Consider the following 144,179-nt stretch of genomic DNA (forward strand, 5'->3'; position numbering starts at 1 on the left):
GTAAACACCTTTTATTTCGTAGTTTTAATTCCCATTGTGTTAGACTCATTGCGTATGATTGTTTTAGCAAATATGTTCTTAACCCATGCTTCCCAATTGTACTATCTAGGTTCAAATACTAAAAATATCTTGTAATCTTTTTGATTAGGTTTGATTTATTAATTTAAGTGTCCTCAAAGTATTTTTTTATATTATGTTCGTGTTTTGTATTAAAAAAATTAAATAAATTAAATAAATTGGCAAGCTGTAATGTTACTCTTTTTCTTATTTATTGAAAAAGAATATTAAATATCCTTTTTCAATTTAAAAGTATACAAAAATCTATCTTTTGTATAATTTGATGAAGGCGATAATTGGCCCCATTCATTCAGATTGAGAGAATAACTGCAAAAAATATTCTAATAAATTGTTCTAATAATTGTTGGTTTAAGTAACTACTTAAATAATTTTAAATATACAATATTATTAATAAAAAATAACAATTTTTAAATGTTGGTATAAAAACTGATGCACGATACATGTACATACATAAATACATAATATATTATATCGTGTTAGTGTATCGATGTAACCATAGCATAGGAGTACTGAATAATTACTTTTTTTTATTACAATATTAAATTTATATTATGGGAATCTTAAAAATAGATATTAATTTAATGAATATGAAACAGAGAGTCGAACAAAATTGTTTGACATTTTTCTTTTCCGAAATTTTTTATATTTTTTCTTTTCCATAAAAAAGATTAACGAATAAAAGTCCTTTATGTCTATGAACTTAAATATTTTGAAATCTGATCATTTGTCATATTATTCATTTTTGTAAGGAAAAAAAAAACAAAACTTCAAATTTATGCAATTTGCATATTGCCTTTAGAAATATCAAAGGGAATTTAAATGAAATTTAATATTCGTTAAATGTGAAAACATAATTAATCATTAAATGCGAGATATAAATTACCTTATACAGGTAAGGACCCTATACATCCATATACGTATAGTAAATAAAATAATTTGTACTTTATGAAGAAAAAAAATTTAAATTTAGGTACATAGAAAAAAGTATAATCGTCAATTTAATTTCGAAATAAATTTAAAAATTTTCAAGTAAATCAAATTTTGTGAAAACCAGTGAAAAAGAACTTTAAAATTAGGAAATTATTTTTTTTAGTTTAGGTTATGATTTTTTTTGGATACGTAGTCGATTTTTTACACAAATATTAACGGAATATTGTAGTAATGTATTTACCATAGATGTATATGAACATAGATTGCCAACTCAAAAAAATTGACTGGAGCGCCATGATTTAGAGTTATTTGTAAGACGAACTGAATTACCATCAAAAATACTAAAAATTTTTAAATATAATTTAATTGCACGCAAATGTAAAGAAAATGTATTCACATTCTTGTATTATTACAATTGAAACATGTTTAATGTTTTTAATAAAATTAAAATTGTGTATTTATAAATATGCTTATTCAAGAGAGTTTAGTTATGAAAAAAAAACTAAAGAAAATTGCACAATTTATGGATTGTAATAACGGTTTCTGAAATATTTTGTTACTATATTCCTCATCCAAGCACCTAATCTCGTATATTTGGGTTTATCTTTAATTTGACGTAAATATGTTTGACTTTTTTTTTAATTTAGATTATGTTTCACGATTGCATAATTATATAGTTTATAGTCGTATGTAAAAGACAATGTCATTGTTATTACAAAATAGAATTACTTTTTTTTTGAGAGCCAATGTTTCAAATTAAAATCTTAATACTCACTAGCCCCCGCCTCATAAGAGTAGTTTGTTGTTAAATACAATGGTTTTACTATTTTCTTTTTTTTTTTACTTTTTATTTGAATATTTTTAAAATAATTATTTTTGTTTTTAATGTTTTTTGAATTTTTAAATATTATCTCTTTTAGTATAAATTATATATTTTATAAAACGTACTTAAAGAAAATGTACTATGTGCTATTATGACATTACATTACAGCTCATTTGCCATAATTTCTTACTTTACCACCACTGACTGCGTACTCTTGTGTAATTTTTATTAATATAAACTATATATTTTTCTCTTTTTTAATCACATAATAAATATAAATGCAACTCCTTCCACTAATGTAAAAAAATATTATGACGCACACGCTACTTTTAAATTTCAAATAAAATTCATTTAAATTCAATTTCGTTAGTAAGAAAAAACAGCTCTATTCCTTGTTTATGCATGCCTTTAAAAAATGAATGTTAAAGTGAGACAACGTAAGTAATTCAGTCATGCGCATTTTGTTCCCTTTTTGTTGTTTTTTTTTTTGTGAAACTTTTGTAGAGTTTTTTGAGTTTTATTTTTATTTTTGAATTCAGTTCTTTAACGATTATTGGATAGACTAGTTTAAATAATGGTGTTGTGTTTTTAATAAGAGAAAGTGCGCATGAAATTTTATTTGAAAAATTATTTGAATTTTAAGATAAAAAATATTCCAATAAGAATAATTCTTTAAGAACAAAATAAGGATTTCAATTTTTTGAAAGATATTATAAGAAATTAAAAACAATTACGATAAGGTGTAGAAGAAAGTGTTTGTGTTTTTGATTACAACGAAACAGGTTTAATTGCTCATTTTTTTTGCGTATAATTGCAATTTGACAAAAAATTTTAGCGCGAAAAAATCAAAATATTTTTGTGAATTTAATCTACCGAAAAAGGTTTTTACAATAAACATAAACGAATTAAATAGTATATTAACAATATTTTCGAAAAGAAAAAAAAGTCATAATTTCATTTTATTTTAATTTAAATAAGTGAAAAATTAAAAAAAAATTGAATTTATTAATATAACATAACCCCAGATTTTTATTTGACGCTTGATTTTTTTTGTTGGAAGCTTGGATACAAAGCTCCACAAAAAAAAAGAACAAAAAAAGAAAGCAAAATTTTCAAACAAGCACATTGAGTGAAAAATAAAAATAGTCAAGGTAAAAATGTGTATGTGTGGGTTTATTTTGACAACTGGCTATGCATTAAAAACTTAACTTCAATAATGAAAAGTCAAAATAAATTTAATATAATTTACTTCACTATTTACCTACTTACGTAATCATTTATTATTGTTATTAATTAATAAAAATACAAGAAAAATAAACTTGGGGACGACTTTGAATTTTTTTTTTATAAAGTACACAAAGTTTTCTCTGTGATATCTTATTAATCAAAATTTTTAAGTAGAATTTACAAAAAATAATTGTAAAAATGAGTGCTAGAGTGTTAAATCCTGTAGTATTTAATGATTTTCATAGAGTACGATCGCCACCAACTTATCGTACAGATTTTTCAGATAAGAAATTGGATCGGATTAAAAGAGATTTGTTTGGTGCCCCTAATCCAGTAGAAATAAAAAAGTAAGTATTAAGCACCTATCTATTTAATTTGAAACATAAGTACATAGATTCAAATAGAAAAATTCAAATCATATTCTTGGTAGGACTACCTACTCAAGCTACAAAATATAAACAAAAATATTTTTAATTTTCAGTAACTTGTGTTTTATTGTACATGCATATGGGTGTATGTATTTATAAATGAAAACTTTTTAATTTAAATTTGATTTTGTTTCAAATATCCATACTTTTATTTTAGATTGTACGAAACTGAAATTCAAAAACAACAAGAAATTGCATGTAAAAAATGGGGTTTTGATTTTTTAAAAGGCCAACCTTTATGTGAAAAAACCCAACAATATATTTGGGAACGTGTTACTCTACCAGATTTTATGCCAGCAATGTATACATTAACAAGAGCTGCGCATGTACGTGAATTGCCAACACAAGAGCCAACATCAGAAGAGGAATCTCTATTAGATGAAAAAGCCGATCGTGAAAATGCAAATTCAAGTTTGGAATCAACATTATCTGAAGAAGATGATGATGTTATATTTAAAGTTCCTTGTCTAAGATCAAGTTTAAGAATAAAATCAAAAACAGATATGAAATTGAGCAATCAGTCAACGATATCTTGTTTAGCTTCTTTAGGAAAAAGACAACCAAAAATAACAGGTAAATTTAAATACTATATTATTTTGTTGCTTTAAACAACACACAATTATGTACATAATTAACATATGTACATATTATATCTATGCACATATTTTAAACATTTTATTTAAAAATAAGAATTGAATTGAATATTGCAATTGATACATTAACGATCGTTCGCAATGTGTTGTATCTTTATAAAAAAGTAATTATTAAAATTTATATGAAATTTTCAAAGCCCCTTTTACATTTTTAATGTTACAGGTTTTCTGAAAATTTATTTCCCATAAAATATTGTTCGATTAATCAAAAGTCATTTCCATGAAATTTTAATTTCATAATTATTCACATGAAATTAAATGATTTAAGTATTTTATTTCGTTTAGATTTACGATTTATCCTTATATTTTAGTATTCTTATATGCAGTTTGTTTTATTGGATTCATTCAAGCATAAAATTAAATTTCCTTTCCAATATTTTACTTGAAAAAAAACACTAGATTTCTCTAATTCTTCGTTTTCTTTCGATAGGGGGAGATATTACTTTTTACGAACTTTATTAAAAATATTTTTCTTTCAAAATTCTACTTGCTTAAAATTTATATTGTTACCCTTTTAAACGGTTATTATTGTAATTAAAACAAGAAACCAATAAAAAAATGAAATATCTAAACAGTAACTAAGAAAGTAAAAAAAAAAACTAAAGGAAATGACGGTACGTTATGGTTCTTACAAAATTTATAAATGATTGAAACGCAACTAACTGCGTTGGTCACGGTATTTGAGTTTTCCAACGGTTTTATTTAAATTTAAAATATTACTTTGGAATGTAACTAAATGTTTTTGATTCTTCTTTTCATAAGTTTCTTTATTTTCTTATCTTTTGTTGAGTAAAGTTATAAAATATAAGTCCCTAAATTTTAATTTAACTTTACGGACTGCATTTTCAGTTTAACACGCACAGAAAACTATGTATATAAAATACAACTAGTTCAAATGCTGTTCCCATTACAAACATATTTCTAAAAATTTTAGTTATTCAAAATAAATCAATCCTTTATTTCAACAATTCCAACCTCCTACAACTTCAAAAGTAAATGAGACTACATATTTTGAAATAATAAATCATTGTATAGGATTAAAAAGAAAAATAACTCAAAGAATTGAACATGGGATGTTAGTTAAAAAAATATGTTTCATTATCCTTTTTACTTCAGTTTTTTCAGTATTTGACGGTTAATAATTTAATGTAGTTCTTAAAACTCTCCTTTATATTATGATTATAAAGACATGGGCTTGGCTCCAAAATAACTGGCTTTTGTTTATTTGATTTCTGTTCAATATTTGTGTATTGTTTAATAAAATTTTGTAATGCAAATGTAATAAAGAGATTTAAATTTACTTTAATGTATGGTTTAAAAATTTAATACACAATTTTATAGTTGACCTACTAAGAAAAATTTAATTTTAAAGGCAAGTCCGGAAATTACCGTACAGGGCTTTTATGTTGTTTTGTTTTCCTTTTCCGATTCTTTTGACTGTAATTATAGGTATTAGCAATAATACAATAATTTAAATTTCAAAATGAAAAGTTAATGCGTTATTATAGTAGGGAATATTGTTAAATCTTTTAAAACAAATGCACTTTTTCGCTAAAAGATTATATGAAAATACATATATAAGATTCATATGAATCAGCCCTTAAATTTTGTATTTAAATTACTTTAAATACATAATTGAATTACTGAGCACAACTTTAACATTGGTATTTAAATTGGATTTTAAAACTGTATTGTTGAAAAATGAAATTCGCGGCATATTTTCTTTGCTTAGAATTTTTAATAATCTATGATTCAATTAAACATTTTTGAGGAAAAAAACATAGATTGCATTAACTTTTCTAAAAAAACAACTTGAATCAACATAGATAACTCAGGTTTTATAATATGATACTAAAATTAATTGTTAAAATATTATGTTAATTATGTTTGAAGATATTGTACGCGTTAATTATTAAATTTTAGTTACGTGAAGCAAAATATTATTGAAAATTTTATTTTTCTTGGCACAACATACCATTGCTATAGAAAATATTTTAGATAAATATTTTTCTTAATTTTCAAGACAAAAGTGTAAACCAGAATTTTCCCTTTGTAAAATATTTACTTTAATAGATGAGCTGGTTTTATTCTATATTAACATATATCCATGTTTCAAAACATAATATGTGTATTTCATTTAATAAGGATGTTATATTTCATTTTAAAATTTTTTTACATGTATAACGTTTCAAATTTGTAGCAAGGAATAAGGATTTTTATAGATTTTTGAATTTAATATGTTTACATAATTATTTTAGAAGTTATTTTTAGCATCATCAATTGGATTCTGTATTATTGTTGTAAGAGAGAAAATTGTGAGGGTTGATGATGGTTCAAGCAGCTGGTCGATCCTATCAGTCTATTTTGTATTCTATGAGTTTTTTTCAAATTGCACCCTGTTTAAAGAAAGTGCATTGCACTCTTGTTGTCAGCGCATATTGAAAACGAAAATGGTTTAGTTTAATTTTTCGGTTACTGAATGAGTAAAAATAACTTTTAAGAGATTTATTTATTTATGTATTCAATTATTATTTCGCTTTTTTTTAAATATTGTAGGATGTGCAGTAATAAATAAATATAATATATTTTTATTATCCTGGTTTAAATGTTGGCTTGATGCCACACGTATATGTAAGTGTAGCTAAAAATATATATATGCATGTATTCATATAAATTTTTTTTGTATGTCACCCCTTTTTCGATTCTTTTTTTTATAATACGAACCCATAGAATAGTGTATTTGATGACGCTTACAAACTAACCGTTTTCGTGATATATTGTAATAGTTGTAAGGTACCTTTGAATACTTTAATTATGTATTTCAAATTTTTTTAATTCTGTTTTAGAATGATGTAAACTTTTCTATTAATAATTTTGAGATACGGGACACTATAGTTTTTGTATTTTTCATTCTACTTTCATTAATAATGAAAAATGTTTTATTACTAAAAGCACGTTACATGCATTTACTTATTTGATTTCATGGGGTGAAAATTTAAGTGAAGTTTTTCGACATCCCTATATTATGTACAAATAATTCATCGAATAAATAGGACTAATGAATATTATGAATTCAGGACAATGTCCCTCAGTGTCACCAAAGAAATATTTAGTTTCTATTAATAAAAATTTTATATATATAAAAAGAAGAAATAGAAAATTTAAAATAGAATTAATATATTATCAAATTGCTGGCAGACTGATGAAGTGATGTCTACCTAGAATTATTGTATATTTGATTTTTCATTGATAAAATTTTAAATAGGTTGGGTTTACTGAAATACTGTATGGAATCAGATGATAAAATTAAGTAAAAACATGAAAAATAAAATGTACATCTGTCGTTTTGGAACTAATTAATAAATTTTCATTTTAGATTTGGCATACTTCTCGTATATTGTATATTATAAATGAATAATATTTGGAGTGTAATGAATTTTAAGTGCAATACATGTTCTTAAGTATATGTCTATTAAAAAAATAATTTAAATAAACGGAAAACTAATTTTATATTAAGAGTCTAACGTGCTTTTGCATATTTTAAATAAGATGAAAATATTATAAAATCACGAAAATTCCAGATACTGAATGGTTTATCAAAACGTTGAGAAGAAGATAATTAAAATTTAATAATACTGTATATAGTTTTTTAGAAATTAAAAATAATAATTACTGGAGTTTATTAAAGTTGAACAAGATTAAATTTAAAATTAAAATATAAAACGATATGGGGTAATACTATGCACAAAATTTTGAATAATTTATCTAGGAAAAAAAATGTTTGTGTAAATTTATACAAATTTTAAATAATTTTTTAATTATTCAATTAAAAAAAGTTGGACATTATTCAATTTTTAAAATAATTGAATAATGTCCAACTTCTTTTTTAGGGAACATAATGCTCCAAAGTATTCTCGAAGTAGTTTTAATTGAATGTTATTTTCTTAATGTACAATTAATTAATTTCATTAATTTAAAAGCTAAGAATTGGAAATTTGTTTTTCATATAAAAATATGAAAGCATCTTCCAGAACGACTATGACTAATGACTAATTTAATGCACTTTTATATAGGCTGGCATACATGAAAGGAATTGAAACATCGTTTATTAAAAATCATTTTAAGTTTTAATTAAATTTTCGTAATGTTGTTCACTTATTTTCAAATTATTATTCTGGTATAAAATTCTGTACGCATCTTCGAAATTTTCAATATTTAATTATTGGTTAGCATAATAAATAGGTTTTAGCATTATTCAATATTCTTTTTTATTTATTCGAATTTTATACATTGTTGATTGAAAGTGTTTTTTACTTTATAATAATTTTAATAAAACGTAGAAACCTTCATAATTTTTCCCCCTAATAGAAGATTTTTTTGTTACAGTGTTAATGTTATTTCATTACTTTACTTTTGCTCGATTTTGAATCTGATCTGTTACAAAAAAAAACACTTACAAGAAATAAAAAAAAAATTTATTCAACTGAATTTTTGATATAAAATTCATTTTTATCTAATTTGAATTAAAATTAAAATCTATAAGAGAGTTGCATAATATTCATTATGAATACCCGCATAATTTTTTTTTTTATAGTTAAAAACCAGAATGTTATGAAACTGAAAATTTTACTTTTACTATAAAGTAAAATTTTTTTTTCAATTTAAATAATAAATACAATAATAAAAACAAAAGTACATATAAAATGTACTTGAATTAAATGCAAATATTAAAAAGAGAGAGAGAGAGAAAAAAAAATACATATGAAGTAATAATAAAATATGACAACCCCGAAGGAGAAATTACATATTATTTTTTTTTCTATAAAAAATGCTTTAGTACAGAGTGTTTTATCAAGTTTGTTTTGGGTATTGAATGAAATGTACTCGTGTTCAGTAAATTATAAAATTACATAGGGTGCATATGACTGTATGTATTACAAAATTTACATATTGCATTTTCAAAATTATGTTAATGACTTTATGTTGGTAGTTGGGTAGCAAATTGAATTTACCAAGAGATCAAAACTTTAATAATAAACTTGTATTACTAGAAAATTTAAATGGAAATTCGGTATTTTATAAAATTTGAAAAAATTGCTTAAATTTAAAAAATTACTAACAAAACAAGTTATTTTAGTAGGGATGTATGTCATTTATATGGTTTCACTAAATTTACTTTAATTTTTTGATAACCTTTTACTAAATAAATTACATTATACACTCTTATACATAGAAAGATGGAGAGAGTATATTTATGTATGTTTATGCATGGAATAATTTTCTCTTTTCCACCAGCTGCATTTTAAGTAATAAGGTTTTTTTTTTAATTATTTTTATGCAAAAACCACGGGCTGTACAAGATTGCGTGCAGATGACATTTTCACACTTTTTTTGAGAATTATTTTTTTTAATGTGCTTACTACAAATATTGTTTGTTATGATTTTTAATTTCGTAATAAACTTTACCACATAAAAATTTTAATTTTAAAAATAAAAGAGATATTTCTACCTACTTAAGTATAAAAATAATTTTTAAATATTTTGTGAAAAATGCAGCTGGAATTTTTGGTTTTTATGGTTTTTAATTTACTTATTTATTAACTTTTTTTTTATTTTTTTAATTTAAAATTTCTCTTTAATTTTGAAAATTATTATTATTAATGAGTTTTGAATTGAAATGATCAATCATTTTAATTTCTTGATTTGTTCTTTTTTTGTTCTTGAATAAAATGAAGGTATTCAAAAAATTGTTATGAATGCAAAAAAAAAAATAAAGTTTGTTGATAAAGTAGAATAGAGGTTAATTGTGTACCATATTGGAAACCGCAATGTCAATTTTTGAAAAGTGAAAATTTTATTTAATTTTCATTCAATTGTGGTCATCATATGGTACACATTAAATTCTTGTTTATATTTAATATAAGTATCCTGTTGTATTAAAATGAAAGTGTGTGTTTTTTTTAAAGATCGATTACTTTTATATTTGGTAAACATTATTTAGCCCGTATTTCTTTAGAAAAAATCCGGATTATGTATTTTATTCCATGTTATAATGTAATAAACTATGAATTTCTTTTCATTGTTTTGCATTCTACTTTTTCTTTAAAAAAAAAAGAAAAATCTTTAATCCTTGAAAATTCAATACTTATTTAATGGACACTTGATATTAAATTTCAGTAAGGGATAAAAATAAAAATTTTCGATCCCTCATCAAAAACAGTATTTTCCAAACAGATGTCCTTTTTTCTCTTACGACTTTTTTTATTTTGTTTTGCTATTGTTTTTTATTCTTGTAGAAGGAAAAACCTTCTTGTAAATGAGGATCGAACGAATTCAATAATAATTTTAAATGAAAAAAAAGGAATTAATGAAAATCATTTAAATTACATTCGCGTAAATCCTCTTGTTGTTTTTTTTTTGTTGTTGTAATTTTTATTGGAATTCTGATTAAGAATTAAAAGGGCTAAACACGTACTTTTTTTTTTCCTTTTGATATTTGGTGTATTTTTAACTCAATCTAAAAGAGATTCTTATTTTTTAGAATTGTTTCTTCCTTTTATTTTTAATTTATTCCAAATTTTGTTGTGTTAGAAAAAAGTAAAAAAAAAAAATAAATAATTTTTAAAATTTCTATCTTGTTTTTAAAAAATTTCCTAAAAATTACAATTTTTTATTTTCTTCCTGTTTTTACTTCCTTTTTGAAAATCCTCCCTCTTTTAGGAAAACTAATCACGTTTCTAATGTTTTTCCGGTATATAAAAAGAAGAATATAACTATACAAATACTGTGGAATGAATTCAATCATAAAAGTGAAATGCTTATCAACAATAAATTTTTTTTAACATAAAACAGGATATTTGAAAACAAAAGGACGCAATAAACGTCCTTGTTTTATAGAATAATAGAATTAATTGAAATCGAAGACCAGAAATCGAAAAAATTTAATTTTTTTAAAAAAACACAAAAATTCATGTTGAAAATTTGAATCCTTTTAAGTGGGATCCTCTGCTTTCTACATTTTAGGTTTTGAGCTCTCGTTTTCTCCAACGCATCCTATTTTTATATAGTTATAGGTATACATGAATTGTTGCCGGCTAAGGTAATGCATTTTCATTGCAATATCAAGAATTAGTTTATAAAATAATTATTTTACACACTTAAGAAATAGTTCCTTAAAGATCCTTGTTGAATAGAGAAAAACGAGAATAATAGCAAAAAAAAAAAATTAAAAGAGGCAAAACATGCTTTTTCCTAAGAATCATAAACCATAAAACATAACTTCTTAATTTGGCACGTGCCATTCTTCTATTGACACCAGAAATGAAATTTTTAAAGTGATTTTTTCTTTTATTTTTTCCTTCTTATTTTTCAAAGGGAACTAATTTTGAAGTATTTTTCATTTTGTTTTGTTTTCTTTTTGCGTATTGCCTGTTGTAACCAAAAACAGGATAATGTTTCTTATGATTTTTCTATTTCTTGTTTTTTTTTCTGCTTTTGATCCTTTAAAATGATTTAGATTTGATTTTTTTTTGTGTTATTAATACAGAAGGACGTTTTTATGTTTCTTTTTTTTTTCATATACTTTTCTTACGGTTTTTTTTTCTTGTTTGTTTTCTAATGTTGACTCCGATTTGTCTATTAAGTTATTCTTGCTCTTTAGTCCTTTTTTTTCTACTTTGTTGTTATTTTGTTTTAGTGTATTTTTGCACTAAACCGTATATTGACAAAAAATCTCTGCAAGAGGTAATATTATTGTATTAGAATGAAAATATCAAAACTGTAATAGCAAAATAGAAAAGAAAAAGAAAATAAATAAAAGAAAAATTTTTGTTTAAAGTCCTGTTGAAGAAGAAGGATATTAAATAATAATAATATTATAGAGTAAATAAATCTTAAAGAAAGACTATGAGGTACTTATGTATATGTATATAAAGTTGTAAAAAGGTCCTAGCTGGTGGTAAAATGTAAAAGGAATAATAATAATAAAAATATTGTTTGTTATTTTTGTTGAGAAATTGTCGAAAAAAAGATACTAGAATGTGTTTATATATGCATGTGTAAATGTTTGACAATAGAAGTCAAAATAAAAAATTTAATTTTATTGAAAAAGAATGTCAAAGACCTTGAAGGTTGACTTTACCTTTATGATCTTCTAAATAAATTGTTTTTAGTTGCAAAATTAATGAAATTAGAAATATTATTTTGTGTAAGTTCAAGGACATGCTGTTTTTATAGAATCATTAACTCATTATGTAAGCTGTGATTTCGGAGGTGAATTTTATAAATCGAAAAATTTGATGATTTTGGTGTGTAAACGCCTCTAACTTGTAAATAAAGTTGCAAAATTAAAAATTTGCAAGTGTAAAAGAATAATAAATTAATATCAGAATCAAGAAATATTTTAAAAAATTTAAAGGTTTCACATTAAGCGAAAGGGAATTTTCAAAAAGAAATTCCTTTATTTTTCAAAAACTTTTAATAAATCCAATTGTTTTTCTCTCTTAAATTTTTTTTTGTATCCTGCTGTCTCTTGCTGAATTTGTTTTTATATTAGTTAATAAACAAAACTTATTTTTTGCTTGTGAATTAAATAATTTGTTCAGTTTAATTGAAGGTCAACACCAGCAGGTTCTCTTTTAAATATTTTCAATTTATTAAAGGGTTTTAATTCATTTAAAGGTATTTTGAGGTTTTTATTTCTTGTAATTAGAAAATTAACGGGTGCGAATTTAAAATGTCTCATGTTAGGTAGAAATTTATTTCTTTTGAAAAGAAAACATAATTCAATGCTAAAGTTGAACAGAGAAAAGAGAATATCATAATGAAATGAAATAAAATTTAATCCTTTTTATTTCTTCAACATCTTATGCAATTCTTATTTCTAAAAATATAGCTAATTTTATGCAAAGGGAAATCTGTTGAAATGTAATTAGCAAAAATATAATATTAAATTGTAATGAAGATTTATTAGTTGAATTTGGTAGAAAATGGAAGCAGAACCTTATAAGATAGAGTCTAATAGTAAGTGACAGGAAAATGAAGGCAATTTTTAACATATAACAATAAATCAAAATCTCGAATATATTATAAAATATTTAACAGTTGATTTTACCAGATGAGCACACGATAGTTACTTTCTCTTATCCCTTTGTATAATACGATCATTCTATTTATTTTTTTTTTGTAATAGAGGTGGAAATTTTAGTTGGATGGATTTCTGTTATTGAAATATCGGCTAATAACGGACGGTCGACTCGTAAATATCAATTATTAAACCAAATTTTAGAAATAACTTTCTAACTTTTAAACCTGATTTTTCTATTTGAATTTCATTTACCTTTAAATTAAATTTATTTTTATTGATGGTTCCATTTTATTGCGATCCTTATAGTGAATATATGTACTTGAATAATTTTATGATAATTATTACAAACTTTTACAAGTCTTAAATAAAGAGAAAAATCAAAATAAACATGTTGAATGCTTGTTATATAAGAAAATTACAATTTTACCACTATATTTGAAAGCACTATAATAAAAATTTCATTTTATTTGCAGAGTCTAAGATAAAGTTATGCAATATTTCTTTTTGGTTAAACACAAGTTCACAGTAGGTTCGGTTTATTATTATTTTTTTTTTTGCGTTATATTTATTCTATTTTGAAATAAGTCATTGCTTTCAGGACCACATCCTGTGATAATAAGTTTTAATAATTTACCAAAAAAAAAAAAAAAATACTTATTTTTCATTTCTTAAATTTGTTGCTGATTTTGTTAGTCTCAGTGGAATTTTCTTTGAAAATGAAAGAATAAAATCCTTACAAATTTGTCCTATATTTTTTTCGACTCTATTACTTTTTTTTTGGGAAAGATTAGAAATAACAAATTATTTTCTTATAAAAATTTACCGTTAATAACCTTTGACATACTTGAAAAATTTGAGATAACTAATGATGGTAAAGAAAAAATATTTTTGCATTCTGTAGTAGCGGTGGTAGTATGTGTTTATACTAGATGCTGAGAAGATGAAATTGTAATTTAATTTATTTTGAAAAAATTGTCATTTAAATCCCAAAGGATTTAATTGCAGTTTTGTAATATTGGCTTTTTTTTTTGAATTTTAAAAATCATTCTTATATAATGAAATTTTGAAAATATTTTTAAAGGCAAAAACTTTTTAAATAATGAGAATTTAATTTTAAATTTTAAAGGAAAAAAAAAATAAAGCAGCATGAATTTTTTTCTTTATTATCTTTAGAAATTTTCTGGTTTCTTTTTTTTTTTTGGAAACCCTAAAATATATTTGTATCACTTTTCTATCGATAACTAACTGGTTATTGCAATGTATGACGAAGGTAATTTAATTTCTCTATTTTTAGTATAATTCCAAAACCTAGTCATTAGGTCATTATCCTTACTGTATATTTGTACGCGTAGTGACTTGTGTTTATTTAGGTTTTGAAATATGATATTAAATGAAATTTTAATAAAAATTTTGGTTTTGGTACCTACTACTTACATAAATTTAAAATATTATATTGTGGTGATGAGTCACCGTTTATGTGATGTATTCCAAATTTATGATCTACGCCATATTTATGATACAATAAGGACGAAAAAAATGTTATTGCCAAAAGAATTTTGTCAAAAAAAAACCAAAAAAAAAATTTGTTTTTGAATTTTAATTGTTTAAAATTTTTTGACTGCCTTAGTTCTTTTTGTGGTAAGATCAACATAGACATGTGCCAAGGGATTAGCTAAATTTTAATTTTGTAATTTTTCATCCGGAAATTCATCTGCTGTTCATATATTACCGTGATATATTACGTGTATTTTATGCATTTTATCCATACATTTCCGTTTTTATAGTTAAAAAATAGGGATCGGCAAACATTTGGTGGTTTTGTATATCATAAAGCTAATTTAATAATGCACGCGTTAAAAAAAAATAAATTTATTTAATGCCTACTCATAATATATCAAAATGGTGTATAGGTTAAAGAGAGACAGGATAAAAATTAGTTGGTATAGATGTAGGGATATTTTTTTTTATCTTTTATAAAAAAATCTAAAAACGTGGTTTTGTTTGCTTTTAGTTTATCAGTCGACGACGATGACCACTACTATTTACTTATTTATTTTATAATCCCTCATTCAGTTGGAGTACCTTCTTTATCATGATGTTATATGTTGCCTTATTCTTTTTAGAAATATTTATGTTTTATGTTCAAGTATGTTTGTTTGTCGTTATTTTTTATTATTATTGAAATTGAAATATTGTACGTACAGTCAAGTTGTTTTTTTTAAAATTCAAAACCATAGCTGGAAATCGAAAATAAAAAAGAGAAATAAATAAGAAAAAAAAGAGGGTCAGTAGGGACTTTTTGTATTCTTTTTTGATTATTTGATTTGTTTTTTGTTTTGTGTCTTGGGTTTTGTACTTTTTCTTGTTTTTTAAATGGTTTTTACTTTTTACTTTTTCAAATTATGTAGGTTTGGATTAGTAAAAAAGAATACAAAACATAAAAACCGGTTTTGACTGCACTGTAAATCTTAAAGAAAAAAAAAAGAAATCATGCCAACACAAGCCTTACGCTTATTTATTTTAATTTTTTTAAATGAGTGAATAAATTGTACCTCTTTTTTTCAAAAATTGATCTTAAAACTAAGAAAAAAACTTGAAAGATAATTTTTTTTTTCGTGTTTGATATGTAGTAGATAGTTTGAGAAGGTGTGAGTATTTATATGAAGCATTACGAGCTGTTCAAGTGTAAGTTCAACTCTAAACCACATTATAGTGTTGAACAAAAATCACCACTACTAAATTTTTTAAACATATACAAGTTCAGTTCGTACCTATTCCATTTTGCAATATTGTACACACATGTGTACTTAATGCTGTTTGCCAATCCGATTAAGCTTAGATACATATTAAGTATAAACTTTTAAATTGAATTTATGAGACATTATTTTACTATTAGATTATCGATATTAAAATGATTTTTTATACTTGCATCATATTTGAATCGCTATATGAAATAAGAAAATCTAATTATTTTTACAGTATGCTCATTATAGAAAATTTTGCATGCGCACATATGTACATACATATGTATTTCAATATGTATTATTTAGTTACATCGTTGTAAATAATCTAAAATTACATTCTAATTTTTAATTCAGTTCAGTGAGTTCAAATTTATTTTACACCATATATGTAACATGAAAATATTTTTTAATACATTTTGAAATAAAAGTGGCATGTTATAAATTTTCAGCTCAGTATTTATGATAAGTAATATATTTAAATATTATTAATTTTTCCTATTTAACTTATAATATTACTCTAATTGCTATTATATTTGGTTAAAATGAAACTTAATCTAATTCAGTTTTCATGATCATTTATTTTTATCTTTATTGGATACAGTGAAATTTCTATATAACGAACGTTCAATATTTAAAGCAAAAATTTCTATATTTAAAAAATAATTTGTTTGCCTTTAACTATTTGATAAAATTCTGACCATTTTATTCCAGAGAGCTGAACCATAAGTCTTATTTCACGTTTCGTTCAGTTCTTAATATTATTAAATCATTTAGCTACGTTCTAGAGCTTTTAAATAAACAATTGCAGAATTTATTAAAGCAGAAACCAAATGACTTACCTTCTTTGTCGATTTCAAGCAGAAGCTTGTTTTACATGATTTATATGGTTTTCAAAGAATCATTCAATCGATTCTACAATAGAACGGAGGTCTAGACTCTAGAAAGTGAAAACGTGGAGATAGTAAAAATGTGAAACGGAGTTTTAAATTCAGTTCTTTGCCTTTTTCAAAGTCCATAATTTTTTATATGAAATATCGGAACCAAATTACTTAAATTACAATTTAAACATTGTCTATGACCTATCAATCAGTGTCTCCACTTCAAAAATTTTAATAAAATTATCTAATGAATGACTAAAAACAAATAAATATAAAATTCATATTCCTGTGCACCAAATAAGTGTTTTTCTAATTAAATGAGTAATTAATCAATTTTTCTCATTTATGTACACTTATTTGTGTAAAAGCAAAATAAAACTCTACTGAATTGTTTACAGGAACATTATTCTTTTACAATGTTTCAATTCAAAGGCACGTTCTCTTCTATATGGTCATTTAATGATAACGAAATTGTTTGTAAAAAACTATGAAAAATGCATTAAAAAAAAGTATTTTTATTTTTCGTATTTTATTTGTCTTTTATTTTTTATTATTGAATATGAATAAATTTTTTGGTCTGTAGATCATGCAGAATATAAAAAAAAATGAAAACATGCATTAATTTCTTCAACATTTTTAATATATTCCAACTTTTATGTAAAATAACATAATTTAAAATGGATAAGAGTTTTGTAACAATATGGTCCGTTGTAAGTAGCTAGTCATTTCATTTGTTTCTTTGGTTGTTATGTCACTGACAATATTGACAGTACCAAACCTTATGAATTTATGGGTACTAGAACAAGGAAAAAGGAAAAAATTAAAAATAAATTTTGATCTAAATGGAAATGTGGTTTGTTATTACATGAGCCCTTTTCGTTTTTTATTGAGTTCACTTCATTCGTTGAAAGAAAATAAAGATCTGATAGATAAAAATTGAAAATAAATTTTTTTTTTTTGTTGATTGTGGTTAAGATAAAGCTGGTTAGCACGGGACATTTTTTTTGTTTTTGCTTGTTATTTTAATTTTATGGTTATTTTTATAAAAAATTTCTTTTATTCTTTGTTAAGTTCTCCCTAAAATGGATTAAAAAAAAGTTTTTTAAATTTGAATTTTTCTCCTATTAATTATTTTTGTTTTTTATTTTTATTTTAAATTCATACTAGCTAGTTTAATCTTGTTTTCTTTTTCTAAATTAATGAATTATTAATTCATGAATTTCTAATATTTCGTTGTCCCTTCTAATGCAATATGATATTAAAACCTTTTAATTTTTGGAATACTCTTATGTACTTTATTAGAATTTTAAAGTTGGTCTAGATACTAAAATAATATTGTAGAATTCGTTTATGTAAAATATGATATTTTGTCCAGCTGTTGAATTTAATTAGCATATCATAATGATGGGGGTTATTATTTTATAAATATAAATTTTATTGGCACATTATAAAATGCAGAAAAACAATATGTTGGATTTTGTAGCAAATGTTATTTTTTTTAGTATAATTTTTTTTTAACACGTTTAATTTAAAAAACACATAAATTAATTTGTTTTTTTTTTTTTTTAATTTTTTCTTTTAGAATATATGAAAGAACGCAAACGACTGGTATCAGCAACACCAAAAAAATTATCACCACCTTCAAAAAGATTACGTACAATTAGCCCATGCCGTACATCAACGGTAACATTATCTTCAATGTCTTCTTCTACTTCAGCGCAGGATAGCGGAACTAGTGGAAGATTTCATTTTCGAAATCATTAAGATCAGAATTTGGCGTACAATGAAATTTAAATTTTAGGGAATCTTCTAAAATTAGAAAGAAATAGATTCTATTTCAAAAAACATTAAATTTTTTTTTTCTATAACTAAGAAATTAATATTAAGAATTTGTATTTTAGAATTTCGATTATATATGTATATAATTATTACATATTTGAAAAATTTAGGGTTCCGAAAAAATAATTGCTTTCATTGATTTTTACATAAAAAAAAATACATTAAAAAATGTAATTTTAAAGAGAAAACAGAAGGTAATTTCTTTTTTGCGATCCTTACTCCCTGTACGTATAGCGATAAAATGCTTTTTTTTTTTGGATTTAGTTTTGGAAAATTTTAATTATTAATGAAAAATTATAATAATTATTAACGATAATAAAATTATTCTTACCCCATTTGTACAAATTAAATCGTAGATATAAAAAAAAAAAACTTTTTTTTTCAAAATTTTTTAATTTTAATTTCCTATTTTAAGAATGCGATATTAGTTTTTAAGATTTTTTTTTTTATTTCTAGAGTTAATCACATTATGCTTCATTTAGTTTTTAAGTTTTATTTTAAATATAAAAAAATAGAAAAAAAACGAAAAAGAAAGAAATTTTTATACAATTTTCATACAAAATAATTTATTTGTTTTTTCCATATATGAACATGTACCCTTTTTTTAAAAATTCATAATTGGATGAAATTTAATATTAATTTTCCAAAGAAATTATTTACATATGCATGTATGTAAATAATTTTGAAAATTAATATGATTATGAATTGATAAAAAAAAATTCGTGATACGCAACGCTTTATGTGAAATTTTTTAATATATTAAAATAAAATATATAAAAAATAAAAATTTCTCATAAACCTTTTCGTATCTTTGGTTACATGGTGGAAATAAATAAATTTTTAATAAATAAATGAGAAAAAATGAAAATTTCTTTAAAAACACAAAAAAACTATGCAGCAATATCAATTAGAACTTTTTTTTTTCCTGGTAAGCAGTAATGATTTTTCATATTATTTTTTTTTTATATTGGATAATATTGTGACAATTATATTTTAATTTTTATTAAGAAAAACAAAAAATTTAATTTTCGATTTGTAATTTTTTTTATTCATTTAAATATGCCATTTGGGGATAATTTTGCAATTTTTAATTTGAAAACTTGGAATTTAAGTCATTCAGTTTAATTTGGCTTTTATTTTGTTTATATTCTTAACTTGCATACTCGTAAATACAAAGAAATCCATTGAATTATTTTTAATTTTTAAAATAATTTTTTTTTTAAATTAAATAAAAATTTGGACATTTATCATAAATATCAATAGATTTCGAACTATTGTTAATTTCAAATAAAACATGATTATTATAAAATGTAGACCAGGACAATTTTTCAAAGACATGATCAAAATATTCGTATGTAATTATGAACTTTTAAATTTTTATGTTAAATTTTTTCTTTTCATATTATAATTTTAACAGTTTAACATTTGAATTCAACAATTTATGACTTATTTTTGAAATTTGTTTTAGTAAAATTAAAAATATAAAAAGATTGTCAAAATTTATGGACAATATTGCTTAGCTCTTCTTTTACAGACTTAAATTATAGACAATATCGGGAAATTTGACAATATTAGTCATGATATTTTACAGGTTTTTTAATAATTTTTAAATTTAAAATACGAAGTTTAAATTACAAAATTTAAATTTTATGAAAATCAATTTTTAAGAAAACGGTTCAAAGGATTTCTTAATTTTTTTTTTATTTTCTTATAGGATTGTAAATTTAAACAAAAAAGATATGTATATACATATTTTCTTGCATTCATTAAAATTTTTAAAATTTAAAAATTAATTTTGAACGGCCTCTAATCGAAAATTTAAAGGCAATTCTAAATTTAAACATTTTTAAATGTTAAACTTTAATGTTTTCGATAAAATATAATTTATAATTTTTTTAATTTTTTTTTTATTTTAAATTGTACTATATTTTACCATATCTTTTAAATAACATTTTTTTTAAATAAAAATGCTATTCAAAAGATTTGGATTAAAAACATTTTTTTAAGTTGCAGGAATTTTGCAATATTTGTATTTTAATTTTGTAAAATTAATATGTAAATTACATATGGAAAAATAATTAATTTACACAAAAATTTATTTAAATTGAAATTTTAATAATATCGAAGTGTAAATATAAAATTAGTGATTACACATCAACTGCATCCTAAAATTTCTTGAAATTAACAAATTTTATTGTATATATACATACATAATATATAAATATTTATGTAATTTTAATAGTATTTAAAACAAATGAAAATTCATTGTAAACATAAAATATAAAAAATATTTTATTTTAATAATTAAAATTAAGATATTTTCATAAAAAATTTTGTAATATGTTATACAACTTTTAGATTTCTTTCGATTTAAAATCAAATGATTTTAAATAGGAAAGATTACAAGGCTGAGCCTTTTCTTTTAATTGAAAAATTTTCAAATTATGCATTAAAATTTTTGAATTATTAGATCTTTAATAGAAATGAATCAAATTTTAAAAGAAGAACTGCAAAGTTAAGGTAAACTTAACTTAAATGATGTATTAAATGATTTTTTTTTTACTTTTTGCTCTTGGTCACAAAATGTACAATTTTTAACTAGAAGATAGTTTTTTTTTTGGTAAAAAAAAAATAGAAAAAAAAAAACATTTTAGTTAAAAATTAATAATTTTTGGAAATTAAAATTGATCAATCGAAAACATTACTTTTATTTTAAATTTTTAAAAATTCAAAAGTTTATTTTAAATGATTTTAAAAAATTTAAATTTATATTTTTTTTTGTAATCGAGAATTTAAATAAAATTGAAGTTCTAAAGTGGAAATAAGGTTTTTTACATTATCATCTGTAATAATTATTTTTATTTTGTATAAACGTAAAATTTATTTTTTTTTCTCATATTCAATTCAATTTTAAATATTAAATTTACCAATATGTATCAAAGTTAGAAAACAAACTGTACAATAGAATAGGAAATAAAGTTTAATTTTAAAGGATATAAGTTAAATTGATTTTTCATTTCTTTTAAAGTTTTTATATTTTCTCTTCCTTTTATAGGTACAGACGAAATTTATTCACTTCTCTTTATGGATCTTTGCAATCAGTCAATGAAATATTTTGAACATCAATGAATACTTTTTATTAAGACCAAGAGATTTTTGTTTCATAATTTATTTTTATTCAAAAGTACTTACCATCTGAACAGAGACTCTGAAAATTATTAAAAGAATAATACTCTGAACCGATTATAAAATACCGGACGCCCTATGAGGAAATACAAGTTAGAAAATTAAATGCAATTACATTAAGTTTTAAAATGAAAAAAATAATTAGACTATCAAATTTAATGAAAAGAAATCTAATGACGGCACCATGTATGTGACTTTTAATTTTAATTCTGATTTCGAAATATTTTACATTGGTTTATGATGGTTATTGTTTTTTGTTTTTTTTAAAGTTTATAGCTCTTTTATGATATTACAATAAAATACTTCAAGATACTTGTAATAATACTTATTGTTACAGAGCTCAATAAAGAACTTTTTCATTTGTAAAAATTTCAAAAACTAAATTTGAAATAATGGCTTTATTATATTTTCGAAATATCTCATTTAATTTTTCGAAACGGTTAATATAAAAATAATCTTATTTAAAATGAATTGGTTAATAATGGGTGCGTCTCGTTTAAATAAAATATAAAATGCAATAAGAATTCGTTTTGAATATGAATTTGTCTTATAAGAATTGAAAGACTGCGCTTAGCAATACTTATCAAATTTTTTAGAATCGAGTCTCTTTAATAAAGATATGAAATTTATATTATGATATTGGTCTAAGTGGATTGGTTATAATGCATTATATTGCAAAACGGTTGTAAATGCAGTGCGACCAAAACAAGAATGGTGTCAACTTACAGCTACTTGGTGTGGAGTCTCAGTTTTATTCTAAGAAAATTAATAATAAAAATTTTGAAAGTTAGTATTAAAATAAATTCAATTTATTTTTTTTTATAGGAAATAATTACATACATCAATCTGAAAGTTAAGTTAAAAATTAAATTAATTTGAAAATTAAAATTTACAATTTTTTCTATAAGGTAAAATAAGAATAAACTTATAAAATAGGTGACTAAATAAATTTAAATAAATATATATAAACATTTTATACAATTTTTATAAAATAATTTTATACTATTGAAATTAAAAAAATTCTAATTAATAAAAATTTTTTATCCTTTTTTTTCTCAACATAGCCAATTTCAATATTAAAATATTAAAGCACAATCAAGTTTCTTAACGAAATTATGTAATCAGTGACTCTCAAAATAATATTTGGTTCATCATCCGAAGTGTATGCAATACTTTTTTAAAGCATTGCTTTAAGAGTACATTTACAATTTTACATATTAGGTAACGCTTCTGAAGTATTTATTTATGTACATACTTACATAATAATATCAACATTCATTTGAAATGTTTTTTTTTCTAATTTTTTTTAATTTAATTACAATTAAATTTACAAGAAAAAGCAAAAATATTATAATTAATTTAATTTACATAACAAAGGAATAAAAAAAAATAACAATGAAATTAAACATTTATTACAAAAAAAAAGAGGATAATTTTAAATTTCGTTTTATTCCCCACCTTCATGACTATTTTTAGATTCTAATTGTGCTTGAATATTTCTAACAGTACCGCCAGCGATAGCATGTCTCTGAAAGAAAGTATTAATTGAACTCATTGTTTGATTTTCTAAATTTTGCGAAAAACTCCAATCAACGCTTATACTTTGATGTCGGCCACTATGTCCACCACCAGTACTCATACTACTTTTACCTTTAGTATCATTATATTTTTCTAATAGATGTAATAAACAGTCTTTAGTTTGTGTTGCTGCTTCTTCTAAATTATATGTTTGATGTTTATTTGGTGATCCAATTGGTACATCACGACTAGTTTCATTAATACGAAACTTTGTACGTTTCTTTGTATGCATTGCCCATGGTACACCTATTCGGAATTGATTTGTTGAATTTAATTCATCTGTATCAATATTGTTCATATTATTACTATTATCTGAGAATTTTTCAAAAATACTAGCAATTGATGATGACATTCGTCTTTGTGTTCTACCACTATTAATAATATGTGAAGCTGATTGAATATTTTCACTTAGATCTTTATTATTTTCAATTGATTCTTTAATTGATGTTACTTGTTTTGTTGATGTAGAACTACTATAACCACTATAACCATTGGTCATAGTTTTCGTTAAATCATTATTAATATGAGAGAATTTTGATGAAGTAATATTTTTTTTATTATCATTTATTAAAGATGTTTCATATGATGAACTACTTTGTGCTCCTCCATTCATTAAAATTGATTGATCATTTTGATATTGATTTTGATAATATGGTCTCGATTGTTTTCCATATTGGTCATCATATTCTTTAGTACCGTTTGTAAGCCTTGGTACATTATCAATTGATTGGTGTAATAGAACTGATAGAGTACTAATTCTTCGATTATTTATTAAATTATTTTGTTGTTGTTGTTTTTGTTGTTGATATTGTTGTTCTTGATGTCGTTGTTGTTCTTTATAATGTTGTGCAATTGATGATTGTGTTGTTTTCTCTTTACCCTGCGATATTTGAACGAATTTTGATATTGTTAAAGCAGCATTTTGTGTATCAGATAAACGTCTTTCATTATTCCAAGATAATTGAGATTTATCATTTATAATAGTGTGATTAATAAGATTTGGATCATCTTTTGCTGTAACTGAACCTACACTTAATGTTGAAGATGTTGAATAATCATCATCTTCAGATTGTAATGTTGATTGTCTACTTGTTATTGTATTTAATTTATTATTTATTGTTGATGATGTTGATGATTTATTTTTATTTACGATATTAGTATTTGCCATTTGACTAGTAATTGTTGGAGACTTTACAAGTGTATAATTATTTGTTTTTACTGACCATCTGTCATTTGTTGCAGTTGATGAAATTGTATTTTGACGATCAAATTGTGGTTTTAATTTTGGAAGATCTGAATTTAAAGATTTTTGTTTTTCAATTAATGGTTTTTTATTATAATTCATTGTAGTATTTTGAGTATTTCTCTTTGGTAAAACTATATTAAATTCTGTTATATCATCATTAGATTCTTTTATTATTTTATTATTTTCATTAGATTTTAAATTAACAGATTTATTATCATCACTAGTGTCATCTTCTTGACCTAATTTATTATTAATTTCAGCTAACATTAATAAATGTTCTGATAATTTTTTAATTTCATCAGCTAAATTAACTCTTTCACCACTAGATTTACGTCCTAATAAATAATTTGTATCAGAATTACGACGTTCAAATGATTGTAAATATTCTTTAAAATCTTGATTAAATCTTTGTGATGAATCATTATCGATTTCTTGAGTTTTATGAATTGATGGTGTTAAATTATCGTTATCACTATTAAAACTATCCATTAAACTAGATTGTCGTTGTAAATTGAATGATGTTGTTGTTGATGATGGTGTTAATGTTTTATTTGATAAATCTTCTTTACTTGCATTAATTTCTTGTTCTGTTAAACTAACTATTGATTCACATGGTGACGGAGAACATGCTAAAATTCAAAGAAATTAATAATTATTGTATATGTTCTATTTTTATTAAATATTTAATATTTTATTTAGAAGAGCAAGAAGAAAAAATCAATAAATTTTAATGAATATTTTTATTTTATTATGAAGTATAAACAATGATTTTAAAATCATCATCCTAAATTTCAATTTAAACACTTTAATTTCAACCTTATAAAACTATAATGAACAATGGACCTTTTATGAACCTATTATTGACCCTATAGGATTTAAATAAATTTTATTTTCTATATAAAAATCTAATTTTAGAGTTAAAAATTAAGATGGAGAATTATTTAAAAAGGATTTTTTTTTTACTGTTTTTTAACCTTTTTAACTACCCCATTTCTTTTTTTTTTTTAATTTAATCCTTGCAATTTGGGGAATTGTTTATAAAAACATAAAACTTTTTCCATACATGATAATGAAAATCCTTTTTTTTCTCTTGTTTTGTTTCCTTTGGTAAGGCTTCACCTCCTGTAGCTCCGGTTAAGTGATATTTGTATGAGTTTTTTATTTTTTCATACAAAAGTCAATAAAGGGGCAAAAAAATGCAAAAAAAAAAAATAAAAGTTTCAGAATACCACGAAAAAGGGAAGTTTGTGTTGTGTAGAAAAAGTTAAAGGAAAAATTATCCTTTTTCAGGATAATTTTTCTTTTATTTTTTTTTTTATAATTTTTAGTCTAGATTATTCATTATGATTCTTTTTCTATATGGGTTTTGCTATATATGATCTCGGATACACTATGGTTCTATATCCAAGAATAAATTGTAAAAATCGAAATTCTGTAATCCAATTTGAATGAAGAAAAAAAAAAGCAAATAAAATTATATAATAATTTTATATACCTACGTGAAAAGGTAAGTATAGGTAAAAAAAGGACATGTTAAACCTATGATTTCATTGTTTTTAATTTATAATATACAGGAAGTATGTAGGTAGCTAAAAAATATTCTAATACCAACACAGGTGAATGTCAAAAAACTTAACAAGTCGTAATGAACTTAAAATTTCAATTTTAAACTTATTTTTACACAAGAATATCTTCATATATACATACGCACATACTCAAAATACTTGAATAATAAAAAATAGCATCCATATATGAGCGTATAATTTATTAATGGAGAGAAAAAAGGGTACATTTTCATAAAATTGTAAGCTTAGTAACTTCATGTATATAATTTTTTTTCTAATTTAATATTTCATATGCATGAATGTTTATATGTGTACGATTGTATGAGTTTATGTACTATAGACGAGCTCAAAATACTGTGCTTTTACACGTCATTTTTCCATAAAATCATCAAATTTAATACCATCGGTTTCATAGGAAAAATATTTGTAAATCACCTGAACATTTTTATTTCATTTTATTTTATGATTTATTTTTTTTTTTTTGCTTAGAATGAAGGAAAACATATGGGAATGCTTTGAATGAGAGCAGCGAAAAGCTAGGTGAATTATAGACGTTTGATTAAATGTGTAAAAAAGAAATAATGAAAATAATGAAATGGAATGGAATGGGGCAAGATTTTTTTTTATTCAATTTGAAAATAAAATAGAGAAAAATTAAGAACAAAATTGGGACCATGCCAGTTGAATTATATAAAGTGAAAAATTTTGGTTGGAACCTATATTATGTGTAGGTCTGTGTGTATTTTTATCCCAATTTTTATGAAAGTTTGAAAATTTTGTTATTTTTTTTTTATTCCATTAGGAGATTATTTTTTCGGTTATATTTTTGTAGTTTTTAGCTTTGCTTTAATCCTTATTTCACTCATAACTTTATTATGGATTTCATAGATTTTTTAAAGGATTTTCTAAATACAAAATACCAGAATTTACGTATTTTAAATATGCTCTTGTGTATATAATAATTTTATATTCAATTTCGGTTACATTTTAGAGGGTGCGTAATTTCGTATTTTTTCTTAAATGAAACAAACGTTTTAAATGTCAGTTTTAGTAGCAAGAAAAATTTTAAAACAAATGCAAATATTAATTAATAAAAATTGCTTACTTGCAATTACTTGCAATCTGACATGTTCTCAATTATAAAAATGAAATTTGAGCAAAAGTAACATCTTCGAAGACGCTTTTTTTTTGTAACCGAAATTTGTCAAATGTGCTATAGTTTTGCAGATTTTGCAGTTTTAATTTATGGAACGTATATTTTTTTTTTTAAATTTAAATGTAAACTGATTCATCGGAACTCTTCTGCCTTCTGCTAAAATTTGTAGTTTTAGAGTATTTTTCCGAATAGGTCCACCACATATGTTAATTTTTAAAATCCATTTTCATGAACGTATTTTATAAGACTGGACGCTCAAGACAAAATTTATTTGCAAAAATGCTCTTAAAAAATAAATTGAAAATGAATCTCTCAGAAAAAATTAGAAAAGAGTGCTTATTAGCTTCAGTTTGTCTGCCCGTCCGTTTGTTTATATCCTTTAAATAGAAAATTTTAAACTGATTATCTTCCCGTCTAAATGTTATACCATTTCGAAGTTCCAAAACAGCCTTTTTTAGTGTATTAAAACTACACAAATTTTTTTAATTCTACAAATTCAGAAATGTGAAAGAAGCTAGTTTTCTTCCACAGCCAGCCGAGACAGTCAAAGCGTGAGTGAAATTCTGAAAAAGCAAAAACTTAACGATAAATGGCAGGGAATCAAGTTGTAACAAATTTTCAAGTGCGTTTTCCTACATAAAACATTTATAACCATTTATTTTTTTACAGTTATGCCAAAAATAACCGTAAGATAATTTTCGAGATCTCCATTTTGTATTCAATACTGTCTAATGCAATAAACTTACAATAACCTAACCACATAGTACCCTCTCTTCCAAGACAATCTCTTAATCATTTCTTTTCTCTTTATAATAAAATACCATCACAAATACCTTCACAAATCATTTCACCTTTACTTACTATACCATAATGAAGGAATGTTAAATTGGTACATTGCGTTTATTGCTTTCAATCATTGTTGTATGTATGCATGTACTCGTATTTATACAGAGTTCTTTTTGTTTCAAATAAAAGGTTCAAATTCAATGTAACGATTTAAATTGAATCAAAAGAAATACCAGCTAAGCCTTAATGTACAAAAAAAAAATTTAGCATATAATTTTCCCTCCTAAAAGTACATTGAGGATAAAGTAAAAAAAAAAACAATTCCTTTATTCATACAAAAAAACAATTGGGAAAGTGTCAGTTTCTAGGATTGTGAATGTTATGAGAAGACGACGTAGCATAAAAATGTGGTCGCGCAAGAAACAAAAAAAAAAAAGAATTTATATTGAAAATTTATGAAGCAATTTAATTTGTTATTCGCGTGAAAAATTTATGATTTTTTAATATTTTGTAGAAAATTCCGTTTTTATACGCTGGAACAAAAAAAAACAAAACAAAAATCAAAATGGAAAAAGGAGCAGCAACCATTTCATTAGGGAAAGAAAAATTGTAAGAAAATAATGACAAAACTCAATGGAAACGGAATATATGGTGGGGAGGAGAAATCATTTAAAATTTAGATGCTCTTTAAATATTTTTCTTTTCAATTCAGAATGTGCCAAAATGTATTTTCAGTCAGCTTCTTTTGAGTACCTTTAAATTATACAGAAAACTGATTTTTAATGAAGAAGAAGAAGCAGAAAAAAAAATGCTTTTTTATTATAATTTTATATTGAAGGTCACGAAATTTTCTCGAATTTTCAATAATCGCATTAAAAAAGGATTAGCATTAAGTAAAAATTATTTAGCGTTCATTGCTGTGTTTTGATGTAAAATATTATTTGGACTTCATTAAGTAGACTTGAAGAAAAAAATTAAAATGAATATTATGCAAATTAATAAAATAATTTTTGTGATAAAATTTTGAAAAATTTCGAACAACAAAAATTTATAGTTAAAAAAAAATTTCGTAAATATTGAAGCTATTTTGGTTATTACTGTAACTTCGACAGAAACAATAACCTTTTGGGTTTAAGAAGCATTCTGTAAAAAATTTTGAATCTATAGTATTCTTTTATTTTAAATATATAGGACCGTGACGATTAAAAGTGCTTTTGAAAGACTTTATACTACACATTTGAGCATTAGATACTTTTAAGTATAAGTTCTATAAAACAGTTAATCGTAGGTTTATCCCATAACTGTACAAGAAAATATTACAATTTTTAGGATTATTATATTCGGCTATGTCAATAATCAAAAATTAATTGTAAAATGAAAATTCAAGAGTTTTCTTGAGAAATGTAATAATAAAAACGCATCAATTCACACTTAATTTAAGTCTAAGTAAAAAAGCCGAACAAAAATTGGTGCACGTGCTTTCAAACAATTTTCTTCATCTATCAAATTAATGTTAAGTATTTACTGGCTTCTACTACTGGCAAGTCAATACATTTACTATTTAACAAAATATGTTTGTGTTGCGATACAGCAAATAATAATGTACACAATTCCATAATGCATTACTCTCTCTTGTGTGGGTCATATAGGAAAATGTCATAGAAAATATAAAAAATAAGTAAAAATTTTTATTAAATTTTAAAATTTAACTAAGTATTTAAATATTTTTAAAAGAATTTCTAATTGCATACATATATTTATTTAATTTTCAATTAAAATCAAAAACAAAAAAAAAATTGATTCCAATATTTCTAATTAAATTGGCTTTTGAATTTTTGTAATAGATCCCTCTCGAAAAATTTTATGTATTTTTATAGAAAATCATTCTTTGACTTTTAATCTTTACTTGTTTTTTTTTATAATTTTATTGCAAAAGTAAAATTTTTTTATATTCTTATATTTGCAAGTATATAAGGGCTGTACAGAATGAGTGCGGCAATAGATATTCAGAAATATACATACAAATATGCAATAATGTAATTTTTTGAGAAAATACTACCAGGATGAGGAAAAATAGTAACGAATACATTGTATAACATTGTATAAGAAATTCTTTTATAATATTATTAAAATTTAATTTCCATTAGCATATAATATATCGAATAGGATTCGTATGCAACAGTATAAATCTATGCCAGTACTTAAATCATATTTTACAGTCGTGTCCTAAAACTGCTTACAAAAATGTCCAGTTTTAAGAAAGACTATCTAATTTGGTACCGAAATTTTTGCAACTGAGTAATATTTCATATTACAATTTGTACTAGTTCGATTTCTCAAATATATTTTCGAATTTGAAGTCCCGACTTGTGTGTAATTCAACATAACGGCTAGCTAACATTAAAGTCATACTCTTATTGTAATCAGAATATTCAGAAAATTTGAAAGAAAAATTAAAATATGTTATTGTAGGCTGGTAGCGTTCTTAAAATCTTAAACGAAATGAAAGCAAAACAAACGAATCAAAACGAATTTCAAAAACAAAATAAATGCTCAGTAGCACCCCTTATAAATTATTTTATACATAAATTTTGTATATTCATAAATTTGAAATACACATATTATATATGAATATGTAATTATAAATATAATATTATGGATATTTAACAAATATCCTTATATGATAATAAAAATATGAAAATATTAAAATCGATGGAAATTATTGAGGTTTGTAAAAGAGCCCATTTCCCATATAACAATTTTATATTCTTGGAGTAAAGTGGAAAATAGAACAGAGTATGGAACATAGTGTTAAATAAACATTTATTAAAGAATTTCGAAGAAAATCATTAAAAAAATTATTTCTTTATAAAAGTAAATTTTTTGAAAAGAAGTTTTGTTAACGAGAATATGATTTAACTGACAAACTGATGTACAGGCGTACAAATGACAACCATATTAAGAAATAATATAAAAATTTTTCAATATCAAAGATATCAAAAAATAAAAGCGAATATAAAAAAATATAAGATTATTTTGTGAAAAAAAATAGAACAATATGGTTTTACCTCTTGAAGAATTAATACTGTCTGAGTTGTTATCTCTTAATGGAACAATTAAATTAGATTCAGAATCAAAGACATATGGACTATTTGGATGCTCTTCCCATCTTTCAATGAAACTTTTCAAGTTATCCTTTGTTTGTTCTAATTCCTTCTGAAATAATACAAAAAAAAAAATATGTAAATTTATAAAATATATGTATATATATATATATATATATATAAAAATTTCTATAATAAAATATTATTGTCTAATAAAAAATAAATTTCAATGAAATTTTAAAAGAGAAATTATTAAATTCAAAAAAAAAAGCAGGATTTAAAAAAGAAACAAAACAAAAAAGAGTCCTTAATGGTTATTCTAGCACGTAATAATTTTTCATATTATTGTGTGTGTACATTTTTTTTCTTTTTTGTGTGAATTTTACAAAAGCTGAGAACTCTTTCTTTTTTTTTTCCAAATAAAAAAAAATATATTTGAAAATTGTTATATTTTAATTAAATTTTTACTTCTATAATATTTATATTATGTGACAATGTGAGCATACTTATGTGTTATATGTAATATTATCATGTGTGAATTGTTGTGTATGTTCAAACAGAGAATGGTAAGTTCTTTATTTAAAGAATATTGTAAAAGAATAATTTTTTCATTCGAAATTTTTATTATATATGAGATTAGGTAAATTTTAAGGATAAATTTCACTTCTTTTTGCATTATGAATGTAAATTTCCAGAATATGATGATTAAAGTCAAAATTTATGTAATAAAGAAAAAGTTTTGAAGTTTTTATAATACAAAAATAACCTTAAACAATGTTGAATAATTTTATTTTGTAACTTTTTGAATTTTTTATATACATACTACATATATGTATGTACAGAGAAATACTCATGTGTAAATGTGCATTTAATGTTGCCAATATTAAATTTTCAAAAAGACATTTCGTTTTATGTCATGTATACTTATGCACGAATACTCATATTATGTGTGTATATATTATTTTTAAATTTCAAGATTAATTTAAATTGCAAAAGGATATTCGAAAACCATAATACATATACAATTTATAAAATTATACATATCAAAAGTATAACAATTATATGGTATAGGATTAAAGAAAATTTTTATTATGGGGGAAATTTTAACAACTAAATTAATTTATTTTATTAAATTAAATATGTTATAATGTTTGAATGCACCGAAAATGGTGTATTATGTAAATTGAATGTGTAACAATATTGGTTTAATAGTCTAATGTAATGTGTATAACTATTTATTTATTAACTCTATATTTAATTTTGTTATAATTTATAAAATTTCGAAATCGGACAATTTGTTCGCATTGCTCAAGAATTAATATTATATAATCATATATATCTTAATATTATTTGCATATTTTTTAAGAACAATAAATTGAATTTAATAATTGTTTAATTAAATTTCAATTACGTACATATGTGTGTATTGAAATACTCGTAATGTAAATGATATTAATTAAATTCGAAATTTTATTAAGTGCAATATTCGATAAGATATTTTAGTTTAATTCAAAATTTTATGCGTATAACAGATTTTGTATAATACCATTTTTGGTAACAATAGTACTATTTTCAATTTTTTGAGTTTTAGATTGATTTCTGCTCAATAAAAACTTGTCACAAATAAAATTTTCTAAAATAAAAGATCATATGAAGAACATAAAAGAGAGAATGGCGGTAGAAACAAATTTTATTGAAACTTCTATGGAAAATTTTCAAAACATGACGGGGAAATTTTTTGGTGAATTGGCTTAAACATGCGTTTTTGTTGCTTGGAATCCACATTTATATTCTGATAAAAACCCAGAATACTACATTGATTATATGTAAAGCAATTAAATATATAAAATACGAAACCTTATAAAGTATTTATTAAATTATATTAAATTTGAGAACTTGGCTATTGTGGTAATCACAGGCGTGTTAAATGTGAAGTACTCGTAACATGTAAAGTTTAATTTTTGTTTAAATTTATTTAAACAGATGATGAGCTTAACTAATTTTAACATGGAAAGTAATAACAAAAACTGCTAAGATTTTTTAATAGCACAGAAGCTAAAGTCTTGTGTTTTTTTCGTGATACCATGGTGAGAATTATGCAGAATCCTTATTTAAGTGTAAAGATGTGCTGAATTGTAAACTTCAATTATTAAAATAATCGTATGAGCATCACATATGATTATAGACGCATTATTAAAAAATTTCTATTGTTATACTTTTATGCTTAACGTACATATATAACAGATATAATATTTTGAATAACTTTTTCCAATTTAGGTCATGGTTAAAATGATCTTATTGTATATATGAATTATGCAACTGAACTCACGCTCATACTGCGCTAATCACTTTTTATATCATTATTTCAATAATAATAGTGTTCTTGGTGAAATTCTTTTAGAATTAGTTGGTGAAACAGGAATTTTACAAATTTTTGAAATAAATAATTAAAAAAAGGCTTAAAAATGATTTGTGTTTTAGGACCCTGCTGATTTTATTTTGGGTTTTTCTAAAATTAATTTTGTTTTTTTTCAAAATTATAAAAAATGCTATTAGGTAATACAAAATGAAGTAATAATGTTTGATTTGGTGATTATAAAATTTTTTAATAAATAGCCAAAAAAATTAATTTATACTACTGTATTTTAAGGGTTACTAAAAATTATATTTTAATATGGAGATCAAAAATCAAATCAAAAATTACATTAAATGTGAAAATCTATCTCTGCTATAGATAATTAATATGAATATTATAAGAGTATATAATGAAAATATTTATGAAATTCAACAATATTTAATTAGTTTTCTTAAAAAAACAATATTTTCGATTATTAAACGAATTATACAAAGTTTAAAATTAAAATTTTACAAACAGTTTGCTTTAGAGAAATTTTTATTTTGTTTCCTGTTTTTCAATTTATTCACTATATAAAAAATTCATTGTTCGAACATAATTTTGAATTTAAAACGTATGTACTGCAATTAAGTTGCATTTCTTGCCTACCTTTCTGCCTTTTAACATTCTTCTCTAATTGAGAGCTTAAAGCAAACTGCATGTAAAACTTTCTACAATCAATTTTTATTATTAGTAATTCTAATTGCATGAACTAAAAAGGAATTTGTGAGGGGAAAATTTCGAATTTTGCGTTTTTTTTTATACCAGTGGGTTGTAAGAAAACTATTTTAAATATTGCATACCTTACGGTGTAATTTCTTACTGTAGTATAAAGTAAACAATAGAATGCTAAGAAATGCTGAATATTAAAAACTAATGTTGTATATTTGTTTTTTTTTTTCTTTTATAAATAAATTGTATATAAATTTGTAAAATCTTCATGTTTCTCTTAAAAAATTCCTTACAAAAAATTTGTAACTTTATACAAGTGTTGTATCAGAAACAAAAAAAAAAATAGTAAATTTTAAAGTTGAATTCTAAAGTTGTCTTAAGTTGCCTTAGAATTAAATTTAAATAATTAATTGTGTTTTAATATTTAAAAAAAAACAAAACAATAATTTATAAATTAAAAGAGAAAAACTAAAAATAATTAATTAATTTTATATACTTACTTCATTTAGACTTTCCTTAATATCATCTGTAATAGTCATTGGTGATGGTGGTGATGTTTTAAACTTTATTGGCGGCACTATATTTGGTTTTGGACTAACCGCTGGTTTAGGAGGTCTCTTTAACCATTTATGTTCTAATGCTTCTGTTGCTGACATTCGTTCACTATAAATATTCAAAATATAAGAAAATAACAAATTTATGTTACAACAGTTTTCACGCAATTTTTGGCCTTAATTCAGTAGATATACCTTTAAAAAAACGAAATATCAAAGATTTGGAGAGTTAATCTTTGAGTTTAAAAGAGGCTTTATATAAAAGTAGGCATATGATTTTGGAAACTATCACGATCTTTAAAATTAGGTTATACATTTTTTGAATCAATTTTCAAATAAAAATACGAAAAAAAAGAAGGCACTATTGGAATGAATTTTTATTTAAATTTAATTAATTTACAAATATAATTAACTTATTAATACGCGTATAACAATTTCGACAAAAAGCAAAGTAAAATCTCTCTTGTAGGTAAGTTTAACTCTGAAATAAAATGATCACAACACAATACTGTTATATTACATTTCAACGTCATTAAACTATAACCTTTTTTCTAAATTCTAAATTTTCTCTTTTTTCCAATTATTATTAAAGAGAATATTCACCATAAATGAATAGAGTAAAAACTGACAGAGTGTATAATATTACATTTTATCAAATTAAAATCGTATATAATTTCGCTATTTCGAATTTTCCCAGAATTTTTACTCAACGCATGCAATAACTTTATAATAGCATTAACTTTCATGCTAGTAAATTACATTGTATAAAGTTGAAGTTTTAAAATTTTTTTCCTGCTCAATACTTGAATGTATTGTTTGCTATAGCAATACCAATATTGTGAATGTTTGCAAGGAAAAAAAAATATAAAATTTTTAATCCTTTTCCGCTTAAATTACTTTATTTGGAATTGGAAATAATTGGATATTCAATACACGTAAAAACGTACGTTACTTATGTTTTTTTTTTCTGTTTTCATCCGGGAATTAATTTTGTTTAGAAAAATAATAATTGAAAAACTAATTATAATTGATATCAAAAAGGAATTAAATCAAATATTCAAAAACAATATATACATATAATTTTACATATATAATTAAAAAAAAAAAATTAATTTAAACTTACTCGAGTTCTTTAACTAATAATTTTGATATAAAATCCATTGCTTCTGGTGACACATTATTGAATGCTTCATCATCAAAATCATATTTAGCAACTGTAACATTTGCCATTGTAGCAAGATCTGTTTCACCCATAAATGGTGATAAACCTGATAACCTTATTATTATTATATTTTTGTATGTATATAAAAAAATAGAAAGAGAGAGAAAACAAAAAGGATATTAGAAAAAAAAAATTAATTTTAAATTAAAAATTTTTTTTTTATATAAATTGTACAGAATGTTATACAAAGCAAATAATTATTATTATGCCAACACTAAATATATAAAAACGATTTTTTTTTATTCTTTTTAATTAACAGAAAATAAATAATACACATTTTATTTTTTAATAAATAATCATGGTAAGGTTGGTTTATTTCAGTTTATTATAATGCCAGTTTATAAAATAAATCAGGAAGATTGATTGTTGCTGTCGCTTTCGATGTCCGTTTGTAATGCAAAATTTTGACAATGGCCCCGCTTTTCGCGTAAATTTGCAATTTTAACAATTATTATTATTAAAATTATTTAATTTATTGCCGTACATACAAGATTTAGGGAATACAGTATAATTGCAGTGCCATTGTGTTTATTTTATATGAATTTATAAGGCGATATGTAAATTATATAATCGAATTTCAAAATTTTACGGAGAAAATATTTTCGGCAATGATACTTCAGTGTCCGACAGTGAATATTATGCATACACTTGTTAACTATTTACTTAGCTTTAAGTGTAATCACTGGTAATGTCAAGTATATATCTTTAAATTTATTACTCGGTCCTTAAAAGTCCGGAAAATTTTTCCTTGATAAAATTTGAGATTTTATTGCATTTATATTGTCATAAAATATCAAAATTCTATAAACTAAGTTGACGTAATAAAATAAACATAATATTTTTGTATAAATATTTCTGATACCTTCAAGTATAATGTTGGGTCAAATTTGAATAATTTTGATTTTTTGTTTTTTACTTTAAAATAAATAAAATATTGAAAGAGAACCTTGAATAAATTTAGTAACCATTTTTTTCAAATTTATTTTTAGATGAATATATAGGGTATTTATTATTTATGCGGTTAAAATGTGGTTATAACTCAAAATATAAAATGTTTCAGCAATGATTTTGCCATATTGTCTGTTTGGAATAGTGAACGAATTTTACAAATCTAAATTAAAAAATATTTCAAAAAGCGTTTTAGAATACGATTTTAAACTTTTTTGCGGAGAATTAAAAACCTTCCTCGAAATTCGAATTCAAAATTCGAATTAAATATGTAGAAGTAGAGAGTGTGCAGCCAATGAATAGGGAATTCTGTGGAGATAATTCTTGTAAATAATTCCAATTAAATGATTATTATATAAAGGACCTTTTTATGTTTATATTTGTATGTATGTTTGTATATACCAATTAGGAAGAAAGGCATATTTGCTGCTTTAGAAAATTTAGAAGCCAACATTAAAATATTTCGTACTTACTATTTAAACTGCAGTAAAATTAATAACAAACAAACATATTAGAATTAGAAAGTTGGTCATTTTGAACTAAATACTGACAAATATGTAAATATACATGAAAACTAATACATATACATATACAATATATATATATACATATGTATGTTCTTTAAATTTCTCAAATATCTTATTTATGAGTGAAACTCGAGATTTGTGGACAATTAATATGTACATGAAACTGACACACTTTGTACTATTTTTGTAATATTCTTTTTATTTCTTTTATTTTAAATAATAGAATGAAAATGGATTTTCTATTAACAGAAAATTATATTAAAACCAAAAAGTTTGTTTGTTTGAATAACTCGGACAATGTTAACTTTGGTTATAAATTTTTGTATACGAAAACAAAATATTATGATGATGAAATGTCTATTTAAGTATTGTGGTTTCAGTTTTTTTTTGTGCTTTCTTTTTTTTTTTGGAAATATTTTTGGTTATGGTTAAATTTTAATACAATACATGGTTTCATGGTAAAATTATATACATACATATGTACCTACATTGTGTTCAAAATATGCTCAACTTTTTCTCTTTTTGAAAATTCGAATTTTAGTGTTATCGTTGTTAAAAAACAAGTTGGAAATAAAAATTTTATTAAAAAGCGAAGTTCAAAAAAAAAAATAAGATCCAATTTTAAATTTGTTTGTATGAAAAATAATAAAAAATTAATTAAAAATGTTGGTAATAAAAAACAAAAGCTAAACTTCATAAATATTTCTGGTTAACACGTAAGACGTCATGTATTTGTGGTCAGACCGTAAGACGTGTATTTCTGGTTAACACGCAGCGTAACGTAAGACAAAGTATTATAGATAACCATAGAGGCTCCTACTAAATTCCACCCTGTACAATTCAATAATTTCAAGCTTTTGAAATTTTTTAATAATGACATGTCAAACAATTTTTGCAAAGTGTACATTTTATTCTTCTTATTTGCATATTATTAATTAGAACTAAACTGTTGAACAAAAAGTACCTTTAATCCTACGATCGGAACGAAACGAAAGCACTAATTTGAATTTTTTATTTAAAGACTTTAATTGTTAATTATAGAAAAGTCAGCATATAGAGAAGAGTCAACGTTCTGCTTCTTTTTTATTACTGTTATTATTATTAAATAATGATAAAGAGGGAGAGAAAAAGAAACACAAATACAGTATATGAAGAGAACCCAATAAGCCCTTTTTAGGGGTCCATTAAAATAACCACAATAAAAAAAGCTTTTCCAGTTTTACGGTTTCTAAGATCATTTAAAATTTAAAGAGGAAAGAAAAAAGAAGAGAATGGAAAAGATGAAAAGAATTTCTACATTTTATTTATTAAAATTTATTTCACTGTTTTAGATTTTCTTTAATTATTGAAGAACTCGCCTCTACTACAGTTTTTTGATTTACTTTTCATATCTTGTGAGAAAACGTGCAATTTAATTGTTGCCTTAGGTATTCCAAAGCATGCTTATTACTTAAATAGAAAATTATTTAACTGCGTAATAAAATTAAAGGAAATGAAGAAAATTTCATGTTAAAGAGGGCATGAGAATTTTCCAACGGAATTTTTAGGTTTTTTGCTTTTTTTTTGTTTTTGTAAAAATTCAATAACCGGAAAATTTATATAAGAAAGATTCCAGTGGGGCCGGGGGGAAGAAATTTAATAAAACATAAATATGGAAAATGAATTTTTAACAGAACTCATATTTATTAGACACACACTCATAAGGCGAAGAATGAAGTACATAAAGATTGTAAAGTTTTGATTTATTGAAATTTAAAGGCTTTTTTTATATTTATAGTTCATTCATATATTTTTGTTGAAGTTTAAAAATGACAAAATGTCCTTGAAATTAGAAAATTTGTCAGATGTTATTTTTCTCCCAAATTTTAATTCTTTTACAAAAAATTTTTTATTTTTTTATTGTTTGCTTTTGTTTTGTACATAAATTTTTTACGATCATCATTTTGCAAAAAAAAAAACTTATAAAATAACGTTTTTTTCTTGTTTTTTAAAATTAATTTTGTAACTAAATTAAAATTTTGTAAACGCGCGTACATCATAAATATATTTTGAAACCTTTTATATAAAAGCAAGTATGGGTTATGTCGATAAATAATCATAAAAATGGAAAAGTCAAGGGAGTGAGAAGAATTTGTGTTGTTTGAAACTATAAAGTATAAAACATATTCTGTACAATCTTGAGTACATTGCATTCGTTTTTAAGGTTTTAACAAGGTGATTCACTTACATAACTTTCACAAAATTGTAAATGATTAAAAGTAATTTTGGGTATGGTGTTCTCTCAGAAATTGAATAAATTATTTCTCTCAAATTATGTGTGACTCAAATGAATTATTTATGTAGTTGATTCAACGTGCAGTTAACCGTATTCATTCATTTTATTTTTGCAAAGTAGTGCATTTCTCTTAAGAATTTGAATTAAAAATAATATTGTTATTGAAATACATATTCCCTAACGAACATATTACTCGTATATTGCATATGTTTAGGAAGAAATTTTAATTTCGATTGCATACTAATTGAATTTGAGTATAGAAACGGGAGTAAATTTATGAGCGAAAAAATTATTACTGCTTTATTCTTACTGAAATTTATATTTTCAAAAAAATGATTAATTTCAAAAATGGTCAATTGAATTCGACTCAAATTATTGAGCTACTGAGGATCACTATTAAAGCTTTAGTTTGTGTTACAACAGTTTGTATATTGTATTTTGGATGATCGTAATTCTGGAAATTAAGATAACTGAAAATGAATAAGTGAAATTAGTGTTATATCCTATAGGGGTTCATTATTTAACTGAGAAATTTTAATAAGATTTAAATCTATTATGATATAAAAATTTTCATATTATGCTAATACAGATCTAATATATCTTATAACGCATTGTAGGTGTTGTATATTGAAGTATGTCTGTGTAATAGCAGATTCTCTTTAATTGATTGAAAAAAGTACTTTAATTTTTACTTTAATTAAATTTCAAACATATTGTAGTTTATATATACATATATAAATCAGATATGTAAATATATACAAAATGTTGAAACGAAGTTGAAAAATTCTTTGATTTTTTTTTGTTTTTAATTAGATTTTTAAAAATATTTTACATAAGTTTATTGTTTTCATTTTATTGAAAGGCCCCGTGTTTTAAATGAACTTTTATTTTTTTTAATGAAATTATTAGAACTTTTATTTCACCTGAGCACTTTTATAATTTTCGTAAATATTCTGGATATTTAAATAGAAAAAAGTTTCATTGAAGAATATTAACAATTTAAGTTCTTCAACATTTTAGTAATATTCAATTATTTTCCGCTCCTGTATGTGCCAGTCATGCGAAACAGAAAAATGATCATTTATTTTTGATCAAGATACTTTAAATGCACGGAATTTTTTCAATCTCGTAAATTTTTAAAAAATGACGAGGAATTTGTAATTTAATAATAAAGACAGATAACATAATACAGTATGCTTTTTTTCGTAATTTCCTAAAGTTATATTTAACTTATTTGTTAATAGCTTTAAATTTGTTAAGATTGCTTATAACAAAATTACTAATAATCTTAATAAGCAAATTGCTAAACGCAACACAGTTTTAGAAATTCAGTTACAGCTCAATAACGCAAAACGGTATCAAATTACTTAAACTCTTTTTTTTTTAATTTTAAAAAATTATGTTGCAAAATATATGAATTTGAAATATCACATATACCCTTTCGAAAATGAGAGGAACCCCAAACAAATTTGAAAATATTTCAAACCATTTTGATGACTTATATACTCTCTGACCAAATTACAGATTACATATAGAAAAATCATTGACATTCTCATTCACATTTTACTAACATTATTTATTATTGTTCATTAGAGTAATAACATTAATAAATTTTGAATTCAAAATTTAATTTTGAAAACGCTAAATTTATTAGTTTTTAAAATATTTAAATACGGACATGTACGAAAAAAATCAATTTAAATACTAAATTTTAAATTTGTTAAATGAATTTTCCGAAAATATTGAAATAGGAAAAATTTGAGAATTATTCTATGAATAGCTTGTATGAAATTAATTAAACAATAAATAAAATAATTAAATTTTCTGATCGTGACCAAAATATTTAATTTGAAATTTTTAGTTTTTTAACATCGTTTTTTTTTATTTCTTTTTTTTCTTTTACTTTATTTGGGCATTTTATTTTTAATATTGAAAATTTTTGCAATGTTTTTCTTGAAAAAAAAAACACACAACAAAATACAAAAAGAGAAAAATTATTTCTAATTAATAAAATTCTCTTTGTTGGCATATTCCAGGTAAATTAACAAATAAAAATAATAAAATTAAAAGCTTGAAGAAGAGAAAAACAAAAAAAAACAACAAAAATAATAAAATTATTTAATTTAAACACAAAAAAAAAAAACAGGGAATATACTTACAGTACATAACAAATAACACCAACACTCCACATATCGGTCCCATAAGATATACAGTCAAAATTTACAACTTCTGGGGCAACAAATTCTGGAGTACCAAAAAGGATCTGCAGAAGAAGAAAAAAAAATGAAAAATTTTTTAATTTTTCTTTCATTTGCGTTCTCTTTAAATTTCAAAATATAATATAAAATTATTTTTATACTCTCACTCGCTCATTGTTGAGCGGCAAATATAAGAAAAGAAAATTATAAAAACAAAAAACAAACGCAGGGAAATAAGAATTTTGAAAATATAAAAAAAACAAAGTTTGGTAAGTAAAAAAACATTAAAAAAAATTTCCACAAAAAATTTCAAACGGTAAGTGGTTTTTGTTTTGTGCTTCTTTTTACCCTTCTTTACCCTTACTTCCTTTCAAGGTAATGTTAAACAAGGTAAAGTAATCAAATCAGGAAGAACAAAATACTTCCTTCCACAAGAGTTTGTTTTTTTCTTTTCTTCTTCGTATTTTTTTTTTTATTATTGGTGTATATGGTGTATGAGTAATCAACAGTACCGTGGGAAGTTAATAAAATGCTATTGTGAGTAATTATACCGCGTTATATAAAATTGACATAAAATTTGAGAATTAAACAAATATTCACATCCGGCACGATTTTAAGGTAAAGGTAAAAATAAAATCTACAAAAAAAACTTAAGTTAGTTTTCTGAAAAAGAATGATTGCTGAAGGATTTTTTATTTAATATTTAGCAAAATTTAGTTAACCGATTTGTTAAAAAAAAAGCAAATGTTTGTGGTACGTATAATAAGAATATTGAAATTTTAATATGTTAAATTGGGTAAATAAATATGAAGTTTAAATAAAACTTTCTAAATTTTGGTGTTGCTTACTATAGTCAGCATAAAGATGCTATATCGATTTGTATATCGTTTATTTTACACAAGTGTTTTTTAGAAAAAGGTTGCCCTTTAATCAAATACTGTTTGTTTTGATCACATGACATTTAGTTCAGCTTTATATCGGAATTTCGTTTATTGAGTGTGTGATAAAAGATAAATTTTCCAAGAATGTTGTTGTATTTTCCAGTTTTCTACTTAAAAGAGTTTCTTCTAAAACTAATTTGAAATAATTTTTGTATAACGATTGAAAGCATATAGACAAATTATATGGGATTGCATATACTCTTCGAGATTGAATACCGATACGGATTGATCGTAAATCTGTAATTTTGAATTATAGCAGAAATAAGCCATTAGTTTTCATATTATTAATTCTTATATATAATTTATTTGTTCTCTATTTTACATATATACTCAATTTAGAATTAAAAGCAATCCAAGCAAGTGTATATTTCTGTTTGTGTAAAATAAATTGGAGTACCAAATTTTTAATTCTAACTTCATAATTTTTTAAAGATCTTTAAAAGTTTCAATTGATTTATTTGTTTAATGGAAGGGTTTCACAATATTGTGAAAATATATTTATTTAACACTTATTTCAAATTTTCAAAAAATTTGTAAACTTTTTTGTTAATGCATTTCTTAAGGGAAATATGAGAAATGTTCGCTTAATGAAGTCCAATTTTAAATTCTAAGAAAAGGAAATAAATTCAGACTGACTTTTACACCGTTTTAGGTTATAATCTTTTATTGTATGACATAAATGTCGTGTGCCAATATTAGAGTTTTTTTTCTTATAAAAGAAAAAAACAAAAGTTTTTATAAAATAACAAAATTGTTTCAATGTTCCGGTATTTACAGCGGCTTTCATTCTCTTTAAACTTTAACATATTTTTTTTTATGTTTTTTTTTCTTCCATTCTAACGCTCAATTTCACTTTGTTAAAAAACTGTTAACGAAATAAAAAAAAAATATATAGGAAAGAAAAATCGAAATAAAACGCAAATAACTGATTTTCTTTCTTCTCTTCTATCCGTGATTTCCGCATTTTGTATGTATAAAAACACCACTTATTAAACAATCTTGATGTTCATATCCTGTCTGATGTTACGAACCGCATTAAATACACAAAAATCCTTTCAAAAACTTTCAAATACCGAAAACAAAATATAGAAAGGTGAAATAAATAAACACAAGGATATTTAAACAAATATACATAAACATGCATACATATTTATACGTATACTAACCGTTAACCAAATGAGTAACAAAAATTTTTTCTTACACCTTCTTAAAATTAAAATACCGTTATATTACTAATATAATGTACGTATAGGTATACAAAATTGTATAGGTATATGTGAATATAAAAAAAAAAAATATATTAGCTCGGGTTTGTTTATGTAAAACTTTTGGTAAAATGAAGATACGTTAAGGAAAGGTGAATAAACGTAAATAACAGGATACAAAACTAAATGGCACACAAGGTAAGTCAATTTACCGTTATTATTATAATTTTTTTTTAAGGTTTTTTTTTCTTTTTATTCACCCTTCATTAATTTACAGATGTTGTCTTGGATATTAAATGATCGTGGTATATTGAATGTTACCCCCCTATACAATATTTGACGAAAACTTCAATGTTATACATACGAAATTCAAAGAGAGAAAAAAAAGAGAAGACGAACAAAATAAAAACAAAAAAATTGACTTACTTGTCAATTTGTTGCCGTTATTTGTTTCTATTTGTTATTATTGTTGTGTTTTTTTAGTTTTAAATACAAATAAATACCTTTAAATTTGTGCCGTTATATTTCAACAAGGGAATTAAATAGGTGTGAGTAATTTTATTCTTTATAAGTTAAGAAAATAAAAATAAGAGAATGACTATTATCCATTCAAATGGAATAAGGATGTTATCTAAGGATATAGGGTATTTTTACCAGAGTAATATGTAAATATGCACAAAAAATTTAAATTCGAATGAAATTTTGAAGTGAAAATGGTTTACTTTTTTTGTTTTTAAATATTTTTGCCCATATAATTTTCGAGGGTGTTATGTAAATGTTATCTTATTTATTTGTATTATATTATAGGCCGGCTTAAAGAAATTGTTAAAAAATTTTTCAACAATTATGTATGTATATACATTTGAAATGTATACATATATATAATTGGGTTCAGTATAATAGGAATGAATAAATATTCACAATTTTTATTAATTTTAAGAATATTTTATTATGTATGTGTATGTACATACATACATACGTATAATAGTTTATTTAATTGAGTGATTCTGTTTAAAAAACAAAATAAAGAAAGTAAAGGTGTTTGTTAAAAATTATCTTTTAAAACGTGAGATTAATTTAAAAAGGATATTTTAAGTTTTTCGAGGAAAAATTAATTTTCATAAAACTAATTAAGAATTTTAAATTGGTTTTTATTCAATTAATTCAAAAAATTTTGGAATGAGATTCAAAATCGAAAAATCATAAAAGTTAAAATGTTGAAATTTTTTGGTATGGTTGCTTATAATCTTGCAATATTTGATTTTTGAAAACAACAATTAATTTAAAAGAAGAACTTTTATAATATAAAATTGTTAACAGAAATTGAGAGTATAGGAATCAATAAAAAATCAGGTGAATTACGGGCAACATGTATGGGCAAAAGAATTTTTGTAATTAGAGGAAAGTATAAAACTAAATCTGAATTCAAAACTTAATGCAATCGAAACATTCCTAAAATTTTCTTATATGTGGCTTGAAGAAATTCGAGTATTAAATTGAGTAAAATTGTGATAGATCATAGAAAGTAATTGAAATTTTTGATTTTATTTGAGTGATTAGTAAGAGAATTGAATTAAACTTTATTGTTTCAAAACTTCTATTATCAAAGCATTGCATTCGGATCATAAGTTTGTGTAGAAGCTAAAATATAATTCGAATGAGTTTATGTTCAAATAAATTTTATTTTGATTTTAGAGTTTCCTTTCATGTTAATTTTAATATTTAGCATATGAAAAAACTATAAGAACTTGTGTGCAACCTGGGTTTTTTTATAGTTTACAAACTGTTTTATTTTATAGTTTATATAAATTTGAGTTAGCCAATTTACCATTTTGTGCACCTTCATTTTTGATACTCATTATTTCTCTTAGTAACTACGGCTGCACAAACTAAATATAGTTGTGTTAAAAATAAATTGATTTACTAAACCAATTATACAATAGTTTCTGTTATCTTCCATATGTCATTATTGATACGCTGTGCCAAGATATTAGCATAAAATGACATTCACACAGTAATTTGAGTCTATACCTATGAAATTTTTGTAGGTGAAATACTACAAGAGAAGTAGCAATTGACATAATAGTAAACAATAAAAAGCGGCTTTCAAAATATTTATTATATTATAAGAACAATAACGGTTCTTCTTGTATATAAATTTATTGCAGCAAGCACAATAGAATAAAAAAATCGTATTTCATGTGGTGCTGTTTTTTTTTGGCTTTTTGTTTTTTGCTCACATAACCTCAATCAAAGTAAATCAATATTAAATTTATTTAAGCGGTAAGCATAGAAAATTCTTAAACACATTATTACTTTTTTTTTCAGTGAAATGATTTTGCAAAATATTATCCTTCGATTGAGTTTTTCGTCGATTACCTTCCTCTTATTTTATACATTAAAACGAGTAAGTAGAGGTGTATGAATGCATATATGTATAGGCATTCATATACATGTACAAATCGCGAATTTATATTTTCTGTATAATATAAATGTACACAATATGATAATGTACATAGCATTGTACAGGAAAGACCTTAAAAAGTAATCATAAATTTCCGGTTAAGATTAAGATGAGTTGCCCCATTGGGAAATTTATTATGGAATATACTTTAACGTACATATATATGTATATATAATTATATTCGTATATATATTTGAGCAGTATTATTATATTAATATAAAAAGTATACACCGGTGCGATGGTTAAGAACGATTTTCCAAAAGTGGTTCTCACAATATTAAGTGTACGTACAGTTCACAAATACATAATAAATACGATATATATATAATTATATATATATAACTCGTATATAAGTTTGTATATACTCGTACACATGTTTATTTGAAGGAAAATATTCCACTTATTTGTGCTTTTATGTACTAGAATTTGAAGTTTTATTAGACTTATTATTTTATTATAAGGAGTTTTTTCTTTTATATTTTTTTTTAAGAAATTTATGGAGCAATCATTTAAAATGAATTCTATTAACTTGTTAATATAGAGGGCATTAGATAAAAAAGAAACTGTGCATTGAAATGAGAAATTTAAAATGAAAATTTTATCTTGAACATAAAATTGAAGAATAAAAAGTTAGACTAGAAAAATTAAAGGGGAAACTATTAGTTTTCTGGGTAATTTTAAAATTTTAAAACAAATAAAACGTTTCAGTTGATTTTACCCAACTATACTAAGACAATTTCATTTAAATGCTATGCGAGAACTATCCGAACCTTTTTCTGAATTAAAATTAGACAAATGAATGTCAAATTGCAGCAGGCTTTATTTTTTAAAATTGCATGGTACCAAAATAAAAATAGTTGCTTCAATAAAACTCTCCGAATGTGCTTAAAATGTAATTGAACACAACCTTGCAAAATTTCATATACTTAATATCTTTATTAGATTTTTTAATATTTATAAATTAACCTTTTTGAATTGTGTCCAGTTATCCGAATAATTTGTTCCAATTATTAATAGATCCCGTTTTGCAGAAAAGAAACAATTTCTAAAAATTTACTGATGTTTGCTTTTTTCATTTTTGAATTGTCGTGGGCATCGGACAGACGGAGTGACGGGTGAACAGAAGGACATTATACAAACTCCAACCAAAGTTGATTTACCTTTAATTAAGATTTTAGGAATTGGTAATGACACGGCAAATAAATTTGTAAATTATATAATTTGAAAATTGCATAATTTGAAATACAGCAGCTTCCCTTTTAATAATAACATTTTATTAGCGATAGTTTTGTTATCAAAAGCTCACAATCGGTCTTAAAAAATTTGCCGAATTAATATTGAAAATTTGATTATTCATTCTTTTTAAATACAATTCAAATTTTCAGAATATAGACTTGTATACTCATTCGAAAAAAAAAACTAAACCTAAAATTTTACCTAATTTTTGGTATAAAATTAATACCAATTTTTTCATTTTTATACTCGTAAAGTAAAAGTATGCCACTTCTCTTTTGCCTCGGTTTTCTTCTTAATCATCATAAGTTTTTTTTTTTTTTTTTTTTTGTTTTCTACTTTTTATATGTTAACGGTACCTACACGTTTATTCAACTATTGTAATTTCTTCTTTATTAACAAAACATTTATACGCGATATTTAAAGTCATTTCTTTATTCTGTTCTTGTTTCCTTTATCCTTCGAGAGTTTTTCTTGAACATTATACTCGTATACAGAAAAAAAGAAAATATTTTTTTTTTTTTTTTATAAAAAAACGGAAAATTTCATTCAGTAAAATCATATATTAAACCGTTATGTGCACCTATATTTATGCATATACATATACAAATAAACAAACATATACAAATTAATACGGTTAAATAAAATGTTATGTTTTTTATGTAAAGTAATAAAAATGTTTTAATTTTTTTTTGTTTAGTTAAAGAGCAGTACAATGAGCAGTGAGAGAGAAGAAAAGAAAAGCAGAAAAATAGAATAAAAAATGAGAATAAAAACATAAATGAAAAATTTTGTTTTATGCTTCTTTGTAATATTTAGGCGGGCGTTATTGTGTTCTTTCCGCTTTTAATAAGTGTAATAAAGTCACGAAAAACATCTCATGATACGCGTTTTCTTTTCATTTTTTGATTTGTTTATTTTTCATTTTTTTTTTTTGTAATTCTCATTACATGATTTTATTTGTTTGTACGAGTATAGTTGTTGCTTGCCTTATTCTCAGTTCTTCATTTTGTTTTTTTTTTTATTGTTTTTGTCTCCCTTTGATGAAATAAATTACCATCATCGAGAATCGACATGGAAAATGTGTTGAATTTTGATCAAGTGGATTCATTAAAATCAAAAGGAGGAAAAATATTAAAATCAGATTTGCCGTTAACATAAAAAAATATTTTAAATTTTAAAAAAATATAACATTTCAAGAAAATATGAATGTGAGTTAATCGGACATGTTGGATGGCTATTACTTTGGTTAAAATATAATGTATATAATTCTTTTTCGAGGCCTTTGAAAACAGATAGGTATGGTACGATCAACCAGACTCAAATTTATATCAAATATTATTTCATAAATTAAATTTCAAAAAATTTTTGAAATTGGTAGCTGTGCAAGAAGATTTTGACAAGCAGAAGCATTTGGCGTCTTAAACATTCCATATAATATTCAGTTTTAATAAATAAAAATCCATGCTAAAATAATTAAATTCTTAAATCACTGTAATAGCAGTCGCAAACATTACTTTTTGCTGCAAGTATTTGAGTTTCTGATTCGTTATACTACTTTAATATGCAATTGAAAATTTAAATTTGAAGAGTGATTTAAAAAATGATTTTACGTATGTATGTGTTCAATAGCATAATAGTCTATTTTGAAATTCAGACATAAATTTCCGAATTAAGCAAAAGTATTTACTAAATATAATTTAAAAATTTTTCTTATTCTAAACGGATTTCCCATTAAACAACTTTTTTTTGTATATACTATATGTCTGAAATACTACAATAATTAATTGAGTCAATAATAAAATTCTGATAAAAATATGTAAGAAGCAAGCGTTTTAAAATGTATTAACAAAATTAGAAGAAAAAATACTGAAACGGTAACTCTATTTTTATGTGATAGCTATTACATGTACATATGTATGTATGTTAAGAAATAAATAGCTCAGTAGATTTCATTTGGTTTTGAATTGAAGTGAATCTTAAGATTTTCTTAAAGAAAATATATGTATATATCTATGTATACATGCACATGAAATTATTGGAAGGGTTAAATAAGATGAAGATGGTTTCTTTGAAAAAATAAAGAAATTGTAGGGATTAATAAATTTTAAGTTTTTTTTTTGTGTTTAATTTTGGTGCTTGCAATAAATGTACATACATACAAATTTATGTATATATGTGTTATGTATGTGCTGTTTTTGTACTCGATTGGATATTTGTGATGTTTTGCCATAATTTTGTCTTATTCTGAGGATTTTAAAATTTAATTCAATTTTAAATCCTGATTTTTATTCCTCTTGTACTATATTTTTCTTTTTAATTTTTTAGAATTAAAAGCTTTTTCAATTCATTTACAACTCTTGTGTTCCATTTAATATGACTAATACATAATGCTTGTAATTCAAAGATTATTATAAATTTGGTAAACCGTTTGCAATGTTGCCAACAAAAAATTATTGAAGGTGTAAAATATATTAATATTTTAAGTTAGTTGCCGTATTTTTAGGTGACGTACTGAACTTTTATAATAGTTTAAAATTGAAATTGGCATTAATATTCTGAAATTGAGTAATTGATGTGCTGTTCCGATTAAAAATTATAATACTATATGTTTGTATAGGATTGGGTTATAAAATTTTTTGGATTTTTTTTTTTTTTTGTGAAAGCCTTACCTAATATTGGCTTGTTCAATTCTCAATAATCTCATTTTTTAATTGAAATTTTGAATAATATTTCAGATTTTTTTTTTAACATTTTTGTTATATTTTTAGATTTCCAAAGAAGCAACTTTTCTACACAGATTATGTCTACATTGTAAATGAAAATCTAATTACCGTTATGTAACTTTGATCTTTTTCTTAAAATGAATAGGAAATTTTGGAAATTTAATTTTTAAAATCTGATTCAAATTAATATTGGATTTTGAATTTAATTTCTTCTTTTTTTTTGAAATTTCTTTTTAAATTGATTTGATTTTTTTTGTATATTGTAAAAGAAAAATAAAATTTTCTTGAATTTTTCTAAGGAGTAGTGTTAAAGTAGTTTAATTAAAATCAAAATTTAAATGATCTTTTGAAAAATGGAAAAGTTAATTACTTCAATTTTTTTTTTTGAATTTTTATTTGGTTTTTCTATTATTTAGAAAATTAATGAAGAAAAACGTTTTTGCCCTATAAGAGCTCTTGTAGGAAGAGGAAAAAATAATTAGAGAATTATTGTGGTTGGTTAATTAAGAAATAAAATTATATACATATATACACATAATGGAATTGCCTTACACAATATTTTACTTTACTTAATCAGGCTTTAAAATTTAATTGCGATAATAAAGAATAAAATTTTATTGCAATTAGAAAACAATACAATAACAGTAATAATGTTACAATATAATTGTTCAATTTTGTAATGGTAAAAGTATTCAATTGTGCAATTAAATTTACAAGCTAGCTTTGAGCTTTAAATTTGAGATCACGATATTGAGTACCGTCTTTTAAATGGTATTTCAGAACTAATTCTTTGTAGTAAATCTTCTACAATATTTGGCGTAACTTTAATAGGTTTATTAATTTGAACTTTTTTGTAGTAATTTGTGGCAGATGAGGAAAACCCAAATTCTAAATCGATTTGATTTATTCAAGAATTTAAACTGTTTTGCTGAATAAGACAAGTTTTTTTCATGTAGAAATGTAAAAGAGGTTAAAGAAACAACAATGAGTAGTTAACATGAAACGACTATAGTACCATTTTTCAATTTTAGATTCCAAATTCCTCTACATAAAATTAATATGTAAAAGTCAGATGGAAATTATTTAAAAGCTAGAAAAAACTAAAAAAGACCTAAATTTATTTCATTTCAAATTCGTATTGAAAAGTGAGCATATGTTTAAAATTTAAAAATAAAATTTTTCTAAGTTCTGTGCTTTTGCTGTCAGTTTATAATTAATTAAAAGACTTCAATTAAAAATAAAAAATTCGGGAAAATGTTTTTGTGCTATAAATTTCCACATGTCCGTGATGCGGTTATAACTGGTTTTCGTAGAATTTGCGTTACCAGTAACAAATTTATTTCATTGCGGACAAAAAATTTTTGTAAGCTTATTAAACAATAAAAACATACATATGTACATAATTTTTTGAAAAACAAACAATCTCTCTTTTAGCTGAATTCAAGAATGAACCAAATCTACAATACTTAGAATCTTCTAAAGAAAGAAACGCTTTAAAAAAAGCTTTAGTTGATACAGCTAATGCTCGTTGTAAAATTCCCATTGTAATCGGTACTAAAGAAATATATCCAACTGATAATGAACCATACTATCAAGTAATGCCACATGCACATAAAAATCAAGTTGCTGAATTTTATCATGCAAACGCCTCTCATATAAAGGAAGCAATTAAGGTGGCTTTAGAAAATAAAGAAAAATGGTATCGAACACCTATTCAAGAAAAATATAAAATATGGATGAATGCTGCTGATGTAATGGCAGGACCTCAAAGACAAAATTTAAATGCTGCAATTATGTTGGGTCAAGGGAAGACTGCAATTCAAGCAGAATTCGATGTATGCGAATTAATTGATTTTATTCGTTATTATGCAATAAATTTAAGAACTTTACCATGTTTATTTAAACCCATAAGTTTAAATAATTTGTCTGAAAATGTTTATAAGTATCGTCCATTAGATGGGTTTATTGCTTCGATTTCTCCATTTAATTTTGCTGCAATTGGAGGAAATTTAGCTTTTACACCAACTTTAATGGGTAATGTTGTATTATGGAAGCCATCGGATACTTCAATTTTATCAAATTGGTTAATTTTTAAAATTATGAGAGAATCCGGTGTACCACCTGGTGTTGTAAATTTTTTACCAAGTTGTCCACAAATTTTTGGAACTGAAATTACATCATCTCCTGATTTGGCCGCTATAAATTTTACAGGTAGTAATTTAAATTATTTTGATATAAAAAGATACACTTTGAACTTTGGCTTAGAGTTCAGGTGGAATTTCATTCATTTAGGAATTGTAAATCATAGGAATTTAAAATTCTCCTCAGATAATTCTTCTCAGATTTTAATTATAATTTGATAATAATAAAATAATATTGTAATTTAAATTTTTATAGGATCTGTTTCATCTTTTCGAAATTTATATGAAGCAGTTGGAAAAAACATTAACAAATATAAAACTTATCCAAGATTAATTGGTGAATGTGGTGGTAAAAATTTTCATTTTGTTCATTCATCCTGCCCGATGCAGTCAGGAAATTTAATTTCATGTACAATTCGTTCAGCATTCGAATATAGTGGGCAAAAATGTTCAGCATGCTCTTGCCTTTATATACCAAAGTGTCATTGGAATACAATGAAAACAAAATTGATAAAAGAATTAATGAAATTAAAAATGGGACCAGTAAGTGATTTTGAAACTTTTACATCAGCAGTAATTGATAAAAAATCTTTTATAAAATTACAAAATATAATAAAATCAATATGTTGTAATAATAATGCTGAATTAATATATGGAGGAAAATGCAATGATAATGAAGGATATTTTATAGAAACAACAATAATTGAATGTAAAAATATAAATGATCAACTTTTCACCAATGAATTTTTTGGTCCAATATTAACAGTTTATCCTTATGAAGAGAAAGATACGGAAAATGTTTTAAATATGATGAATAATTCAAAATACGCATTAACAGGTTCATTATTTGCTGAAGATAAGACTTTCATTCAGTATTTTATGGATAAAATGATAACATCATGTGGTAATTTGTATATAAATGAGAAATCTACAGGTGCTATAGTAGGTCAACAACCTTTTGGCGGTGCAAAACTATCTGGTACAAATGATAAGGCTGGTTCACCATTTTATTTATTAAGATGGGCATCACCAATGACTATAACAACATCATTATCAAAATCATGTGATATTGATTATCCATATATGAGAAATACAAAAAAATGTGGTCGTTGTTAAAATTTTAATTATTTTTTACTTTTCGAATCTTAATTGCAATATTCGAATTTTAATCAGTACATAAATGTACACATATTCACACATTACAGTATAATTATGGGAAATTTTTGAAATTCTATAAGTATTTCAAGGTTTCTTTTACCATAACGTTTTATATTACTTGTGTGTCGAGAACATTAACAATAAATATGAAAAATATTACAAAAAAAAAATATTTTTTTCTGTTCACTTACTTGTAATTTCTTATCTGGATCATATTTTCTGGCCAAGCCAAAATCAATAATTTTAATACGATTTCCTTCTTTTGTTAAACATAAAATATTTTCCGGTTTTAAATCCAAATGTAAAATATATTTCGAATGTATGAATTGCATTGCTTCACATATTTGTCTCATAAAAACTGTACATGTCCTTTCGGTTAAAACAAATTCATCATCAATTACACGGTCAAATAGTTCACCACCTTCAACTCTGGAAATTTAATATTAATGAAGAATAAAAGGATAAAATATATTATTTTCTTTTTAATAAATGAAAAAAAAATAGAAAATATCAAGGTATATTGATGCTCTTCCAGTACATTTCCAGCAAAATTGGACAAAACTGTTTTCCTTTTATTTGTTAGTGTAGCTCTCTCGTACGGTCTGTTTATATAAAGTCCAGATACGATAATTTGGCAACTTTTTGTGCCGTAACAAAAAAAAATTTCAGTTTCTGAACACGTAGAAAAATAGGAAATTTTTCCATATAAGATTTAATTCACGGTTTGTCTATTCAAAATTTATACTTAAGTTTTTGAACCTAAGCTTAAACTTGATATGTTATGCTAAGAAATTTTAGTATAATTCAAATTTTATGTAATTCTAAAAAGTGTTTTAAAGTTTCATGAATTATTTCCTAATTTTCATAATTTAATTTTAATTGAAATTGCGGTTTCAAGTCATGTGGTTATCAATTCATAGTCAAATTTCAATCGAACTGTAATATAACAATGACTACTGCTACTCCGCTTAGTATATATTGCGCTAATTCGTAAAGTAAACAAATATTTAAAGGTAAACTTTCAAATTTAGATGTTGGACCCCATTTAAGATCTTGTTTTATCTGTTTATTTACTGAAATAAAATTTCAGTGATATTATTTTAATGATTAACATTATCTACTATTACTCTACTAACAGTGCACCGGTAATATTATAGGACACGTTTCCTATATTATACAATATTATATAAAAATTCCAATTATTTAAAAGAGTTCACTTACAATTCTTGTATAACGTACATCATCTTCTGATATTCAAAAGCTGCATATAACTGTATAATTAAATGATGTTGCAATGAGTTCATTATTTCAACTTCACGTTCAACATTACGTCTATCTTCACGTTTTGGTATTGGTATAAATTTTGCTGCCAATTTTAAACCTGTCGATTTTTCTCTGCATTTATAAACTGTGCCAAATTTTCCTCTATTATGAAAAAAGAATAAATAAAAAAAAACATGATAAAAGAATATAAAAATAAAAATTATGTGAATAATATGAGAAAAGATATGAGAAAAAAAATGTTGAATGCATTGATGTTGATAATTTATTGGATTAAGACTAGCGGTGAAAAGTAGAATAGGAGAAAATTTATTTTTAATAAGAAAAAAATTTTCAGTTCAATTAATTTTATTTAATTAGGTTTAGTGCTTTCTGCAACAAACGATGTTGAAGTTATTATGTGAAGATTAAATTGTTTAATATTTTTTTAAATAAAAATGGAAGCTATCAGTCAGTCTGAAATTTATGAGAGTTTAAGTGCAGTCTCATTGTTCCTCTTTGACCAAATTATACACAATTTAAATTATTAAGGACAAAACAATGTTCTAAAAATAAACATTGTAATACGGCCCAATTTTAAAAGAATAAAAATTTTATAAATTAAAAATTGCTAATTAGCTCTTGCCAATATAAAATTTTACAAAATTATTTAATCTGTTTGAGTTTAAAGATTTTTTAATGAAAATTTAAAAAACTTTCAGCTTACCTTCCAATTTCTTCAATCGTGTCATAAAAATCTATTGGATTTGTGTTGTATTTGATTGCAACATCTCGTGGTGGAAAATATGGTTCCAAAACTGTAAAAGTGAAAAAGAGAAAAACTGTCAAATTATACAGTTTGAGAATTCTTATAAATATTATTCAAAAACATACAAAACAAAAATAAAATTTGTAAGCATTTCCGTAACTTTTCCATAATACCAACGATATTAAGTATGTGGAATTTTAGTTGAAAATAAAATTTAAGTTATAGTTGATAAAATTCTAGCTATAATATCAAAATTCGTTAAGTATATATATATGTACGAATATTATGTCCTTGCATGATTTTAAGATATTTATTTAGACCGAATTTATGAAGGCTTTTCAAGATATTAAAAAAAAATTTATTTAGTTTCTCTTGACAGAATATTAATGTTTCTTATTTAGCTAGATCGTAGTTCTATAGTACTCACCGTAAACATTGTGCTACAGCAAGTTTATGAAATCTGAATGGAAATATTTTTCAATTCTTATGTACGAGAAAGGTGTAGTGTAGAAGTTGTAAGTTTGAAATTATCGATTCAACTTATCGCTTTCAAAAACAGTGTGAGCGAATGAAAACTGAATTTTGTATACATTTTAGAAAAAACGGAAAATGCAATATGAAAAACTTCTCACTTGAAAATTAAATTATACGAATAAACGATATTCATCCACTTTTTGTTCATTTAGTGAGAATACAGAATTAAGTCTTTATCTCTACCCTTTCTAATACAGGGTATATAGAAAATATTCCGGTTTATAATATGAATAGTTGTCGGTTTTAAATGATCATGGTGATATTATAAATTGATGATATTATAAAAACTGAAGGCATTTGATCGTACTAAACTGTATACAATTTTACTATTTTGGATATTTTCCTTAATTATAGTTTATAATTCAACAAATTTGCAATTAAATGTCAAAGAACATTTGTGTAATATCTGAAAATCAAACTGACAAAAGACCATAATGGGGTAAATTTATTATTAATATATGAGATTCATTTCATTAAATGTGTTACATATTAATTAATAATTACATTGAAAATTAATATTTAATACTGCAGAGTAGACTAGAAGGAATAAAAAAAACAAAAGTGTGAAGTCAGTGTGAGAATCTTTCTCTATGATAACAGTGTGCAGACACAATTAATTATAAGAAAAACAGATTCGATATACCAGATATGGTAAAAGAATACGTGGTAAATTTTTAAGAATAAAAAGAATTTAGTTCACCGACATTTTACTCACAGCTTTTGACGTGTACAACTATATCTATTTATTCAACAATATATTTTTTCTTCGATTATTCATGCAATCACCTAGAATACAGATTTTCAATCATACATAACGATAGCTATATTATACAAGAATAAATCAAAGTCTATTGACTTTCTTTAAAAAACAAGCAAATAGAAAAATTAGAATTATCAACACGGATTAATCTCTTTTGAAACTGCAGACAAAGGTGAAATTAATACGAAAATATTGGATAGTATAAAAATCATTATAAAAATAATAGAAAATTATTTTCAATGATTTAAAATAGATAATAACATAAAAATAATGTCTGTGGAAATAATTGTATAAACCCGGGAATTTTAGAGTATCCGTTTCTTTATAAATTAAGTATTTGAAGAAATGTAGAGCTTCACCGTTTAAAGTCCTTAAATTTTAAATTCAAAGATTGCATACAAACAGAGAGAGTTCGACTAGTTAGTTATTTAATTAGATATCGTCGAAAGTTTAATAAGGGCTATAAAGTAAAAGCCTGTTTCCTAGAATCTAATGTACTATACCGAAAAACAACCTATTGATCCAAATCGCTCAGATACAGATATGTTCCGATTTTCTCCTAAATAAGTTTAAGCTAATTTCGTAGGAAAAATAGTCGTTTACGCGCCTCCTTAAAACGGAAAAACACCATTCCGTTACAAATTTATGATGAAAGAGTTTGCGTTAAACTTATCTTACAAAATATGTTAAATCTTCCTTATTAGGGAAAAGATGTGTACTTGTGTGTCCTTCTTTGACAAATTTACTGGTCACTACCACATTAGTTTGCATAACAAATGGGTTTTATCTATTTTGATTGTAATGTCAATAATAGTAATATCCATAATCATTTACCAGTACAACAACTTGATTTAATGGTGCCCTATTTTTAAGTAAGCAGACTTTGTTTCTTCTTTTATTCATTGTTCATTTCAATTACAATCTAATACAATTTGTAAGTAAATTAAAATTGCATTAATTTTATATTCTTTACTCAACAAAAAGACCTATTCAACCCACTATTGACTTGTTCATACATATATATATAGGTGTATATAGCAATGTATTTATACAGGATCCAATTAAAAGTATAAAGAAAAAACTAGGTGCATGTATACTTTAAGGCAAGGAAAAGAATGTACTCGCATATACAGAGATAGTTTAAGACTGAATAAGTTGAAGGCAAAAAAAGGTCATTCTATATTTTCTCTCCCAGTTAATTTTCATATGAGTATATGTCATATTATTGTCTGACTAATATAATTCAAAATTGAATGTTCATAAATTAAACACATACATACATATGTTTATATTTTGTAAAGAGCTTCGTTTTATTTGTTATCTATTTTATCTATAAGATATGTGAATATGCATGAACTTTTACAAAATTTTGTTACAGAACAAGGATATTCAGACCTATTATATGTAAAACAATAAAATGAATGCTCTATGATGCGTGTAAATCTTGATTGAAGGAGGCTTGTAATCACGAAGGATTTTACACGCTCGTTTGTTTTTTTTCTTTTTTTTTTTACAAATAGTTGACATTTTTTATTACAATTTAAATAAAATGATTCTTATATGAGTATGAATGTTAAAATATTAATGAGTGCAGTTGTGTATGTAAATGTAGTCTTACTTTATTGCATTTAGAAAAAAATTTGAGTCATGATGAAAGTCAGACATGACGGTTATTACTTTCGAAGTGAAATACAATTTTTGTAGTTATACATACAAGTACATAGCGTATATGTAAAACCATTTAAATTTTTATTTATTAACAAACAAGAAAAAAAGGAGATTAAAATTGAAATAAAAGCAAGGGTTATATTGAAAAGATTATGGCACTATTGTAAAAGATTTATGAAATTTTTATTTGAGAGATTGTTTTTTGTTACCGTACTGATAAAAGGTACTGATGAGTATTGTATGTTGAATAAGAAAATCTAGGACATTTTTTAAAACGTTATACCCTCTTAAAATTATTCATTTTGTCCTTGCCCTAATATTTTACTATATCTGATTTTGGGAATCTTGATTATGGCTTTTATTTGGTAATACTTTTGTTTTTCACAACTTTTGACCTTAACATAATCATATACATAGCTATTTTTAGATAGCAAAGTTCTGTTATAATGGCAAATGTTTTTGAATTTCATAAAAATTTTTATGTTTGAGCAATTCACAATTATTTTTGTACCTTCAAATGTGCGCGATATTTTCTTTGATGATACTTGAATTGAGATTTTGAAAGAATAATGAGAAATAAAGAATGATGAACTTATTTTCGGATTCGATAAAATTCAGTTATAAATTTTTAGATAAAATTTTCTTTTAAAGATCAAATGTGTAGGTCCCCATTTTGTGATCTAAAGTATAGGTCCCCATTTTGAGATCTAATCTTTTCGGATAGTTTATAAATGTGCTTCGAGGGCGAAGATGTTAAAATAAAGATTTTCATTTCATACTTGCATAAGAAAATTTCATTTTAATATTTTCTTATACATGGTGGGAAATGGAAAATGAAAACCCAGTCAAAGTTTGAGGTGCATTTCGCTAATAAGATGTTTAAATTTTTCTAGTTTTCAGTTTTGGGATTCGATTTTCCAGATTTCTACAACGGTTGTGTTATTTTCGTGTATGAGAAATTACATTGCAAATCGGAGGTTTTAAAGTTAATAGGGTTTAATATCATAAAATACCTCAGAAATTTCAGAAAAGTGAAAGCTATAGATTTTTGCTTGGTACTAGAGCAAAATTTAAACAGATATAAATGTAGGTATAAAGTAGATGAATAAATCGTAAAGTAGTTGAAATTTTCTCGAGAATTTTTCTTCAAATATTCTCTTATATTTATTTAATAATTAAATGAGAATTGACTAAACTTCCCATCCGTTCAATTAAAATTATTAAGAAAGTCTGTGATGAAATAGGAATCAAGTTTATGCTGAAGCATTTTTTTTTGCATTTAATTGTAAAATCAATCATGAAAATTAAAATGCTGTTATGCATCTTTAAATTTTTACATATTTTCATAAAATTTTATGCTTCCTTAAGCTAATATACGCCAACATATTAAAAAAATTTTCAATGTGTTTTCTACAGTCGAAAAATTTTTCCTGTTGAAAGTACAATATTTAAAGGAAGTGTCTTAAGAAATAACTTTGTTGCAACATATTATTTTTCTTGAAGAATAGGCGAAGTACTTTGTTTATATTAAAGTAAGTATAAAGGATATGAAGATAAGGATTTCCAAGTTAAATTCAAAACAAAGAATCATAGCAAAAAAAAAATGGCCTATTGCGGTATATTAATTCAACCTACTGTTCTTAATTTGTATATATAAGCAAGTAGGTAGCGTAAAAATATAATAGCTACATATTACAGGGGAAAAAAGGTAGATACGAATATAATATGAACCAATCTTCATTAAAATTGTCAAGAATCTAAAGATCCTAGATAAAATTTTATTTTTCATGATTTTTTTTCTTCATCCTGCTTTTTAACAAACTTTTAATTATTAAGATTATTAACAATGGTTTTTTTTTTCAAATACATGTACACACTGTAATTATGAGGCTGAAGAAGTTTGTAATGATAAAGAATTAGAAAAAAAAAGAAAGAAAATGTTTAAGTAAGCAAGCATTCTACCAGAATAAAAGTGCAGTCTAAAAAATAAGAGATTAAATATTTAAATTATTCGAGTTTTAAGGAAAGCATAAATTCATAATTTAATTAAAGAAATAACTTTCTAGGTTATAAAATAATTAAATGGTAAGTTTATGATATTTTAAGGATTCTTCAATTATTAACTCAAACATTTTTGTTATTTTAAAGTTGAAATTTTGAAATGTGAAATTTAAAATTGCAAGAAAATTTTAAGTTAATATATAAAAGATTTATATATAAATTTTCTAATAAACTTTTTGTGGAAGATTTGAAACTTTAAATATTCGAGTATCACAAATCTTTGATTCCAGAACGTGAAGTTTAGTTCTTCAATTTATGTGCAGATAACTTCCTTTCTTGTAGAATAGAACATGGAATAGAAGGTGGATTAAATGCGTATTTTGTATGAAATTGAAATTCAATTGTATAGTTGAATTGAAAACTGAATTGTCGCCATATGGATTTTTTTGATGTAATTGTATGGAATTATTGGTTATGATCCATTCGACAAATTCAGTTTTAAAACGATTGCATATTTCGTTGTGAATATCATTAAGAATATTGTATTATTATATATAAATCACTTTTCGAAATTGGAATATGTAGACGGCAAGTGGTCGAAATAAACTACAAATTTGGGTCAAAGAAACACAACATATAGAGAGGCATAAATCATCTTAATTGCTTACAGAATGTATGCTCAATTTATAAATATTTGTAAAATATTAATAGTTTGAAAACCTTCCTTTGGGCCACTAGTTTTTCTTTGATTATAAATTGCTTTCCAAAATGAAATCGATTTGACATTGAAAATTTCTTAAAATTTCATTGTACTTTTAAGTGTTATAAAATGCATGAGGCATGGAAAGTTTGTTGTTTCTATATATTCAATTGATTTACTTAATACAAATTTGTAATCTTCTTATATAAATACATATATATACTTACACAAATACATATTATATGCACATACATACATTTTCTTTTGAATTGATAATTTTTTAACATAATTTTTTTTTATTTGAATTTTAATCCAATTCGACATTCATTTAATTATACTTATTCCTTTATTTTTTTTTTCGTCCTTTTCGATTTAATAATAATTTAATAATAATTTTATTTTTTTGTATTTGTTTATTTATTTTAACTCAAATGCTTCGCATATATCACATTCATTTACATTCAAAATATTCACTTAATAAAATTCTAATTTTGCGTATCATGTTTGTTATAACGGTATGAATTCGAGGCCATGATATTCAATAGATGGAATTAAAAGAAAAAAATATTTTTCGCAGTTACATACACACAAACTGTTACTTCTAATTGTGCTATATACTAACCTTAAAATGAAGTAAAAATGAACAAAACAAATTTAGAAAAAACGTAAAGCTCTTAACAATACTGTTACGATACGACGACCTAAAAATTAAAAAGAAAGAGAGGAAAATTGTGTTCTGTTCTGATGTGCTATTGTAGGCAAAAAAAAAGCAATAATATGAACGCATTTCAATTATTTTTTGGCTCAAAATCTTCCATTTATTTAAATTGGTTCTTTTTTTTTTTATTTTATATTTAGAAATGGTGGAAAAAATAATTTTGTTTTCATTTCTGTTTTTCGTACTTACATATTTAATTCACAGCTATGTATAAACTGTGTAGTCACTTATATCCTGTGGCGAAAAGGTTTTTTTTTTATTTTTTATGAATATGTGAATAAGGGTACAAAATATATTTAAATTTACATAGACGAAAATAGGCATTAACTAGGTTAATAAATTAACTGGAGTCAAGCCGAAAATTGCAAAAATTAAAATAGCAAACACCATTATTTTTATTATTATTATTTTTAGTATTTTTTTTATTCATACTCTCAAAATGAATGGTATTTCATGAGGGGTAGCTAGCAGACTATATATTTTCAATTATGAATTTTGATATCGAAAATAATAATAATAATAACAAAATATTTTTATATAAGTAAGACTTTCGATAGTCTTCAGCCATTTTACAAAATTTGAAATATTCGCGAGCCACAATTAAAGCCGTATTAAAGAGTTAATTTATTAAAAACTCCAAATGTAAAATTATAAAAGTTATATGGGTCGCACGAGTTACAGAAATTGTTTTCTCCAAAGCTCAATATCAACTGTTCACTGTAATGAAAGTTTATAAATTCAAATCGGTCTAACTAGAGTATGGAAGCTTAATGCCAATTTTTATTTTTGTTGAGCAGTTTTCGGTGAGTCATGTCATTCTTAACTTGGAGATAAATGAAATTCCTTCCTCTTAGTCTGATATATATCATTAAAATGACATTTTGGAACATATACTGAAAGATAATTGTTTTTTTAAATATAAAAACAGAAAAAAATGAAAATGGAATTCTGATACATTAATCGACAATCACAAATATTTTTTCAAAGAGCCGAATTTTGTTCGTAAACCACAGTTTCGCTACCCGTGAATGGAGAAATATTCCTATATAATAAAATTTTAGAACAGTGATGAATTCATACGCCTTGATAATAAAGAGTAAGTATCAAGTACATATATAATAAGAGAAAAGTCTGTAATTTTTATTTATCAATTATTCTACTTATGGTGAATAGTTGAAGGTGAAATAGTAGACTGCTTAATAATATTGAATTAATTTACAATGTAATGTGTTGCAATAATTTTCAATTCGTATATATTTATGTAAAAGATTCTGTGGCGTTCATTAAATTATTTGGCAGATAAAGGGAAATGAAATAAGAAAAAATAATTTTTTTAATGGCTTTAAATTATGCTATCAGATGAAACCGTATAAACAAAATTTTTTACACATTAAAAATTTTTTATATATTTGTTTATATTTACACGATTCTAACCTTAGCAATGCTATTTACTGAAATTACTCTTATTTTGGAGCGAAGTTCAGATACATTCAAAAAAATTTAATAGAAAAAACTCAAGGTATTAAAAGGGAAATGGAAAAATTTAATTTTCTATTTTGTATGAGATGAAATTTATGTCTATAAATTAGAATATCTAAACACATAATATGCATATTTATGTGGTGCTTGACTTATGCATATATGATTGCAAAAAAAAAAGAATAGCTAGTTTGAATTAAATTGAAATTTAAAATTTAGATTGAAATAAAATGTTTTTTTTTTTCTGAGCATTTTCAGCCAGAAAATGTCAAAGTCAGTTAAATTATAATAATTTTGTGTATAGTGTATAATTTACGGGATTACAAAAATTTTTACGAAATTTAAATATTACCAAAAAAATGGCATATGAAAATTTTGTATGTAGAATTTTTTTAAATAAAATTTATGAGAGGGAAATCAAATAAATTTAAATTTGATTTAAAATTAAATGAAATTTTTTTATGTGTAGGCGTAAACTACATGTTTTGGATACTTGTTTAGCAATATGATAATTTTCTTTAAAATTAATAATTTTTCTTTAAAATTTAATTGAAATAATAAATTACAGTCTAATACTCCTAATAGAAGTCATGAAATTAAACTATTTTTATAGACATACACGTATATATACTTAATTAAAAATGATTAAATTAAAATCTGTACATATATTTCGTAACATTATGCAAACGTTTAGGTTTAGACTTGTAATTTATGTGTAATTTCTTCAATTATTTTTATAAATCTAGTTTTTTTAACTTTCAAATTCAAGAGCAAATCCGAATGATATTCCTAAATTTGAGTCCTTAAATTTTTGGAATTTTCTTAAATAAGAAACGATCTATTAAAATTTGTCTTGTTCGTTTTTAGCACTTTTCCAAAAAAATTATTCAAAAAAAGTGCTTATTAGTTTCACTTTTTCCGTGTGTTTGTTTACAAAACTTGTATACCCTTGTTCTATATGAAGATAGAAAGCTGAAATTTTATATGTACATAAATCTTTACTAGAATGTATTTCCATATAACGAAATTTTCACCTATCTCTCCCCCTTTATAAAAGTTATACTCCCCTAAAACTCTAAAAACGGCATTTTTTAACTATTTATTACTATAAGCATTTTTCAAATTTTGCAAACGCAAAAATCTAACACTAAATTCCTTGCCAAAAAAATATATTTATTTTTCTTAACTCACACAATTAACTCTTAAAATCGAGCATTATGTTAACCCCTCTTTAAATTTATTTTGGTTTATTTCAAAGACTGCAGAAATCGTTCATCCTAGATATATGCAATTCTAGAAATAGTTTCGTATATGAATAAAAATATCTTTAATGGTTTGGTAGGTAAACATAGACTGTATTTAAAAGCAGTATTTACACTTACTGAAGGGAAAAGTGCTACATAACTAACCATTGGCTTGACCCAACTTTATTTTTTATAGAATTTTTCCCAGTTCCTTAAGCTTTAATTTAAGTCCTCAAACATTAAAAAATTTTTTATGGTTCAGAAGATAAAGTACAAAAACCAAATATTATTAGCCACAAATTCAATTAAAATTAAACCAAATGTTGATTAAACTAAAATATAATTCAGGTTAAAATTTCTTTATCAAAAAATTTACAAATTTCTCAAAACAAATACATACAATCGCTTATTCAATCGCATATTTTAAATTAATTGTTTTAGTGGAACCTCTTTATTTACCTCAACCTTATGCCAATTTATTAATCCTGTTAACTTATTTATTTATTAGCTTCATAATCTTAATACCATATCATTTACAAACCCCATTTTGTTAAAAAAATTAAATTTTCCTATTAAAAAAAAATTTTTTCTATTGAAATAAATGTCAAAATTTATATGGCATGTCTTTAAAAATTCGCTCTAGCTGAATAATTTTAATAGCTTCAGATGCCAAATGGTGTCTTCTTCTTCTTCTTCTTCCACTGCATTACAGTCCTCTGTGGACCAAAGCTTCCTTCACTATCCTCTTCCAATTGTCTCGATCTTGTGCAGATGTTGTGTAGTTATTTATGTTCAATATTTTTAAATCTTCGACTACTGAATCTAACCACCTCAATCTAGGCCTGCCTCTAGCTCTAGTTCCGTGATCTTTTCTCTGCAATATTGTTTTGACCTTACTGCTTTCATTCATACGGATTACATGGCCCAGCCATCTTATCCTTTGCGATTTTACATATCTTGTAATTGTTTCAAATTTCATCATTTCTTCCAGCTCATGGTTGTATCTTATTCTGAAAGTTCCGTCCTCATTTCTCGTTGGTCCAAAAATCTTTCTCAATATTTTTCTTTCGAAAGTAGCTAACAGGTTCCAATCAGACATTTTAACGGTCCAACATTCGCATCCATAAGCAAGTACAGGTCTAATTAAAGTCTTGTATATTTGTAATTTACTATTTCTCGAGAGTAACCTAGATTTCATCAGCTTCAGGTTCATGTAATAACATTTGTTAGCTGCATTTATTCTCTCTTTGATAGCATTTGTAAAATCGTTTGTACTTGAAAAAACAACACCTAAGTACTTGAAATCTTGTACATTTTCAAACTCATAGCTTCCGATTTCTAAATTTCGAGAATTTCTTGAAGATCTGGTTTTGATGAAGTACTTTGTTTTTTCTTCATTTATGTTGAGGCCGATTTCTTTGGTATTTTTAACTAGTCTTGTGAAGATCTCCTTTATTTGCCTTTCATTTCTGGCGACAATAGCTATATCATCTGCGTAAGCACAAATTTGAAACGATTTTGTAAAAATACTTCCTCCATGATCGATTTCCCGGATGGCATAATGAAGCATCAGATTGAATATTAGGGAAGAGAGCGCATCCCCCTGTTTCACACCACATTCTATATTGAAAGGGGCCGTTAACTTTCCTTGGATTAAAACTTTTGCACTATTATTTTTCAAAGTCATGCATGTCAGTCTTATTAATTTTTCGGGGATACCCAATCTCTGCATCACTCCAAAAATCCTTTCTCTATGAATGCTATCGAACGCCCGTTGGAAATCAACAAAAAGACAGTGAACCTCTTTCGAATATTCGTTGAACTTTTCAAATATTTGGCTTAAAATGAAGCATTGATTTGTGGTTGATTTATTCTTTCGAAAACCACATTGGTATTCTGTTAAAATTTCTTCGGCTACATCGTTAATACGAACATACAGAATATTCGTAAAAATTTTATATGCTGTATTCAGTAGAGTAATTCCTCGATAATTTTTACAGTCTTTCTTGTCGCCCTTTTTATGTACAGGAAATATTATGCTATTATTCCATGTGTTTGGAAGATTTTCGTGTCTCCAAATCAATAGAATAAGCTCGTTTATTTTCTCATGCAGCCCCTGTCCGCCATATTTCAATAGCTCCGCTGTTATGGAATCTTCTCCACCTGCCTTGTTGTTTCTAAGCCTACTAATCGCGATTTTTGTCTCTTCTATTGTTGGTTCTTCAATTGTATTTTCAACGCTGTCTAGATTCCGAAAATAATTTTTTCAAATTTTTAAATTGCACCCAAACTGAGAAAAATGCATTTAAAAATTTCAAACCATATAGGTACCATTTCTTACAAAAATTGGCAAAAATAAAAAACCTATCAATTTTCTTTACCAAGAAAAGTTTCGAAAAAAAATTTTTGATTACTAGATTTTTTTTTTGTTTTTCCTAATAGAAAATTGTAGTTTTTCTTTTCAAAAATTTCAAATTTTTTAAAATTAATTTTTGTTTTTCAAATTAAAAGTTTGTATAAAATTTTCGTTTCAATTCCATTTTTATTTGTAACATTTCAATAAAAACATAAAAAATTCAGATTTTTTATCAAAATAACGGCTCTTAAAAATGTCAACTGTTTTTTCGAGTGACTCTCGTCATCTAAAAGTAGTGATAGTTGATAATTACAGCGCTTAAAATAGTGTAAAATAGGGGCTTTAAAATCTTGACATAGTTTTTGTGCAACATCTTCTGTTCCATAAAAAATTTTTTAATGTTTGGGGACTTAAAGTAAAGCTTAAGCAGCTTGTAAAAATTCTATAAAAAAAATTCAAGGTTTTAAAAAGTTTCTTACGAATCTATTTAGTTAAAAAAAACAGAAAAAATAAAGCAAGGGAAAAATTTGATTTTCCCTAAAGTTCGTTTGCTTGGTATTCTGAAGGTACATAAAATTCAGAATCAAGCAGAATTCTAAGTCCTTTACTAGATGTTTCTGAAACTGTTTGTTTGGAGTTCCTACCTTTTTCAGAATGGAAGTTATAATCCAAAAAACTTGGGTAAGTAAAAATTTCATGGAAATTTGTGTTAAAATCCCTGGAACTCGGAAACCCTTGAGATTTGGCATCTAGTCCGAAACAAAAGTTTTACTCATTTTCGATTCAACCAATGGTAAATGTTGTTGCATACTTTTCAAATTCACCCGTATACATTGAAAATATGTTATTTAAAAAGGATATTATCAAAAGGTAATAAGAATTTTCGTCTATAAACCTATTTTAAATAATTAAATTCCAAAATATAAAATATTTATAAATAATTATAGTAGCTATTTTTTATGATGAAAATAAATTTACCATTTAAAATTATTTGAATTTATCGTAATTATAATAATATATAAAATAAAGCTGTCTAAAATTAAATTTTCTACTCATTATTAATACATTACATGGAAAAATTGGTGGCCAAATGTAGGAAAATAAATGAAAAATATTAAAAGAGAAATTTAGTTAAAATTTATTTTTTATTTATTTGTTATTGTTATTGTAATTTAAACTGTGTGAATTTTTGTGTTAAATTTACACACACATATAAACCGTGTACAAATATTTAAATTGCATATATTTAGTTTTACAAGCATAAAATTTATTTTTTATATAATCAATGTTCCATACTGTGATATTTATGTTATACAGGATTGAAATATAAATTTTAAATAAATGAGGTTGAATTATTATCCTATTAAAATATTTTATGCCTTACCGATTAACAACGAATGTTATTGGCCATCGACGCTTATTATTAAACCGGATATAATAGTGATTAAATAAACTTGTATGATAAAAGGATTTTTTGTTTTATTTGAAAAATTTCATTTATTTTATTTTAATTTCGGGCATAAACTGTGCAGCAGAGACAAAATGTTTAAATAACAAATTGAAAATAGAAAAAAAAAGTGATAAAAACATTAAAGAGCTTATTAAATTTCAATTATATTCCAACAATTTTTTGTGGGGGGGAACGGATAGCATATGTAACTAAACTAATATATGGAAATGTTAAATTTTATAACAAAAGTAAAATGACCTTTAATGTCCTTTTAAAGGTTATACATAAGTTAGGTCTTGGTTTAATAATGTGGTAAATTGTAAGGTTTTATTTTATTTTATTTTTTTTTTTGCTTTTTAAAAATATTCTGTATAAACTTTAAAACCTCAGAAATTAAAATTGCAAATTTTATTTGATTTTTTTTTTCATTTACAAATTTTGTTGTTGTTTTCTGTGCGTTGCATGGTTTTAATGTCATTTGTAGTGCTTTATTTATTTTTGTGCATTAAATAAAATTAAATTAGCTTTTAAATGTTTGTTAATTTGTTGTTTACTTTTCAAATTATAATATTTATTAAATTTTTTTAAATTTACTTATCTAAGCACGTTTTTAAAAAGAATGTGCTTATTTGTTTCACTTTATCTAATCGAAAATCCGTTTTTAAGTTGGTCTACAATAATTTTAAAAAGTTTAGTAGAGAAAGCTTAAATAGTGGAGGCCAATAGATCTTGGGAAAATATCCAAATTTCCCTCTTCTAGTTGTGTATAAAACTTTGGCTCAATGACTATATTGAAATAGTTGCAGGTTAATATATAAATTTTTCGTGTTAGCTGTTTTGACGCATCGTTTTTTTAAATAACTTTTTTGTAAACAGCAACTCAGGGAGGCTGAATTTTTAAAATTTAGGAAATATGAAAATTATTTTAATAGAATATTATTTTTATAATCTCGTATCAAAGTACACTGTTATATACCATTGTATAGGACCTCATGAGTAAACAAGACTTATTAAAACATTATTAAAATCAAAAGTGACTTACATGGCTGTATTAATATAAGACACCGTATGATATTCTCCGAGCCAACTAATTTTTGCAAATTTAAGGTTATTAAGTTGAACATTATTCAACTTAATAAGTCATGAAATTCAGAAATTGGAACAGATTATAAATGGTGTAGATATTTATGAGAAGGTCCTTATTCTGAGGTTTCCAAACCATATTTATTAATGCGCCTGGCTTACACTTTTAAGACGTAGACCTAAAATTTCAAAAATTAAAAAAACAGTCGATTTTGACTTTAAGCCTCTGTAACTCCGAATCTATTGAGCTATGAACATCGTCTTCATACAAAAGTCTTTTCTACTGACGAGGCCCTATACATATAAATACTATAAGCTAGTTGTAAACGTAAATACTGACTGAGAAATGTGTTATTTTAGAAATCTTATGCTTGTTTGATTGCGTTTTTTTATTTATTGGTTTTAGTGTAAAATATCTCCAATTGTATTCATGTATGCCCAATTACAAATACAAGTGTTTAACTATTGTACGTTATGTGAGTTTTATAAAATTTCAAATTTGCATCCTAGAAAAATTTTTCACAATTAGATTTTCTTATTCCGTAATTTCGGTATTAAGAATTTCAAATACTTATGTTTTGAATAAGTTGAAGAATCCAGTATTAATAACTAAGGTAGCAACTAAGGTAATTTTTAATTGCACAAAAATTGGTAAAATGCAATAATTTATAACATTTGATATGGATAGGTCGTCGAACACCATGCCATTAATATTAAATTGCATTTTATTTTATTTAATAATAATTAAAATCTCTCAATTAATTTAAAAATTGAATTTATTTTACTTTAAAATTTTGTTGTTATATTCAACTGTAATTATATATTGTTATGAGATTGACCTTATGTAATAATCACATATACAAGATTAAACTTCATTTTTTAAATTTTATACAAAAAAAATATAGGGCGGAAATAAAGTATTTATTTTAATTATATTAATAATACGTTAATTATATAAGCATGAATATAATATTTTTAGCATATTATATAACGAGCAAAATAATATGGAATTAAAATTACATAAACATATTATTTTAATAGCCATGATAAAGTTTTAATTTGATTTTGAATTTTAATTGGGTTTATTCATATATACATAATAACCAACTATTTTTATTTAAATATTAATTGATAATAGTAATTAAAATTTTTATTTAATTGAAATCAAAAAATAATTTAATTTTCAATTTGAAATTATTGCTCGGATATAAGTACATATACATATATAATAAATTGAAACAAAGCGAGTATTACTTTGCAAAGTATATTGTAAAACTATAATAAGCGGATACAAATGAAATTATTATAAAAATACAATATTGCATAACGTTAGGAGTTATTGAATTTTAATTGCTGATGAAAATATGTATATGTGTCAAAAGGGGAAATGTTATAATATAATAATTAAAATTAATTTGTTTTTCTTGTTATATTTGATATTCTTTGAAAATAAACCAAAATATAATATTGAAAAATGATATTTCAATTTTGATTATTGAAATTGATAAGTCAATTAAATTAAAATTTATATTATTTAAAGAATTGTAGTGGATGTTGTAGCCTTAACAATTGCATGTTAACAATTTCGCTTAACATACAATTGTTAAGGCTATCTGTTTCAAAATATACAATAATTTTTTGTTTTGGATTTATAATATTGAAAAATAATTAATAAATTTAAAATTCATGAGTTTATCAGTTTGATTTATGCTCTTGTAAATGATAGAGTTTTATTTTATTGGGATATTTAAATGACAAATAGATTAACAAGGTGAAGATAAGAATGTTTGGCATTGATTTTAAAATATACCTTGACCTATTCCAATGTTTTTCTGACTACTTCTACATAGCGATTAAGTAGTGAATTGAAAATAGAAAAATTAGAGACAAGGGAGAGAGAGAGAGAGAGAGAGAGAGAGAAATCATCATTAAAACTATGTAGAAAATCGTCTCCTTTTAAATAATTTAATTTATAATCTCTCCGTTTTAAAATATAAAAATAAAACTTTTTTTTGTTTTCTTTTCTTAAAATACTATTACTGGTAAAAGTACTAATCTTCCTTTTTACAGCATTCATTCATATCTCAATACATTGTACCTTTTCAATTAAATTTTAAAATGAATTTTTTTTTAAATGTTTTTCAAAGAATTTGAAAACAGTATCCTTTTAGAGTAAATGTGATATGCATTGCTAGTATTCTATGTAGCTATAAGCTTATACACATATAAATCGTGTATTTTGATCTAAAATTATAAATAAGCTTATTTATAAATCATTTCTTGAAATGAAAAATTTTTGTATTTATTATTGTACTAATTATCCTATTTAGTCCTGCATTATTCAAACAAAACAAAACAAAAAAAAAGAAAAAATAAGTTTCATTTGATTTTATATAAAGAGTATTTTTCCTTTTTAAAAATGGAAGAGTTAATAGGATATATATATATATATACTTATTATGTAGTTTAAAGGAATGGGTTCTTATACTTAATTTTTTCGTTTTTGAAAAAGGTTTAATACATATTAAAAAAAAAACATTTACGTTCTAATACAAAAGATGGGATAAAATACTTTTATTTTAAGCTACTTGTAACTACAAAGATAAAATGTATTGAAATTTTAAAAATATGTAGTTATATAAGATTTAAAATAATTCTAAAGAATAAACCTAACTGATGAAAAGGGAAGGAATTTAAGTAGTTTCTTTCTGTATATTTTTATAATGATATCCTTAAAGGATTACTACTTAGTATTGTAGTTTAACTAAGTAAGAAAGAGATAGGAAAAAGTAACCTAAATTTTTTTTCTAATTGGATTTATTAAATAAAGTTTCGATTTTAAAATAGTAACAAAAAAGTAAATACTAAACAAATTATTTTTTAAAGCTAAAACAATATGAAAGGTTACGTCGCCTCAGTTGATTCTGTTTTAATGTTTATGGCTTTTAAAATTTTAGATTTTATGAAAATATTAAACTAGAGTGCACATTTGTACAGTATTCGAAGTAACAAATAATTACACTTTATATAGAACAAAAATTGGAGTGTTGTAGTGCTGGTTTTAAGTTATACGGCAAGAATTGAAGAGTTGTAATGTTAGATACAAATAATTATAGCGTAATTGAATGTGTATTTGTTGATATTAAAAAAAAAATTTCTATTAAAAAATTTTGCCTTACCTATTTTTTTTATTGAAAGCATTAAACTATTTTTTTAGAAAAATTTCACTTCGCTTGTTTATATGTGCACTACAGTGTCACTCTAAATAAATTCCTAATGTATTTTTGTCTGTTGTGATTTTGTTTTTCTGTTTTTAATTCTATTCAAAGAGACAAAATAAGACTAATACGCAATTTATATTTGCGATTGAAATTCTCTTTATCACATAGGTCACCTTACGACATTATGTCAAACAACTCCATGGCAATAATACGAGTGATTGAAAAGGATAACTTATTGTAAAACTAGTTGGTTTTGAATAATGAAATTTTAGCTTGCTCGTGCTATATTGAAAAAATTGTTTAAGTACATTATGTCAAGTAGTATAAAAAAAAGCTTTACAAGAGTTTTTCAGTGAAAAATCCACGAATTTCTACCAGCTTCGTTGAAATAAAGGTTTTAACATGAAAGTCAAATTAATTTTTAAATTTTCAATTTTGTTTTTATATGCAAAAATGAGATAATAATAAAAAAGATTGACTTCTAAAAATTAGAAATTTAAATTAGATTGAAAAATTAGAAAAACCACAAGTAATTTGAAATTTTAAAAATTAAATAGAAACATTTTCCAAAAATTTCAAATAATTCATAAAACCATATTGTATATACATATATAAATAAAAATATTTCAATTTTATTGCAACTTAATTAGATTTAGTACTTATATATACTAAATTTTTTTCAGTGTTAAATTTACCTACATGCATACGTAGACAAATAGTTTAGTTACCGACAATGGTTTTTCAACAAATAATATATAATATAATAATGAATTTCATATAAATATATGTAGTCAAATACAAACACAAAAATTTACAAAATTTCGACCAATAATTTTAAATACCGCATATATTTGTGGTTTAAATATGCAACTTTTAAACTCATATTTAATATTATTTATCCAGGGTTCTCGCTCTTAAAAAAAATGACTCTTAAAAAATATAATAACCGACCATATTTCAGAAGAAAAATTTGTGATATCAATGTAATAGTATTTATATCAGTTAGTAGGGTTCAAAACAATTTCTGTAATAAGCGGTGCAAATAAATCTAAGTGTATAGTCTGAAATTGAAGCACATAATAAAAGTTTTTTCACAAAAAAAAAAAATGAATATTTTCGAATAAATCGTTATTTCTTAAGAATGGCAAAAAGTGACATATTGCATATATGAACAACAAATCAGGCCTTCATTTGGCATTTGCTCTCCAGCTGACCTGCGCAATTTTTCAATAGTTTAACGATGTCTTTTAAAATTAATATATGAGTAAAATTAATAATATAAAATTCTATTTTTCATAAAGAACGTTTCATTCTTTTAGGTTACTTATCATTAATAGTTCTAGAACAACTAGCCACGTTATACATACTGCACAAATGGAAGAATAACAACACAACTCAAAAATATAATTATTATTATCGAAGACTAGAACTGTTTTACAAGCATATGAACAAATTTTCTGCGTTATTTTGTTACAGAAAAGCTTTATATATTAAAGCATAATAGTAATAAAAGAAAGTTTTGTGAATCTGCATTTTGACCTATGTCATAATTCTTGCAAATGCGCGATATAGAATTTACCACTACAAAATACGAGATAATTGTTCTCTTAACCATCCCATGAAATATTACTTTAAGTAGTACAAATTTTGAATGCAGTTTGATAATTTCTTTTATTATAGAGTGCTATAACGTGACTTACAATTTTCTCAGCCCTGCATTATGATTATATAATCATATTTGTTTTTTCAATATTAAAAATACAATATAATTAAATATTTTCGTTTAAACCATTTTATATTCAACCAGATACAATAATTGTATACATTGTTAATGTGGGATAATAACATCATTTTACAGGATAATAATAATTAATTTTTAGTCTTTAGACCCTATATAATATGTAAAGCCCTTTGTGTAAAACAAAAACAAAAACAGAAAAAGAGCTGAAGAGAAAAATCAAAATGGTGTTTTTGTTAATTTTTATAAAAGACCAGAAAAAAAAACGAAATTTATGTAAAAACGAAAGGACAAAACAAAAAATTTAAAAATTATAATTAACATTTTTATTTAATATGGCATCCTTATCACCTTATGTGTACTCGCATACAAAATACATATACTAATTTTTATATCTAATTAAAGTTGTCAACAACATATTATGGCGCAATAACTTCTCGCCAAGGATAACATTATGTTTATTGTTCGTACATTTTTTTTACTCTCTGCAGTGTCATTTTATGCTCTTTGTATTTATTTTGGTGTTATCTTTGTTTTTATTAATTTTTTCCGTTATTTCCATAAATTTAATAACTTTTTTTTTGGTTCTCATTTCATTTTGTGTATTTATAATCATTTTTAATATGAACAAGAAATTAATTTTAAAAAGGACATCAACATTTTGGATGAGTATGGAAAAAAATTACAATAACAATGGTGAACTGAGAAAAAAAAATTAATTGTTGTTATTGTATTTATTTGAGTTCCGTTATTTTGGTTAAAAAAAAATTAATTTTTACCTATAAAATCCAAACCTTGTCCCAAATCCGCATACAGTAAAGTTGAACTTAATATTATTTAATCAATAGGTTGACGGTACGAGAAAGAAGATAAAAGGAAAACGATAAAAGTAAAACATGAAAAAAAAAAACGAAAACTAAAAGAAAATGAATTCAAAGGGTTTTCTTTAATTTTTTTTTTTGATAAAATTCAAAAAGTGATAACGAGCTTTAAAATTAGAGATAACGCAAAAAAAAAAATTATTTTTTATGTATTCTTAATAGGGTTGAAAATTAGGTTTAAGAATTTTGTCAAAGGATTAAAAATTATGTAAAGATAATTCTGTAATTGAAGTTTTTTAACAATTTTAGACACAAAGGTGGTGGTTGTTGGTTTTATTTCGTGTGTTTAAGATTTTTAATTTTTCTAACTAGGGTAATAATAATTTTTATGTTGCAGTGTTGAAGTATTGGTAGCTTTTTGAAAATTCGGAATTACTATTTGAAATAGTATGGTGCTTTTATCAGAAACTGTACTAGAATTCAAGGCTGCTAATAAATTTTGGAACAAAGAATGTAAGTAAAAATTGCTTTTGGTATGCAAAAAACTCAATTCTTGTGTTGTACAATGTTTCCAATAAGTAGTTTCGAAAAGGAATATCTTAAAGAACTAATAGTTGCGAGTGGCTCGAATTTAATAATTTAAATCACGATTGGGGAACCTTTTTTAGACGCCTCGCGATTTTCAAAATAAATTTTTTGAGCCGTTGAATTCGCTGATATAAATTTCCCGGTATGTTTCTGTTAGGGAAAATTTTTGGCCACATTTCAAAACGAGTAGTTTGTTGATTTTTCTTAAATTAGTATTGATACTTTAGCGGGCCAAAAGTTTCAAAAGGTCCCTCAGGTTACAAGTTGGTTGGCCACCCCTGAGTTAAATCATGAGTTAAAGTCATTACTAAAAATTAAATTCTTAAAACCCTAGTGGAATTAATTGATTTTGAACGTCTATATCTATAGCTGTGATTCAATCGCCTTAGAAATTCGAATATTGTGATCACTTTGTACTAAGTCGTCTCCAGCAGTTGTTGCCTTTTTGATACAGATTTAAAATTTTTATTTATCTAAAGCGTAGTAGATTTTGTTACACCCAAGTAAAATATTTTTGCTATGAACCACAACAATACCAGAATCACAAAATTTTAACAGTTTCGAATAAATATTTTCTAGCTACACAGTTGAATAATTTTCCTTTTTGTGATTTTAAAATTAATTTTTCGTTTCATTCACTTATTCTTAAATATTTTCTATCCTTTTGTTGTAAAATAATTTCACTTTTAAGTGTTAAGAGTTAATTTACGATTTTCAATTCAATTTTTTTTTGCTGATTTTTCTTGTTTTTGTTTTAGAAAAGGGTCATCTATACATAAAAGTGGAATGAATTTTGATTTAACTCTTAGCTGAAAATTTTTACTAAACTTAAAAGGTCAACTTTTTAGACAATACCTTATTGCATGCGCATTTAAATAAAGAAAGATTAGCTCCTTTTTCTTTAAAAAGTTTTTAATCCCTTTTCTAACAATAACCTTCACAACTTTTAATTATTGGTTAACTTTCTATTTGAATTATTTTGTTGAGCGGCTCCTTATGTTATGCTTATATACAATAAAGCTATTAATAGATTTCATTGTGTTGATAAAACGCGAAAAGTGTTTGTAAATTTTAAACTTTAATAAATTAAAGATATGGTTAAATTTGACAGGGAGAAGGTGTTGTCTAATTTTCTTTTAATTGTTGTATGATTACAAAGAAAATGAAGGAAAGTTAAAAGGGCGTTTGTTGTCTGAGTAAATGTATTTAGTTTTAAATTTATTTCGGAAGTTCTTTTTCTCCATGTAAAACATTAAATTTAATTAGATTTTAAATTTTTATGGGAAAAAATAAATCACGTAAATGGTTTTAAAAGCTTGTGTTTAACTTCTTTAATAAATTTATTTTAATTTACGAAAAGAGTTTAAAAACAAACTTGTTTGTTAAAATCTTTGTATGTCATTAAAAGTAATTAATAACTTAATTATAATAATTTAAATTTCCTCTTATAAGAGTATGGCATTTAACTCATAAGTCACTTGTTTTGTAGTTCAATTCAGTTATTCTATTAAAGAAACTGCATTGTACGCTATACTCCAAATCTTATTCTGTTTTAAATACTTATGATGATGATTTCGATTTACAACTAAATTCCTATAAAGTTTAATGAAAATTATTATAGATATCTATGGAAAATAGCTTTTGAAATTACTTAACCATTGGTCATCATCTTACAACGCACTTATATGGAATTACGGAAGTGTGTTTCTTTTTTGTTAACAAAATATTTTTCATATATGTAAAATTTTTCATTCAAAAGTTATGCCAAATACTAAATTTATAGCAAAATTAGAATAACATTTAAAATATGTTTATAGCGTTAAAAGTATTTTTAGCACAAAATATTCTACGTCATACCATAAGTAACTAAAAATATAAAAGTTTTGCATAAATCTTAATGAAATATGCGTCATACTGGCACCTGGCATTATTTTCTACTTGGGAAATAGTGAAACTGTAGTGGTAGTGATAATTGATGATTAAGAAAATATTAGTGATTGAATCACAGTGTTATTTAATTTTTTCAATTTTATTTTGAAAATTCATTCAAAAACTGAGTATTCTAATTTTGAATTCAAGAAGTGCGAGAAAAGAATTTATACAACTTTTACATTAAACAATAATTTTGGAAACGATAGACCGTTGAGAATCCCAAAACGTTTTTGGACCAAATGTCATACAATTTTCTAGTTTTTCCTCAGTTTTTGAGACGAAATTCAATTTTTAATTTTGACATTTCGCAAGGATAAAATTATTATTATTTTAAATTATTTAAATTCTTTGAACTTGAAAATTATAGTTTTTATGGCAGAGAAAGTTTATTGTAAGGCGAAATATTTTATTTCGTATGAAATTTAGAAAAGTAATAATTTCATAAAAGAACTATACACACATACGTAGGTCTTAGTATAAGAAAAACTTGTAATATTTAAATAAAAATTAATAATTTCAATAAGAATCAATAAAAATCATAATAAATCAATGCGATTGACTTCAAATATTTTATGAATATTTTTAATATTTTTTCAAATTTATTTTTATATAATTACGTAATTGATATATTTTCTGTGTTTGAAGATTGTGTGACTAACTATGTTTATATTTATTAATATTTATTCAACGAAAGTAATAAAATTTTAAATTTAATTCAGTGGATTACAATAAATTACCAGATACTCTAGCTGCTGGCAATATAATTTATGGCTACAAACATTTCAAATATTTTTTTATAATTTATAAATGTTTAATAATTTATAATATATAATAATAAATTTATGTTAACATAAAATATTAAATAATAAAATAAATTTGCATATAAAATTTGATTAAAGGAAATATTCTTTCTCGTAGATTTTGCTATGAGTAACTTGTTGTTATATGACAACAATAACTTAGAAGAAAGAGGTTATATCAATGTATCGAAACAGATCATTATTTTGATTTGTCAGTTTAATTGCATTTTTGTACCGCAAATAATTTTAAAGAAAAGTGTTTTTTCATTTATACCGACCTCATTGCATACAACAGCAAAGGTTATGTGATGGCTCAAATGTCCATAGTAGCAAAGTGTTACGCACTTCCCCATAGTAACGAAGAGTAAATAAACTATTTTTAGAAAGATGTGGGTCTGCCTGTCTGCAAGTTCGTCTGTCTGCGTATCGGTCTCTTGGTTTCCTGAAATTTTATAATTGAGTTCTGTAATTCTGTAAGTTTTATAATTGTTGCCGTAATTAACTGCCGAACTTTTCACGCAATTGGCGTTGCACAAAACATAACTCAACTAAGAGTCAAATTCACACTTTTCTAGGTATGTTATATAAAAATTTGCTAATTTCCTTAGAATTGAAAAGAATGCGTTTTCATAATTTTATGTAATACTTTTCCTAAACTAGACAACACACATTGCGATCGGTTTTGCGCTGAGCACATCAAAGTTTTTTATTTTCATTCGTTCTTTACTTCCATGTAAGATAAATAAAAGGAATTTTGATTTATTTTTGAAATTTTTTGAAAATATGAATTAAAAATTAAAATTTGCCTCACGTAAGTGAATGTATTAAAATCAACAAATTGTCAGCCGAATAGTTTAATTAGATTTATCAAATTCTAGAAATTTGCAATTTTTAAGAACTTACGAAAATGTTGCAACGCTTCTTTTAATAAATTGTAACCCAAGTTTTGAAAAAAAAATCTTGTCACAAATTTTCGAAACTTACTCAAATTTCATATTCTGGTAAACCGTGTAACAACACATTAAATTACAAGGGGCATGATTTAAAATTTCAATTCAAGTTTTCTTTACATATAAATATGTAATACAAGGCTACAAACAAATGGTACAACTAAATTAGATTGCAAAGTTTTGATAAAATAAACACTCGTAGAATTTTGTTTTTCCTTTTACCTTCATTTGTGTAATCCTGTTGAATAATAGCCTTTTTTTTGCAAAAACTTTAAATTATTTTGCTGTTAAAAATTCATTTTCAACTACCAATTTACACACTAATAATAAACAACAAAAAAGAAAACAAAAATAAAATAAATATGTGCGAAATGAAGGAGGTAATCACCCACAAATATACGTTGTGTGTACATGTGTATGCTTGTTATATTACCTTTATTCAAAACTAAAGCGAGAGGAAACTTTTTATATTTGTATGATGAAAAAAAAAATAAATAACAAAATTAAAAAAGAAGCACATATAAAACTTCGTTCCGTAATGCAAAACAAAAAAATTTATCCTTGTTGTTGATAAAACACCGCTAATAAATGCACTCTAGTGTCTAGTTGAAGTGAAACTTTAGTATTTTTGTTTTTATTCAGTTAATCTTAAGTACCATTTAAAATAAAGGCAATCACCATTTTGTGTTAATTTTTGCCTTTTTATTTCATTATCTGTTGAGTGCTCGTATACGTAATGAAGTATGACGATTGAAAATGAAAATTCACGTCAGGAAAGTTGTTCATTTTTTATTCAATATATTTTCGTCTGTGTTTAGTATTTAAGGAATATACTTGAATTATTCAAATGATTCCTTAATATAACATGTATGTGGTTTAAATTTGTAAAAAAATTAATGGTTTTGAAATACTTGTGGAATTAATTAACTGTTACACAAATTTAGTATTAAACTGAATTACTTGTATTGTAGAAAATAATTAATAAAATATGTGAGGAAATAGAGAATAGTAAAATGTAACTATGACTTTGATTTTTAGTTTTGTGTTCAAATGCAATTTAGAAAAGTATAATATTGATTCTATGTGGCTAATATGGTAAAGTTTTAAACAACTATAGATGATTGAATAGTTTTTTTATTTTCCAATTAATTTAAAATCATTTATTTATTGTTCGACTATTCTTGATAAATTTCTTATACGATTTACTTACACTATTTATTTTAAGGTCTATCATATTAACAGTACTGGCCCAATGGTAAAAGTTTTTTAAGTACTTTTATAAAGAAATTCTTTTATTTTATTTGAATTTTTACCACAATTTTATTAAGCGGCACATTTTTGTAATATTGAGTATACTTGAAGGTAGGATGTTATTAATGCAAGTTTTATTTCCTGTACCTTTAGTAGTTTTTCTGGTAGCTATAATTCTAAAACTTTAGCTATAATTTATAAATTTTTATTTAAACTTAGCTAGATAAACTTTAAAAATTGCTGTATAATTTTTGTGTAATTTAATTGAAAATTTGAATCTGAATAAAATTGCATACTTTTAGGGAAATTCAATATAATTGGGTATTATTAAAGTTTATAGATTATTTGATGGCTTCTAATTAAATTTAGATTTAATATTAATTATTTGAAGTTAGTAATGATTGCGTTATACCATTAAATATTGCATAATTTAGCCTACTTATCATACCTATTAAAATAATATGAAAATTATACTTAATTTAAACGCTTGAAACAGGATTGTTGTAATAGAATAGTAAACTTTAAAGAAAAATTAGTACGTTCATAAACGGGGAAACAACATTCCTGTTTTAAATTATAACTTTTAATTAAAATTTAAAAAAGTTTTGTTAAGTTTTAATTTAAAAAATAAAATGAATGAATTATTTTTAAGAATAATTCCAATTTAACTTTTAAAATTTTATTAAAAAAATTTATTTTAATATTTTATACATTTTAATATTTAAATTTTTATAAAATGCATACAAAGCTACTAAATTTTCATATGGTAAAATTAAGTTATTCTGAAGAATATTTGAATAATTTTCTGTACATTTTATATTTAAATTTGATATTCTTGAAGAATTTTATAATATAAGTTAATTGCACAGATTTAAACCCTTAAATGCTTTATAAAAAAAAAAAATGTTAAATAAAAGTTCTACTTATAAAAACTTTAAAAGTTTATTAAAAAAAAACAACTAAGGTTTTGAGGTTTTGTATACCATTTATTTTAAAACTTAAGATTATAGAAGAATATTGTAAGAAAAGAAGAATTTCTGTGGGAAAAATTTAATAAAAGTTTTCAAGGTTTTTTTGTGGAAAAAATTTTCTTTTTAAAGAAAGAAACTCTATTTGTTTGTATTTCAGTTTTTTTCTCAGAGCAACTCTAGTAATTAATATGAAATATATTTGAAAGTTTCTATGATGATTTTTTAAATAAACCCATTGAATCCTTTGATTTAAAAAAAAAAATTTTTGAGTAGATTTTATGAAATTTTAAAATTACCTAAGTACCTTTAAAATTTTAATAAAACTTTTTTTTTTCTAAAATTTTGTTATTTTGTTAATTTTTATGTGCATTTAATTATTTAAGTACTTCATCACTTTAATAACTTTCAATGACAATTTTCTTTTTATTTTATTATGTAGACTTAAAATTATGCCAGAGGACATACGATATAAATTAATGAAATTCTAAGAATTTTTCAGGGTAAATTTGTATTATCCTTGATTTTTGTTTTTTTAAAAGAGTTTTATAATATTCTGCTTGATTGATTAATTTGATTACTTAATTAAAGTAGAAAAAAAATTAAAGAAAATCGATATAAAAAATAAATCATTAATATCAAATGCAGTGCGACAATATTAAATTTAAGTTAGAAAATCTATAGGATGAATTAAAGTTTAATTTGTTTTTTTAAATTAACAGAGATGATTTCTGTTACTGGTTGTCATCAATAAAAGGAACCTTGGAATTGTGGTTAAAAATTTTTCTCGGAATTGATTTCAAGCGCATATCAAGAAATTATTGGTAGTTAGATTCTGCATGTCTATTTTTCATCATAGTAATTATTATTTAATTGATTCAAAGACATTGCCTTGAAAAGTTCTCGTATCTCCTCAAATTTATTTATAGTTTACAAGAGTATAGGCAGTGACTGGTCAACAAACTTTCTTCGATATTCAGTATAGTGCATTTATCCAAACGAGGAAGCGTAAGTGTATAGTGTGCATTGTCAAATTGAAAGAGAGCATATTAAATTTTAATTTTTAAACTGTTGTAATGAGAGTATATATTTCAGTTCTAAATATCTGACTTGCAGAAGATCTTCAAAATTTCAATGTCTTTGTGAAATTTTGTCTTTGGGGACCTTTTTTGTCCTTGGGTAATAAAATATTTGTAAATTTGGACCAGAGGCTATGATGTAATTAAAAGAAATAGTTTGGAACCACTTCACAAAATCGCCACATCCTTGTTCTTAAATGTTTTTTTTCAATTTTAACGCCAAACTTACATACTATTTGCGAAATAAACAATAAATTTTAATTTAGCAAGTTTTATAAAACTGTTACTTGCAATTTTTTCTTGCAAAAGTATTAAAAATGCAGAATGATAAACGAAACTTTTTGAATATATTTTTCTTCAAATCGTTTTTCAGACTTTCTGTGTTAACTTTTTTCATTTCAAATATACAGTTTCGCGATTGTGATGAACAAAAGTAATTCTAATGAAATTGCATTTTCTTTGTTTACTGTAGACAGCAAATTAGAATTTTTCTTAAAGTTGAATAAAACCAATGGTTTTTAAAGTAGCTCTTTTCACATAAAAGTTCAATATGTAAAAGCAGTCTACTACCTTATTAAAATTTCATTTATGTATGTTAGAAAATATATTGCATAAATTTAGGATGAGCAAATAAAAGTGAAAAATACATAGACGCGTTCACATAGACGTTTAGCCCAATTTGATGATTAATCAAGAGAGTTAGGTCAAATGATCATATTTGATGATGTCATGATATTTACTGCTAGATTTTTGCAATTTTTTACCTCATATAGAAGTAGAAAAATCTTTCTGCCAGCGGAATAAACTACTTGTGTTCCTAAGTATTTAAAGGCTGTTAAAATTTTAAGTTTCTACAACAATGGTCACTTTTTTATTTCAATGATTAACCAGTGTAGAACATTCTGCGTTTGCGAAATTTTAAAAATAATTTTTGGTTTTGATAATTTTAGAAGTTTTATAAAACAGACACACGGACGGACGGGACGGGATGAGGGTGAAACTAATTAGCAATTTTTCCCGATTGTTTTTTTTTAGAAATGTTAGAAAATAGAAACTTTAAGAATTATTCAAAATTTATTATGCAATACAATGAAGAAGAATAAGATTCCACATATTTATATTTAAAAACACCTTTACATAAATTCAGGTAAACCACAAAAAGTTTCATTACATTTACTTTATATTGTTTTTTTTTTTGTTTTCTTAAAAACCTTAAATCCATCATTATGCATTCATGTTGAATGCAATATAAACATACTTTTTTCTCATTTAAGACTTTTCTAATATGCTATTTACTTTTTAAATTGTATATTATGTAACATTTTTCTTTTAAACAATGTGTATATATATATAATATCATATATGTATAAGAATGCACACTCATATGTACGTGCATATGTTGAAAGAATTTTCCACAAGATTAAATTTTACACAAAATTAAGTTTTTTTTTTTTTCTTTACAAAATAATAGAACAAACTTGTAGCTATATGTGCTTTGGTTCTATTTATACTTCTAGCAATATCATCATCATCTTAATCATTATCATGAAGTAAACATCAGCATCATCAATAATATTGATATTATCAGAAATAACATTATTATCATCATCAGGAACATATAATCATCTCAGCAGTGGTTAGAATTTTATTGGAAAGGGTTTTTTCTGTATACAATGAATTGAATTTAATAAAACAAAATAAAAAAGAGAAATAAAAAAATATTTTGATGTTCATAAGTATATGTACCTTTATGTATAGCATCATAATTATTTTCATTTTTTCATTATTACTTTGATGATAGTAAAATATTTTTATATATACTAGCATATTATGGAGCGTAGCTACATGAAAGATGTTAAGTATTTTAAAATATGAATAAGTATTTCTGTTGCATGAACACGTATGATTCTTTACATTGTGTATAAAATATGTTATATATGTATGTAATTTTCCATACTGTTATATTATAAAAAGCAATATTGCTTTTCAAATCGTTTCTATATGTTGCAATATTTTAAAATTTATAATGTAAGTGTTAAATTTGTTATTTCTCTCTTTTTTTTTTTTGTTAAAAGTTAATTTGGCATTGAAATTAAAAACTTATTTAAAAAGAGAAATTTTATTATGTAAAAAGTTAAATTGTATTGAATGATTTAAATTAAATGGAATTTTAAAATACAACAAAAGCAAGTATTAAAATAGTTGTATAATAAGTAGAATCGGGATTTGCAAAACAAAATTTTCATTCTTAATTTGTGTAAAATGAATAAAAGCTGCCTATTAAAGCCTGATATTTACAAATTTTAAATAAATTTATTAAAATTTTGAAAATGCTCTTTTGAAATCTATTTTACTATACGGAATTTGATAAAAAACAATTTAATAAAGTTAAAAGATTTTAAATTTATTTCTGCCTGTATCATAGAAAAATGTTCTAAAATTCATTCAGAATAAAATAAACAGCATGACCCTCTACCTATCATAATTTTTTATTCAGAAAACATTTTAAAAATTTCATTTGAAAGTGAAAATTACTGAAAAGCAATAATTTGTTATAAATATCAAAAGGATATTTTTAAATTAAATTTTATGTATAAGGATATAAGACTTTGTATATTATGAAAATTTGTATGTTATATATAATGTACGATGAAAGAGGTATGAAAAGTAAACTTTGATAAGTTCAGAATTGAACCAATTTTGTTTTTTTAATATGCAGGTATGTACATTGAGTCCTGGAGTTGATAATATTCTCAAATAAAAGAATTAAAATTGATCTAGGTGTTCCTGTGGAACAATTTAATCTCAAATTCTGTTTTTTTTAAAAGCCGCATATTCTTACACTTTGATTTGTAGTACAGAAATTCTACAGATGGAATATGCTTTATATAGAAGGTTCACTACCCGAAATGTTTACGGAAAAAAGAACTTAAAATTTTGAATTTAATAGTACCCCTCTGACCGTTTGTTGTGTGTGATTAAATTATTAATAATTCAATTATTAAACTTTTTATTTCATGAAACGCAATCATTTTTTCGGCCTTTATTTCAATGCTAAATGTATGAACTGAAAATCTCAGGAGTACCATGTTTAGAGTTCACATTTTTGAAATAAAATCATAAAAACCTTTTTTGTTTTATGAGGAAAAATTTTAAAAAAACAAAGAAAAGGAAAATATCCCGGATTAATTTTACAATATTATGAACCATTTTTATTTTTATTGCATGCAGAGAATATGGCGGTGTGAGGAATATCATCGATTCTTCGAGACTCTGCAAGTTTAAATTTTTATAAATTGTATAACAGTCAAATATTATGAAGTGACATTTAAAAAATTTACAAAGTAAGTTTGAAAATTTTAAAATCAAATGGTAAAATTTTAAAATAAATACAATTTTTTTTTTTTATTTCAATGATGAAATTTTTAGTTTATATTTTCGCGATGACAAATATTTTGATTGAATGAAAATTGCCTATTGTAAAATATAGGCTGATTTTCCCTCAACTATTTTTTTAAATTGTAAATATTAAAAAGTAAATGGCACTTCCTTTTATTTTTGTAGAATTTTGTTTGTTAGTTGAATATTTGGAATTTATGACTAGATAAATATACACATATACATCACATACTTACATAAAATTTTTAGAAAGAAATTATTACTTGTGATAAAACAAAATTTAAATTTAAAATTAAAATTAAAAGAAAAATTCAATTAAAAAATATTTTACTCTCGTCTACTGTTGCTAAAATCTTTAAAGTTCTAATTTAAAATTCTAAACGAAAGGCTAATAAACAATGAAATAAAATGAAATTTTTTTAAAATTATGTTTTAATATTTTTTATTATTATAGTTTTATAGGCTGGATAACCTTCATCTTTTGAAAATATGAAAGAATTTTAATTTTGAGACAAAAATATGTTTAAGACTACAATATTTATTATATACATACATTTTGTGTTACGTTGATCAAACATTTATCATTTTGAAAATTTATTTTTCGGAAAAAAAAGAATTAAAATTTAATAATTAAAACAAGAAAGAAAATTAAAAAAAAAAATTTTTTTTTTAAGAATAATTTCTTTTAATAGATTTTGACATCTGAAATAAATTTTTTAATTTAATGGTCACGTTTTCAAAATATTCATTCAAATATTTGTGTATGTAAGTATAGGTATTTGTGCAATATTTGAATAAATGTTGTACAATTTTGGGTTGGACTAAAAACACATTTGTACATAGCTATATAGATGCAGATATTAAAGTGCAATATAATAGTTCCGTCCTACATATGTACATTTCGTTGTATCTAGGTATAATACACATATTGTACTTATATTTATAGTTAAAAGTTGAGAAAAATTACGGCGCCATTAATCTATTTAAATTTTAGCCAAGAATTTTTTTAATTTCACAAAATTTTTAATTAAAATTCGTTTAACAAAAAGTTTTAAAATATGTAGATGTATGTGAGAAGTATGATACAGGGAGATTTGAAATTTAGTTAGATTAATATAAAGATATTTTATTTCGTCTATATACTTACAAAATGAACAAATAATTCATTTATTCATTCATCCATTCGTCCGTTCAGGAATCTATGGAAAAAACTTTTTGAATGTTCTTAACGATGAAATTTGAATTCTATACATAATCAAATTTTTGGAAGAAAGATATTTTACTAGAATTTTTGTTTGTTTCTTCAGTTTAGGTGGTAACTATAGAATTTCAAAATTTTAACAATCTTAAAACATTAATGAATGGTTCATTTTGTCGGAACAAATTTATTTTGCTGTTCTTTTGAATTTTCAAAATTGCCACAATTTCAATTTCCGGTATTCCATACTTTTATAATTATAAGATTTATCAAGTTATAATACATACTTATAATATATTACTATAATAATTTAAATTATTGTTCGCCCAAAAGTATGCAATGAATATTTTACGAAATTAAGAAAATGTGATAAAGGGAAGGTTTTCAGAAAAAAAAAATGTTTTTAAAGTGTTCAAATGTTTAAATTCTTCAAGTTTCGGAAAGGGCAAAACTTGGTCTGTAGTTTTTCTTTAAATTTTCATTTAAAGAAAGTCATTAATAAGTTCCAAAAATATTCTCTTAATAATTTATATTTAATATTGATAGCAAATCGTTCTCTAATTTTAATTTCTGCAATGAGGCGAATTCTTTTATTAAACAATTATTTGTAACACCACCCTGTAAATATTATATAAGGTGTAATTTCCTTTATAAGTTTAAGGTATAAATATGAAAAAAATTATAATTGTATTTAAATATTTTCTATTTCCTACGTAAATTATTCTATAAAATATTCAAAATTTTAAATTTTTCAAATTCAAATTAATTCAAATTTAGACCGATTTTCATTCAATTTCAAGTACATTTATATGAATGCATGTGCACAAATCATTTTTGTGATTATTTCAAAAGTTTCCTTTTTTTTTTGAGTTTTTTTTTGCCAAAAAATAGTTTTGTAGTATGTTTGTGCAAGTCTATAAATATAGATATAAAAAAAATATTTTTTTTCTCTCGTAAGTATCTGAAATTAGATTAATTTTAAATTTATTTAAAAAGATCTGGCTACTTTTAAGGAAAAAAATTTTTATTGAGAAAGAAAAAAGAAATTCCTGTACAAAACTTCTATTTTTTCTTTTAAAAATTTTTAAAAAATGATGTGTGACACGTAAAACAATTTGTGATTTTTAAAACACCAACGCATTCCATTTGACAACTTATTTAACATTCAGTGATAACTTACAATGTATATACAAAATGTTTGTTATTTGTATGTGTATACATATAGAGGCAACAGTCATTTTGTCGAACATATTCAAAATATTTTTCGGGCCATATTGAAAGCATTTGAAAACTTTAAATAATGTAGACTAAAAGATATTTTTAAGGTTAAGAGAGAAAAAGAGATAGAGAATGTTTTATATTTTTTTTTTAGGTTTTTTGTAACAGAATATTTGGAAATAATCCAAAAAAAAAATGGTTTTTTGTTGATTTCAAAAAATAATGATTCTTTTGTATTTTTCGAATAGAAAATAAAAAAACAACAAGAAAAAATTTTTACTAAATGACGTGTTCACATTCCCGTGCTGTTTAAAAAGTATGAAAATTTTTATTTAATGTTTTATGATTCATCCGATAGGCGGCGGTTAAACGAAAGAAAAACAAAATAGAGAAAGCTATATTAAAAAAAATTATACAAAAAATCTCAATGAAGCGATGATAGTTTTGCAAAAAAAAATTATTGTTTTCAATTAAATTTTTTTTCTATATTTAAAATTACAAAAAAAAAATTTAATTATATGTTTCCGACTTTTTGTATTATTCATAATTTTTTTTTTATTAAATAAAAATTGAAAATAAAATTGAAAACTTAAAAATAATTTAGTACATGTTTGCATATGGTTTGTAATTAAAAAAACATAAAAGTTATTTTAGTTTTAATAACTGAGGGATAAAAAATAATTAAAAAATAAAATTTCGTTTATTTCGAGGGATATTGGGAATTTGAAGGAAAAAGTGAAAACTATGGGTGAATTCTAGGCTTCTAAAATTAAGTTCTATAGCTTTAATCAGTTTAATTTCTGCTCTGGATCTGCAATACTTCAGAATGATTTTTTTTAAATTTTCTAAACTTGCAATTGATGCACCGGAATTTCTGTAACTTAAAAATTATAATATACTCGTAAATACTCCTTTACTACACAATGCAAATATTACGCTTCAAAATCTAAATTGTGTATCAGAACCATATTATCAGAAATTTAGAATCATGCGCTATAAAATTTGTTTTCAGTGAAATGTGCTGCCAAAGATCTATTTAGATTTATATGATGATTTACATTGTGTTGTTGAATAAGTCATGTCTGTTATACATTCTGATTTCTCTTGTCAGTTAGTTGAAGTTTAAAAGCTTAAAGATAATACAAATTTTATAGTTTTTTTGTTAATAGTCACATATTTGGAAGTCTTGTATATACATAGAGTGATTTTTTATGCTGAATAGTCTTGGTGCCCTATATTAAAGCTATTTTAATTTGGACATTTTTTTGTTTAATAAATCAGTGAACTTTTATGACCGAATTTGCGAAAAATCTCAATGATAATGACAAAAAATTTCGCGACAGAAAATATTTTTATGTTTAAAAATAAAAAAAGGGTGTAATTTTTTTAAATTATTTTTTAACGAGTAAAAAGCATACTTCTTGTTTTTTATTGTTTATATATAGACATACATACTCACATATATTTATTTAATGTTGTACTAATTGGAAAAATTATTTTCAAACAATTTTTATTGTTTTTTTTTATGTATATATAGAAATCTTGAAAAGCGCAGTTAAAAGTATTGGTTTTTTGACCTTTTATTGGCAATTTCTTTTTTTAATTAAAAAATAAAAATTAAATAAAAAAATCTTTGCTTTTATATTATTTTTATTATTTGTGTATACCATTGTACTTATTTTTAATTATTTGTACATAAAAAAGTAAAAAAAGTTGAAATAAGTAAAGTACCAACAGAAACTGCTCAAAACTTTCATTAACTTGATATTTTTTTGGTATTTACATTTTTAGAAACTCTTAAGTTCTTCGTAATATTTAAATTTTATTTCTTTGTATTTTTTTAATAATAAGAAAAAACAGAACTTGCCAAAAACTATTTTAAAAATTTAAGTATAAAGAAAAAGTACTGAAAAGAGAGACCTTCAAAAACCTTTTAGAAATAATTTGAAATTATGCTAAAATTTTCCTATTAATTCAAACAGCGGAAGTAATAATAAACAAAATAAAGGACAATTTTATTAAATATTTAAAATTGCTTTTAAATTTTAAAATTTTAATTTTAATTATTTAAAGAATTTTTGATGAGCTCGAAATTTTAAATTTTTTGCATTACTTGTTTTCTAACTAAATTGGAATATGTCGAATGAGAATAAACAAATTTTTGTTTTTACAAATTTTGCGATTTCATTACAAATATTTGGTTGTGATATCCTTAAATCTAAATTTCAGTAACACAATATAAATACTAAACCATCCAACAAACTCTGATTAGCTGAATTGAATACAGTATCACTCAATGACTGTTGAGTTCTGTTACCAAAAACGTGAAATTATTATCAATTTCAAAGTTTGAAATTAAAACGAAAGTTTCAAGTTTATTGAATTTTTTGAATTGACAAAACTTTAAGTTTCTTATCAAGGGGTTTATTTAGGGTTTTTTAAGGGTTTTCATATGAATGTTGCAAACAATATGCACTACACTTCCACATATACAAAAACCTAAATTTGAATACTTTTATTATGAATAAAATGTAGAATATTTATTATTATCATTTTTAATTCTAATTTTTTGTTCAAATCAATTCTAATTCAATATTAAACATTTTAAAATTGCTGAATTCGAGAAAATTACTTTTATAAATATAATATTTCGACTATACAATATTAATGCAATGTATACATTTATATATGGACAACACTGTAATAAAGTACTGTAATAAGTTTCGGTTTTTTAAGTAAAAAATTAAATATGATAAGTACAAAAAAAATTTATAATTAAATATTTTGTAAGTATGAAATAAATTTCTATAGCATTATAAACCAAATAAAGTAAAAGAGCTTCGTGAATTGGGGAAGAGATGAAATACCACTGTTATACATAAATACGATATTGTATTTTAGATCGCAAAAATCAATTTTCTATTCCAAAAGTTTCAGTATTTAAATACTATATATACTTATATTAAATAATATTGAAAAAAGAATGGTTCACACTTACCACCCTCTGGGTCGTTGTCATCTATATAAATCATTTTGTAATCCAATTTCTGTTTTCAAAAATTTTAAATTTGATCCACAATTTCTTTGGTTATTCGTACATTTAAAAATTTTTCAATAAAAAATCATTTAATGATTTTAAACTATTTTTACTTAACAATATACTTTTTTTTTTAAAAAAATAATTAATGACTACAAAATATTATTAAGTAACTTATTTTTGATTAAATATTTGGATTTTGATAGCAAAATTTTTTTTAGCGATTAAATTATCAATAATTTCTTTTTTTCTCCTATAGTGAAAAGCTTTTTTTTTCTATTTATAATTTTTTTTATTTTTGTTTTTTTTTATTAAACCACTTAACTTATTGATTCACAACCTGTAAAATAGAATAAGCATTGAAATAATGTTAAATAAAATAAAATCGTTAGAAAAACAAAAATTTTTATTTTTAAAAAATATGATGAAAGTTTTATTATTAAAAAACTACACTTTTTTTTTTTAAATTAACTAAAAAAAAATAAAATTTCAAATACGATATATCTTTTAATTCAATTAAAATGTGATTGTTAAACTGCAAATCTAATCTAATTACTTGATTGGAGTTATTTTTCATTTTTTATTTTGTTTTATTCAAAAAAAAATTCGATAAAAAATACAAAAAAAAAAAATAATCTAATTATGTGATAAAAATGAAGCTTTATGTGATAAATTTTTAAAATTTTATTTATTATTATTTTATTTGATAATTCCGGAATATTTTATATCGTAAAAGTTTTTATTATAACAGTAAAGCATTACAGCTACTCTGATATTTTTTAATGAATTCTTTTTTCTCTTTGTGTATAAATAGAATATTAGCGGTGTGTTATTCACCACTATTGTTGTCAAAAATAAAAATGTACTCAAAAATTTAAATTATTTGACCGCAAATGTAAATTATAAAAATATTTTTTTTTTAAATTATTAAATCAAAAATTTTAAATGTTAATTTTATTCATTGTTAAAATAAAAATTATTTTTTATGTTTTAATTATTTCAACAAATAATTTTATTTAATTTTTAAATTTTTTCTTATTAATTTTATCAAATTTTTGTTAAACTTATATAAAATATGCAAAAAAATAATTAATAAATAATTAATAATTTCTCTCGACCTTGATAATATGTGCACACGAATTACTTTAAATTTCATTTTTATATTTTTAATAATCTAATTATTTTTCCACTAATTTCAAATATTTATAATGCATAAATAATTAAATTTCACTTAAAAATCGTTTGTTTCCATAAAGAAAAAATAATTATTCAAAAATATATGTATATATTTTTTTAAATAAAATGTCATAACATTTAAATTAAAAATATTTATTTCAACTACTTATTATAATTTTTCTTTTTTCTTTTCTCTTTCTCTCTCTCTCTCTTTCTCTATTAAAAAATATAATATATAAAAATTATTGTTATATTTTTGCAAATTTTCGGAATATAATTTTACACTTTATTTGAAAAGAAAGTCAAAGAAGGATGAAATAGAACGGAAACAAATTTATAAAGAAGGAAAAAAAAACAGAAGTGACATTAAATTATAAAATTCATATATAGCTAATAATGAAATGTTTATTGTATGTGTAATAATACGTATATATGTATAGATGGATATGTGTGTAATTTTATATAAAAATAAAGTTCACATACGAATGTATGCATGCATACTCGTATATTCTCAGTTATAACGCTCTTGTAATTTTCATTTGTCAAGCAGAGTGTCAATTTATTTTGTTTTGTTTTGCAATATTGTTTTGAGTTCGTGTACAATTTCTTTCACTACCGTAAGCAACGACCTTGACTTTTATCGTTTAATGTGAATATGTATATGTATGTATGTATATAAAAATAATATTGAAAAACAAAAAGAAAGCAAAATATAAAAATAAATAAAATGAAAAAAAAAGAAATAATAAACAAAATCGGAGCAATTACAGGTGAGCAACCATCGCTAAGGCAATTTTTGTTGATGATGAAGACAACGATTATTGGAATTTTTTTTTCCTTTATATTTCTCGTTTATTTTTGTTTTTGTTTTTTTTCCTACCTTTCCTTTGAAAAACGCTTTACATATATTTTTGTTTTATCTATGTTTTTTTTTATGTTACCTATTTCATTTTAATTTCGGTAAGATAGCTTTTTAGCAAAAGAGAGGGAAAAATATAATAAAAAGAAAAAATAACGATAAGCTTTAAAAGAAAGAAAAATTTATTTTTAATCCAGTGTTTTTTTTTTGATATCAAAAAACTTTTGTGCGTTCATTCACTTACACACTCACTTTTTCGTCTCACTTATACAATATCAATTCAAGAACACAAAATATTTCATTATAAAAGCTTATCAATACATAGTTTCAAAGGTTGTTATGAATGATTAACGGATTAAATAAATAGAACGTAATCGATGACAACTAATCGATAAGAAAATCAAATTTTATATTACTTACTTTAGAATTTTGATATTAACGTGAAAATAATGAGATTTACCGTTATCTTATCGTTATCTATACTATTTCGTATTTCCTCTTCTCTTTTTTTCATATTTAATTTTCTGAACTCTTTTGTTTTTTTTTTTTTAAGATAAGCAACTTTTTATTTTAGATAACAAGACTAAATTTCATGTTATTCTAGTTTATTCTGACAACTTATTATATAGGGGGAAAAAGTAAATTAAAAAATTAATTTTATTATTTTTGTACAATGTGATTTTTTTTATTTTTGATTAAAATTGTTAAACGTTTGTAATATATTATTTATTTATTCTGCCTAAGTTAGGGGGTGAAATTCTTAACGAAATTGTAGTTTCATAATATTTTTCTGAAAATATTTGCTTTTGCAGAAAATAAACATTTGAAGTTAAATAAATTTTTATGTAGTTGAGTACATATACTTGAAACTGGTTTTTATTTATTTTAAAAATATTTTTCTTTTTGATGAGCGCAGTATGGTGATTCCGCACAATAAAAAGAGAGTATCTGTTTAAATTGGTAAATACGTGTCCAATAAATCGAAGATGAAATCTGGATTTTGGGTGTTTCAACGTTGATAGTTATTGTGGTATAGTTATTTTAATAGCGCGCTTATCCGATCTATTTGCTCCTAGTAAATATACGTAAAACGCAATTTTATTTGAAAAGCTTCAACAATACAACAATACAAAGTGATGACACCAAATTAATATGGCAAGTACACAGAACCCAACATTAACTATATAAAAATATTTGCTGATGTAGGCATCAATTCCTACTTCAATGAAATCCTTTTATATTCTATTAATTTCCGTGTTGGTATGAATTGAAAACCAAGCCAATCTTTCAGAAAAATTATTAATATTATTTAAGAAAAAACTACCTGTTCACGTAAAAATAACGAAGCTATTTGACTTTGAAATGTATTTATTTGCTTCTCAGATAACAATTTTAGTATCATAAACGGACAAGCAATTTTCGTTTAAAGTGTTAAGAGTAGAAATTCATTGCATAAGATGTTTATTTAGTTTTACTGAGAGAAAGTTTACATTGTGTCAAAATAATTTAAGACTAGAATCTGCAACATTATAAATAAAAACTACACAAGGTATAATTAGAAAGTTTTAGCAAGATTGTAAAATTTTCACTTTTTTCAAAATGATTTTAACAGATTTTTTCTTGTTCTTAAAAGTATTTGGTCGACACAAAACGATTAACATATTATACCAGATTTATGTCTTTTAATTTTTAAACAAAAAAAAATGCATAATATTTCGCCCTATTACGAAAATGTGAAACCTCCTAATAAATTTAATTTCATGCGATTTGAAAAAAAAAAATTTAACTGAACTTTTAACTTTGACATTCAAAATAAGTGCAATGATTTCACATTGAATTCTTTTAAAAAATATGCCAATTGATTGCTTTTTCCCGATCTTATTGTCCTTATGTTAAACATTGTGAACCTATTTATGTACAATATGTCACTTTTAATTTTTAAAATGAAATATTAAGGGAGGCATGAATAAATATAAAAATAATTATTTCCTTTTCTCTTTTAATTTATGTTTTGAGAATATTGAAAGTTTCATGATTACGTACAGGGTAGCAAAGAACAAAATGATCAACTTAGAAATTGGATAAGCAGTCACTTAAATGTCGGTTGGAGGAACGTTGAAATGTCGAGTAATAATGTTTTAGAAACGTTCATTATAATATTAGAAAGTCAAAGGAATTTATTCGATTGATTCTCGAAAAGTTTATTAGCTTAATTGTTACTTGGCAACAAAATTTCGAACAATGATGTAAAAAAAAAGTCTTTGAACTAGTTAAATATAAATAAAAATTGATTATATTTAAAAATAAAATTAAACTAATCTTTGTATCTATGCCACCTTGTCTTACATTGAGATGTCTCAGATCAAGGTAAGATAATTATGCATTCAGAGTTGGCAGGTGGGATGGTTTTATTTTTATATTGTAAAAGCTTTTTGTAAATAATATGTTGGCATTGAATTTACATAAAAAAAAAATTAATATACGATTTTCTATGAGAGATTCAATGGAATGAGGAAATTTTTGTTGCCGAAAGTCATGGTTATTGTTTAGTCAAATATTGTTTTTTCTTTATTTCGCAGCCAAATGTTTTTATTTTATTATTTTGTTTTTCTTATAATAAATCGAAATTTTTTTGACATTATGACACAATAAACATGTAGCTATCGAAAAGTTGAGTAAAACATGAAATGAGTTTGAATTGTACTATTAATCATGATAGGGAATTTTGCTGCCAAATATTTCATTCAGAACAAAGCACTCCCTCGCTTAAAGTCATTTTTACTAAAAGTTTGAGATATTAAACGAAACGTGTTTAAACTCTAGCGAGATATTTCTGAACAAGGTATTCTAAAACTGAATAAACTACTAAAATCATTCTGCAAAAATTTAATAATTGTTTCAAGTTATGGTTTTGATATGCGAGGAACTGAAACTCAATCGCTGATTATATTTTACCTCTGAACGCTTTCTTTCAGACAAAATTATTCGGTTACACATTCTCAATTGTTGTTGCATAATTGCATGATCTGTTTTTATTTTTTGTGGTCTCCTTTGAATAAAATGCAAATTTTCAGCACCTAATTGAATTATAATGGCTTTTAACATTTTAAAATTATGTATATATATATATATATATATATATATATATTTTCGCAACTTTTCATGTAAAATTAATTTATTTAAGAATACCTTGCAGAAAAGAGCTGTGCAATTTCAAATTTAGTAAGATTAAATTTCTACTTATAAAAATAAATTTTAAAATTACTAGCTAGATATTAAAAAAAATTAAATGTGGGTTCAACAACACCTTTAAACTTGGATGTTATTTTGAAACGATACAATTTATGAAAATTTATAAACATAATGCTGTAGAAAAGTTAATGATTTTTTAATATACACCAGGTACATTTTGTACTGTAATATAAACCATAAGTATAATAATAGAAAGTGTAGGTTTAGAGAGAAGTGCATGTTATACTTCTAATTTTAATATTTTATAATGAAAAGAAAACCACAGAAACCATACTGGATTCATGTTATACACAAAATGTATATGAACTTATAATAGTTTGGTAAACTTAATATTAAAAGCAACTTGTAAAAGTAATCCAGTTTATTGAAATAAAATTTGGACAAAGTATCACTCAGATTATGAATATAATTACATTGTATACATGTGTATGGATTTGTGTCTAGACTACATAAAGAGGATAAAATTTTATATTTAGCATAAATTGAAAAAAAGTGGAAAAAAAATATGCTTTTAAGTTTTGTTTTGTTGTTTAAATATTTGTTTTTATACAAGATTTTTCGTCGCATGGGATAATTAAAAAGTTTTTACAGGAGCTCCTTAAAGTATGCAAAATTTCACATTTTAGAAATTTTTTGTTTTTTTTTTTTTTAGCTTATGCTGTCCCAAGTAACTTATTTCTAATATTCTTATTTATACTTTTACAGATAAATTTACAATAGCAAATTCAGCAAACTCTACTGAATATCGCAAAAGGTCTAGTAACAATATTGAATCTTGAATTTTTACATAAAATTTAGTAATAACCTTGAGATTCGAATAAAAGCTTTATAAAATAAATTTTTTATATAATGGTAAATAAAGGTCATGAATATTTTTACAGTTTTAATTTTAGTATATGAATTTTTTCAATGAATTTTCAAATTTAATTTTAATTACGAAAATTAAAACTGGCCACGAAATTCTAAATTTAAGTTTTGATAGATTGAAAACCGAAATTTCATAGATTTCCATGATTTCATTATAAATTTTAATTTTTACAATTTCCATTCATTATTATAAAGTTTTACCACAAATTTATGTGAATTTCATTGAAAATGTAACAATGGGGCGACTAATAAACTGAAATCAATAACAATATTTAAATTTGTTTTATTTTAAAATTGAAACAAAATATTGATCTAAAATAAAAGATTCTAAGAACATAAAAAAAATTTATTTGCAGAATAAATAAAGTGTCTACATGCATACATTATGTACATACAAGTATGGCAATTATTCAACGTAAATCCTTTTTAAATCAATTACTTTTTCAACTTAAAAACATTATAAATTTTATACAAAACATCGAAAATAATTGTAAATTTTGCATATTCAAAATGTGTGCGTAGATCTCATGATGAAATGGAAACAAAGCAATAACAGAATACTATGGAATTTTTATTTTTGTTTTTTTTTTTTTAATTTTTCATCTGAAATTTATGAGTTTCATTTGCATATTTGATATTTCAATATTTTTCCTCAACAAATTTATATTGTAGTGTTTTTTCGTATTTTATTTTTCACTTATTAAAATCTTTTTTGTATTTTCATTTTACATAAAGTAAACTAAAAACAAAACATTGAAAATGTTGGAAATGTTAGAGAATTGATCTGGTTATTATAGGATATTGTGCACATATCGGAAAATAATTGTACTTATGCATGTTAATTGGGTACAATTATTTTATATAGCAAAATTATTATAAGTAGTTTTGTTCTTGTAAAAATTATGAAAGAAATTATGAATATTTTAATGAAGTTTAATTGAATTACTTCTATAATTTACGTTTTGAATATGCAGATACATTTTCATAATTTTTGCTAGTAGTTATTAGATTAAAGTTAATTATTTACAAATTGTATAAAGTAGTATGTTTTCTTAAACATTTTGATCTGATAAAAATAGTTTTTTTCATCCAAATGGTAGTTTACTAAAAATATTTTCGCATGTTCTACTACTGCATACTTTTGCATACATGGTTAGAACTTAAAAGGTGTTCCAATGTAATGGTAATGTCCAATGTAATACAATGTTCAATGTAAACGGCAATAGAGTATGTAAAATCAAATTATTGCAACCCAGTTATGAAACCAAAAAAATTTTCTCTTCTTAGTAGAAAATCAAAAAAGTTTATAAAGCTGTAACTTAAATATAATAGAATAAAATAGGTTGATACAAAATTCAATTTTTTTAATTTTTTAATTAAATTATTTTGAATGGAATGTAGAAGGACATTTTTTTCTAATTAAATGTCTGAACTCTAATAAATTCTACGTTAGAACTTGTAAAACTATGTATATAAACCTAATATTGCTAAGTTATTCAAATTCTATTTAAAATTATTTAAAATTTTTCTATTAATAAATAAATAAGTTGTGTTTTTAAAAAATATTATCTAATTAATATTAATTGACTTCTAATTTGGACCAAATGCAATGGTCGTTCTTTTCTTTTCTGACATAAAATTAGAATGAATTGCAAATTGCGTTCATAATACTTAAAATATTTATGTATTTCTTGTTATATTATAAATGAAAATCGATTTTATAATATTTTTTACAAAAATTAGCTTTGTTATATTCTCTCATAAATAAATCTAAATAACAAAATAATATGTAATCAATTTCTGAGAGAAATGGAAAACAAAACAAAAAAAAACATGATACAAATATGAGAACATGTGCGTTTTACGAGCACTCATCATGATTCAAAATTATGCGAAAAACAAACAAAAGTAAGTACCGTTCAGAAAGAGAGATAAAACATTAAAGATTACTTAAAGAAAGGCAAAAATAAGAAAACAAAAAATAGAGGAAAAAACAACAACAGCAGCATAAAACAATCAGAGTAAGAGAAACAAAATTGGGGAACATTGGACTGAGATTGAAATCTGATGAATTACAAACACGCTCATACATCTGAACATATATTATTTAATATATCGTAATAGCAATAATAATAACAATAATAATAATACAGAAATCTTTGTGTATGGGTATTTAGATTCTTTTAAATTTAAATGTATTTTCAATAAATTTACTTTTATATCTGCATACACACTGACAGACATTTTATAAAAAGTGAATGCTGGTTTTGTTGTAAATATTTTCATTAGTATACGTAGTAAGTATGTTATATATTTTTCCTGATTTTATTCTTGGCATAAAATTAGGACGTTTTTAGCCCTGGGCTAATAAAAATTATCATGAGATCTTAATAACGGTATTTTTCTATTTATATTAGTACATAATATATTTACATAAATGCTTATACAATTTATACATGCATTTTATACACATTCTTTGAATGAATTTTGTATGTTTTTTGTTGCTTGTTTTTTTACTTATTTATTCTTTATACAAATTTTATTACAAAATACGCTTTTTATTTTCTTTTATTTATTTATTTTTTTTTTGTTTTTTGTTGCTGTGTGTTTACATTTCATTGTTGATTTCCGTTTACGCATTTTCAAATTAATATTTTAAGGAGAGACAGTAGAAATCAAGGAAAATAAGAGAAAATTAATTTCCATTTTTTGCAATTTTTCTTTTATTATTAACGAGAAGAAGATGGAAAAAAAATAAATGTAATTTTAAAAGAAAAACATTTTAAGTAGAATTTTGAGTTTTGAGATTGAAATTTTTAGATTTATGCAGTAAAGTTTTATGGTTATGTTGTTATACTACATTGAGAATTTCGAGAAATACAAATTTAAATTGAGTGCATAATTAAATCTTCGGATTAAAAGTAAACTTTGAAAAGTGAATTTTAGATTTGATAAATTAGATTTCGGTTTCACTAAGATATTTGAATTTATTCCAATAATCAAATGTTTCGCTTATGGTTGTAGAAAATAATCTCATTAATTTTTTCAACGTGAAATCTAAAATATTATTTTTAATTCAAAAAAATTCAAATGAAATATTAAAAGACTGATTAGAATGCACAGCTAGGTTAGTTCTATAATATTATGGAATCTAGGTTTAGTCTATTAGATATATGTACATGGGTTTTGCGTAAATCTAAATATAAATGTACTGTTTTGGCAAAAGTAGAATAAAATAGTGCCGCAGAGTGCAATACCGCACACATTACTTTTAGTAATTCTGATCTTCAAATTATATATATAGTTATAATCAAAGGATTACCAAACAAGTAATTGTTATAATATTATATAAATATATTGTTATAATATTATAATTGTCAGGTTTTTTTTTGATTCAACAGTTACAGGAAGTAACAAATTCCTGTAAGTTTTCGATTTTTGTATTAAAATAATGGGCAACACTTTTAATATATTAATTTTTCCCTTACTAATTATTATTTAAATTCTATTTGTTTATTAGACTATTTGAAGGGAAAATTTGTTAAACTCAATTAAAACAAATGACTAGTTTATTCGGACTTTACTCATTTTTATGAAAATCAAATTATTTTAAGAATATTGGACGGCTAATAAGTATATTATGTATATGTTTTCCAATATTCTGTTAATTTTTAATGTGAATTGAAATTTTCTTTAATATGTGGTAGATATACAAATAAAATTGGTTTCCTTCCAAAATTTGAATACTACAGCAAAATGCAATTCTATTACAAATTTTTAACTAATTCTTAGATCACAAAGACGTGAAAAGAAATAAGAACAAAATCAATATCTAAATCTACTTTAGAATTTCATTAAATTAAAATAAAACAAAGTATGCTTATGAATTGGTATTTTCTTTAATTCGAATTAATTGAAATTTTCTCCCAGTTATGATATTTTCGGCTAAAGTTATTATACGAATAAAATTCAAGTCTAAAATTATAGGGCAGACCGTTTTTAGTTTAAAATTAATTTAGTATTATTTTGGCATAAGAAAATTTATTGAAATGAGTAAAATTTAGCTCTTTCTCATAATAGCCATTCTATAGGTTTAAATCAAATATTCTTTGCCCTTAATTGAAACGTGAAAGTTGTAATAATTTCTGATGGTCATGATAAATTATGTAAAAGGTATGTATGATTGTCATTATTTCTATATAGAAAAGTATTTTTATTATTCTGACTAGACATTATGTACAAAAAGGATTATAAGGACTAAAAAAAATAAAATAAATAATTAATATTTTTAACAAGAATGAAGAAAAATAGAAAAAATTCAGGTTTATTTTTATTTTTAATATTCTTTTGTTCTTTTCATTGTTTTAGCAAGACTTAAAACATCCCTACGGTTAATTTCTTTGTTTTTTTTTTATAAAAAAGACGCATAGTCCTTGAATAATATTAAAAGAACAACATTGAAAGAAATGTAAACCTTTTCTGTACAAAAATATTTTTTCTCCATATAAATTTATTTGAATGTAAAAGAAACATTTTAAGTAGTAAGTGCGAATTTTCTTGTTCAAAGGAAAAATCTGACATGGTCATCGCATTGTCGACGAAATTGTGTAATATTTTTCGAATATTTTCTATAAATTTCAAAAAACGTATTCAAAAGCAAATTTCGATAATATGCAATATTAAGATTCAACAGTCATAGGTAATAAGCTGCGAAAAATCTAAATTTGGTTATTAATGCGCAAGTTAATTTTCTAAAAAAAAAGCATTCTTGCTGGAATTTGTCTAAAAATCTTGTTTTGTCTAAAAATTTTACTCAATTTTCGCATGAATTATAGAAAAGCATGAAATTCATAACAAAAAAGTAGGGCCTGTTTTATTATAAATGTTCAAAGAATAGTATTTAAATTATAAGTCTCTGGGATATAAAGTTCCAGTTATCAGAAATAAATCAAACCCAGATTTGTAAGTAAGTAACATAAATTCTCCAATAATTCAAACCATTTGCACTCCGTTATCGCGACATTAAAGAGCTAGCAAAAAATCTGCTGTCGCCGTAGCGACGACATGCTTAGGTAAGCAAAATATTCTGTGCTTATTTAACAGTGTTTATGATACGTTTATTATGCTTACATTGTAACAAAAGTAAAAGGTGCTCTATTTAAGTTTATTTCGTTACATTCATAACGTTATAATCCTTGGTTTAGTGAAAACTGTGTTACTTGTCCCAGTAAACCGCGAATGCATATGAGGAATTGATTCGAAAGATATCACACTTTAAGAAATTTTAAGTCTTAAAATTTATGGTTTTCCTTTATAATATAAATTAGAATATGTTTCGTTTATAAAATAGGTTTTGTTTTATTGGAACGACTCTTTCTTTTTACATCATAAGTATGTACTTAGAACTAATATAGTGCCGGAGTTGCTGGTAGCCTTTATGTATTATTAGGCTGGAGTGCAAAGATTATTGTATAAAGATTCTCAGATAAATAAGTTCGACTGACATTAACCTGCAGAAGCTTATAGATATACTAACTGATTGAGTACAATAATAATAATATTGTTATTATAAAACATTAAGGAGAAGTGAAATGATTTGTTCCAAAAATTTTGACATATAAAGTTTGGTCCAATATCAATACTTTCCTAATTATACACAATACGATCGTTAGATATAATTGAACAATTGCAAGGACAACAAGAAGTATATATTTGCTATCGAATTATTAACGAATTTTTAATTTTCTCAATTTTTTCTTTAAACTTTCAATGCTATTATTAGAATTTCATTAAAAGTGGAATTTAAAGAAGTTTAAAAGAATTTTCCAAAACAAAAATAAAACAAAAAAAATTAAAATTACTTAATTATTTTTTTTTCGTATTTCATTTCCAATTTAAATTAGTCAAATACATTCAATTCATATTTTAAATCTTATTTGTTATTCAAATTGGCATCATTATCTATTGATCTGTCTAGAAAACTTTTAAAAAATTTTTAAAACTTTAAAAATAATAAAAATATTTTTCTATATAAAAAAAATTCCATTAGAAATCCTTTCAAATGCAATGCAAGTTTATTGTTATATACTAGTAAGAACGTCTATTTAAAGTTTTGTTAAGTAAAATATAAGAGAATCAAAATAAATTTTTACTACGTAAATTATTACATACATACAAATATTGTATACAATACGACATTATGTATTTGAATGAAATTCACATATTATATAGTAATGTAATGTGTATAATGTGTATGTTAACTATAAAAGTCATTAAAAAATATATTTCAATATTATATCTTGTAATATTAGAATATTTCATGTATACAAGGATTTTATAATATGGGAAGATTATTCAAGAATAAATTCAAATATTAAAATATTCAAATATGTTTGTATTGTATTTATATGTATATATATACTAGATAATATACAAAAGTATGAAATATGGTTATCGGATATAAATTTACATACTACTCATATTATTGTTGTACCTCATAGCAAATAATTTTAAATTTTATACATACAAATATGTGTATTTTGGAAAATACACAAGAAAAAAACCTCATTATACCAAAAATGGTTATGTTATTTTTTGTTTTTTTTTGGTTTTTACACCTGTAGTGTTATAGAAATTCCATTACTATACAAAGTACTGAATATTAAGTATTTCTTATTAAATACAATATTAGTTATTTTCATTTTTAATATGAAAACTTTCAAAATTTTATTTATTCTGGATAAAAAACTAGATTTATCTACATTATAAGAGAAATTGGAAAAAAAAATTGATTTTCCCATCTTTTCTTTTATAACTTTGATTATTAAATAAGAAACAAATTTTTTAGTCGGTTTGATATGAAATTGTTTTGGATTAAAAAAAAAATATGCAAAAATTAAATTTTAATTTATACAGGGTGGTTCGCATCAAGTGGCAAAAAATTTCAGGGATGGTTCTCTCATCAATTTCCAGCAAAAATTATTGAGCGGTGGAGGGTGCAGATATACTTCTTTTCGAGCTAAATTCTGTTGAAAAAAATGGTAGAGTAACCAAAGTCGGATTATTTTACAAGCGATTTATTGCTCTTTATTTTCGATTTTATAGTCGGTACCTTGAAAACGATTGTATCTGCACTCGAACTTTTTGATAGAAATTTATCAAAGAATCATCCCTGAAATTATTTGCCACCTTATGCCTGTATAGAAGAATAAAAAAATTATTATGAAAGAATTTCTTTTTTAAATAAATTTTGAAAACTAAAAAAATTAAATAAACATTATTAAGGAAATTTAAAAACAAAAGAACTTAACCTCAATTAAAAATTTAATTGAATTTTTTTTTCTTTAAACACATTTTGTACCTGTTTGAGAAAACTCTTTAAATTTTGTTCGAATTGAATTGTTTTTGAGTTGTTATTTTATTATTAAAATAAAAAATTAATTTTCTTTTGTATTTTAAAATTTTTATTTTCAAGTAATCTTGTATAATTTTCATGAATATTTAAATTTTGATACACATTCAATAAATTTATAGGAGTCTTTTATTTTTTAGTTTTAAAGAATTTTCAAATTCGTTTAAAGTATTATTGAAAAAAATTATTTTTTTAAGATTTAATAAAAATATTTACATATAAGTATATTTAATTCAATGTCCTGTACTGTCCAAAATAAAACTTTTGTTTCAGATATTTGAAAAGCTTGAAGAACAAAATTTTATGAAATGAAGTGTAAAGAAGTTCTTTCTTCTAAATTTAAAAATTTTACTAAAGCTGATGTGACAATAATAGTTTTGCATGAACAAAATAAACCAGTTTTATGAGTAAGTATATTAACTATGAAAAATGTTCCTGTTTCAAGTAAATAACCGAAGATATCCTTCAGGGAGTTGGACATGGACTCACCAACACTGAGAACGAGGGCAACTAGGCAGAGGGTTTTAGCAAATACTTATTTTAATAAAATGTTTTTCTATAGGTTTATGAAAAACTTGTTGATGTTTTGCACTTTTCTGAATTTTGACATAAAATTCTTGATATTTTCAAATTTTTGCACATAAGTCTCGAGTAAGAGATTCAGTTATACTTTCATATGAGAAAAATGTTATCTTTATTACTTAAAATGAAAGTATAGACACGGTAGCCCCATAAAGCTTTCTGATTTTTTCTTTAATCTTTTTATTTCATAATAAGACTCGTCTTACTGCAGAATATATAAAAATGATTTTATTCTTAATTTCATTCACTCTCATCAAAATATTCTAAATTCATGAGAAATATTTGTTGTAATTTAATAAAACTACTTTTACTTGTGTTATATTTCTCTCCGCTTATTTTTGTAATATTTTTTATTGAGAAGTGTGTAGAATGATGGAACAAAAATTATAACCATAAATTTTATTGTATGATTTGATAATTCTTAATACTGTTATTAAAATCTTTAAAATATCTCAAGATTTTCAACTTTTTTTTCGTCAATTATATAATTTTAAAGAGAAAAGCGCGATCTAAAAATCTCAATTCCAAATTAAAATAAGGAAATATAACAAAGTTAATCTTATTTTAAAATTTATAGTCAAAACAAGAGAAAAACTAAATAAAAATTAGTTAAATTTGAAATTAATTTTGTTTTAAAATTTAGAGGCTTTTTTAAGTCTTTCGATTTTTCTTTTAATATATACGTATAGTTTGCTTATATTTTTATTTTTCTAATGAATAACATAATGAAGCGTCTAATTCATTATTAAACAAAAAAAAAAACCCACGCATTGGCATGAACCTTGATGTTTTATTTTTGAAATTTTTTAAATAATGAGTTTTTTTTTTTGGTGAATATACGTAAGCTGATTTATAATTTTACATAGAGAAAGTCTAAATTTGCAAATTCATTTAAAAATAAATATTAAATTATTTTTAATTATTGGCGGGAATTTATTTGTTATACCCTGACGTGTCAGAAATGTTCTCAGTATTGTCAAACATCTGAAATAATTATTGACAAAAATATTGTTATTAACGCGGAAAAAATCTTATTTCATGCGCATTAAAATCTGGCATAATTCATTTTGTATTAATTTATCTATTATATTTGACTTTAGTAAAATGATGACAAACTGACTTATTTTTGACTTTCGATTATTTTATATAAAACGCGTATAAAATCATAATCTTCTTCTTAATTCTTTATTTCCGTTTATGTTTAGTTTCCAAGTGTCTCTAGAAATACTGAATATATGTTCAAACTTAATTTATGCGTTTGAAATTCAATATAATTTCTAACCTCAACTCAACTCAATATAATTTCTAACCTCATATAAAAGCAATGCAGCATAATCGTTTTAGCCGAATTGAAAACAGAATTTCATTTTTGATCAACCACTTTAAATATATTTTAATTTTTTAAATACTTAAAATTAAACGCATTTAGAACATTGTGTATTAATTTAAAACCATATAAGACTGTTATGAATTCAACTTATTGTCGCACATTTGGCATGAATATTTTTTTTTTTGTTTCTGTCGGTAAATTTTCTTATAATAAATTGTTATCATAAACTAATTCTACTTGTAATACAGTAATAGGATTAAAAACTTAAAGATTAAATTGATTTTTTTTTTAACTGAGTATATTTAAGATTTGTTCACCTTTGTACCATTATATACAATAATATGCCGCAATCCTTGTAAATACATAGAGATTAAAAATTGTGGTGATTTGAAAAATTGAAAAACTATTAAATATAACTGAGTATTAAAATATATGAAGAAACATTTGTGGAAAGCCTTATGAACAGTGCTTTAAAATTTGTGAATGTGCGCCTATATGGGAGAAAATAATTTATTTCTCGAGATATTGTAAATTTTAACTTAATAAATTACAACTAATAAATTAATGAATTAACTTAATAATCTCTTATGTTTCTATAAAATTTAGTATAATATTCATACAAGATTTCACTAAAGTATAACTGGCGCATGTGTACTACATATATGTGTATTTAATATCAAAGTCCAGGTCTTGATGGATTGTATTCAACCAAAATAGTATTCAAATAGAGACAATATGAAATTATAGAATATATAAGAGTGTTGACGGGCCTCACAATTCAATACATGTGCTAACATATTTGATTTTCTTTTTTTTTATATATGTTTGTTATATCAAGTAGAATGCATAATTCTACAAATTTTAAAAGGAAAATATTTACAAAATTTTGTTATGGCATTTTGATTATAAACTAATTTTCATATGAAATTGTTTAATTATTAATGAAAATGTTTATTTTTTAATTTTATGTTAATATTTGCAATATAATTATTTATTTCGATAATTTTTGATTTTTAACTCAAATACTTTTTGTTCTTAGTGCTTATTTATTAGTAAATTAATTAATCTAACAAAAAACTGTTTGTCTACAGTCATTTTTCATTTTATTAAAAATTTATAATATTTTTTATTCTATTTAGTATTCAAAACTATTAATGGGTACGCTTATTTACATACGCGAATTTTTTTTTAAATTCTTATTTATTTGTTAGCTATATGTAGAATTTTATAATTTTATGAACTCATTAAATTTTCACGAAAAATGTGCACTTTATTGAAATTTTTCACTATTTACATAAACATTTTTTATTTTATTTCTCTTTCATATTGAATCGCGGCACGGCAATACGTTTGAATCTATTATATTTTCGTATTTCAATTTTGTTATACGTTTTATGCAAACATATGTACATATGTATATTTTAGATACAAGCACAATTATACATGGAAAATTTGTATTTTTAATTTTTTTTTTCTATTTTACGTAATACAATTTTTTTCTATTTTATTTTTTAAATATTCCATAATATCGTTAATTTTTATTAGTTGGAAAATTATGTATTATTTGTTATTATAAATTTTTAATTTTACGTAAAATTACTATTCGAATATACCATTTTTAGCGTTTATTGATTGAAATGAAAGCGCGTTACTCTTCTTCTGCTTTAACGATTAAAAAAAATCTAGTCCGTTTACAATAAAAATTATTTAAGGCTGAACGAACGATCAATGCCTCATTTGCGGATCAACTAAAGGGAAAATCATTTTCTCCTTTTTTTTTGCTTAATGAATTCAAAAAAACAGAAACAAAAAGTTAGAAAATAAAGCATTTTTTTTTGGGATTTTGAATGAATACAATAGCAAAAACAAAAAATAGGAAATTATTTTTGGACGAATATTGAGATATTGAGATTGAGAATGTTAACAGAAAATTATAACAAATAAATTATTTATAAATATAAAAATAACAAAACAATAATAATCATCATAGGAAAAATAATGAAAAATCTCACAATAAGGTGAATTTTCGGAAATGAGAATATCAAAATTTATTATAATGAGAATAATAGAGAAATTAATAATCGAAATACTTAAATTTAAATTAAGCGAGAGTAAAAAAGAGATTTACCGTATAATAATGAAATGAATATGCGAGCATATAAATGACATTAGATAAGAGTTAAGTTAAGATAAAGACTAAAGAGTTGTTTTGCTATTTTATATTTTGTTGTAGACTTGTAAAAAATTCTAAAAATATTAAAATTTTTGTTTTTATTTAGAGAAAAAAATTTATTTTGAGATTTGAGTCAAGTGAAAACAGAACAATAATATTATTAATTGAATTGTGGTTTTGTGGTTTTCGAAAGTATATCGCAATGAAATTATGAAAGAAAAATAATTTATGTACATAAATGTAGAGTATAGACTTTATTGCAGAGATATGCTTAACTTAATTTCTCTTTGTAGTTGTGACAAATTATATGCAAAAATTTCTTCTTTTTTGTTTTTGGATATAAATTGTGTATGTGTTAGCTTGGCGCGTGTATTGCTCAATCAAATTATAAATTATAAACACACATAAGAATTACATTTATTTGTAATATGAAATTACAATATTTACAAAATTATTTGTTTTCTATTTAGTTTAGACAATCAACACTATATTTTTAATTGAAAATGTAAATTTTAAAAAAAAATTTATTTTGAAATATAATTAAATATAAGAGAAATATTTTAAATGTTATTATGGAGAAACTAATGAAGAGCGGAAATATAAAACACAATTAAATTTAAAAATATTCTTTTGGCGCCAAAATTTTATATTATAGTTCAACCTTGGTAGGAGAAACTCCGAAGAATCACGGTGTCTTTTCAACTTAAAGAGTACTCACTATTCTCACTCGTACAGAATAGAGTGGGCGTCAAGTGTCAAATTTGGTATAGTTTATTTTTTTTTCCATATAATAACTATTTAAGCATTGTTGAACCTAGTAAAAAGTGAAAAAAAAAATATTGAAAAAAATTTTCTTCATTAAAAAAGTTTTGCTTACATACATATGTATGTGGGCAAGAATGCGCACAGTAAACTTCGTAAAATTGATTGCAATTGATTTAAGGCGATGTATCCCGCTGTTTCACTTACCAAGTAAGAAGGAAATAGCTGACTGTCATATAATATTTGTATTTAATAATTTTCGAGTAAGAAAAATTTTCCGTATTGCGTATCTCATTTTTTCTAAAATGTATGCAAAGTTTAATAATTATTGATTCGTTTGTTTTTATATTAAATATTTAAGGTTATTGATATTTATTGATTTTATTTTGCTTATATTAAATATCGAATATTATGATAATATGGTATAATAATTAGTCTTATATCAATTTATTATTTTATAAGTATTGGATATTAAACTATATTTATAACGTTGAATATCATTTTTATAGTGAGTTGACCGGGGTTTGAACCCAAGATTCTTTGGTTAGAGGACGGATGCAGCACTGGTTAGGTATAAAAATGACATATTCAATAAAAAAAGCAAAATTTCGATTCGAAAGAAAGCGAAACGGAAAATTGACATACATAATAATATGGTTAGTTTAGGGCGAACAAAAAATTTGTATATATTTTCTTAAGAAATTAAGAAAATAACTTTGTTGGTGAATTTTCTAAGTTTCCTTCTTATAGAAATTCAACTGTATAATATGTATTTGATGATATAGTACATATATGATTGATTAATATATGATGAAATTTCTTAAAGCGTCTCAATAAATTTTAGGCCTATAACATACAAACAACAATATATTATGACAATTATTGAAATATTTAATTTGAAAGAAACATTAAAATTTTAATAAAATGTAAGAATTTATAGTTCTTAGAATGAAAATTTTTAATTCTGAAATTTTAATTGCGTCCTTGAAATTAATAAATATAAGTAGGTAGGGAAATAAATTGTTGTGATTCCAAATTTGTTATCACCTTAATTTATAAATTTATAAATTTTTATTTGTAGTTTGTACATATGTTAAAAACACCATTTTGGTGCCTACCTTTTAAAAAAAGAATAATTTATAATTGGAAATTATCTTGTTGTTATATTGAAAATATTCTGTTCACTTGTTTACAACGAAGTATTGTGAAATTTCCTGTTTTATTTTTTTTTGGCAATCGGAATGTTAGACTGAGAGACACGAAATAATTATTTTTAGATTTTTCATAAAAAAATGCGGTTGCATGTATGTATGTATGAACATCTTTATAATGTAGTTTGTGGTTTTAATGAATGATCCAATTTTGTATATTTTGAAATACTCTCCAAGAATATATGAATTGTTTATTTGTTTTTGAGAGAGTTTGAGTTTAAAATAATTTTATTGCATTTTTAAAGAAGCAATTACAATTTTGAAAGCTTTTTTTTCTTATTTATTAATTTTTATTTTATGGAAATTTTAACTTTTTTAAAATAAAATTTCATTTAAGTTTGACGTTGGTGATATTTTTGTTAAAATAAAAGCTCTCTGTAAAGTTCATTTTATTTTGTACATTTTGACATTAGAGATATTATTGTTCAATGACATAGTTAAATATTGATTAATGTGGTTTTAGGCCGGGTACTCGTACGTTCAAAATACCATTAATTACACAGTTCTCGAAAATTCACAACTAAATTGAGATAATTATAAAAAATTAAGATAAATTGCCATTAACGACATGTTAAAAAAACCTGAATTTTAAAAAATTAAATTTTTTTCCAGTACGGGTTTCCAAAAATTTTTTACTTTCTATTTACAGCTAATTTGCTTGATTTCATGAATGTATATAGAAATATTGTAAAACAATAAGTTAAAAGTTTAAATCCAGGCTTAAGTTCTATTACTAGCCTTGCATTCAGCATGATGAAGTTACAAGTGAATTAACCAAATTTTGACAAAATATAGATCAAATTCTAAAAAAGGAGTTAATCAGATTCTTCATCTAAATGGGTTTTTTGAAACATATTTTATTTTGAAATAATTTTCAAATTTCTTAGTGAGTAAGAGAATAAGTGAGAGAAAATAAAGTGGTATATTTCAATATTAGAAATGGATGTGAATGAATATGGAAATATAAAAATTCAAACATCCTTCCATATTAGTTTTGCAATGTTAATCAAACATTTTGCCAAAAGAAAACTCACTTTTATTTACGGTTATTTCAACCAAATTTAATTTAATATTTTAATATATTTATGTCATTTTCAAATGGAAGCTCATTTAAAATTATTTTGTGTGTCATTTTGTTGTTATATTTACCGTTACATTATTTTAACAATGATATGGATTTTCTAATATATTAAAAATAAAAATAAATCTTATCCTATTTCGTGCTCCATTAAATTTTTCATAATAATTCAACAATGCAAGAAAAAAAAGTAAAATATTGTTAAAGAAGGTCGGACTGTGGATATTGTCGCTTTTATCATAATGCTATTTGTCCCTATTATATTTCACTTCCGTCACTATTTTAGAACCTTTTTATTTCTTTTATTTTATAACATTTTATTGTTTACGTATTTTGTGATTACATGAAAGTTTTTTTCTATATGTGTAATAATTTTATTATACTCGTATCACATTAAAATGAATTCTTTATAGTCGTATTAAATTTTTTTTTATAAAATATTTTGTGCTATGCAATAATTACATACACATACATGTAAGTATATTGTAAAACTATTATATAGATTCTATGAATGAGTGTTTGGATTTCATCAAAGTGGAATGAAATATTAATCTTCTTATACATTAAATTTTTAGCCCCCTAATATATGCAACTTTACTTCTCGTCGTAATTTTTACTTCAAAAAAATGATTATTTCAAAATTCGCTTTATTTTTAATTTTATAATTTCTTTAAATAAATATTCTAAATGTTAGAATATCAATATAATAGAATATCAGGACAGTGTAAATTGTAGGTAGCAGGACTAAGATGGCTATATTATATGGCATTGTGTTCCTGCTAATTTTGCAAAACCTATACTAGAACTTTTCGTTTTTATACTCAGTTTTCTACTGCAGTATCTGCTGAACGTGCAATTGAAACCTTTAATAATTCTTACAAATTCCATTAGTATAGTTGAATATTCAAATTCTAAGCTACTTCCAAACTTGTTGCTTTATTCAAATTTAAATTAAATTCGTACTTGAACAGCATCTAATATTGTATAGAAAATTTAAGATTAGAAAATTTTTGGAAATGTAAGAAATTCTAAAAATACATAATTCCAATCCTTTTGTTTCGTTTTTTCTTGTTTGTTCAACTGTTATTATCCCTTTTGTTATAATTCTTGAAAAGAAAATTTATTTGGCGTTCCATATTGTCGTAGTTCCGTTTTCAAGTACAATTTAATTTAAACATTCACTATTAAGTTCATTGTCGAAGTAAAGAGCACTTTAATTATTTACGATTTGAAACTATACAACTCATAAACTAAAAAATTGTTTAATTTTTCATATTCTATTAACTTTTTTTTTCGAAGTATGAGTGCAATACAATGAAACAAGGGGGTAAATTTAGACTAGCGGAGAAGTGATAATGCAATATTTAGTTGACTGTGATGATATTCATGCTTATTTTTTCCCACATTTCATAGTTAATAACCATATATTTTTCAAATAGTTCATAGAAATAAACAAATGTGTACAGGATGCTTCGTATGCAAGTGCTATGCTATATACGATTGTGTGGACTCTCATGAAATTTATGTAAAACTTTTGCATGGAAACATTATTCAAAATCAATGAAATTAATGTTCAATGTTCTCTTTTTGGAATTTTGTGTATAACTTTGTTCGTATGTCAAGTAGGTACAAGATTAAATATAATTTAGAAACATCAGAACAAGAGCTAAGAACAAACTTAAAGAACAATAGCTAAAATCTACATTAGTAATCATGTTTTTAAATTTTTGAATCGCATATGATGCGAAGTTTTGAGTCTTCATTGTTAAAAAACTTTTTAGCTGTAGTACCACTACAGATTTCTCTAGTTTTAGCACAACCAGCACTATCCTCTTTAGCACTACCCTGTTAATTGAACTTTTGTTAAAATTTGGTATATAATTCCTCTTGCCAACCGTTATGATTAAGGAAATGTTATGATTTAAGGGATTCAAAATGCTGCAAATTTTCTAGATACGAGACAACCAGTTATACAATAAGAAGATAAGATTTTGTATAAGTGCATGAATAAACAACTGACATGAAATTTTTCTAAGAGGATATCATAAAAGAATTATTTTAACAAAACAAAAAAAAAGTTAAAAATCAGCTAGAACTGCTAGAATTTTCTCATGAACAAAAACAATGAATAAATTTTATTGAATAACGACATCATGCGAACATTTAAAGGTAAAATATTAACTTTTTTTTATATAATATTTTTATTTCCTCTTGTTTTCGTTATTATTTTTTCTTCTTTTTTGGCTGAAAGGACATTTAATAAACCAGAAAGAAATAATATATTATTTTATAAAATATACACAACATTTATATAACTAGGTAGGTACTTAATGTATTTTATATATTTACCACATAACTTACATTCTTTTTATTTATTTATATACGTTTCTTTCCTTCATCTTATAGTTCAAAAGTGTGTAAACATTCTATACTACATATACATAACATGTATACGGTATCATCTTTATTCGATTCAATTTACTGTATATAGAGAATGACAATAATGGTTAAAGGTATTTTTCTTCATGCTACCATATACTTAGTATAAAATATAAGTACTCGACTTCATATAGGTACTCGTAATGATACATTTTTAAAACTTCGTCTCAAATATAATGTTATAGCAGTAAATTTCAAAGTATGATGGTATTATATTAAAAATAAATATAGAGAGAGAAAAATATAAGAGAAAACAATATAATATAAAATAAATAGAGAAAAGACTTTGAGAAAATAAAGACCACATTGAGAGATCATGTATAAGTGGTCTTAATAAGGGTGATTTAGAGGCAAACGCATAAACAAGTAAACTAAGTATAGATTTGATACGTGTATTATAGGATACACATTGATATATTAATTTAACAATATAAAAAAAGTGATTATCAATATAAATGGATTTTAAGAAGATTTTTGGTGGGTATGCTCTTTGGGTAATAAGTTAAGACAAAGTATTCTTTGTTTTTTATATTTATAGAAAAAGGAATGAAGACGTTTCAAGGATATTTTATTTGCCTTGTAATTTAGGTAAAGAAACAAGATAATAATAATATTACATATTTGTAAAAAGCGAGAAGAAAAAAAAACAGACGGAAAGAGAAGAGAAATAGGGAGTGAGAAAATATTTTTATGCCACTTTTTATTTCAATGTTTTGTTTTCTTGTTTTGTTGTGTTTAGTACTCACGTAAATCTAGTGTTAAACTTAGACAATTTGATGAATCGTGTTTAATGGTTATCCGTTTATTCTTTTCTTATGTTTTGACCATTATTTTTGTTTTTAATGTTTCATTCTGTTTCATAAATATTTCATGAAAGATCAATAAATTTTGATATAATGTTTAAAAAGTTTTTTACCGATACACCAGTATAGTTGTAAATCATTTATAATAATATTAATAATAAGATCTTGAAGAAATGAAAATAAAATAAGTGAAAATTGTGGGAGTGATGTGGTGATGATAAATGATCGATGTTTTGACTCGAATGGGACTAGAATAAATAACTTTTAAATTACGTTAAAAAGATTATAAGTATAATCTTAAAAGATTGTAAGTATATTTTTGTTCTATTTTTATTATGGTTTGAATGAAATATAAATCTTGAAGTTTAGTTTACTTAAATAATAAGTTTGTTAAAATTTTATTCAGGATTTATTGAGTATAGAATTAGAGATGTTGAATATTAAAATGGCGTATATCTAATTTATGTACTATGGTAAAAATTTTATTTTATAAATAATTGAGCGCTAAAATTCACCTATCGATAACTTAATATGCAATAGGTCCAAAGTAAGATGTTGATTTTATGAATTTTATTATTTTTTTAAGTAGATGATTTGATGAGATTAATTTTATTTTAAATTAAACAAAACATTCATTTCTCATTAAATTTAAAAAATGAAACCAAAAATTTTCTGGCCGCTTTTTTAAAGTTATAGCAAATTTTTCGACCAATTTTAAGCTATGATATACTAAATTAGAAATAGATAAATGTGCTTATATGGGGTATCGTCGGAAAGATTTCAACGTGATCTAGTAATTTTATTCCGCAATATCTTTAAAAATCATTCCTTTCAGGTCACATTTTAAAAAAGGGATTTCGAAAAGCATCTCTTACCTAAGTATGTATGCATATTTTTATGCAAAATGTACAGATTATGTACAAATATAAATTTGATGAGCAGGCTAAGAAAAATTTTTAGAATACTCATATAGGTAGTGTATAAAGAGAAAAGATCTTAATATAATCTTAATACATCCGACTACTGCCTTCGTTTACTCGATGCTGCCTTTAATCGTTATGAAATACCTACTAAAATAAGCAATATTTTATGTTATTCAGGTAAATACGAGTATAATAAACTCACATAAAATCATTTATACCTATGTAGAAGAAAATTTACCTCTACAAAGTATTTTGTACTGAAGAGGGAGATTCTCGACTGTATATCAACGTTGCTATTTTTGGAAATATTTACTAGTTCAAAATATAGATTGGTATAAAATTGTGTATGTACCATTAATGTAATATTGTAAATTTTAAGTATTCACACATATACACATACTGTTATTATTACAAATATAAGTGTATGGTTTTATTTTAGTATATAGGAAATATTTTTTGATTAGGTAAAGGAAACAGGAAATTTATTGATGTCCAAAACTTCGGTGATTGAATATTGAACGTTCACATAAACTTACGTGTATATTGCATGATATTATATTCCTGGTATTTTTTTTTAATATATTGTAGTGTATATGTACAAAGTAGTAAATAAATTTTACAGTATAATATTATATAAAGTAAAATAATAATGAATCATTAGAGAAGAAATTATGGATTTTTTCAACAGTATTTTCCATGATTAAAATTAATTCATTCAGAAAAGTCTATTTAATGTAGTGCACGCAGCATTAACAGAAGAAAATTTATTTCAGCCACTTAAGATCTGAATAACAATTTCATTTATCTATGAGTTATTTGAAGTATTTATTTGGAAGAAAAGGTATGTAGTTAATAATATTAAAATTTGAAATTGTTATTGTGGATTTATACTAAAGGAAGGCGAATGGGTTTTCATGGATTCAACTTATTTCGTGGCATAATTTTTTTAAGTTTTATTTTTATTGAATCATTTTGCATTTATATTAAATGCAAAAATATTAACATAGTTTTTAAGAGATATTTAAAAAAAAAGTTTAAACATTATTTTTTTGGTCCCAACCTTCTTGTAGCGGTGCGATAAATAACCAAAATAGTTGTAATGTAAGTACGTTATATGTATGTAAATGTTTTATGAAGGCACTGTTATATAGATTTACAACATGTTTAATTATTTATTAGAATTGTTTTGCTAATTACTGTTTGGTGTCTTTTATTATATTGTTACAACAAAATGTGCCTATCAGATCTAATATATATATACATACATACTTACATATAAAAAAGGGAGTGTTTTTGAGGCAGGCAAAAATGTATTGGTAAATCTAAAATTGTTTAAATTTTGTCCGAAATAAGCAAGAACACCAAAATGGTATATAATTTTAGTTTTTGCAGTAAAACTGTTGCAACTGTGGAGTAAGATATACTTTGCGATTTCATTGCCGATTGTATCGTGCGGCATTTGTTTATAGTTATTGGGTACAAATGCTCTTCATTGCTGAAAAGCATAAAGTTTTTTACAGTTTTTTATAACATTATCAATTTACATTGAATTTTTTGAACTAACATAAATATTAAGGGGAAATGCAGGTAAAATACAAAATCGAAAGTTTGCATTCAACAGAAGTTTGTAAAAAATTAATGAATGTTATGTGATTCTATAGCTATACACGATTTTATTTTGAAACTGTTAATGTTTAAATGACCTTATGGTGTGAGTTGCAACGCGTCATTTCTGTGGAATATTTAATTTTTTTTCGATATATTTCTGATATGTAATTGCATCTAATATCTAATAGATTAATATTCAAAAGAATAAATAAGACAAAAATGATAAAATTTTCGTCTAAAATTATGTTTAAATTAATTTTTCTCAAAGTCGGTATACATGAAATTTTTTTTCATGTATAATGGAAAAATTAATGAATAAAATTTATAAATTTGTTCAAAAATAAATTAAAATTTGTTTTCTATTGCATTCTGTGCGCAGAAAGTCGATTAAAAACAATTTTTTATTCTTTTTCTATTTCTGAAATGAGAAAATGAAATATAAAATTTATGTATTATATATTATGTATGTATGACATGTGCCTGTGGTTTCAATTCGCAGTAAATTAATATTACCTTAATCCCAAAGTGGCACATTTAAAATAAAATTAAAAAAAAATGTAACAAATAGCTACTGTAAATAAGAAAAGAAAGAAATTATTTAAAGAGAATATTGGAATATACGTGGCGGAACTGACCTTTACGAAACGTGACGAAAGACTTATTATTTTTAATAAATTGATTTTAGGATCACAAATCTAACAAGTAAAAGAACACATAAAATTAAATAAAAATTTTTATATCTACTTAGTAGTTCGAAATGAACTATTTATAGAGCTCCTAAATTTATGCAAAGAAAAGAAAATATAAAATTATACTTTGTTCAATATAGAAAAAGTTTTATACAAAATATAAACACGAATAGTTCGAGTGAAAATAAATTTTTTACAACAAATCATGTACAAATTCTGAGTTATAATGAAAAACTTCGTTCAAATTTTAAAATATTTCTGATTCTTGAATCGCTTAAATTGTAGAAGTTTTTCATACAACTAATTCCAAAAATTTATTTTGTAAATTACCATTTTTACTGAACGAGACTTATTCTGATATTAAAATTTATGACGCAATTACGCGCAAAACCATTATCTAAGTTGACATTAATTATTATCCTCATTTAATTAATTTTTTTTAAGGTAGAGTGATTATTTTTTAATTATTGAATAAAAATTTTATCTTTTTTTCTTTCCATATCCATTATGACTTCTGCCATACAGAAATAAAATAAGACTAATTTATTTTTTAGAATTTTATAAAACATTTTATGTAAAAATTATTGAAGGCAAAGCACTGAGAAAGTCATTTTAAATTTTTCAAACAAAAAATTATGGCTAATTTGAAAAATTATAAATTTGTATTCCATTATTGTAGATTTTTAATTTTCTAATTCACGCATACATAAGGTACCAGATAGAAAAGGTAAAGAACAGCTAAAAATAAAATATGGAAGTGAATGTAAATTGTCATAAAGCTTATCATATAATATATTTTCTTTACATTACGTTACGTTACGTTAAAATGACGCCTCAATATTAAAATAGTTACTCAATATAGTTTAATTAAGTTATTGCATGGCTAGTAAATTATGTTCTGATTTTAATTTTATTAAAACTTTGATTAAAATTCACAATTTAAATTAAATCGTTTTCAAAATTCCTAGATTTATAAAATATTAGCAAGTTCTAGAAATTTATCAAAAAGTATAATTTTTTTGAAAAATCAAGAAACATTTTACTACATGCATTATTTTATTCGCCAAGTAATCTAAAGATGATGTTCATTATAAACTGAATTATTTATTCAGCAAAACAAAATTTCCTATCGAAATGAATACCTTTTCCACTTTTATTCAAATCATATTATAAGACGTCGGTAAGTAAATAATCATTTAGTATAACGAATTTGAATGAAATGAAAATAAAAGGAATTAAAAGAAACAGTAATAAACAATTATTGAAAGAAAAATGAAATGAAACAAAAACAGTTTATGTTTTCTTTGTAGCACCTTTTTACAAAATTGGGCTCTTCTTCTTATTAGTCTAAAAATCTTCGCTTGTCTGTTTGTTCATATATCTGCTTAGACAAGTCAAAAACGCACACTTCAAAGGACATATGTAAATCTAAAACTAACGAAAAAAGGAAATAATGTAAGAAAAAAATGTATTTATATAAAATGGATACAAACTTGTTTTTCTTTCAGTTTATTGATTTTTAAAATAAGTAGTTATTTTTTAACATTTTATCTATTTGCAATAATAAGCTTCAGCACAGCGCATCGAAACTGTATTGTTTTCCTATTTTAAAATGTAATTACGCGATTCGACTGAACTAATTTCAGCCGTTTATAATAATACACATGAAAGTATGCAATATTATGCAATATAAATATATGTCGAACCCATTTAATGTCAATTCCCTTATTCGAATACATATATTCACATTTACTCCAAACTCACATTCTAGAAATCCCACTTTAATGAAAAACTTAAATGTTCGCTTAAAACTGCAAAAATTCAATACACGCTGACTTAACAGAAAATTACATACAAAAACTCAAGGAAATAATCTTTAAATAGAAAGAATGTCCAAAATTGTTTAATTTACGATCTGTTCCAGGAGCTTCTCAACAACTATTTTAATGTGCTCTTTGAAATTGAAGGTGTAAATTATACATAGTAATTTTGTAGTTGTTACGTTTTTCAGTTTTTGTATTAGTTTAAATTTTGGGTCGCTTTGTTCAGCTATTTTTAAACTAATTGGAGTTAACTCTTAATTTTCAAATAAATAAAATAAAATAAGTTATGTATGATCAAATTTATTTAAAAAGCTGTCTAATTCTTAGAAGAACTAGAAGAAACCTTTTTAACTCTAGCAGTGATAGGGACTGTATAGATTTTAAGTTTTTACACATAGAATAAAATAAAATTAGTTTAATTTGTTAAAGAGTTCGGGGTTTTTTATTAGATTTTTCAGGTACATGTGTTAAAGAAAATGTCTGCATATCTTTGATTATTTTAAATTAGGCAAACTAGATTATTTTCGCAATTCCTTCTAAAATCACGAATTTTTGGTTCGGCTTAGATGTGTGTGTAAATAGAGCAATGTTAGTAACTTCTCCTTTATCAAACAAAATTCATTTTTTAAAAAAAACTTGAATTCGTTTAAACAAAATGTGCTCTTAAACTTTACAAACTATTCGTTTCATTCGCAGTCTATTTAAAAATATGAGTACTTACAAGTATATTCCAAATTTTTATTTATAGAAAAATTTAAAGTAAAAATTATTATAACACAAATTATAATTCCTTTTTTCTTACAATCCAATGAGTCTATACGAATGTATGTATATAAAATTTGTATATAAAATAGGAAAAAAATAATAAACCAATTTTAAAGATAAATGTACTTACAAATTTACAAATATACACACACAATAATACAAATAATATTTCTTAAATAACATATGAACTGAAATAGCACTATATTATATACACTCATACAGATATGCGATTATGTATTACATGCGTGTAAATATAGTAATGAAATCCAATTAGTTTAATTTATAAATTGTATTCGACAGGTTACTTAAACAAAATTAGTATAAAAAGAGTATAATAGAATAAAAAATTTTCAAAAGTTTTTGCACCTTATTAGAATCGCCATGAAAGATTTAATATTTTTTTTTTGATGTCATTTTAATAAAAGAAAAATCATTAATTGTTTTTTGCGCGATTAATTTTATTTCGCATAAAAATGGACTTGCAATTTTAAATAAAAATATTTAGAAAATTTAAAAACAAAGCAGAAAACAAAATAGAAAACAAAAAATTCTAAGTTAAAATAGAAGTTTTGTAACTAGTTTTTCTTATAAAATAAAAAAAAAAAACAGCAAAAGGATATGCGTAAAATTTTTAAAAAATTCCTTGTTACTATGGAATAACAGTGCAATTATTTTGTAGCCCTATTATATGGAATTCTTATACAATTAAGAAAGGTGAAAAAAATTAAAAAAAAACTGTAATTGTATTTATAAAAACTAAAACAAGAACAAAGAGTGAATAAATTATAAAACGGTGTAGGAAAATAAAATAAATAGAAAATTGAAAATAAGAAAAAATAAGGATAATAAAATAAATTCCTGAGATAAACAAGATAAGATCTTTTCTTGTGTTGCTTTTGTTTTTCGAAAAATAAAACAGAAAACTAAAAAAGTGTTTAAAGTGTTTATTTTAAAATAATAAGTACATAAATATAAAAAGGATATGCATATAATTTAAATAAGAAGGAAACGAACGGAAGAGTATTGAGTGGAAGAGAGACAAAAGAAATTCTAAAACAAAAAAAAAGCAAACAAAAAACTATAAAAGCCGGAATAAATTATCAAGTGTTAAATTGTTAAAAAGAAAAACTTTGAATACATGATACAAGGATAATAGGTAAAATATTACAAAAAACAGAAACTAAATCTATTTTGTTATCTCCTTTCCACATTTAAAAAATGAAAAGAACAATACATAAATTTCATTTTAAGTCCTGACTTGCATATTTTCATAACTAAACAACTTCGAAATAAGAAGGAAAAAAAAATTTATAGTATAAAGAAAAAATTCAAATCTCTTTTCCCTGGATTCTTTGTTATTTCGCAGTGAAAATCTTTGTTTGTGTCTAAAGGATTTTTTTTTTTTACTGAATATCATAGTTATTTACAAGAAAAATATCAAAACAAAACAAATACAAAATTGTACAAGGACGATGAAAAGAAAAAGAGAATTAAAAAAGAAAATCTTAAAAACAAGAAAATAAAAATTGCTTTATTTGCAATTTAAAACCCTAAAATACTTGAACGTATTCAAAGGAATTACTAGCAGACATTTTTTTTTGGTATTCCTGAGATTTATATTCATTTTCCACTATAGGAATTTTGTTTTTGTTTTTTGGTTTCATTTTTCTATAAAAAAAAAATGTAAATAAATAAAAAATAAGAATAGAGGCAAGTTGATCTTGTCCACTCAGTGATACTCACAAGAATTTGAATGATTCAATATGTTATATAAGATTTATGTCTCTTCAACTATCGCTTTTAAAAATAGTGGCCCCTTTTATGTATTAAAATAATTATATATAATATATATTATGTATTAAAATAATTAAAGAGTGATTTTGAGCACTATAGTTTTAATATCTTCTGTTTTATTTTCCAATAAAATTTTAAAGTTGTGAGTCATTGCCATAAGGAGTAATAAAATTTCAACCATGAATTCACTTGAAAACGGTATATGTTGTGTTACTAAACTCATTCGTGCGAAATATTATAAGTATGAATGTTGTATAATTTTAAGGACTAATACAATATCAATAATATGGTAGCCGTACAATTTCATTCATTTATATATGGAATCGTCAGTCTTCATAAAATGCATTCTAGTATTAAACATTCCTGAAAAACATTTGCTGAACACTTAATGCTTGATTGTTTTCTAAGCTATCATTATTATAGAACAGACGGGCAAAAATGGTTAAGCTGAATTAAAATTTACCACAGACACCATTAATTTTCTGTGTTACAAACGGAAAGATCTGTTAAGACGGGGCAGAGCATAAGTTCATATTGTTATAAATAAATAAATCCATTAGAAAACAGTGTTGAGATGGAAAAAAGGACTTTTATCAAACATAAGGGAAATAGAAAAACTAAAACATTTTTTATTTTTTCTGTAACATTTCAAATGACTTTGTATAAAAATGTCATGTTTTATTTTTTTTTCATAAATATTTTCTTAAATCACACATGTTTTTCATCAATAAGATTTATAAATTCTGGACTTTTGTTTTTAAGTTTTTTTTTTTATTTTAAAATATCTTTTACTTACTTACTGCTAGCTCATGGTAAAAAATATAAGGAAAATAAAAAATTTCAATTGAATTGAATTTCAATCTTATTTTATTTTTCATATTAGGAAGAAATATGTTGTCCTTATACAGTAAAAATTTTTAAAATAACTAAAATGTTACGGTCATTTATTTCAATTTCATTTTTGTTTGCATATAAAATCTCCTACACACCTGTTTTCAAAATGTTATTTTGCATTTTATAATAAAAATTGTTGTCTTATTTCAATTTTTTATCGTCATAGAATGAAATATATGTGTAAGTTAAAATCATTTGAGGTTTCAAGAAAGAATATTGTAAAGGTCAAAAATAAAGAATTGTAAACTAACTATGTAGAGTATTAGAACGAAAATGTATTCTTATAAATATAAGCATTTTTGATATAGAAGAGAGGAACGTACAAGTTCTTTTGGAGTCAAATCTTAATTTATAAGAAGTGCTAACTAAAATATTAATTTTAATATTCAGCTCTTAAGAATATTTAATTTAAAAATATAATTTAAATTAAAAATGCACCGATTCTTATTCATTTCTTAATATAGGATTAAATAGGATGTATTAGCCAAAATTGTGCAGCAGAATCCAAATTTTCAGTAAAATTAAGAATATCGAAACTGGCCATAAGTAATTGTGGTTTGTAGGTTACGAAAAGTGATTATTATGGATTTCTTTTGAAAATCTTATAATTTGAAATTTATTAAAAAATCGAATTAATTTGGTATAAAAATTTCGGTTTGAAAGTTTATATTTCACTATTTAAAATATGTACACAGCTCTGATCAAAATATTCTTAGAATTGAACAAATATTATGAAAATTTCGTTGTCTCTACTTAAGCTTCTAATTGTTTTTACAATACAATTGAATAAAAGAACAAAAATTTTAGAAATGTTATAAAATCTTTAAAAATTTCAATTATTCTGGGAAGAGAATTTTAAAATGACATCATACCTGTTGGTATCTATTATATAATTCACATTCTAATTGACATATTCGTATTAATAATTTTATTTTAAATTAATTAAGAATTCGTTGCAATTTTGCATTGTTTACTCGTTTATTATACGGTGGTCATATTTAACAGTATGCCTGTTATACACAATGAATTCAATTTGTTTATTTCAATTTTAATATCCAAAAAATTATCAGTTAAAGAGCTGTGATTGACTTCAATACTTTTCTCTATTTATTTTTTTTTCTCCATATAATTAAAATGAAATCTCTTATACAGTCATAGTCTATAGTTTAATAATGAATGATGAAATTTTACAATTGAATATTTAAAATTTTTGTGTGAATGAAAGCTACCAGCAGTGAAATATAAACAAAATTAATTTTAAAAATAATAAATTTTGAAAGGGTCAAGGATAAAATTTTCTTTTTTCCATTTCAAATTCAAAACTTTTTTTTTTGTGTTTAGATTATGAATGTGAAAATTAGAATAAATAAAAATTTTGTATATGCTTTGATTAATGAAAAATTTATTAAAATTATGATTTTAATTTTCCGATTTTGTTTTTATAGTTCTTTAGTTTTCAATTACAAAATGAAAAGATTATAAAAATTTTAATTCATATTTTATTTTTGTTTCTTCCGTTGTTTTCTCTTAAGTGCATAAATTATTAAATTTTACAAAAATAATTTCTCAATAAAGAAAGTTCTCAATAAAATCAAAAATGAAAATATAAGACAAATGTTTGTAATAATATTCGAGAGGAAATTGGGAGTGACTTAAATTAGATCGTGGTATTGTGTTGGTGGGGGAATTATAAAATTTTGTAACATTTAATGTCGTATTAATGATTTACAATTTTAAAATTTTATTTTATTTTTATATGAAAATTGATGTATTCCATTGATGATTTTAATATTGTATAAAATTAGTTTGATTGATACAAGTATAAATAATATGTGAGTTGAAATTATTTAATTAGTAATGCCTAAAATATGCTTCAAATAAAATGAGAATCAAGTATCTTTGGATTTTTCCTATTCACTTCTATTAAAATGTTTGTGCTAATATTTAAAAAGGAGTAATTTCATTGTTTGAATAATGTAAGCCAACTATCGGCAAATTTTTGTGGGTTATGGGCAAATAATGAATTATATAAACTAGCCTTGCCGCAATTGTCTTGGACATGGGTCCCTAAGTGTTCAGGAACAGTTGTCCAACTCCCTTAGGGATATCTCCGGCTTTGTGGTTGGGACGGGAATATTATAGATGGGAGCATGGGAGGCTACAATAAGTCAAAAATGGCTGCAGTGGCTTGGGGGGATGCTTCTGTCCAACTCGGTTCCCTTAGAATCTACAAATCTACAATGGGAGGCTACAATAAGTAAAGAATGGCTGTGTTGGCTTGGGGGTTACTCCTGTCCCACTCGGTTCTCTTGAAATCTACAATCTACAATCTATTGGCAATATTATGATATTGACATTTATGAAAATCTTGAAAATTTTTGTAAATTTGTCGAAATAATTGAATCTGAAAATGTAATTTTGAATAGATTTGGATTAATGGTGAAAATTATGTTGTTAAACTAACGTGCAAGACAGACGTTAGAGCGTGCTAAATATAGGAAGAAGAGCAAACCATTCCAAAATTTATTAAATTACGCCAGCATGTGCAGTGTGAATGAAATGTTTCAAGTAGATTTGTTATAAGGTAATAACAATTCACAATTCATAATTTTCTTTAGATAAAGATTTTAAAAATGAAGACGAAATATATTCTTATAACAGTCGGAATTCAAATTTTGAGTATGGTTATAAGCAGAAATTTGAGAATTTCCATTAAATTTTTTTTAAATTTTATTATTACTCGTATTTCCGAACAACATAAGAACCTTGAAGTTTTTATTTCAATTTATAAATTGATTTCATTTATATCAAGATATTTTTTAGTTAGAAAATTAAGTAAAAATATTATTAGTATTTTTCTTTTACTTTTTATGCTTGAACTACATTTGGGGCTACTTATTTAGATATTTTTGTAATCCTCTTCAGAGAAAAACTTCAAACCATTCTCAGAGTTTTTTACATTCATTTTAAAAATATGAAGCCATCAATCAGTATAAACGTGAAACGAAATAAATGGGGGTGCAACTACTTATCTTAACTAGAATTTTATGTAGATGTTGAGCCAGTCTTATAGGAATCTTATATGTTTGAGGTATTACGAACTGCTAAAACGAACACAAGCACAACAATCAATATTGTTATATATGTATATTATGTATATAATTGTATATAGTCATAAAATTTCTTTTTAAGTTTTGTAATCGGCTTTCATATGAAAATGAAACAATTGAAATAATTGTTTTTTAAAACGTATTTCATTACAAAATACAAAAAATTATTAAATAACACAGAAAATATAATTTTCCTTTAGAGATAGTTAATAGTATGGCGGAGTCTAATAATAATCTAATTAGTGGCATTTTAAATTTACTAAAATTTATAATAAAAACACAGAATACACAAGTGAAAATATTGTAGAGTAGGAGCAAAATAGAAAATAAATTGGTGGCACTCATATTTCATTAGATTATAAAATATTTATATTTAAAATTGGATTATAATTTTAGTTTCTATTACAACTTAATCATAATAATATTTTGACCGGTAAATTTTTATTCGACTTTATGACTTCGTTCCGTTTTTAAAAGTGTGTAAATGGATCAAAAACAAAACTTATAATTTAAAATATTTGTGGTTGTCCGTACACGTTATACGTACATATACGAGATGTAAAGCAAATTAGTTTATCAGTTTAGAAATATATTTTAGTTTGCAATGAATGTCGAACTGCGATAATAGTTACTGTCAAATTTGTATTGAAAGCTTCCGATTTCATGTTATGTTCCCTTTAGCAGTACGGTTTTCCTCTCTCTTCTTGTTTATAAGAAAAAGGATTTGAAACAGATACTACATTGACTGGTAAAATGCGGCGCTAAATAATTTTTAATTGTTGTAAGAAATATTTTATATACAGACATGACATGGTTCTATAACATTAGCAAAGAATTTTGTGAAACTTACAGAAAATTGAGAAGCTACCAGTAAGTTTTTGGATTCCATTTAAAACGACTGTGACTTTTGATGACTAACGGAACATTTAAGTCAATTCGGTTTGACTAAAATATTTAAGAAAATAATTTCAATACCTAAAAAAATTACAAGAGGTATAAGAGGTAAAATTATATTTCTATAAGGTTTACAAATTTCTATAAGTATATTGTTCAAAAATCAGTGTCATAAACTTGTTGGACCAAGACAATGTGTAAGTAAACTATAGCTCTTAAGGTGGCCTTAGACTAAATAATTGCTGGCTTATTGTGATATTGTAGAATTGTAGGCCTACATATTTCAAAATTGTGAATCTGTGTAAGCGCCACATCATACAAATTATAAATTAAACATATTCGAGGAAAAGTAAATCTTTAATATATGTTAAATTTTCTTATTACATGGAAAATACATAAAATACTGTGACTCTAAATTCTGTATTGCAATGGCTCTTGTCATTATTTGAATATTTGAATTTAAAGTAGGAAAAGGAGATCGCTTGATTTTTACCTCTAGCTTTTTACGTACCAACATATTTGAGTTCTTTTCAGATTTCTTTCAATAAATGTTTTTTTAACATTTCGCACAAGAGAATTTAGGAATAACTCTAAAACTTACATAAAATTTTTATTAAATCATTTTCAATAGAGAATAGCAAAATATTTTTGTAAATGCTTGTAATCTCTAACAAACTTTGAAGAGATATGAAAAAATACTTTTTTTTTTCGTTTTACATTATTATTTATAGAAGCTCATGAAGGAAAACTGAACACATTCTTGAGCCAGAAGACATCAATATGTGGTAACAGTAATCACTTGTTGAGTGTATAAGTAAATTTAAAATAATTTAAGAAAAACTTTTTTTTTTGTGAATCTCTTTATGAAGTGATGAACATTGCATTACCACGGAATATTATACGAATAAAGCGGTTTAAACAAGAGGAATTATAAGAAAAAGTTTTCGGATATAAAATTATATTTTCCCCGAAAAATTTTCCAAAAAAAAAATTAAGCAAAGAACAAAAAGGAAAACTAAGAGATAAAATAAAAAGTTTTTCCTGAAGAAAAAGAAGAAGAAAAATAGAAATTCGGAAAGAAAAATCTTTCTCTTTCTATCAAATTTAACATTAAATTTAAGCGCCATCTGATGTTAGTTTTTTTTTTCATATTTTATTTCATAATTTTACGATGAGGATTTACGAGTTTATTTCAAAAGTTTTGTCTTTGCTTCAAGATTAGAATTTAGTTGATTAATTGTATTCTATATCTTAAATTTGACTTGTGAGTCCAAAAATAAATTGATATTAAATAATGTCTTCAGCAAATGTCTCAATTTTGCGTATTGAGTATAAGTAAATATTAATTTTACATTAACCTCAAAATTCTCTAATGACGTAAATTTAAATTATGTTTAATAAGTTATTGGACTTTCACAGTCAGTCTTTTCACAGTCCACAGCGGTAAACGACAGCTTTCGCCGAGCCGGTCTAAATGAGTATTTTTATTTGAGTGTATTCCGTAAAGGTGGGTCAATTATTCAATTTTTGAAATAGATGGGATCTTAAAAATCAAATGTCATCTGGGGTTAGTCTCTTACTGATTTGTGTAGAATTTAGTCTGACTGATAGTGCTATATGCAGTTAAACAATGTTAACAAGAACGCTTTTATTTTAATAGTCATATTCCTTTTATAATGCTAATTGTAAATATGTACCACATAGTAGTTTTGACCAACTATAAACTTGAATTTCTTGTTTCTTTTTCAATTTATATAAGATTTTTTTTTGTGTTGAGGGTTTTTGAAATTTTTTTCATAAAATTTATTTTTTAATAAATTGTCAACAATGCAAAATATTATGTAATATAAAAATAATATTTGCAAAATCTAAAATAAATTTTGAGACAAGAGACAAAAACTACTTAGCCATACTTTAAAACTTTAAAGTATTATTTAAGTTGAAAACTTAAAAATTTATGAAATATTATTTATGGAAAAAAAATTTTTATAAATTATAATATTTATTGAAGATTATTATTTAAGATTCAAAAGGTTCTTCGAAATTTATTCATTGTAGAAATATTTTGCGTTATAGAATAAGGAAGGTCAATTATTCGGAAAATTTTACCAAAAATGGAAAATTTGAAAGCTTTTTATTTTACTTTTAATTTTTAGGATTTTATTAGAGATTTTCTGGTGATTGTGAATTGAGTTCAACTCAGGGAGTGTTTTGTTGTCAATTAAACGCTTTTGTTTTAACACAATGTAAACTTTTTATATGAATCACAGATATATGAAGTCGTTAACATTTTCTATAATTTTTTTTTTAATTTTTTAAAATAATATAAAAAAAATTCAATTTGTTTGTAAAAAATAATAAAATTTTTCAAAATATTTTGCTGATTATCGCAAAAATCTTCATTTCTATGTTTCTTTTGAAGGTTAATTAAATTTTAATTAATCCGATAGCATTGAAATTAAATTCTAAATGTTATTTTATCTTTATTCTTGTCGGTTTATTTTGTATTTTGTAATTCTTATGTACACACTTATACTTAAAGTACATATACACTAAGCGTATTTATCTGTGGTAATAACACAAAACTGCATAAATCAGAATTAATAGGTTTGAGTGAATTAATCTTGAAAATTTCAAGTAATTTTTGGAAACATTTTAAAAATAAGTTAGTGTAAATCAAAGGTAGTTTGTAAATTCGATTAAATATTTTTATTGAAAATTATAGATTTTAGCTTGATTTAGAAAATCTATTGTCAGCGTTGTTAATAACATTTTCCAAAATCATTGACAATATTGTATTTTTCTTAAAAATATTTTGGTCTAATATTTGAGAGACATTTTTCTCATTTTAATTGGTACACCTTGAGCAACAATTTCGAAGATGTTAGCAGCTAAATTGTAAATTCAATGGTTGATATTTAAAATTGCAATTAAAATTTTCCTGCTGGGTCGACTTAAGCAGTTGTGCAATTTATATCGGTGTGTTAACCTATTTGTATTTTAAAGGATATGTTCATAATGTGTATGAATATAATTTTTATTATTTCTTTATCACAGACATTATTCTTCGTTGTACCTGTAAGTGTAAGTGAATCCTTGTTTAGAAAATTTTGTTCAATTTTTTTTTTACCAACAATATTTTTTTATTATCAGTCATTCTTCTAAGTACAAATATAAATGGATGTTATATATCTATATTTACACAAACACATTATTTTAGAGAGCGAACAATTTTTAGTGGTGAAGACAGTATTGACCTAGAATAAAATCCAATTTATTTTTCTCTGATTTTATTTTATTTTATGCTTTTGTGATAATCCGCTGAGTTTGACGAAATATTAGACAGTCTACTGTTTTATTTTTAAGAAAAAAGTAAGCATTTTTGAGGTTTCTTTAATTTTTAATTGATTTTTTTTTTCAATTCTAAATTCTAGAATTTTTCATTGTTTTTTTTAATTTTCAAATGGTAATGGTTTTCGGTTTCAAAGCGGATCTTTTTTTTATGAATATAACGATTTGAATTTAAATAAGTGTTGTTATTTTAGTATTGCAAAGACCGAATCTAAAAGTGTTTTTTGCAAATATTTAAAATAAATAATTTGTTTTTAATATTCTAGAGAATTGTTACAAAAACGAAATAAGTGTTACTATTTTTACTCACATATATATGTAGTTGCTTTGGGTCCTAGATGGCTCAGTTGTCAAAATAAAATCGTAAAAGTAAAATTATAATTGAATTGATAAATTTTTTCACAAAGCTCAAAACCCTGAATAAGATTTGAAAACAAATTCTAATTAATCCAACTAAAATAAATTGTACTACTAAATAAAATAAATTTAATCAATTCGAATTATTTTGGTTGAAGTATGCAACTCATCTTTACAGAAAGTGCTAATAAAAAAGAATTTTGGGAAAATATGTGCATTCTAATGAAAATTTAAAATCCTCAAGATGCGACAAAGGTTCTTATAACTTTGTTTTTTTAATCACTGGTTTTTTTGTGTTACATGTGTGACGTTTATGGTAAAAAACTTTTCTAAATAAGGATATAAAAATTCATTGCATCATGAAAAAAAAAACTATTTCTCATAAGCAATATTTTTATGTTTAGTCAACACAAGTTTTAAAATTCTAATTACAAAAATAGAAAAAAAAGTGTACGAATTAAATTTTTAGAACTTAATGACTTGAAAGAGTTCTCAATATTACATAAAATTTAAAATCTGAAAACTAGATAAAAAAAATCTGATGTGGTCAGCACATAACCGACCGCATTGTGTATTGTCTAGTTAAATGAAAGTGTTACAGAATATTATAAAAATGTCTGTTAAATACTTCTTTCCAATTTTTAGGACATTAGTAAGCTTATAGTTAACATGCTCGCCAGTTAGTTTCGGTAACAACCCGAACTCAAATATCAAATTTCAAGAAATTCCATCAATTTGTTCTGTGGATATGGTGAAAAATGTAAAATCGGCCCGCAAATCAGTTCTCGAGCCCTGATCTTTCCAAAAAAGTTATATGTTCATTGCTTTAATATGAGGAATTCATATATTAAATTTCAATGAAATCGGTTGATTATTTCTTTTTATATACACAAAAGTGTATGTTTGGCCCGTAGTAAACGCCCAGTTGCTGATGCCTGATTTCTTCCAAAAGTTAGGAATTTTTGCGTATGATCGAGCAAAGCTTATATATGAAATTTCAAGTAAATTGGTTGAATACTTTCTTCAAAATGGTGAAAAATGTAAAATCGGCCCGCAAATCCGTTTTCGAGCCCTGATCTTTCCAAAAAATTTATATGTTTATTGTTTTAATACGAGGAATTCAAATATTAAATTTCAATGAAATCGGTTGATTATTTCTCTTTATATACACAAAAATGTATATTTGGCCCGTAGTAAACTTCCAGTTGCTGACGCCTGATTTCTTCCAAAACATAGGAATTTTTGCGGACGGTCGAGCTGAACTTATATATAAAATTTCAAGTAAATCGGTTGAATATTTTCTTCAAAATGTTCAAAAATGTAAAACAGGCCCGCTAAAAAGTGCAGTTCCCGAGGCCTGATATATACCAAAAGTTGATCGATCCGTGCCATGGTGGAAACAAACTTACATATAAAATTTCATCAAAATCGGTTCAGCCGAACTTGAGATACACGCGTGCACACACAGACCGACAGACGGACAGACCGACAGACCGACAGACCGACAGACCGACAGACCGACAGACCGACAGACCGACAGACCGACAGACCGACAGGTTGCTAAAAATAGTTTATTTACACTTCCCTACTATGGAGAAGTACGTTCCCACCGAAAACTCGATATGCAAAATTTGTTGCCATCACATAACCTACCTATTGTTTATACAATACGGTCGGTAATAATTTGATGTGATCAGCACATTACCGACCAGCAAATTGTATTTTCAAGTTTAGTGGAAGTGGTATGCATGGTGAAGAAAATGTTCTTTAAAAATTTGCATTGATTTATAAGAAAACGAGTACACACAAAAATGAAAATTTGAATTCTTAGCAGAACTTTAATATTGGGAAGCCGATTTCCCGATTTCCCTGAAAAGTTTATCAATTAATTTCGTTGACAAACAAAATTCAAATAGTAAATTGAAAAAAATTCGTCTAATAAGTTTTTTAGATGTGGAAAAAATTATAAATTTGACTTTTAGTAAAGTCTATAGTACCTGACTTCCTTGAAAAACTGACTTGTCGCACTATCAGTCGAATAAATAATTAAAAAAATATGTTTGATATTTTTTCAAAAATAATCAAAATTGTAAAATCCGATAACACATTTTATATCATGAAAGTGATAAAAATAAAGTGAGATACAAATTCAAGTTGAGATACACGAGTGCACTCACATATAGGTTAAGAGGCAGAATGACCGAAATTTTGTTCAAATTTTAGTTTACATTTCTCTCTTAAAGAGTTGAAAATCGACAAAACCTGTAATGATCACAATACTTCCCTCATTGTATGCAATACAGTTGTTAAAAAACTTGTGTAATTTCTCTACAATTCATTACTTCCATTCTTTTTAGAAAGTCAACGACTCCATATTTTGTGGTGCAAATTAACATTTAGTAAACAAAAAACCAAAATTATTTTACGTAGATAAACAGATGAAGTTGTGAGTTTTTGTGTGATTTTTTTTTTGTTTTTTATGCAATGTTGAATAAACATTTATTGTTCTTAAAAATTTCCTCCTCCATTTTAATTTTCTGTTTTTGTATTTTCTTTAGAGACAATTTAGTTATTAACACAACACAATGCTTCTCCATGTGTAGGTTTTAAAATAAAAAAGCGAATAAAACATTTCCTTTCATATTTTATAATTTATGATTTCAGAATTACAATGAAAAACAGAAACTAATATTTCACTTATTTTTATGTTTTTTTTTTTTCGTTTTTCAGGTGAAACCCAGAAATAAAAAAGCAACAACACAAAAAATAAAAAAACAATAATAATAAGCAAGAGAAAGAGAGAGAGAGAAGGAAAATCAACAAAAATTTAAAAAAAATACAAACAATACAAAAGTGCCTTAAAGGGAAAAAATTACAGTTAGTCGGAAGTGTTAAAATTCCGTCCAGCGTTTATACAACATTAAGGTGGAGAGCAAAACAAAAAAACAATTCGACATTTCTACAAGTGAAGTTTTGCAGAAAAAAAAGAAACACAAAAAAATTGTGAATTTTTTGTTTTGCAACGGGATTTCATTTTGTTTTTCATTTATGTTTTGTTTGTTTGTTTTCTCTTTTATGAAATAAAATAAAATAAAAGAGAAGAGGAAATCAAACACTTGAATAAAACAGACTGCATCGCACTTTTCTTTTTTTTTTTGGTTTCTTTTTACCTTTTACTCTCTTTCCAATTAAATATCATTGCTATCAACGAAGGTGTTGTTGGGTTAGAGAGTACCGACTTTAATTACTATGAAAATAATATCAGATAGAAAAGAGATCAAATTGTCAACATTTTATTTGTTGCTGTTGGCGTTCTAAAATTATTTTGTTTATAAGAATTTGCTGCAGGCTTTTAAGTTAACCAGTTCTACAATAATAAAAACCGAAAACAAAATTTACAAATAAATATAAATAATTGAAGGATCTTTAACTTACGGTGGAATACTTACAAAAGAGAAGTTGTTGAGATTAATTCTCTCTATATTTTTCCTCTACGTATTTTTTTTTTTTAATTTTTAATAACATAAAAACCAGAAAAAATACAAAAGAGAGGCAGTTGTTATTTCTTATTAAAAGGAAGTTCTAAAGTTGCTTTTACAAAACAAAAACCAAAAACAAAACAAAATAAACAATGGCATCGGAGAAAAAGGATTCATCAGGGGTAAATTTATTGTTAATTGTTGTAGAGGAACAGAGGCATTTTGTTTTTATTTTTCTTATATAATTTCATTTTTTTTTCTTTCTCATTTGTAGTCGCACAAACATTTCTTTTATTTATTTTGAGAATATGCTAAGAAAAATTATGCTATAAAAAATATGTACATACAGCAATATATGTACACACATTTTGTGACTGCATGAGCTCAAGAAACATTCTTAAATTTCTCTTTTTGTCTTGGGTTAACAACATCTTCAATTACTCTTGTATACGTTTATAGATTTTGAATTAATAAAAATTTTGGCTGGTCATGTTGAAGTAGATCGGTGATAAAATCACAATCATAAATTTTATTGAGAGAAATTATTGTATGCATAAATGATTGTATTTGAAATCTAGTTTGATTCAATAATGAAAATTTTAAAGTTTCTGTGAATTTTGCGGCTTTTTACAATAGTAACCTGTAACAAGTTTAACTATTCGGTTTTTTTTTGCGATAACTTCAAAAAAGCATGAAATTAAATATTTGAGGAAGTGAACGAGAAAAAAATAATATTTTTTAATTAATTTTAATATTTTGTAAATTAATTAGAAAAATGACGGCAAACCAGCAAGAACAACAAAAAATAAACATCTATATTCTACTTTTTCTTCTTATTTCACACAAGAAGGTCTTGTTATGGAAATTAAGAAACATTTTTTATAAAATAATAGAGCCAGTTAAACTAACAGATAGCCTATTTATTTTGCAGGCCATAAACTTTTTCTTAAAATGGGAACAACACGAGGAAATGCTTTAAATTATGGTTACGGTTGATAAAATTTGCAACTTTAGTCTTAATTTTAATACTAACGGGCGGAAATAAAGGAAGGATTTTGCTGAAAAATTGTGATAAAGTTGCTGCTTTATTATATAATAAAATTTTAAAGAAGTTTCTGCAGCCAATTGAATATTAATATTCTTAAAAGGGAGGCAAGGATTGGTGACGCGAATATATAGCCTAGCCCAGTCAAATGACAACCTCACCGGCGAGTGGTGCTTCCTGCTACAAAACAAACGAGGCTCTGTCGACCTTTCATCTGAAGGTATATTCAGATTGTTTTTTAAAAAACATCATATTTGCGATATTTATAATGATTAACAACAAATACTATAAATATAAAACCTAATGTAATATTTATACAAAAGTTATAAAAATATTATAAAATAACCGAAAATTCTGACATATTTCAACTTGATAATGGTTTTAAAAAAAAATAAAAATTTAATAAATAACACATTTAAATTTAATATATGTATTATCAAAAACAACTGACAATTATTATAAAATATTAATCACATAAGTTAAGAATAATGGTGCAAATGCACACTAAATAAATAGGAACGTTAAAAATGGCAAAATTTACTAATGGCACTTATTTATTTGTTATAAATGAAAAACTATATAATAAAATATAATCATAATATTATTAACTTTATCAATTACACACAACCACTTTATAAAGGAACTAAACTAAATAAAAATATAAACATAACCAATCCATTATGTGAAGAAGAAAATTTTTCCATTGTAAATTAAAAACAAAATTATGATTTATGCGACGAGAATCTTCTATATTTTGGCAAAGTGTACATTTCTGTATTACATACAATTGTATATGTAAAAAGTGTAATGAGATGAAAATTTTGCTAAGAAAATTTCTATAAAAAACAGCAAATTATTACATTAATCTATATTGTATATAAGAAAATGTATTTAATTAGAATTAGATCTATGTAGCTGCAAATATGCTGACTGGAAAAAATTTACCTATGCTTATAGTTAAAATAAGCTTAAATATTAAATAAGATGGAGTTGATGGAAAAAATAAAGAAGAAGTTTAAATTTTTACAATGATTTCATCTTAGCTACAGGAGCAACAATTACTTGATCTTTTCTTCTAAAAAATCATTTAAAAGTTTATAAATAGCCAACTATTTGCAGTTTATAATTGACAAGAAGAATTGATAATTATAAAGTGAATTCATTTAATATATAAGGGACTTTTTAAAATTGTTATACTGAATACACTTTATATAATATTATACCTGTACTATATTAATATAAGCACAACATTTAATGTATACAAAAATAAAAGAGCAGTTCTACATTAAAATATCTTTTGCATTCTAATATCTTATGCTCTTGATGTTGAACAGATGAATATTGAATTAAGTTGAGATCATGTTGAATAATCTTCCAATACGCATTACCAAATTTATATTGATGTTATATTGTAGGATATATAAATTAAAATTAGCATTGGAAGCAGTTATCATATAATGTTATACAAAAAAAAAAATATGAATTTTAAATGGAAGATTTAATAAAGGTAATTAGATGGAATTGAAATCTAATTTTTAAATAGTGATTATTATCTGGTTCATATTAAATAAAAATTCTTTTTGTTTTACTGTTTTAATCTTTATATAAATTTATTTTGTCCATAACCCAACCCCTTGACACCGCGTTCAAATATGTTTAATTTTAATTGTTATGTTTGATATCTTATTATAATTAAATTAATATTAAAATTATTTTTATTTTTAATTCAACAACTATAATATGTGTATACAAAGTAATTGTCGATGTCGAAAAAATAAAATATATTTTCCAATTTCCACAAACAATATTAATAATTAAAAAATTATTATTTCGAAAAATTGTTTTATTATAGATTTTAATTTAAAATTTTATAAAGTATATAAAAGCATTTTATTATTATAAATATTAATTAAATTTTATTTTAATTAAAAAATTTTTAATTTTGATTTTATTAGATTTTGGAACATTTTTTTCTTCATAAAATATTTCGTATAATTATAGAATTTAACGAAAAAAAACCGTAAAGGAATTAAAATTATTTATTTTTTTCCAATTTTCATATTTAGGTGGGGCTACAAATAGAGGCTCCAACTCCAATACCATCAGATAATATAATTTTCAATGGAAAAACTTTAATAAGTTTACCACAACCTCTAACATTAGAGGAGAAAAAATATTTATTAGCTGTGGAGCGCGGTGATTTGGCAAATGTTAGAAGGTAAGTTATTCTTTTACAATAAAAAAAATTATAAAATTTATTTTAATTTTTATTAACAATTTCCTATTCTTAAATGGTTTAATTGCCAAAATAGATTTTGAGCATAATATGGAAAATTTTCCGTATAAGTCCGGTTTAACATATTGTTCTGAAGATTTTTTAGTATTTAAAATTAAATGGCGAAAGTAAGCCACTCAATGAATTTAACCTTTACCTCTATGAAGTCACCTCTGGCGTGACAAAAATATTTTTCTCTAAAACTCTATGGTCAGAGTTTGACTGGCACCAGAGGGGACTGGCGTGACAAAACTGTTATTCATGCATGCGCAATTCAATTATTGTTAGTATTGAGTCTATTCTCCAAGTAATTACTTAATACCTAACATATGATATCAAAACCAGAAAAATTAAATCAGAGTTGGCCGAGAACAAATTAGAAAAACAATTATAGTACCACTGCGTGACAATTTCTTTTATGTCTGCAAGAAATAAGTTATCGGGTATTGAAACCCTAATCGTGTATCTCGCTTTCTACTCACTTTTTGTTCACTTTCAAATTAGAATTCTTAGTTTTCCTAATGGATATTTGATTTTTTTAATAAAATTAATCATTTTTGAAATTTTTTATTTTAAATTTAGATCTTAGAATTTGTTCACAAATTATCGACTGAACGTTTCACTTTCAAAAATAGTGTGAATAAATTTTGTGTGCATATTAGGAAAAAGCCAGATAGGCAATTCCGAATAATTCTTCTCACTGGAAAATTACGTTATACAAGTATACGATATTTACTCATTTTCTTCTCACTTGAAGTAAAATAGTGATATAGACGATTAGACCCTTAATTTCCAATTTTATCATTATCATCGCCAATGCAAATTCAGTTCATACAAACTGATCAAATATTTCTAATATGTTTTATAGTTTTTACATTAAACTTTCAAATTTTTAAATATTTTGCTTAAATTGCAATTTACAACACTCTTCTAATAAAAAGTCGGTATATTTTCTAGGAATTGGAGAAATACAAAATAATCCTATGTATAAACTTTTTCGAATACAATTTTTAACTTTTCAAAATGAACTAATAAAGCTTACAATTAAAATATTTACATTAATCCGGACCAGATTTTTGGTTCCAGTAAAAAAATTTTTTTACCAAATTTATCACACCCTTGTAATTTGACATGTGATTATTAGACTAAGTTCATAATTTGCTTTCCTTTATTCTTTAAATTGGTAAAAAAAATTTAAATAAATCTCACATATTTTTTTACTTGTTTTTATGTTTTTAACCCTTTCTTGTATTTTTGTGGTTAGTTTACCATTTTGTTTGTTGCTCTCTTGTTGTTGTTGTCTTTAAATTATAGGAAGGAAAAAATTTGTCATTATAATTTATTTTATATTTAAAATTTTGCCAACGTGTTCGGTAGTCGATTTCCTTTTATTTTTTGTTTATTGTTTTCTTAAATTTCAGAGTTTTGTAAACAAAATTTAATTTTTAGCATTTTTTTTTTTAGAATTTCAGTTTTTTTTCTGTTCCAGTTAATCCTTCTCAAATTTAAATGAAATTTAAATTTATTTCTCTCTTATAACATTTTTTAATTCATCTCACGCATTTGAGACGACAAGTCCATAAAGTTAATGTTCTGCAAATAACATAATAAGGAAGTAAGAGAAAAAAAATTATTTTTTTTTTTAATATAAAAGATAAACATGTGCGTGTATCTGTGTTAGTTGGCTTTTAATGCGGGGTATTATAAAACAAGGGTTGTCCAAAATAGAAAGAGAAACAGAAGAAAAAAAAGAGATAAACTTAAAGTGATGGGGTTTATGCGGTTTTGTTTTAATTTTTTATTCCATCAAAGTAATTTTTTTTTCTGTTTTTAAGGATATTATCCTTTATGAAATTTTATACTATAATAATATGTATTTGCGTGAATATTCATTTAATGTCCTTTTTTATACTGTCTCATAATTATGTCATATCATGCCAATTTCCAATGTTTTCTAAATGAGATTTTTTTTTGTTTTTGCTGTTTTCATTATTTTTCTTGTTACAAAAAAATTATGTTACAAATATTTCGATGGTTTCTGTTTTGTTTTTGCTCTTTGTATTACACAATATTATGATGTCCTTTTTATCCTTTTGTTTTATTGTAATGTTATTTTTGTTTGGCTATTTAGATGATATGAAGATTTTTTTTTTGTTTTGTATTTTTGATTGCGGTTATTGCTGCGTGCTTTTGTTTTGAACTATAAAACAAAAGAACATTAAGTCGTTTATGTGACAAAATATAGAGATGTCATTCGATTTTGTTGAGAACAGACAACTAGGCAATGACATTTCATTTTCAACAATATTTTAGACATTTTTCTCTCGTATATATTATATAATTTCCTTTTATATATGTATATTATGTATAGCAGTTATTATTATACAATAATGGGATTTTTTTTTTAAATAGAATATAAGGAGAAGGATAAATCTATTAAAGTTAATGATTAGACAATTTGTTTTATAGATGAGTGTGTATGTTCGTACATTATTGGTTTTGTCATTGTAATAAAATAAATTGTTTTTTTTTGCTATTGTCTTTTATTTTTTCTGTTTTTATAAAATCATTTCCTGAACAAAAAAAAAATCAAATTTCGATAAAATTAAGCAGAATAATTCCAATATTTTTAAAGTTCTTGTATTTTAGAAAAAAACAGAAATAATTTGAGAAAACTAAAAATTTAATTTAAGAAAAATTTCTCAATTTTTTTCAAAGAATTGAACAAGGTTAAAGAAAAATTGTGCCGAATATGATTGCATATTTTTAGGATAAAGAAAATTGTAAATTTTTTAATTTTTTAAAAAATTATTTTTACCTTATTTTATTTAATATTTTCTCTAATTTTTAATAATTTTCCCTCTTATTTTCTTTAACAGAATTATACAGAAAGCAATTAGAAAACAACATCTTAATATCAATTGTATGGATCCATTGGGAAGACGTGCATTAACATTGGCAATTGATAGTGAAAATCTTGAAATGGTTGAATTATTAGTTGTTATGGGTGTTGAAACTCAAGATGCATTATTGCAAGCGATAAATGCTGAATTTGTTGAAGCTGTAGAATTATTACTTGAGCACGAGGAATTAATTCATGTCGAAGGTGAACTGTATGTAAGTATTTATAGCACAATATATTAAAGTACATAAATAAAGATATAATATAGCTACATTATTGTTTGCAATATATTGAAAGTAGAGTCATACGCTTCAAAAATATACAAAATTGTATTAATAGTAACTTTTTTATATGATTGTCACGTCACATATACGTGTATATTATATCATGTATATGTAATCAATTCGACATTAAGATCTAGAAGAAATTTTAACGTTTTTTTCTTTTTCTTTGTGACAAAAAACTTTTCTTTGCTTATTCATATTGGTTTCTTGAGTTTAACTCCATCTGAGAAGATGTTGAAATATGTTTGAAAACTTAATATAATTTTATTTGGCAAATATTCTTACATTTGAAATTTTTCTTTTTTGTTTTCTTTGTTCTGTGTGAATTCTTTTTTAAATTTTATATTCATGTCGTATCGTCAGGATTCCTTTTTTTGATATATAGAATTATTTTTAAAAGAATCTCCCAATTCAAAGAGTAAAAGTACAAAAAATCAAATGAGATCAAACAAATGGTTTCGAAAGGAGAACATTTCACTTTCCAAGCAAAAAGCAAGTTGTTAACAATACTCTTGAAGAGTAACTATTGAAAGAATAATTTTATGGATAATGTTCGAATAAGACGATTAAAATTAGGTCAGTTGCAATATAAAGCATACAAGCTCATGGCTTCGAAGCAATAAGTAATCAAAAATTAGACTTTGGTAAATTTGAAACTTCGGAGATGATGTTTAAATCAAATATAACCTTCATATCAACAAAGTCTTAAAATTTCAAACTTATTGTTCTCTTTCTAAAGCATAACTTACGCTAAGAATTTGTAAAAAACATATCCTAAAAATTGATTGCAAAAATTCTCACCAGCTGACGCCATTTTGTCCAAATATTAAGTATTTCGCAGTACAAGAAAGAAGATCATATCTTTCTTTGCCGGCCTGTATTCTAAAATTGCCTGTTCCAAACTTTAAGGAGCCGTAGTTTTTAGAGCTACAGATTCCTCAAAAATTATCTTTTAGAGAAATAAATTTTTCAGAAAGAATTATTTGTGTATATTATAATAGGTTTTTATGTAAAAAGTAGATATTGAGTCTAGTTTTACTCAATATTCACGAACGGATGCACGTAAGGATGTATTGAAACTGGAAAGCAAATTTTTTTTCATTTGCATTGAAAATGTGCTAAACAAATGGGTATAGATTTATAGAATAGAATATTTTGAAAAGAAAAAATCTCAGCGATATTCGATTCTTATTCAATTCAATACAATTCAAAACTACTACATGTTGACAACTGGATGCATTTTAATTCAAAATTTTTGTATTTTATTTTTACACGTATGCTTATTTGTATATAGAGCTGGCAAAAAGTTGATCTGAATACATCAAGATTTACCCCAGATATAACACCTCTGATATTAGCTGCTCATAAGAATAACTATGAAATTTTAAAGCTTTTATTGGATCGTGGTGCTGCAGTACCAATACCACATGATGTTAGGTAAATTGAAACTATTTAAAAAAAAAAAGAATAAATAAAATTGTAAAAATTTTTAATAAATTTTTTTCTTCTTGTCATTAGATGTGGCTGTGAAGAATGTATTAGAATTTCAAAAGAAGATCCACTAAGATTATCTTTAGCTCGTGTTAATATGTATCGTGCTTTAGCAAGTCCATCATTGATTTCATTAACATCAGCTGATCCTGTATTAACAGCATTCAAATTATCATGGGATTTAAGAACATTAGCTTTTACCGAACAGGTGAGAAAATTTTTTTGCATTTTAATTTTAAAATTTTTTTTAGAATTAGTAATGCAAAATGAAGTTTATTTTTTTAAATCAAAATTTTTTTTCTTTAAATCCAATTTCTAAAGGAATGCAAAAATGAATATTTAGAATTACGTTATCAGTGCCAAAA

General features: G+C 23.8%; 3 protein-coding genes across 4 annotated transcripts in view; 2 read left to right on the top strand and 1 right to left on the bottom strand.

Annotated features, from left to right (window-relative positions):
• The first annotated feature begins 2,402 nt into the window (after window positions 1–2,402).
• On the top strand, window positions 2,403–19,028 carry LOC129606381 (uncharacterized). The gene is made up of 3 exons (XM_055516686.1): window positions 2,403–3,405; window positions 3,644–4,059; window positions 18,429–19,028. The coding sequence occupies exons 1-3, from the start codon at window positions 3,257–3,259 to the stop codon at window positions 18,608–18,610; spliced, it is 747 nt and encodes a 248-aa protein (XP_055372661.1). The 5' UTR covers window positions 2,403–3,256; the 3' UTR covers window positions 18,611–19,028.
• Window positions 19,029–22,735: 3,707 nt separating this feature from the next.
• LOC129606350 (5'-AMP-activated serine/threonine-protein kinase catalytic subunit alpha) lies at window positions 22,736–109,400 on the bottom strand. Its single transcript, XM_055516636.1, has 10 exons — window positions 109,278–109,400; window positions 92,149–92,527; window positions 55,953–56,043; window positions 55,187–55,390; window positions 54,157–54,394; window positions 42,059–42,162; window positions 36,051–36,203; window positions 34,874–35,036; window positions 31,271–31,418; window positions 22,736–25,324 (listed from the first exon to the last, which is right to left on the bottom strand). Exons 2-10 carry the CDS (start codon window positions 92,180–92,182, stop codon window positions 23,319–23,321), a joined length of 3,141 nt encoding a protein of 1,046 aa, XP_055372611.1. The 5' UTR covers window positions 92,183–92,527; window positions 109,278–109,400; the 3' UTR covers window positions 22,736–23,318.
• A 25,929-nt stretch (window positions 109,401–135,329) lies between these two features.
• The window catches only part of LOC129606422 (transient-receptor-potential-like protein), a 14,532-nt gene continuing 5,682 nt past the window's right edge, over window positions 135,330–144,179 (top strand). Inside the window, exons 1-6 of one of the 2 annotated variants that reach the window (XM_055516747.1) lie at window positions 135,330–135,999; window positions 138,929–139,080; window positions 142,017–142,254; window positions 143,618–143,760; window positions 143,842–144,022; window positions 144,136–144,179. The exon at window positions 144,136–144,179 is cut by the window's right edge and continues 148 nt beyond it. In XM_055516747.1, the coding sequence (XP_055372722.1) occupies window positions 135,970–135,999; window positions 138,929–139,080; window positions 142,017–142,254; window positions 143,618–143,760; window positions 143,842–144,022; window positions 144,136–144,179 (788 nt within the window). In that variant the 5' untranslated portion in view covers window positions 135,330–135,969. Of the gene's footprint in view, window positions 136,000–137,266; window positions 138,370–138,928; window positions 139,081–142,016; window positions 142,255–143,617; window positions 143,761–143,841; window positions 144,023–144,135 lie in introns of those variants that run through there. The other variant, XM_055516748.1, reaches the window with a different exon arrangement.

The sequence above is a fragment of the Condylostylus longicornis genome, unplaced genomic scaffold (genome assembly GCF_029603195.1).
Source record: "Condylostylus longicornis isolate FDR11 unplaced genomic scaffold, ASM2960319v2 ptg000018l, whole genome shotgun sequence".
Taxonomy (NCBI): Eukaryota; Metazoa; Arthropoda; class Insecta; order Diptera; family Dolichopodidae; genus Condylostylus; species Condylostylus longicornis.

Bases quoted from the DNA above. Each gene is read 5' to 3' on its own strand.
- LOC129606381 (XM_055516686.1), top strand. From the start codon at position 3,257: ATGAGTGCTAGAGTGTTAAATCCTGTAGTATTTAATGATTTTCATAGA. The intron at 3,406-3,643 runs GTAAGTATTAAG...CTTTTATTTTAG, and splicing joins AATCCAGTAGAAATAAAAAA to ATTGTACGAAACTGAAATTC. The intron at 4,060-18,428 runs GTAAATTTAAAT...TTTTTCTTTTAG, and splicing joins AAGACAACCAAAAATAACAG to AATATATGAAAGAACGCAAA.
- LOC129606350 (XM_055516636.1), bottom strand. From the start codon at position 92,182: ATGATTTATATAGATGACAACGACCCAGAGGGTG. The intron at 56,044-92,148 runs GTAAGTGTGAAC...TCACTTTTACAG, and splicing joins TGACAACGACCCAGAGGGTG to TTTTGGAACCATATTTTCCA. The intron at 25,325-31,270 runs GTAAAACCATAT...TTTGAATTTTAG, and splicing joins CAGTATTAATTCTTCAAGAG to CATGTTCTCCGTCACCATGT.